The following is a 122,307-nucleotide window of genomic DNA, read 5'->3' as shown; positions in this document are numbered from 1 at the left end:
GCTGAACCCTTTCAAGCCCGATGGTTCTCATTAGGCTTTGACAGCCCCACGTTGTGCTTGTGGTGTCAAAAAACACTCAGTGTTCTCTCCATGGTCTCTAAATCACCACCAGCAGCTAAACCCACCCCAACCCAGTTCCAGTGTGAAAGGGGGCACTGAGAGGTGTTCTGAGGGGTGGGGGCACAGTAAGTTTTGCCCAGGAGCCAGGAAGAGAATCCAAGGCTGGGGAGCAGATGCAGTGCTGTGCCCTGGAGGAACATGCATGTTCCATGTGCTCACATCCCCTTCCCCCTGCAGCTGTGTCACTCTTGTGCCCGGGGATGCTGCAGTATGTAGGTCAGAGCTCTTCTGGAGACGATAAGCATTAAATCAAGCTTGCTCTGATCTCGGCTGCTCCAATCTTTCCAGGTATTTGCTTTAGTGTTAAGCTTCCCCCTTCCTCCTCTGGGTTTTTGGTGGCGAAAGGTCTTTAATTACAATTTATCAGTGGCTGATACATGGTGTGATTATGTTCATGGCTTGGGGTGGCAATACTTAGGATTATTTGGACTGCATCTAACAATGGAAATTGGGCCACCCATGTTTTGCAAAACCCTGTTCAGTGCCTTGCAGCTCTAGAGAAGGAGGGGTCTGTTGTGGTGCTAATACTCACAGGACCTTGGCTATCAGCGCTGCAGCAGCTGCTTTCCCCAGCAGATAACAGAGCATCTGGGCCAGCCGGGAGATTCACTGTACGATACGTAGGGCAGGGTGGGAGGAGGCTGTCCTGTGATTACAGCATATCTCTGACACCCGGCTGCCACGGGCTTGGGGTGTGGGCTGGTTTTGCTTTAACTTTTCCAGGCTTTTAATTCAACAGCTAAATTCAAAGTCCACTTTGTGGGCTGAGTTTTCTCCTTTAGAAAGCTGTTGAGAGCTGTACCAAGTATAAAACCCATCAGTGGTATTGCTTTGAATCCCACAATTAAGCCTGGAACTTAGATTTCTGCCTGCTCCTAGATTTTATGACATTTGTAGTCTAATAAAATCTGCCACCCCCTTTGCTGAGCCTGATCTGCAGACTGAGAGCCTGTGCTCACAGACCACGAGCCACATCAGAAACCACCGCCAAAGGGGATTTAGGATTTGCAGATGTTTTCCACAGACCACCTTCTCTCACTGTCTGATCCTCTAGGCCAAGGAGTTTTAACATAAATCATAATAAAAAAGAACATTTAAGGAAAATCAAGGCAGTGTCGTTTCTCTTTTTAGTGCAGTGAATGTGGTTGTCAGCACTGGAGTACGAGATGGAGTGACTGAGAAAGAAAGAGGTAAATGTGACGATGGTACAATCAAAGGGTCACACTGGGCCCAGTTTGGAGGCTTCACACCTCTATATATGTGATATAACTTAAAACCATGATAATCAAGCCCTAATAAAGGGTGAACAAGCAGCTTATCTGGTTACTGTATCAGGATCTTTGAGGAACCTCTGTTTGCATCAGTCTGCTGTATAAGCATCACCAGACATCTGCAGATGCTCACTGAAGTCGGTGACGCTTACTGAAGCACACACTAAATCAGGCTGGAAGGGACCACACTCTGAATTTCAGTCCACCTTCCAAGTCAGACCAGGTTGCTCAGAGTCACCCCCAAGCCTGTGGTACCTAATGAGCTGCTCAGCATCCTAAAGCCTGTCAAACAAGATTCCCAGGTCAGGCAGTCATTGGAATTTATCCAGAAAGCTGCTGAAGTGCTACGGCCTGACGTGGAAGAGCCTCACTGTCACCTGAGCTCTGAGAGGTTCTTCCTGGCTGACAATCTGTATTTGAGTCTTGCACCGCTCCAGAAAGTCACCCCTATTTAAGTGAAATACTTGGGATATTTGTGGTCTCACTGGTTATGTCACTCGGGTAGAAGACTAAGGAAAGAAGGAATCCTTCTGTGGCTGGGCTACTGTCCTGGGCTGTGGACTGAAATGAGCAGAACAAGCTTCTGAACTGAGACTTTCCACATTTCAGGAAAATTCTGGTGGTTAGTTTCTGGCGCGTATGATTGTTGAAGCAGGTGTGCGGTGCACTGCCTGGGAAGGGGAGGCAGTTGTGCTCTGCAGTGCAATGCTGGTGCAGGTACCAGTCTGCTTACAGGCAGCGTGGCTACATCTGCACTGAAGTGCGAAAACATGCTTCAGTGCTAAAAGCATTTTTAATTAAGATTTGATTGTCATAATCGTGAGCTGCCCCTGTGTAAACATCTTAACTGCTTATAAGCCACATTGCTATGGACAGCTGATGCAGAAGTGGGCTCAACAGTGTAGCCTGGAACAAGTGGGGTGTGCGACAGCGCAAGCAGCACCCCAAACACCTCATGGTCACTTTGGCGGCCTCACCCCCCAGTCTGCCTTCCTCACTGAGCAAACACCTTCACGTCATGGACTAACAGACTGGTTTGGGTTGGAAGGGACCTTAAAGCTCATCCAGTTCCAACCCCTGCCACGGGCAGGGACAGATTCCACTAGAGCAGGTTGCTCCAAGCCCCTGTGTCCAACCTGGCCTTGAACACTGCCAGGGATGGGGCAGCCACAGCTTCTCTGGGCACCCTGTGCCAGCGCCTCAGCACCCTCACAGGGAAGAGCTTCCTTATATCCAACCTACATATCTTATTTTCTGAAAACCCAGTGCCTGTCACTACCTATCACACGCTCTTGACCTTTCAGATGTTACCTGCGCTGGGGTTCACCGCTCGGCTGCGGTGGTTGTGCCGCCACAGCACTGCCTTGGCCGGTGTCTTCAGAGTCATCGCCGGGCTCCGGCCACCGCTGGAGCTGCCTAAACCTCCCGTTCAGTGCTTGTGCAGGTGCTCCTTACACCTAAATCCATCACTATCAACTGTCCTGAGCTGCGGCTGCTGACGGGATCAACCTGTTGTTGCTGCAGCCATTGGAGACGAGCCGCTGCTCCAGCGCAGCTCCTACTTCAGGGCCGGCTGTTTCCTGAGGGGGCTCGGGCGGGCGCTCGGACACCACAGCCCGCACCGGCCCCCGGCGCCATCACGGGTGGTTTCCAGGGGGACGCTGCGCTCCCCACCGCGGGCAGGGGCTCCGGGCCGCCCCCAGCTGCCATCCCTGGCGCCGGGCTCGGTTCCGGCCCCGGTTCCGTCCCTCCCGCCGCAGCGGGGCCGAGCCCGCGCCCTCCCTCAGGGGCCAGGGTGGGGGGGCGCAACCGTTGGCCCGCGCGAGGCTCCCCCGCCCATTGTTGTGTCTCCGGGGTCGACCTCAGAGCTGCCTGAAAGACCCCGCGGCGGCCTCCGCGTCCCCGCACCCCGTCCCGGCTCCTCCGCGCCGCTGCTCGCGGCGCAGCTCCGCTTCCTCACCGCCAGCCGCGCTCTGCGCTGCATTAGGAGCCAGGGGCTGGTGGGGTTCGCTCAGGCGTTCGCCACCGGCAGCCCGGCCGTTGCGAGGCAGCGAGAGGCGGGTCCTTCGCCCTCCCCCTCCGCTCCCCTCCCCCGCCCTATAAAGCCGCCGCCGCAGTTGGGCCCCGAGCGCCGCCGCCGCCGCCAGGTCCAGCCTGCGAGGAGCCGGACGCCGCCGCCTCACGGTGAGGCCTGTGGGCCGGGGCGGGGGGGGGGAGCGGTGGGTGCCTGAGGCGGCGGCAGGGGCCGGGCCGCGGGGCCCGCTCGGCGGGGAAGCAGGCCCGGGCCTGGCGCGGGCGGAGCTGCTGGTGGTGGTCGGGGGGGGCCGGGTTGAGGCCCGAGCCCTGCCCGGGCACGCGGGGCTGGTGCGGGTCCCGTGTGGGGGGCGGCTGTGGGGTGAGGTAAATAGCGCCGAGGCGCTGCCCCCGCGGGGCCGGGCCTGGCGCCGTGCTGCGCCCCGGGTCCCCGCTCGGAGCGCCTCAGGTGTTGGAGGCAGTGACACGGGGGGGAAGGGGAGGGTGTCCATGCGGAGGAGCTGCGGGAGGCGTGGGGTTGCCTGGTAGCGCTGTTCGAGATGGCTGAGCGCTGCGTTTCAGGCTTCTACATGCAAATGACCGTTGTAATTCAGGTTTTCGACTAGCTCCCAACCTGTTCTACTTTGTCGGATGGAGCTTTAGGGCTGCTGTGCTTAGTCACCCGGCTGCGGTGCTGTCCGAGGCCTGCCTGTTTCCACAGCGATAGTGCAGTTTGCTTAAAAATTACTTGTTTTATTTCTGTCTTCCAGGAGGCTGAGCTCTGGGGTATAAAACCAATGACATTCGGATGAAATCCTCATCTGTTACGTGATAAGGCATTAGGTTAACTTCATTCTACCTGATCCAGACCCTTAACCATAACCTAAAGGTCTGGATAGAAGTGGTTTGGGGTGATAGAAGGGTCTCGATGCAAATGTTCTTGCAGGGGTTGGACTCACTGAGGCAGCATCATCACTGTCGTGCTGGCTCCATTGTGCAGCATTATGTAACCCTAGACACGAGCACCCGAAAGCTGGCATATGAGGCTGGGCTCGTTCTTGAGTGCTCGCAGGCAATCACTGCAAGAGCAGATGCATTACGTCTGAAATGTGTGCCTGGATCACCATCAGCCCAACCACCAGCTCAGCGCTGTGTGTTTTAGTCCAAATCTTATGTTTGGGGCTATATATATATTTGTATCTTTGGAACATTCGTGAGTGTGTTCCTCCAGAACGCCCATCTCAATTAGAGGTAGTGCTATCATATAGGGTTACATTACTGTGTAAACATTAACTAGCTGCTCGCTCTGCCAAATGGAAATGAAAGCAGTGAGGACTTCAAGCTGGTGTGAGCTGCTTAATAACGCGCTTTGGCTGGGCTCCACGGCCTGGGTTTGTTGCAGTGCTGTTGGGCTCGGCTGTATGATGACCTGCAGGAGGCTTTCAAAAAAGGGATAATGTAGATTTGCTGAACGTGGTCCAGCTAATTCAATTTGGGTAGCTCAAGTGTTGCTGTGAGGAACTTGTGTGTGTAGCTGTTAGGTTTGAAATGAATTTGCGATTCTTTGTCCCTGAGGCCTTCCAGGCTGTGTTTACATGTACCTGCTTTAGAGATCTTCAAGCAGGTAACTCGAGGAAAAGGAATCTGTTGCAATGGTTTGCTGCTAACAGATACGTGCAGTGGTGAGGAACTTGCAACACATCCTACTCGTTTGTTTATAAGATGTTCCTGGCCAGGCAGTTTTGTTTATCATGTCCTTCAAGTTGGTTGGTTCAAGTGCAGTGATACACAAACAAACTTCATGCATAGTTTCAGGCAGAAGTTGTAGCCTACTACCTGCTGTATCAAGTGTGTTACTTCTGCATTGGAGCTGTTGAATATCTGGGAAGATGCGTTCTTGTAGAGTTTGCTTATTTTATTCTGTTAGTGACATCTGAAGCTGCTTCTATTTATTGTAGGTCTTAATACAATTTGCTTGAGAAACTTTAAAATGCATGGTCATCTTAGTTTTTCCTGCTCTAACTTCCTACTTTGTAAGAGTAGTACTGAGTGCTCAAAGCCTTCCTGGTGGTGATGTATTGCTTCTTAATCTCTTCAGAAGGCCACATGCTTTTCTGATGGGAAGGCTTTGATCCTGAGTAACCTGGTCTGTTTGTGTTCGGAGGAGGGAGGCTGGCCTGGGCTCTGGAGAGGCTCCTTCCAACCCTGGTTTTGTGGTCCTCTTCCAGAGGCTATTGTTTGGAACCTGCTTTTGAGGTCTGACTTGATTTGAGTAGTCAAAGTGAGGAGCAGTTGTTTGGGTTTGAAGACAGGTAGGGTTTTGGAAGTGGTGTTGAAAGTAAATTCAAGAGAAAGATTGCTCTAGTGTTGCACTGTAAAAATAAGCACTAATGACTTAAGGAATTTGTGTATTCTTCTCTTAAATTTGTTTTAAGCTTCCAACAGTCCTTGTTCCTTAAGCATGAGGATTAATGAATTTAGGCCTGTTGATTCAAGCAGTGAATAACTTGAGTGATTTAAGTTGCATTGGGCTATCTGCTGTTGGTAAGAAGCAGTGTAAATAGTAAAGGTAATGCCCCTCTTTGGGTTGGCTGAACTTGTAACATCTGCTGGATATAGTGTGGAAATAACTGTCCTTCTCTTGTAGATGCCTTCAATTAAACTGCAGAGTTCAGATGGAGAAATCTTTGAAGTTGATGTTGAAATTGCAAAGCAGTCTGTAACTATAAAGACTATGCTGGAAGGTAAGAGCATGCACCCTTGAGGATCACTGCCTCGTGTGGAGGTAGCAGTGTATGCCAGGAAGCCTCTTGGACAGGAGCTGTGACCAAAGGAGACAAACTTTGACCTGAAAAAGGATTCCCAGGCCTCTGAGGCCGTTCTGTCTTATGTCAGAAGAGCCCAAACAGTTGCTGTCACAGCTGAAACTGTGTTTTGGGTGGATGTGCTCTCACATAAAGTTTCAGTCCTCTTGTTAAGAGCACTTACAGGGAGGCTTGTAAAAGGTAAGCACCCCACTGCCTTGTCTGCAGCCTGCTTCACTATTGTAAGAGTTAAGCAAACAGAGCATCTAATAATATTAAACCCCAAGTTTATTTAATCACATAAAGCAGTCTTGCAATGTAAATCTCTCTTAAATGGGGTGGGAGATCATAAAGCAATGCACTGAAGGGCTAAAATGAAACCTATATTGTGGGCTTATGGCTGCAATTAAATTATTTGGGCTAAATGCTCAGTTCTGATCTCCTGCTGACATAAATTTGAAACAAAAGAGCTTGTGGGGGGAGGGGAAGTCTGCCAGATGGCTGGGATACAGAGCAAGCTGTGTCTAATCCCTCCCTGCAAATCCTCATTGTCTTCTGGTGGCTTTCCCAGTTTCTGGGTATATTCATGAATTAACTTGGGGGGGGAAAAAAACCCCTTTTTGTAGATGTAGTTAAAATTATGTTCTTGGGTATAAATATTTGGCTGGTTGTGACACTTAGACATAAGAACAATAAAAATGAGCTTGAATTGCTCCCAAGCATTGAACACTTTGATTCTGTTAATAAGATGCTGTAGAACATGACCAGCAACATGAGCAGGAAACGTTGCTCTCGGTGGAATACATTAGGGAGCACAATTCTTCTCAGCTTTCTCATGCAGAAGCTGTGTCACCGCTGGTGTTTAGTGACACTTGGTGCTGACTAAAAGCAGGTTACACATGGTAGGTGGTGGTAGGCACCATAAACTAGCTGCTTACTACCGTGGGTGAGAGCCAGGCTCCTTGCACAGATGAAGTGCATCTGCAGTACAGCTGGTTAAGTATCAGTTGATGAACAGTGTTTTGTGTTGCAGCTTGAAGGGGAAGAGCTAAAAGGTGGGGTTGTGTTGAGCATCCTGGGACCACCAGTCACGTATGAGCTTTTGGCTAGCAGATGAAACTGCTGGTTTGATGGGACAGGCTGAGTTGAGTTGACAAAGTCTGAGATACTGCTTGAATTATGTTCCCATCCCAGCAAGTTTGGGCTGGTCACTTCTTACACTAGTACCTGCCACCACATTCAAAGTATGCAGTTGAAGTCTGTGTTAACTGGTGACATATGCAGTGCCCTTTAATGGCAGTACTTTGGTTTCTGAATCTATGAAGTTATTGCAAACAAGAAGTAGGACTAACTAATCTCATTAATAACAGGAGTCGACTTGCCTGAATACAGAAGTACATGCTATTGGAACTGCACAAATTTGATCAGTGAGGGTGGTGTGACAGTCATGTTCTTAAAAATTAAGTTCCTTGGTGATGGAGAATAGTCTCCTCTGCATATAATGAGTGAAGATCTGCAGTTACTCAATTACATAAAGTAACACCAATTAATATCTCACTAATTGCAAGATGTTAATCTTTGACAGGGTGTCATCTGACTGTTAGCATCTGTGTAGTCAAAAAGGCATATTCTCTACTCAGAGCTGGTTAATGTGGTGGTTGTGCTGGGTATCAAGACCAAATTTTAATTATGTTTTAATCTCAATTTTTACTTTGATTCCTTAATTACATCAAGGGGACAAAGTGACAAACTTTATCCAGATGTGTCTTGAGCAGGCTGACAAGCTTTTAAACCAAGGAGTATCGGGAAGCATGCTTTGGAAATGCTTTTTTGGTTGAAGGGATTGTGTTGCTGCCTTATGTGAACTTCAGCTGGTAAGAAGCAGTGCAGGTGCCTTCTGAATAACTGCCCTCTCTATTTACTGCTCCAGTAGAGGACAAAACCCTGTCTCTTACCACAGTAGATCTGAATCCTTATTTAATAATATCTGGGAGATCTCAGCTGGAACACTCTGGTTTAACTTGTGGGTTGAGCTGTTGAAAGTGGTAAATACACACAAGTATTAGTCTGATTGTTCAACATATCCTGTTCCCACAGCACTGAACTAGCAAGTTGGGTTCTAACAAGTAACTGACTGTTGAACTGGTGGCTTGTTGTTGCTCTCATTTGATGGAGCAGCCTTGTTGGCTACTTAGCCTCAAGTAGGTGTAACCTAGTACATATAATGCAGCCATGGCTCCACAGAGCCTCATCGAAGCTTTCTAAATCCTTCTGAGCTCACCCGTTAGAGCTCCTTTGCTGCCAGTCCATTCAGCCTCAGTGGTGTTAAACCAGTGGAGAACTGGTGAACTGGCCCAGTTCAGAGAAGGGTAAATCAGAGAAGGGTTTTGTCTGCCAGTTGCTTAGTCACCTCTCTGTTTTCAGATTTGGGGATGGATGATGAAGGTGACGATGACCCAGTCCCTCTTCCAAATGTTAATGCAGCTATCTTAAAAAAGGTAAGATGCTGGAAGTGGTTGTGTTCATGGCAGTGATGAAATGTGAAATTCATGTTGGAGTTGGGTATTTTGAGCTATTGGAGTAAAACTACTTTCCATGTGCTAGCTGCAAGCTGAATTGGTTAGAGGTGCTTGAACAGAGGCATCTCGGGGAGCTGAGAACTGGGGTGAAGCTGGGAGGCAGGTGATGGTAGGAGACATGGGGTGACCACCTGGAAGGGCAGCCGGAGGCCAGACAGGCTTCCGGAGGTGTAGAAGTGGTGCTGGACCTCTGTGCACACCAGTATTGCATGGTGTTAAAGCACTGATTTTAATTGGATTCTGTGAAGTGAGGTGGCTCTTCAGGAGATCCAGATGTTAGGAGAGACTGTGGCAGTTACAGAGCTTGAGACACTGCACTTGATGGTATGAAATTCAGTACAGACCATGGTTGGTGTTGGGTCAAGAGAAAGGAAAGCAAAATACGTTGTTGTCTCCTAAGATGCTTTTTGCTCTAAAGTAGAAAGTGTTGTGTTAAAATAAGCACTGGACTGTGTGGGGGTCAGTGCAGGGTTAGGGATTATTTCCTAGAGAACATACACATAAATAACTTCACATGTGCCAAGTCTCTTGGGTTGGCAGAATGGAACAGGGTCTTACTTGCAGTAGATCCCTGCTCCTTTGAACTGTCTGCGTGATGAGATTGGGATTGCATGTTCCCAAGCTACTGAAAAAAAGGCAACCTTTTGCCATGTGAACCTGCCCTCCTGGTGGCTGCTACCAGCTACACTCTTCCCCTGTGTAATACTCTGCTTAAAAACCGTGTTTCTGCAAGCAGATTAAACCTGAGCTTTAGGTTTTCTTTGCACAGTCCTGTGTGTGTTAGCACAGGGTCAAATAGCTTTGTAACACCAGCAGCTGGCCTTCAGGATCATAAGTAATTTACTACTAGTGTTTCAGAAGGCTGTTGTACTCCAGGGCTGGGGATCAGTTGTTCTGAAATGAAAATACTGTGTATGAGAGCATGTTTATACAGGATTCTAATACTAATCTAGAGGAAAAGGTGTATCTCTTCTAAAACGAAGTTAAGTTCTAGTTGGGGCCTAATGGGAGAATGCTTTGGCTGAAACTTTACTCTCAAACCCATGATCAGGTGATTCAGTGGTGCACCCACCACAAGGATGATCCACCTCCTCCTGAGGATGATGAGAACAAAGAGAAGCGAACAGATGACATCCCTGTGTGGGATCAAGAGTTTCTGAAAGTAGACCAAGGAACACTGTTTGAACTTATCCTGGTAAGTGTGCTCAGGGTGTGAGAGGTTCTGGCTAAAGCTTCTCAAAGTGGAGATGATCTGTTTGCAGTTACAGTATTGCACAATTCCATGTCAGCATAACTTGGGGAGTACATCTGTGGAGGCAGGATATTGATATGGAGGCTTTAAATTTGGGAACTCTTCTACAGGCTGCAAATTACCTGGACATCAAAGGTTTGCTTGATGTCACGTGCAAGACAGTTGCAAACATGATCAAGGGGAAAACTCCAGAAGAAATTCGCAAGACATTCAACATCAAGAATGACTTCACTGAGGAGGAAGAAGCACAGGTACTTGGGTTGGGTTTAACTCTAATTTACCTGGTTTTCTGTTGAATTACTGCGTGGGGCTTCATAATCTAATGTGTGATGCAACCGACTTGGTAACAAGAAGTGTAAATGCATCAACCTCTCATAACTGGGCTGCTACTAGTGGGAGACCTTTTGGTGTCTACAGAGCTTGCAGCCCATTACCTAAGAAAGTCCAAACAAAGTGTATTGATGTCCTAGCTCAAATGTGTGTCTGGTGAGGAAGCGTGTAGGTTCTTTGTGGCAGCCTTAGTTTGCTGTTAGTAAGAATGTTGAAGCTGTATTGGTGCATGTGGCTAGAAAGGTAAGATGTTTGCATTCTTAAGTAATGAACTCATTGCTCTTAACTGGAAGACAAACTGTCTGCAGAATGGCAGAGCTGGGAGAGAGCAGAACAAGATGCTGCCTTTAAATACAAAGTCAGTGAATTCTAAGCTTAGGTTTGTTTTCAGTGCTATATCATGGAAAAAGCAGTTTAGTCTTAAGCCAGTCCATTTGCTTTGCTTGGTGGAAAAACCAATTCAGTTTAGATCGAATCTAGGCATGAGGAGTACATTTCTTGGCTTATATTGATAGAGAGGTCAGTTTGGAAGAATGAATCTCTAATTACAAACCTGCATGAAAAGTTTTAAGCTGCTTCCGAGTTTATGCCTTCCTGCAGTGAGTAACCCCGAGCCCATGCAGGGATTTACAGCTGACTTTAAGTTCACTGCAGCTCAATACTAACAGTTGAACTGCTCTTTCAGGTACGCAAAGAGAACCAGTGGTGTGAAGAGAAGTGAAGTATTGTGCCTGACACTCGAACACTGTAAGGATTGTTCCAAATACTAGTTGCACTGCTCTGTTCATAATTGTTAATATTAGACAAATGCAGCAGCAAATGAAGTTGTGTTAGCAGGATATTGTTCCCTCTGCATGTGTAGTGGTTTTTTTTTGAGTACAAATTTAAATCTTCTGAGTTTTTACTAGTGTAATTGGATGTCTTTTTACTTTACTCTGCAATGAATAAAACCGAACTAAGTGTGGATTCTGTATGGGAAGTAGCACTTCAGGTTATCATTTTCATTACACTTTGAAACTGTTCAAGTCCAGTTCCAATGCTAAGGATTGACTCCATTGTAAATAAAACCACCTGTGGCTTCTTCCTCAAGAACAAGACACTTGTATTTACAGGGTATTGGTAGCTTCAGCAAGAAAAGCTAACTAGCATGTGTCTTGGGGAAGTAGGTGAAGTAAAAGCTACTGGATTTCTTACAAAAACCATTGTGGGCAGAATTAGTGTTACTTAAAGTGATGGAACTTCTGAGATGGTTCTTGTCCTGCATACAAAAAAGAGAAGCTATTTGACCACTTTCTTGTCCTGTTAGTCTGGCCTTAGAGACTAGTGAAAGATGTGACCTAGAACTAAGCAAGCTCCTGACAGTGAAATTGGAATCCTTCGACCATGTCTTGAAGACCTGCCTCTAGCTGGTAGCAGATGAGAAGTGCGTTGCTTTATGCACAGGGTTGGTGTGTTTTTATATGTTCCTGTTAAAAGTGGAATCCTGATTTGACCAAAAATGACTGACATTACCAAAGTTACTATTATTGACCTGTGCATGTCAGTAGTGACGACTGGGTTTTAGGCAATTTTAAACAGCCCTTGTGATGTAGCTCTTTAAAACATGGTTTCATGTGTCCATATGAAATCTTATGCCTCTGATTGCGATACTTTGGCTTGTAGAGACTTTAATTATTGCATACAAAGCTAATGCAATATCAGCTTAACTTGGACAAAGCCACTTGCAACTAGTTAAACAGTAACTGGTTTTCTGATTTTTATTTCTTTTGTTTTTTTTACAGTTCCCTTATAGGGAGTAGGGATGGTTGTGTGGTAGATCTTTGAGGTGTGCTCCTAGCTTGTATTGCATTCCATTCTCTGTATAAACCTTAGAGTAGAATGAACCTTAATAAACATACTTATCTCACTTTAAATATCAGTGTTCCACTTCTGGATTAATAAAGGGCTTTTAAACTTTTGTTTGCAAATGGTTCTAGTTATTTGGAACTAGACAACCTGTCGCTTACTACTGCGTGTATGTACAAACAGGAGCACTGAGGCCGTGGTTAATGGGAGTAAAACAGATGTAAGGGTTTGGTTTAATGACTGGTGCAGGCCACCAGCCAGACACAGTGGGTGACTTGTCAGATTAAGCTGGAAATTAAACAGCAAGCAATGCAGATGGATGTATTGTGATGGGTTATCAGCTTTTAGGTGATCATCTTTGTAGCCGTTAATGAAAGGATTTGTAACTTGCTCCAAAGCGGCATTCAAATCTGTGCTGTGGGTGCATCTGCTGCTCACATCTGCTTATTCAGCCTTTGTCCTGCTGTGCTTATCACGGGCACATTAGATACTGTGTTGTCAGGGGGCATAAAATACTCCAGTGCTGGGCTTGGACATAGAGTCTTAGACTGGTTTGGGGTGGAAGCGACCTTAAACCTCCTCCAGCTCCAACCCCTGCCACGGGCAGGGACACCTTCCACTAGAGCAGGTTGCTCCAAGCCCCTGTGTCCAACCTGGCCTTGAACACTGCCAGGGATTTCTCCAGGTTTGGGAAATGCTTGGCTCTTCCCATCTAGAATTAACTGGAGAATGATCCTGACTTCACTGAGTATTTGATAGCAGTGAGAAGGGGAGATCAGACCATAGAGAGCAGGGACTGCTCAGGGAGCTCCATCCGTGACCCACGGTCCCATTACACCAACTATAAGCCCATATATTTCTTCTTAGTCTTGGTTTACTGCTTCAGTCCTACCCATTGAAGCCTGTTAGCAATTATCCTAAAAACTATTCATACAAATGGTGAAGGGGGGAAAAAAGCAGCAGGAATGCTCTTGACTTCCAAGAAATCATTATTTGAGAGGTTCAGATCAGAACTCCCGGTGGCCCATCTCAAAGAGCCACTCTGGCAGTTACTTTATTTATAAAGCTATAAACATATTTTGAACATAAAAGCCAAAAAAATACATACTCAATGAAGTAAAAAACAACAAGTGGTGGATCGTCACTGGACAAATGAAAGTACAGCTGCAAAACATTGATCCCTGCTACATACAGACAGTGGTTGTACTTGGCTTAATGAAGTGGTGCTTCCAGGACTCGTACATTCAAACTGATTTCAGGAAGTCAAATGATGGATTTAAGGAAGAGTTGAAATCGCTGTAAAAGAACTTAAAGGGCAAAGTTTTCCTTCTGTTAAAAAAGAGCGTTAACACAAACCAGTAGCACTTCATATGGTGTTTCTAAAGACACTTTTTGGTATCACTCAAGGTAACTTTGTTTTGGTGGTGGGTATCAGCCCTGGGCTGTGTGACAGCTCTTGGTCACTGTTTTGTCTTGGCAATGGGCAGCTTAATGGTCTCTTATCTTGTGTGCTTTGGAAGCTCTGAACTCTGTTCTCAGTTCCACCAGCCTAAACTGAACCTGCTGCACGCAGGGGCTGTCTGAGCTCAGCCTGCAGCAGAGGGCAGCTCTGGCTGCCACCCTGCCCGCGTGGCGCAGGCACAGGTCAGACCACCACTGGCTGGGAAAGCTGGTGTAGCTGCTCCAGGGTGTGTGTGGAGATGCTTCTGAGGGTGCAGGAATCAGATGGGATAAAGGGGATCAGAGGGGGCTGTTGTAGGGGTGGGCCCTGAGCCCCTGCAGGGATCGGCACCACCATGGAGGGACCAAAGCAGCCTTGGAATGAGCAGGTGAAAGCCCTGGTGAGCTTTGACAGGGGTGAGAGCTGCTCCTTGGCTGAGAGATGTAGGTTAATACGGCTGGGACTTGCTCCTTGATTCCCACTGGTGTTATTTATACCCATCTGCTTTTCTTCTAATACCTGCCTTCGCTTTGCTAACTTGGATGTTTTATAGAATCCCAGCCTGGTTTGGATTAGAACAGACCTTAAAGCTCCTCCAGTCCCAACCCCCTGCCACGGGCAGGGACACCTTCCACTAGAGCAGGTTGCTCCCAAGCCCCTGTGTCCAACCTGGCCTTGAACACTGCCAGGGATGGGGCAGCCACAGCTTCTCTGGGCAACCCCATCCATCCCCAAAATACCAACTGGGCAGTAGCTTACAACAGCTTTACAGCAGTGCTGGGGTGAGCTACGCTGCTGAGGCTGCTTTGTCCTCTGTGGTGGTTGCAGCGGCCGATGCTTTGACAGCACCGTGCAGCGAGGCTCTCGGTCACGCACACGGGCTGAGACATCGCTGCTGTTCCGTAAAGCAATTTTTTGGTGTGTTTTAAAAACAAGTGATAAAAAGAGACCGGGGGGGCTGGGAGGAGCCTGAGCAGCGGTTCCTTGGTCAGCACCAGCTCTTGTCTAAGCTGGCAAAGTAATGTAAAGCAGAGCAGAGTGCGGATAGAGCGAGTGCTCCACAACTTACCCCCCTCTGAGTGCATCAGTGCACGGCTCAGTGTATGGCTGGCGGTGGGGTCAGGTAATGCTGCTTCCATAAGGGTTCAAATGACTCTTTCAAGCTTTAAAAGGACCCTTTCAGCCTTTAAAACGACTTTTCATCTGTTCAGGTTTGTGCAGTAGCTTTCATTCAGTGCTTCTGAAGTTACATTTACACAGGAGAGGACTAAAGCGACAGGTTTAGATCTAAAGTAAAACTGGACTTAAACAACTCTATGCTACTCTAAGCCAAACTACCTAAATAAAGGGAATAAACCCAAAGCTGCTCTACAGACTAATCCTTTTCTTTTCCATTTTCAATCTTTGAGGCATAAACTTGTTGTTTAAAAAGTTCTGTTTAGTCCAATGTAAAAAAGTTGGGGTTTGTGGCTTTTTTTGCTTCAAGAAAAACAATATAAAAATATTTTGTACATTATAAATTTCTCGCAGTTCTACAATAATATTACTACATAATTTGTATTCTGTACTTTAAACCCCAGTAAGTAGAAAAAATAGACCCCCCTATCGCTCTGTGTGGTGTTATTTATCCCTTCTGTGGTCTGGAATCTGTTTCTTTCAAGGAGGGAATGATGGGGGCTGGACTGGCTGTGGGGAGCCTGTAAACCCAAAGGAAATCAAGAATTGATTGGATTCAATTGAGATGGTTCAGGTTGATCTCAGCCCGGCCACAGCGGGGTCGTGCTGGGCAAGCGCAAACATATAAATAGAACACCAGAAACTGGTGAAGGTTTTTAAGCTGGAGAGAACACATTGAACATCTGGCATGGTCCTGAGGGTGGAGGGAGGATCTTGGAGAGATCCCAAAGCAGAATAAAGGCTTTTTTAGGAAGTTATCCACCAAATCATCAACAGAAGGGCTCTGAGGGTGCCTGGAGCGAGGAGCTGCTGGACTCTGCTGGGGAGGGATCTCCAGGACTCTGCAAAGGCTGCAGAAGCAAAGTGGGTTTTAGGCTTCGCGCAGCCTGTCTGGGGAGCTGTGACCAGCGACATCTGCCACGGACAAGCCCTGTCAGCAGGGGAGCCCCTGCGGCGAGCGATGGGCCCCCAACCCTGCCAGGGGCCGGTCCAGCTGCCCCTGTGCTCGGTGCCCCCCTTCCCTCTGCCACGCTCGCGGGACACGTCTGCAGGAGGCCCGTTACCTGTAAACAGCACCTTGGAAACGTTCACCTCCTCGGCTGAAAACCTCCATTTCTCTATTATCCGGTCGGATCAAAGCCGGCATCACTACATTGAGTTTCAGCTTTTACAAATGCTCCTATTCCAGCTTTTCCAGCTCCGTAGTGGAACGGCTACAAGAGATCTGTGAGTGAGCGACTACACTTGGAAGCAGGTCAGAAGGCAGGGAGCAAAGCCAGTGTTAGGGTGACAGCACCTACCACCTACTGCAGCAAGCTGGGGAGCAGGGCTCTGCTTCCCACCATACCTGGAGATAATGCAATAAAACAACCAAAAACCCCCAAACAAACAAGAAAAGCAGCACAGGGCAGGGACAAAGGCTTGTTTACTCATCAGCACTTTAAATCTTGGCAAGTTCTCATTACCTTGTTTTTGGAGATCACTTTGCTATCTTTAACACCTCTCCCACCCCCCAAAGAAATAAAAACTAAAGGAGTTTTCCAGCACCCTCAAGTCATCCCGTGTCCTAACCCTGCACGTTCTACAGTGCGATGGGGAATGTGGCCTCTGGTCCTTGGCAACGGGCAGTGAAACGCGGTGGGTGAAAGGAGGTGCCCGGGGGGGGCACGGGACTATGTCCCCGTGGAGGCCACGCGGCGCGGAGGGGACTCTGAGGGCGTCCGTCTGGAGGAGCTGGTGAGGGGCTGGAGGTGAGCGGAGACGGGGAAGGGGTCGGGCTGTTCTCTGTGTGCGGAGTCAGCGGGGGCTGCGAGCTTGTCTGAAGGAAAAGCAGAGGAGATGCATTGGAGTGCGTCCAGAGGAGAGGGAGGGGAGTCTATAGCACTTCCATCGGAAGAAACTGGGCTGGCACAGCGTCCTTCTCCTTGTAGGTACCGAATGCACTTCTTTTTCCTCCTAGGGACAGTGGAGAGAGTTATCTGTGAATAAAGGCCGAGTTCAGGGTCACACACCAGGCACAGACCCAGGCGGGACCCACCGTCCAGCGCCCCCCCAACCCCGGGGATCGCCCCTCGCCGCGGCGCCGGTGGTTGTGCTGCGCTGCGGCCGCCAGGCGGCGCTACAATAGCGGCGCGGCTGCGCGGGGATGGGGGGAAACGGGAGTGAAAAGAACAGTAATGAAAGTCACGTCATAAATGGTAATAAATGAATAAATGAAAATAAATTAAGTAAAAGTTAAAATAATAAAAGTCAGAATAATAAAAATAATAAAAATTCGAAATAACAGAAGTCAAAATAATGAAAAGCAAATTAATAAACCCCCAAATAATAGAAATAAAAGCAATAATAACCCCCAAAACAATAATAATAATGAAAATCAAAATAAAGAGGATGCTGAGGCGCTGGCACAGGGTGCCCAGAGAAGCTGTGGCTGCCCCATCCCTGGCAGTGTTCAAGGCCAGGTTGGACACAGGGGCTTGGAGCAACCTGCTCTAGTGGAAGGTGTCCCTGCCCGTGGCAGGGGGTTGGAGCTGGATGAGCTTTAAGGTCCCCTCCAACACAAACCATTCCATTAAACCTTAACCCCTCCTGCCCATCCAGTCAGTCCCTTGCTCAGCCTCACTTTGCCTTTACGTACTCTGTGCTGAGCTGGTGTTTCCCTCTCGGTGTGACAGATCCCTCATGTCACCTGCTCCAGGTCCTCGAGCATCTCAGGAGAGTTTTAAACAAAAGAGCTCTCAAGATGTCACTGTAACAGTAGTGAGGGAACAATTCCTCTGCTGGGGATGGTATTAATGACTTTACAGCTAAAGCAGCTAAAGGAGCATCCTCCCCCTGCCCGGCTCCCTGCCTCCCTGCCTCATTTGAGGGAAACAGCTCAAGTTGAGAACTTGCTAATGTGGGCACATACCTTTCTTTGATCTTCCTAATGAAAAACCAGACTGTGTTAGAATAAGTATTAACTGGCCCAGTATTAAACATGACTTTGCACTGGCTGTGAACAAGGGCAGTGCTATTACTGCTGTCAGTGTCAGCGTTAGCTGTGGTGACCCAATTAATGTGATATGAAACACGACAGCGCTGCTGAACAGAGTATTGAACTCGGAGGTTACTTTGCATGGGCTGTAATTCCTGGAGCAGACAGGCCCGAGGAGAAGCTGTTTCCCACAGACATCCCAGGAGAAGCTGCAGGATGGAGAGTTTCAGTGACCTGGTTAAGATGATACCAATCGATTCACTGATGTGATTTAAAGTAATGGGGGGAAAAAGGCAGATCTGATACTATGGGTTGCTGGTAATGAACCGGTCAGTGGGCCAAGGCTGATGTGGCTGTTACACAGCTAAAGGGATTCAGCTTAGATTCTGCGAGGGCTGGAGCAGCTCTGCTCTGGAGCCAGGCTGAGAGAGCTGGGCTGGGGCAGCCTGGAGAAGAGAAGGCTCCTGAAGGGGAGACCTTAGAGCAGCTCCAGGGCCTAAAGGGGCTCCAGGAAACCTGGAGAGGGGCTTTGGACAAGGGCCTGGAGGGACAGGCCAAGGGGAATGGCTTTAACCTGCCAGAGGGGAGATTGAGATGAGCTCTGAGGCAGAAGCTCTTCCCTGTGAGGGTGCTGAGGCGCTGGCACAGGGTGCCCAGAGAAGCTGTGGCTGCCCCATCCCTGGCAGTGTTCAAGGCCAGGTTGGACACAGGGGCTTGGAGCAACCTGCTCTAGTGGAAGGTGTCCCTGCCCGTGGCAGGGGGTTGGGACTGGATGAACACCCAGTTTTAACCTCTCTGGTGGAGTGGAAACCTCCTCAGTAAATCCTGCACCTCCCTGCAGGCGACCAGAACACTCAGGACAGGAGCCCCTGAGCAGCACGTTAGTACGGGGAATTGCAGAACAGCCGTGACTGACCAGGGTTTGAGAGGCAAGGGTTAAAACACAAGAGCAAGCGAAGGTCCCCGAGCACTTCAGCAGCTGTGTTAATCGGGAAGCAGGGCAGAGGAGATGCTGAATTCAGAGCTGAAGGGAAGGCAGAGGCTGGAGAACTGCTGCAGAGCTGCAGCCCTGCTCTGCGCTGCGGGACGGGGCATCGCTGTGTGTGGTGGGGTCACAGAAACCCCGCTCTGACATCCATCTTCATGACACGTTAAAGGACCTCATTAGTTAAATAAATGGTGTTTGATGACATTATCCTGTGACTAAAGGGCAAGCAGGCAGGTTTGATGCTGCACAGGACATGGTGGCAGCTCAAACCTGAGCTTGCTGTGCCAGCAAGGCCAGTGGCCAAGCTCTGCTGGGACTCTGCAGATGTGCAAATTTGGATGGAGTAAATGACTTCAGTCACTTTAAGCTGCAGAAACACATGAAGCAATACTTTACTTCCAGCTTTTGCTACAGTTTTACTGTACTTTGGCCATGTCCATTCCCTACAAGCCAGAGGCACAGGGCGCTCGCAAACTGCCTTGCTTGAGGCTGTCCCATCCCACCCATGGTGGGTACTGCAAAATTCCAGTGCCAAGAGAGCTGGATCTTGAAATACATGGTTATCCCCAGTATAAATGGGAAAAAGAAACGCATTAGCTACTCACTGCTAGCCTTAGGATCCTATTTATGTGACAGGGCATCTCTAATGGGGAATAAAAAGCCCAGCATCAGAGGTCTCCACCCTGGAACTAAGCTTTTACGACCAGGGAAGTCCATCAGCCAAGGAGCACGTACAGCATCACACCAACACTGCCCTGGGGAGGGGGGATACAAAACCCAGGGTGCAGCCTCACCCTGGCCATTTGGACAACAACAACTCCTGATGGTGCCCAGAGCAAACCCCACCGTGCCTGGCCGGAGCAGCAGGAGCATGCGCGGAGCCGAACCCGCTCGCCCAGGAGCACCCCGGAGCACCCAGAAGCACCCCAGCAGGAGGAGATGCTGATACACACCTGCACGGGCCGCACCAGTCCGTTTGTTGGTTGAGGCCAAAGCGAGCTCTGCATTTCTTAGGAGAGGCAGGATCTGAACACAGAAGCATGCGTGGCGGAGAATGGGCAAGGCAGAGGCACAAAGAGGAGGAGGAGCAGGAGGAAGAAAAGAGGCAACATCATTTTAGCCACTTGAACACACGACTAACAGGCTACAATCCACGTTTCTGTAACAGAAGGGAGCCAGCACCACCTCTCCTGGAAAAAAGGGATTGTTAGGCAGTATCAGTGATCACTGCTGGCAGCTGGGGAAGGAGGGTTGGGAAATGGCCTCAGCTGTGGGGAATCTGGGCAATTGCAGGGAAATAGATGGCTCTTCACATTTCTTAAGTCTGGAAAAGCTGCCGGATCCCAGAGGTGCTGCCTGCCTCCTGTTCTGCATCCTTACCTGCTCCCTGCTTTTCCAGCAGCGACCAAACAGGGCTGCCAGCGAGCTCAGACTGTGCATGGAAAAGAAGAGGAGGAAACGTTGCAGAAGCAGGCTGAAAGCAGAGTTAGCGCCAAGGAGACCCAGACACGGGTTATTCTACTCTGCCCCCACCATTCCCCGTCCAGTTTTAATGGAAGAACTATTCTCCGTGGCCTTTCCTGAAGTGTTGCAGTTTTACTGTATAATTATGGGGCTCATCATGCTTTTCCCTAGTGCTGTAAATGGGATTTGAACAGCACATCTCAGTGCTGGACTCATGCTCCCTCCTTCAGCCGCCACCAGGGTCTCCTGTTGTGTACAACCAGCAGCTGGTTTTCAATCCACAACAGGTGAAATGATCATTTCACAGGCAAGACATACAGATGGATGCTACCCATGTTCTGATTCAAACCTGTCTATAAAGTCATAGAAATGTTAATTTACTGCATCTTAAAGGAATAAATACACGTGTATTTCTTTAGTTAAGCTTGGGAGAAAGAAAACACGGTAAAACATGACAACTGCTTTGGATTATCCCCTGTGAGGGGGCAATGAAGGGGCAGCCACTGAGCCACAGGAGTTTACCTGAGTTGGAATCCTGCTGCTTTTCCCGTGTTCGTCTCTTCTTTTTCCCCTAGGGAATCAAAGGGAAGGCTGTTAGCCCACGCTCCGAACCGAGGGTGCTGCACAGGGGTTTGGGGCTGGACTGGGTGGCTGGGGAAAGCTGCTGCTGCCTTTAATGTGGTGCTTTACACCCAAACAGAAGTTGCTCCATAACAAAACCAGGAGGAGCATTCCACGTTTCCAATGGGAAACAAAGCTTTGGGAAATCCCCAGAAATTAACATTTAAATACTACTTCTCTATTTCAGTCTTTTTGCAGCTCTGGACCCATCTCTCATTCTTCTTTCTCCCCTCACTAACAAGAAGCCCCAATTTTCTCCCCAAACTGCCTCTGATTCACAATACACAACAACTCCCCTCATCTCCTCCTGAGTGTACCATGAGGGCAGAGCAGCAGAGGAGCAAATCTGGCCTGTGTGGAGCAGGCAGCTCACAGGGCTGCCTTTGACCTCTGACTCTGTATATGACTTCTTGTGGTTTGAGTGAAGGTGGAAAGCTCTGAGCTGCGGTGAGCTTTTTCTTCAGTGTGGGAGCAACTGTATTTCCTGCCCGATATCCGCATCACGTGCTGCACAAGTGACCTACATTCCTCCTCCTCCTTCCTGCTCGAGCTCCAGAGACAAAAGCATCTCTTACAACAACCACAACATCCGAAGCAGCTTCTTGCCAGTGCTGGGAGAGCCACTGTGCACCTTTGGAGCCCACCATCCGCTCCATCTTCTGGAGCAAGGAACCAGCCCTTGCCAGGATGAAGGATGCTACGGGATGGAGATTTCTATGGAGGGAGTGCTTGATCTTGGAGGAAGATGGTGCCTTGCTCTCAGTGATGCTGCTGCCCTCCAGATGTGTCCCCACCGATGCTGCCACCTTTGGTGCTGCTCTGGTTTCTCTAAGAGCAGCGCTGGAGGGCAGCAGCATCCAGCACTGATCCTGCAAAGCTGCTTATGGATGCTGAGCTTCTGGTTTGTGCTTGTTAGGAGGCAGGGACATCTGTGGTGCTGCAGAGAACTGCAGGCTGGGGGCGTCCCACAACCTCTGCTTTTTCTGCATCATCTCTGCCCTCTATTTTGAGGGTGTTTCTGGTCTGTTTTGGCATTAGCAGGGACAGGCGGGTTGTTTGGCAAACACCAGTTGCCAGCCCCCCACCCTGGGGCACTGCAGCCCATGGCATGGGGAGGGGACCCGACCGCAGCGGCCACTCACATAGTTGTCCCTGGCAGACCAGCCGGGGTAGAGCTGCATGTGGAGCTGCCGTTCCTTGCGAGCCAGTTCGTAGTACTTGGCCTGCTCCTCCCGGGACAGCGCGTGCCACTGCGAGGACAAGTGACAGTGAGACATGGCCCCAGTGTCCCCTCCCAGCCCATCCCAGCGCGGCCGCCCTGCTCCGGAGCACATCCAGCTCCGTGTGTTTAAGGGATAAGAGCAGCCAGTTTTGAAAGCAAGATGATTGTTATGTGCTTCAGAGCAGCTGCACGGGACAGGGATGCTGCACTGGGACGGGGTGAGCCCCACGTGTCCTCACCCTCCGTCCCAGGATCTGGTTGATGGCGGCGCTCTCCTTCAGGGTGCACTCGGCAATGACTTTCGCCCGCATTTCTTTCATATACAACATGAAAGCATTCAGGGGCTTCTTGATAGTGGGCTTCTTGGCTTCCTTCTCTCTCTTTGGTTCTGGTTGAGGTTTCCTTGGTGGGACCAAAGGAAGAGCTGTCAGCATCAGAGCCACCCTCCAGCCTGGTGGCACCAAGCTCAACAGAAGACTCAACACCAAACCAACCCGATGGGGGGCCTGAGATCTGCACCCTGGACACGTGCTGCTGCCTGATGCAGGCAGTGCTCCGTGTTCATCCACCCTCCTCCCCATGCAAGCATTAACGGTGATAAATTAAATGGGTATTAAGGCATTAATGCTGTTGAGCCCTGCTGGCTCAACTTCCAGCTTCTCAGGGGAGAGCTTGTAACAGTCTTCCAATAACTAAAAGGAGCTGACAAGAAACCTGGAGAGGGGTTTTTTACAAGGGCAGGTAGTGACAGGCCAAGGGGGAATGGCTTTAACCTGCCAGAGGGGAGATTGAGATGAGCTCTGAGGCAGAAGCTCTTCCCTGTGAGGGTGCTGAGGCGCTGGCACAGGGTGCCCAGAGAAGCTGTGGCTGCCCCATCCCTGGCAGTGTTCAAGGCCAGGTTGGACACAGGGGCTTGGAGCAACCTGCTCTAGTGGAAGGTGTCCCTGCCCGTGGCAGGGGGTTGGAGCTGGATGAGCTTTAAGGTCCCTTCCAACCCAAACCAGGCTGGGATTCTATGCACTTACATGTTCCGGTCATAGTGCTCCATGTCTTGCTTGCCGGAGTGGGGCACGATGGCGGGGTGCGGGATGCCGGTGGTGTGCATGCCAGAGCCCAGCATCAGCGGGTGAGTGAACCTGCAACAGAGAGCGGATGAGCCGCGCCGGGCGGCTGTGCGGGGAGCCGGGGTGCCGGGGTGCTGGGTGCCGGGGTGCTGGGGTGCTGGGCGCTGGGCAGCGTCTCACGAGGTGGCACTCTGACGAGGCAGAAGCAGACGGGAAAGCAAAGGACATGGAAAGCAAACCCACGAGTGCTGCGATGCTGGTGCAGGGCAGGCAGCTGCCCACCAGCCCTGGGGTGCCCCCACTGTTGGAATGGGGCTGGAAAGGGTCCGGGTGCTGCCACAAGGAAACCAGCCTGAGCAGGAGCCAGCCCCACCGAGATCAAGGGTGCTTTCAATCAGTGGTTCCAGCTGCTCAGATCTCTGTTGTTGCAATATCTTATGAGCACCGCAGAAAGGAACAACAAACTGAACCCGGGTTTGGATGGGAGAGATTAGGACCACCCTGCACCTTTCTTTTAACAGAAGTAGCATAAGTCTGAACATGAACCAAACTGCAACTCTAGGAGGTGCCCCTTCCCTAAGCAATGCTCTCCACCAACACGGGACTGAGATCATGAGAGGTCTCGCTAGCTTTCAGGCTTCATTAGCTCTCTCTCGAGTTTCAGAGGGTAAAGCCAGCGCAGGCAGCCCTGCCAAGCTTGCCACGTTATGACTGCAGCTTGAGATGGCAGAATTGCCCATGGGAGATGAACTGTTCGTTAGATATGCTGGCACGAAAAGAAAAGCTGTTTAATTGAATCCACCAGCACAGTCTGATCCTTATCTGACCAGGTGTACTTTCAGGGCTGCAGCAGGGCTGCAAAACCCATCCCAAGATCCTGCAAGCTCCTGTGCTGTGGGCTCGGGGAAGCTGATGTCCTCCACAGGGAACCAACCATTAGCTCCTCTCTAGCTTCCATCTTCAAGGCTGGGCAAAGCGATGCCCCAGCGAGTGCGGAGGGCTGGCAGCGCTCCCCCAGCCTCTGCTGCAGGGCTAAGGGGTTGCCTGGATCCAGGGATGCATGGATGCGGGTTTTTGCCTGGCTAAGGGTTTGCATGGTTTTCCTGCAGGAAACCTCCACTAATGGCTCTTCAGGACAACACAAAGCAGAAGCAGAAGCTGTTGCGTGAGCACACAGGGTGCTGCTCACTGGGACATCACTGGGTGCTGGGTATATTTACAGGGGGCAAAATTTGGTCCTGGGTGACCATACACTTGCAGTATGGATGGGGCAGGGCTGTGCTACGTGGCTCAACCCACCACTGTTGAAGGCAGGTTGTGCTGCAGGGCCAGGTCCTTGCAGGGGGAAGCAGGGCAGTGACATGGCCAGCTCCTGCTGACCCCTTCCCATGTGCAGTGTCGAGCCCAAGGCCACATCAGCCCTTTGCATGCCCGATGATGGGATGGGGGAGGTAGAAGCTGCACTTCAGTCTCAGAGAACTGACTTGTGCTGATGGGAGGACAGCAGATCGCTGCCCACTGCCTGTCCTGCTTCTGGGACTGAGAGCAAGTAAAACAGATGGGTCCCTGCAGAGCAGAGCTCAGCAATGGTGGCAGCAGGATTAGGGTTAGTGACAAGGAGCAATGGATTTCCCCCTGTTTTCCCAGTGCTGAGCTGAACGCAGGGGTTTCTGCTTCGTTTTGACTTGTGCTGTTTAAAACCCAATCGTTGTGCATCCTCCTGGGATGCTCCGTGTTCCCCTGAGCACCCTCTGGACCAGACAGTGCCTGAAAGCTCCTTCTCTTCCCCCGGCTGCCGCGGGAAGTGCGTGGCCGTGGTCTGCTGCAAGCTCCTAGTGCACACGCTGCAAGCTGCGAGCCGGGCCGAGCTGCTGCCCTGTCTCACACAGCTCATACTCACCTGGAGAAAGAAGCCCCAGCAGAAAGCGCTGACGAATACGGCTGCCTAAATCCACATGACGGGAGCGGATAGACAGACTGGCTCTGCCTGGGATCGGGAAGAAAGAGTCTATAAAGTATCCACAGCTACGTGGGGTCTCCTAAAGATTCTCTTTGCTAAGGAGGCTCGCAGCACCGATGCCCCAGCTCTGTCTGGTGGGATGCTCCTGGTGTCCCCTGGGCTCAAAGGGCAGCACTTGGACTTCATTTAGGGAGAAGCTGGGCCTCCCTGCAAGGATCGGATCCAACTCTGACCCCCCTCCATCCCCGATGAGCACTGAGCTTACCCTGTTAAAATGCAAACTGCAGAGGTGTGCTGAAGGATTAGGAGACGTGGCTATCACACAGAAGTTGCTTAAAAGAACAGAGTTTGATCAAAAAACCCTAAAGCCTGGTCAGAGCCTCTCTTTCTGTGGTGCACAAGAGACTGCAGAGTCATGGGCTGCACCAGGAGGATGCCCAAGTACAGGAATGGAGAGTAAGCACCTTGCACGTGCTTTATAAATGCTCTGATTCCCCCAGCACATCGTTTTAAAGATGGCCATCATTTTCAAACATGCGAAAACCTCACTTCTCCCTCTCTTTTCAAAATCATTTCATACTGGGCACCAGGCTTCTACCAGACTGGAGCTGGAAATGATTCTTGAGATAGTAAAATAACTATGCAGGAAGTTCCTTGTTGTTCCCAGCAAGGGAACCCCCCTTGTTTTCATATGGAGATAGCTCAGAAATACCTGGGCTTGTTCTGCAAACCTGCCAGAAGATGCTCCCAGCCTAAAACTGTGCACAGAAACTGGGCTGCCCAAGGAGAGCATGACGGGGGTGCTTAAATCCATGCTGATGCTCACGCTCCTCCAGCCAGCCTGCACAGAGCTGTGCTTAACACCAGCATTAGCTATTTCCAGCTGTAATAAGCAAAAAACCCACCCCCATTATCATTAAGTGCAGTGCCCTGCAACGAGCTCCGGGATGCCAGGGATTTTTCAGGGCTAAAGATAGTTTCTGCCCTGAAGAGGAATAACGACAGGCCCTTGAGCTCTGCTGGGGAGGAGGGTTTCTGTTTGTGCTGCTCCGTGCCTTGGCTTGAGCGGATCGGTGTGCAGGAAAGGCGGCGGGGGGGTGTTTACACCCTGCCAGGCAGGAGCCCTCTCCCACCCCTTAGATGTCGGCGGGTATAAACACACCAACAAACAGCCAAGTGCTACCGTGCATCGGGAAACTCAAATACCCTTTGAAGTCAAAGGCGGCTGCCCCAGGGCTGAGAAAACACTCGGAGCTCATCCAGAAGCGACACACGTTACTGCGGAGCCGGGATGCGGGGATAGAAAAGGGCGCTCGCGGCTTCGTCCAGCACGAGTCTGACGTGCAAATGAAGGCGAGTGCAAAACCAGGCCCTAATGGTTGGGAATGCAGGATTACAGCCTGTGCCACCCGGTGATGGGAGGGGAAAAAGACGTGGCATGGCCATGGAACGGCCGCGGTGGCAGTGCCACCACTCGGAGCGGGTGAGCGACACGGTTCACAGGCTCCTGCGTGATGTTTGCTGCCAGGCTCCCGTGAGCAAAACTCACTCAACTGGACTCGGAGGCTTTTATCTGACTGTCATCCCAGCGAATTACAGAGACTGATTGCAGCTCCTCCTCCCCAGCACTCAGTGAGAACAAACCCCATTTCCGACCAGATCCTGGAGGAAAAGCTGCTTCCCGCGGGTGGCACCAGCACCAGCATCCCCAGCACAGCCCCTGCTGCCCGCTGCCTCCTGCACGGGAGCCGGCGCTGCCACAACCCTGCCACACTTTGGTGCTTCTGCACCCGACCACGCTGAGCCTCAGCTGAGGACTGGGCACCTCGGGAGTGGTTTTGGGGCTCTCTCCATAAACCTGGGCCAGGATAAGCAAAGGCTCTATTACAGACACACGTGCTGCTCTCCGCTCCGTCAGGCCACTGGCTGCTCTATGTATCTGCTCTATTAGTCACTCCTGAACGTATCTGACGAGGTTGCTTGAGGATGCCAAACCCCGGCGATGCTGGAGCATGAAAACTCCCTCTGCCACCAACCGACCAACAAAACCCCTGTGCAAACCCGGCTTCCTTCCCAGGGCTGCTCCCAACAGCATCCCACCCCAAGAGTGGACCTTGCATTTGGCAAACAGGCTCCTTTCTCACCCCCAACTATTGCTTTCATGTTACAGCACAGTCACCCCAGTACTTGTTTTTCCTGAGGATGAATCACATCATATGAGGAGTTAAATCATCGCCCAAGAGTAGCAGATTTAGCACAGAAGGCAAAATGTAATCTCTTTGAAGCCAAGCTCTGTATCAAAGGCCTCAGCCTCTGTTTCCTTGTGGTTAAATATCTGGAACACGAAATTCATAAACAAAACAAACCAAAAAGCTAACATTTTACTTTGTGTTTTAATACGCTTTGCCTCTCCCATTCTGCAACACCTTCTTGTACCTGGAGGTCTCTGCTGGGCTTTGCTGGGGATCTGCCTGCCTCACAATCACCTTCCACATACTCTTCCCCTGTCCTGGCCACCCCAAATCGCTGCCTGCAGCCACCAGCCTCCCCACGAGCCTCTGCAAGGTCCCTGTGTCACTGATGGGCACTCAAAATTCACCTGAAGAGTGACGATCCCGTTCCCTCCATGTCCTTTCCACCATGGGGCAAAACCCAGGGGCAATGACCACAGAGCAAAAGCTGATGTATTTTTAAGTCATGGCCCTGGGGCAGGTTTCCCAATGGGCTCTGCTTTGTGGGATGCTCCTCAGGGCTGGCCCATGCAGGGGGGATGTTTTGGGAGTGCTCCAGCTCATTGTCCCTCCTTCCCTGTCCCCCCCGGAGCAGCGGGTGCCACCGAGCTGGCTGTGCTGTGGGTACCAGGGTAGTTTGCCAGGGCAGGTCTCTGCTGCAGTGGTTTTTCCCCTGGGTGTCAGGCCCTGAGAAGCACTGTGGCTCAGCCGATGGAGCATCCCACTGGATTACACTGTGCCAGTGGCATGCTCAGGGAAAGCACTGTTTGTGCTGAAAACCCCAGTGAGGAGAAAATTACCTCCTACTCAAAAAGAGAGGCTTTTGTGTGATTAAGAGAGGTGGGTAGGAAGCTCTCCCAGGGTTTCCTAATCCACATAGGCAGCTAGATGTAAGGCAGGAGACAGTTTTGAATCAGGCAGGTTGTAATCCTGCTCCAAGCATTCCCCAGCTGGGACAACGCCTTCAGCCCCTCCACAGATCTGCTCCCCATCTCCAAAACAACCCTAATTCCTCCTCCCCACCATGCAGCACACAGGAGGGATGGAGCCGGGTGAAAGCACCGTGGAGGATACAGAGAACGGCTGCACACGTTTGTTCCCTGCACGGAGCAGCCAGAGGGGCTGGGGCTGGGTCCCCACACTCACCATCCCATCGACGGCGTGATCTGTCCGACTCCACCGGGAGGGAGGGGGTAGAATCCGGGGATGTCTGAGGTCTGGGAAGGACGGTGCACTCCTGGGAGAAGGGAGAAGGGAGAAGGAGGTGAGTTGGACCCAGCACCGCGTTCCCCGGCTGACCCGAATGGCTCCCGACCCCCCGGCTGCTCCGTCTATGGGCACTTGTGGGCAGCAGGGAATGTATGTGAAAGAGCTATCTGCAGGCAGCAGGATATTGTAATTGCCCTTTTTAGTGCTGTGGTTCTCCTGTGGGGATGTGGTGGGTCATCCATGTGCTGCAGAATCACAAACACTCATGGAACAGGATGGAGAAGGCAGCTTGCTCCTGCACAAGCATCATCTGTGCTCCGTGCCACCCTGAGGCCAAGCAGCAGCTTGCTTTGGTAAGGATGTGATGGACTCCAGACATCCCTCTGCCCTTCCAGAGGGCCTGTTCAGGGGCATAACTGATGGTCAAAGCCATTCCTACACTCAGTCCTCACCTTCCTTCCCATCTGCCATCCCCAGGAGCGGCCAGGGGGGATGCTCCAGCAGCATCACCGCTCTCTCGATCCTAAACCCTGAGTTTAGAATCGAGTCCTTGTACAAAGCAATCACCTCACGGGCTCTGTGGGTGCCAAGGAACAGTGGAGGTGGGTATGGTGCCAGCTGGGAATTCACCCTTCCCAAGGGGAATCCCTGGGTGATCTTCAAAGCTGCTGGCACGGGTGGCATGGCCAGAGGAGACAGCCACAGCTTCTATTTGGGCTCGAAAACAGCCTGGGGGCTGCGGGTGGGACTCAGACAACCAGCAAAAGCAGCCTCCAGCCAAGCCCCAGACTGGAAAACGAGCTGGAGCTGAGCTCTGCTGCAGCACCCGGTAATGCTGACAGCTACAGAGCCTCTGAGAAAGCATCATGTGCAGAGACTGTCCAGCAGCTCCTGAGCAGTAAATGCCCTGGATAAATGGGTGAGTAGCTGCAAGCACTTTAAGCCTGGATTATTCTCCTGGGTGTATTAATGATAAATTATGACTTAGGAATGACACCAGCAGATTCCAAGCATCTTATTAGGAGGTAACTACAATAAATATATCACCAAATTGAAAGGAATATGAATAGCACGAGATTTATGTCCAGCTGTGCTCAAGTGGGATGCAGCAGCCCACTGCAGGTCAGACAAAACCAGCCTCCACATTAGGCAGCTGCCAGCATTTCCTGGGATTTGCACCTCCAACAAGCTGTGTGAGCCACAGCACCAGTTCTTCTCGCTGGCCCAGTGGCTGGGCACCAGCCACTGACTCAGAAGATCCTGCTTCTATTTCCTTGTCTGCGTGTCCTTGGGCTACTGTGAAATACTTTAAAGAGATGCTGTGAGAATGAGTAGATGGTGACTCGCAAGTGCTTACACTGGGTGATAATGGGAGATATTTCAGGGATGTAAACAGGGATGGGACACATCCAGGATGAATGGGGAAGGAAACCCTCACCCCAGCAGTGCAGGGATGGGGCAGGCAAAGTTATCAAGCTTCACACAGAGGCAGGTCCCAGCTGAGGATGATGGTCTGAACCTCTTCACAAATAGGACGGGGGATGTCTCTGGGATGGACAGACTCCCCCTGCCTCTGTAAATGTACAGGATAAATGGGAAAGGGGAGACTGGAAAGAAAACCAGGATGTGCCTGGGTATCTCTTGCACTGGACCTAAATCCTCCCCATCAGCATCCCTGATGAGTCCAGGACATACCTCTGGGTTCAGACCAGGGACAATTCAGCACGTCCTCCAGCCAGGAGCATCCCAGTCCCCACTGGTTTATCAGTGACGTTAATTCATTGAAGCTGATGTCTCTGGGATAGTTTGGATCCAAACCTCTGCCTTTGCCTAAATCACAACTATTGGTTTTATGACTGTTTTCACACTGATTTCTGGGCTCTGATGGGCCCCGAATCCCTTCCTGAATGTAGTTTGACACAAACCCATGAATTCACTTGCTTCCACATGAAATCAAGAGCAGGTTTGTGCAGAAACCTGGGTAATCTGAACAGATGTTGAAAGATTCTGTCGCACTAACGCAAGCTTGAGCTAAGTTTGATTTCACACTCAGCTTGCCAGTAACCCATGAAGAACGATGGGCTGGGGTGAATTCCTGTGCACTTTCCTATAATTCACAGTTCAGGGTTTAAGCTCGACCTACTGTACTTTCCTCTGCAGCCTCACGAGCTCATTGACGTGTCCCGGACTCACACAGGAACCCAAAGAGCCAAGCTGTGTGACAACCACATAACGTGTGGCTCCGGACACACACACGTAGCGATCCAGTCAGCTATCAGACACCCATCCTATTTAGTCAAAATATTTCCTGTTTCAAGCATTTATTTTCTCAAAATGACAACCTGACAACAGTTTGGGTATGAGTCAAAGGAAAGATTACTTTCCATTTTCTGGTTGAGTCTTATGCATCATCTCGCAGGCTCTGGTCTGGTCCCAAGCTGCAGGACAGCTTGCACAGAGAACTGAGCACGCTGCATCAGCAGGGCTGGGGTTTTTATGCCAAACTCCTCATGACCAGGGCTACAAGGCATTGCCAATGAGCTAAATAAACTCTCACTGCTGAGCAATGCCCCAGCTGACCAAAGCTCCTGACGTTCCCCATTGATGTGGGAGCAGGAAGGTGGCAGCCTTGGTCTCAGTGGTCCCCAGCGCTGTCCCCCTGCCACCACGCAGGTCCCCAGTGGTGCCATTACCTTGCTTCTGGTTGATGTCAGCGGGCAAGTGGGGCGAGTGGGAGCCGTGGCTGAAATGGTCGTTGCTGTAAGGGATGAGCGGGGTGAGTGGGTGGACTCCGTGCGAGGGCTGCACGACGGGAACCTTGTTGGACTGCAAGACACAAGGAGGGAGAGGGCTCAGAAGCTGTCGGGCTCCGTGAGCAAGTCCTGCTGTTGCAGACGAGGCTGGGAATTGCAATAAGCCCCCAGTGACTCGCAAGGACAAGGCAGACAGTGGCCTTGCCCACTTAAATAAACACTACAGCACTCTGCAAGAAAACCCCATAAATGAAGCAATGACGGCAGCTGAAGATGATTGCATGGGTAGGGGGAAACCAGCTCCAATCATAGAATCATAGAATCCCAAACTGGTTTGGGTTGGAAGGGACCTTAAAGCTCATCCAGCTCCAACCCCCTGCCATGGGCAGGGACACCTTCCACTGGAGCAGGTTGCTCCAAGCCCCTGTGTCCAACCTGGCCTTGAACACTGCCAGGGATGGGGCAGCCACAGCTTCTCTGGGCACCCTGTGCCAGCGCCTCAGCACCCTCACAGGGAAGAGCTTCTGCCTAAGAGCTCATCTCAATCTCCCCTCTGGCAGGTTAAAGCCATTCCCCCTTTTCAAAACATTTCCAGAATCTTTTATTCCAGCAGGAATGCTACAAGCATGTCACCCAATGCATTGCTCTTGTTTTCTGCCTTGTGCTACCATAGGGTCTAAATCTAGACTTTCACATCCTGCACATTCACTCTGAAAGCCACGCTTGGGCTTTCCTAACCGGGACTGGGAGAGCCATGCTGAGGGCAACGCCTCTCAGAACGGGACATGGTCACCCTTGGGCTCAAATCCCCACGGATCCAAGCTCTGGGAGGAGGACTGGAGGGAGCTGAAGCAGCGCTGGGGATGCAACAAACCCTCTTGTAGCTACTCCCGGTTACGGCGAGGCCATTGGAACCCAACATTGTTGGAAAAGGCGCTTTTTGGGGGGCACAATGGGGAGTATTTCTGTGTGCTGGAGCAGAAAGAGGGGATCTGTTCAGAAGAGCTGCACAGCTGTAAGGAAAACACACACACTTACACGCTGCTCCCTCTGCCAGCCTCCTCGCCTCCAGCGTCTCAAGCTGCTCCCTACATGCCCGGTTTCGCCCATGGTTGCCTTTAAACCCAAACTGCCTTTGCCTTGGTGGTGGAATGTTAGGATTTGTCGCAGATAAATCCAGAAAGAGAAACAGGACTGAGAGCACCCCAAAATGGGGAGAAAATGAGAGCAGCCCAGGGAAATCAGCTCTGCAGGTATTGCTGGCCCAGATCTCTTGCGTCCCACCAGGACATCTACAGATGATTTGCTGAGTGAGTTTTGACATGTCGTTTCTGGTCTATAAAAGGAAGACTAGGAAATATGTGGGCCCTTTCTGGAAGGAAACGAGAGACCTGGTTACCCGTGAGAAGGCTGAGTTGTTCAATGATCTTTTGGCCTCAGTCTTCACCAGCAAGAGCTCCAGCCCCACTGCCCAAGCCACAGAAGGCAAAGGCAGGGACCGGGAGCGTGGAGAACAGCCCGTTGTAAGGGAAGATCAGGTTTGAGAACATCTAAGGAACCTGAGATGCACAAGTCCATAGGATGTGACAAGATGTATCCGCAGTTCCTGAGGTAATTGGTGGATGTATCTGTTAAGCCATTGTTCATCATATCTGAGAAGTCGTGGCACATGGAAACTAAGGAGGTGATTGGTGACAACCAACCCAAACCATTCTATGATTCTGTGATCTACCTGGACTTGTGCAAAGCATTTGACACTGTCCCACATGACATCCTTGTCTCTAAACTGGAGAGACATGGATTTGACGGATGGACCATTCAGTGGATAAGGAATTGGCTGGATGGTCGCCCTCAGAGACCTGCAGCCAGCAGCTCCATGTCCAAGTGGAGACCAGTGACAAGAGGTTCTATGATCTCTGGGCTTGATCCACTGGTGCCTGTCACTTTGGTAATGATTCCGCTCGGGCAGAGTGAGCACGAAAGGCCAGCTGGCTGTGGTGGAGGTGGAGCAGCCAGAGCTAATGGCTCTGGAGGACCTGTCCTGGACCTCTCCTTGCTGCTCTGAGTTGCTTGCACAGCAGCCCGAGAGCCCTGGGCAAGCCCCACGTTTTGCATCCCTGCTCCAAGGAGGAAACCCGTGAAGCGGAAAGGAAAACAGACCCGTGGAGACGCTGCTTTACATCTGTCTTTCCCACAAAGGCTGCTCATGCAAATAAAAACCAAGAGGCGTGAAGGTTTGCATTTAAGAATGAATGAAAACCTTAATCCCTGATGCTTACGAGGTGTAGATTTACTGTGTACAGCGGGACAGTGGGAATGTGACCCCCCTCCCCAGCACAAACTGGTGTGGTACAGGCGTTCCTGTCCTGCAGCAGGGCCATGGGCTACGTGGGCTTCCCATCAAGAGCGGCTCTGGGTTGGTTCCTGCTTTGTTAAATACATGTTTGGAGCTCTGAGCTTTTACTATTCTTGCCCATGAAATGAGATGAAGAATAGCTTTTCAGTGATATTCCTAAAATTAGCCATGGTTTAGCCTATTTAAGAGCCAGAAAACCTAAATTAGGGATATGCAGTTCTACGTGTACATTGTACCGTGCCACTGGAGCAGAACAAGCTCCGTGCTGAGCTGTTTTGAAAACCTTGGCTTAAGCATTTCGAAGTGAGGCAGATCCTTCCTCCCCATCTGCACTGTGCCTGATCCAGTGCACAGCACCAGCCACCAGCCTCGCTGCCTGATGGCTGGTAACGGCTTCTGGAGCAGTGACAGAAGATAGAGACCACTACAAAGGCAGCCGAACGCTCCTGATACTGATCCACAGGATACCTCAACAGTGACAAGCACAGAGCACGTGTGGTTACAGCAAAGGCACGGCCTGTCCTCCTTCTCCATCAAAGCAGAAGGTGGTAACCTGGCAGTGCAACAGATTGCAGCTCAGTTGCTCACATTTTCCATCAGTTCAGATGGGAAACAAGATGTTGCACCAGTAAGAGGAGATGCCCTTCCCCATGTCCCTTCTACATTTGCTCAAACCCTTCTCTCCTACTCTTCAGAGGCATAAAAAGCTGGTGGGGAAGGATGCTTAGGAAGGAGGAAAGACAAAAAGTTCTGCAAGAGGCTATTCATCCCCTCCCCACTTCCTCCCTTAGGGAATTCGTTACAGGAACTCACGTCCCATTCGAACCAACCAAGGGAAGAAGGAAACGTTGCACAAAGACCTGGAGAAACAGAGAAAACTTCAGGGTTGATCCCTGGTTTAAACACCACAACTTGCTAGTGGACACGGTCCATGGCCATGTCTGCAGCTCCTGGCTGGCACCAGACATGCTGTGGCACCAGATGTGCTGTGGCACCAGATGTGCTGTGGCACCAGATGTGCTGTGGCTGCCGCACGTGTCTTTGCTGTGAAATCCTACCACACTTACAGAGATCTGCACGCCAGGGAAATGGAATCAATTCCTCTCTTTTCACAAGGTCTGGATTCAATTCCTGCAGCACATGAACTTTGAAGAGGCTTCTCAAAGCCAGAACCTATCAGCTGACAATGTCTTATGCCATCGAATTAACCTGATGTAGGTGTTTTCTGCTGAGTGGACTGATATAACCTGAGGACATTTGGTTTGGTGTCCTCTCAGGAGCTCCCCTGGGAGGATGTGGGGTGGTGCTGGTCAGGACACCATGGGGATGTGCTGTGGTTTGGTGAAGCACCTTCTTGCATCTCTTCCCCAGAACCGTGTTTCAATACAGCTCAGAGCTGTGGTGATGGAGCTGCTCGCTACCCACACACCCAAAGAAACACAGTGCCCAGCACCACGGCCCCATCCCCAAGTCACCCCAAGTCACCTCCTGTCCGTGGAGGGACCTGAAAGGGCTCTGAGGACAGCTTCATGTCACCCCTCCCAGCACAGCCCTTTGAGGGCAGGTTGGGGAATGAGCTGTGCCGCCTCAGCCTTGCTACAGAAATGAAAAGGTGCATTTACAGCAACACCAGAATGGTATTTCCAGAGGGGCTGGAGCAGCAGAATGGGGTTTGAGAGCCTGGAGGGACTTCTCCTCCTCTCAGTTTGTTACCTGCAACTCCCCTGAGTGCCCACCTGCCTGGTGAGGGATGTGCGCCGGCGCTGGGGCAGGCACTGATGCTGCAGTGCATCACCTTCCACCCAGTGTCAGCAGCCCCCATCGGCCTCGCTGAGCAGAAGAATAGCAGGAGAGCTGGGAGGGATCCATCCCCCGTGGCACGGAGCGCCCTGGCACACGCGCTGTGGTTTGCAGCTCGCCGGGAGCCGCGGTGGGGTGACATGAGTTACGTCACTTTCAAATTGTCCCACAGTGCCAGCCCCAAACACAGAGACCTGAAATAGCCGCGGGGCAAGGGGCCTGCCCGGGGGACCGGAGCTGGGGCTGGCTCTTGTGCCACGCTGGGGCCTGTTACTGACAAGGCAGAGGGAGGGTTTAGCAGCCTGAGAGCCCGGTGACACCGGCTGTGCCCTGTGCCCGGCTGCTGGTGCAGCCCCTGGAGCTGGTCCCATCTCAGAGCAGGGAGATGGATGGGGTGAGCTCTGAGCACATAGAATCACAGCCTGGTTTGGGCTGAAGGGACCTTAAAGCTCATCCAGTTCCAAGCCCCTGCCACAGGCAGGGACACCTTCCACTAGAGCAGGTTGCTCCAAGCCCCTGTGTCCAACCTGGCCTTGAACACTGCCAGGGATGGGGCAGCCACAGCTTCTCTGGGCACCCTGTGCCAGCGCCTCAGCACCCTCACAGGGAAGAGCTTCTGCCTCAGAGCTCATCTCAATCTCCCCTCTGGCAGGTTAAAGCCATTCCCCTTGTCCTGTCCCTACAGGCCTTTGTCCAAAGCCCCTCTCCAGCTTTCTTCTCAGCCCCTTTTAGTTATTGGAAGACCATCAAAAGGTCTCCCCTTCTCCAGACACCTCCATGCTCCTCTGCCTCCCTTGGGTGCCTCAGGGGTGGAAGCCCAAGGTGCAGCACACGTGCTGCAGATCACATTCCAGCCCCAAGTTACCCCAAATGTGTTTGCTTTGACGTCACTTCTCAGACAAGGTGAGATGAGTCGACGTGCTGGCTATGAAAAACCAAACCTACGAAGTTTTGCTGCTGCTGATTCAATGAGGAATTCATTCCTTTTCACTGCAAAATTAGTCATTGTGCCACAGAAAGAATGGTGTGAGGTCAGGCTGCACCGAGCACGCACTGCTGCTGGGGAAGGTGCCTGTTACTGAGGGGACTGGGCTTTTTGCTCTGTATCCAACAATCAATCCAAATTAGCAATTAGGGATGTGTTATTAGGGACAGCATTAGGTACATCTCACAGCATCCATCTGCTCCTGGGCGGGCTCGCAGGGCAATGCCATGACCCAAACCCAGCTCTGCACAGTTTGAGGGTACCTCTGAGTTCTGACATCCCCCAGCTCAGGGCCCCAGCCTGTGTCAGCAACACCTTCACCCCGTGGTGTTGCACCAGGAGATGCTGTGGTGAAAGATCACCCCAAATACACCCTGCGGAGGGTTTGCAAGCGCCGGGGCCGGAGCGCGCGCTCAGCACCCGCCGGGCGCAGGCACCATCCACTCATTTCTCATCTCGGCAGGTTTCTTCTCTTTTCTCACTTTTGCTGCAGAACATCGCCCCGGCCCGCTGCCACGGCACAGAGGAAACAGGGAAAGTTAAAGCCACCCACACCCAGCCCCGCACCCCTCCAGCAAAGCCCAACTGCAGCAGCAGCACCTCCCCGGGTCACCCAGCGCGGCTGCAGCACGAGGGCTCGACCTGCCCCTGCCCTCAGCACCGCCAAAGTTCCTGCAGGGAGCAGAAGACCACGTCTGCCATGACCACACCACCTCCGCGGCCCCATTCGCTCCACTTCTGGCCAGCCCAGAGGTGCTTATGAGCAGCAGCCAAACAAAGGGGAAAGTAATAATTTGCAGCTATTAATTCTTGCATTAATTCTGCATACGAATTGCACTGAGGAGCCAATCGGGTTAAGATACACATTGCACACACGGGCAAATATTGGCCTTGCCCAGGTTTTTATCCCTGCACTCCTTATTTTGTAGTTGATGAAGTGTTTTATTCCCTCAATTCTTCCTTCTCCCTCTGATTTTTAACAAGGGCCTGTAGGGACAATACAAAGGGAATGGCTTTAAGCTGAAAGAGGGGAGATTTAGGTGAGATATAAGAAGCTCTTCCCTGTGAGGGTGCTGAGGCGCTGGCACAGGGTGCCCAGAGAAGCTGTGGCTGCCCCATCCCTGGCAGTGTTCAAGGCCAGCTTGGACACAGGGGCTTGGAGCAACCTGCTCTAGCGGAAGGTGTCCCTGCCCGTGGATGAGCTTTAAGGTCCCTTCAAGCCAAACCAGGCTGGGATTCTATTAGTCGACAATTTCTTTCAGCTTCTTTAAAACCCAGCTCTGCACCTGAGCAGCCCTGCTCTTTTTTGCACATTGAACTCAGCTCCCATGATGCTGACTCTCCCCTGGGGCTCGGATGTGCAGCACAACTGCCTTGGGAGACCTGCCCTGGGTATCAGGGCACACGTTCCCAGCACTGAACACCTTCCATGCCCTCAGAGAGGTGGCCAAGCTCCAGACACGATGGGGAAAAATACAGGGAAAGAACTTCAAAACCTTTTAAATGTTCTCAGTGACCTTCTGTGCTGCTGCTGGTTTCTGTTTTTAAGCAGTCATGGTGATTATTTTGAAGTTAAACTCTGCAGGGGAAATACTTGAGCTTTTCACCGTTTACGGGCACAGGAAGAGCCGTTTCACTTCTCAAGTATTTATGTTTGAAGAGAAAGATGTAGGTGGTTTTTCATGAAAGAAAAAAGGCATGGAACAATAAAGATCAAGTGTCCCTCCCAGAGGCTGCTCTCTTATGGTGACAGGGACAAGCGCAGAGGCAGGCACAGCCCATACCAGAGAGGAGAAACCCACTGAAAATGAACTTTGGGCATCACCCCTTGATGTTAATAGTCACATTCAGCAGAAGAGCCACCTCACTCCAGAAGCCTCCTCAACCATGCAGAAGTCCCCTTGTGCCACACTTGCTTTGCTTGGGAAACGCTGCTGCTGGGATGCTAAAAGCAGCCTCATGGTGCTGCATGTGCTCAGGAGGGGACAGGAACACCCCCAGTCCCAGTGTGCTGGATGCCACCAAGGGCAATGGTGACATTTGGCTTCATGGAAAGGAACTGCAGGGTGATAAAACCCAGGGGCTGCACCAAACCCCAAACCTCAGGGCAATGTAACAGCAGCTATTTCCCCTCTTCTGCAACATCCATCCCTGGTTATGCCCCTTTGTGTTCTGGGCTGTGGAGAAAGGAAATATCTCTGACCCCTTCGTGCGACGTGGTTCTGCGAACCTGAATGAACGCTGCAAGCCCTGGAGTTACTGGTAACACTTGAGGCTTTGAATGAGAAGGCGCTTACTTGACCCACGGAGGCTGATAGTATCTGACCTCCTTTATTCCGCTCCGCTTCTCAAAGGCGAGCGGCCGGTCTGATACCCGGAATTCGTCAGGAAAACATCCAAGAGGGCAAGGGAGGAGAGCAAAGCTAAAGCGTGACACAGAGCCAAGGCCTGCCCTTTAGTAAAGCACACGACACCGTATCCACACGGACCAGCAATGTCACCCTCTGTGTGCCCAGAGAGCAGCACCAGGACCGGCCAAACCTCAGGGTGTGCGGGCTCTGTCAGATCAGCCCAACAGGAGCCCTCCAGGTTTCTGGAGGCAAATGTCTGCTTGCACATCCCCTGGGCATCAGGAGAGCTCCTGGCTCCTCGGCTGGGGTTTTGGTTCCCGTTTAAAACAAAACCAAACCAGCAAAAAACCAAAAGCCAGTACTTGAAAGAGCGCAGGGGAGTTATCAAAACACAGAAGCAACAAAACCCACCTCTGATGTGATTTAAGATGTTTCGATTCACCAAACATCAGAGGGGTGAAACCTGCCCCTTCATGCTGCAGCGGTCCCAGGGCGCACGGCCTCCTGGGTTCATGCCATCCTGCTGGTGCCACCACTGTCACCCAGGACCTGGACGGGAAACCTATCCCAGGACTTTTGCTCCTGTCTCTAGGCTTGGGATGGGAAAGCTGCCGGCCTCCTATCAGGCACTACACTTGCTATTTCTATTCCATTCCATTCCATACCGTTCTATTCTGATAATATTCTTCCCTGTGAGGGTGCTGAGGCGCTGGCACAGGGTGCCCAGAGGAGCTGTGGCTGCCCCATCCCTGGCAGTGTTCAAGGCCAGGTTGGACACAGGGGCTTGGAGCAACCTGCTCTAGTGGAAGGTGTCTCTGCCCATGGCAGGGGGTTGGAGCTGGAGGAGCTTTAAGGTCCCTTCCAACCCAAACCATTCATTCCATTCCACTCCATTCCATTCCATTCCATTCCATTCCATTCCATTCCATTCCATTCCATTCCATTCCATTCCATTCCTTTTCCATCTGCTACTCCCAAAGCTCAGCTCAGGGGGGAGCATGTCACTGGTTGAAATAAAAAGACAACAAATGAAAAGCATCTCTCCCCATCTGAAGCAAGTCCCCAGGTGGGTGACTGCGCCGTGCAAAACCCTACCAGTACCAACCACCACGGTGACAGCGACAGCGAAATGCTGCTGACTCGATCAGAGCGAGCTCCCTCCTGCAGCACCGACCGCCGGGGCCATGTGCTCACACAGCATCAGATGGCACCAAGAGGAGATCTCTGCACGTGTCCGAGGCAGCCGTGCCCGAGCACATGCCACCCGCTAAACACCAGACCAGAGAAAGCAACCAGGGATGATAATCTGTCACAGTTATCATCCTTCCCGGGAATGCACTTCCTGCTATGGTGAAATCCTTTGGTATTTATATGGATGTCAAGCGTGTTTCCAACACGGATGGCCATGAATGAATGAACAGTGGCTCCGCCGAGCCTTTGCCAGGGTCTCTCCCAGCCTTTCCCACAGCATCGCTGCCGGGATGGCATGGGAATGGCTGGCTGCAGCCTGGGACATCATTCCCACCCTAGCATTCATTTTACCAACCAGCCATGAAGCCCAAGGGGTGAGGGCTGTGGCGAGGGGCATCCCTCTGCACAGGGAGCCCCCAAACCCACCGGGACCCCCCCAGTCAGGAGAGGGGAGAACTGCCCAGTGCCCAGCCTGGAGCTGCCCGCGCATTATCCTGATCTCCATTGACTTTTCTTTCCCAGTTTCCATGATAAACAGTTCTCTGGAGGATGCGGAGGGAAGCTAATCCCCTCTGGAGCCGAAGGGATGCTTTAGGGACACCCCGCAGCTGTAAGGCGATAGCGGCTTTCCTTGTTGCTCACTTTCAAGGGTGACATGTTTACAAAGAATGCTACAGCCGCTAATCCTGGATGATACCCTGTGTCTGCCTGGGAGAAATCCTCATTTCCTTGATAGGAGGAATTAGTTCCTTTAATGCTTAATACCCCTTTTTTCCTCCGAAAGCAAGCAAGTTATTGTGCACAGCGGAATAAACATTCGAATTCAAGTGTGGAATTCATCTGCCACTAGAATTCGTATGAACCATCAAACTCCGCTTCCCCAGTCTGAATCTGCCTCTGATCTCGTAATGCCAATGGCTGAATTAAAACCTGGGCTTGCTGGATTTGCATATAATTAGAGAGCAAGGGAAATTAACAGGGAATTGGATGGTTTTCTCCTCTGCCCAGCTGATGTTTTGACCAGATTAAAGAAGAGTTGATTTTTTTCTTAATGAATGTAAAAACGTATTAAATATTATTTAAGCTTTTTCTGTTGGGGGGAGGGAAGCAGACAGACACAAGAAACAAACTTATACATATGATAATGAGTGCCTCCTATCGTGGGAAGCAAATATCATTGTAATTAGGATTAGAAAGGAATCCTAATTAATCTTGTCCTGCCACTTGACTTCTAGAAGTTCCTTATGCGTTCCCTCCGATGAGATGGAAAACAAGGAGCAGTTTAAAGGCTCGCCAGCTAATCCCCACGGCCATGAGCGGATGGGGAGAGGGCTCCCTGAGCTTCCCAGCTGGGATTTAGGACAGAGTGGTCTGATCCCGGCACGTGAGCTGGATTCAGGCTCTGCTGCCTAAATTTCCCCATTCCCTGTGATGAACTAGGTGATGAGACAGCAAACCAAGAGCGATGGGATGCAGCAAGGACCGCAGCAACCCCTCTGGCTCCATAGAGGCTTCTTTTCACATCTTTTACCGTGGGTTTTCTTCAGTCAATATTCTATTTAGCAATACTTATTGGGCTCATTTTCAGCATGGGACTCGAGGTAAGGGATGGGAAGAAATGAGGTAACTCCAGCGCTGTGCCATCCCCACCCCATGCCTCGATCTCATCTGCTCTACACTCGTGATGATAAAGATTACCCACCGTGCTGGTATGAAGTCATACATATTTTAACTCGGCTCTTGTCATGTGTCATCAAATCCTGTTTTTCAGGTATTGAGATTCACAGATTTCATTGTGTAAGATTTTACTACGGGAGTGGATGGTCATGAGATTATTTTCATCTCTGGGTCTCAGTATGGGAAGCAGCTTTGAGGGAGCTGCTTTCCAAACTTCAGACCCTGGCTGAAAGTCTGGTTTTCTCTACACAGTTAACCCAGTGCAAGGAGGCGAGTAACGGGGGATTATAACTCGGACTGCTAATGAAATCGAGCAAACTTTATGCTTTTTGCTAAGTAATAAATAACAAATGACTCCTAAGACGGCCAGGTTGGCTTCTCAGCATATTTGGTCCAAGAGCTCCAGTAAGTTTTTGGCTGTGGCTTTATGAGAGTGACTGTGAATAACAGCCTGGGAATAACACGGTTAGCGCAGACATTGTCACTTCGAAACCAGAGAGCACACAAAATGTGCCCAGTTTTGGATTTCACTTTAACCCAGGCTATCAAGAGTTCACTGGGCTGGACTGATCAAAGGCTTCACGCTGAAAAAACGAGAAAGTCACTATTTCATATGGTTTTGATGAGAAAAGTAATTGACGAAACTTTGCTCTTTCAACCTGGTTTTGCTTTGAGTTTGGGCTTCATCTGAATACAAGCAGCAACGGGTGCAAACCTGCAAGGGCTGAAATCTTAGTGCAGTTTAAATGATCCAGCTCTCACTAAGGGAGCTCCCACCTGCTCCAGGACTGCACAGGGACAGGAATTTTAAGGAACGTCATTTGTTTTTGTCAGAAAAATCAAGTCATGGAAACCACAACTCTTCATAGGGTGCATCTTCACAAAGTTTTGTTGGGAGAAGTTTAGGTCCAGGACAGAGTTTAGAGCCACCTCCTGGTCAATGCACTCACCTTCCTGCGAGGCAGAAGACCCAGGTACGAGTGATGCTCATCCTGAACCTGTTTAATTTCCTGCTCTGATGAGATTGCAATAGCAATCCTCTGCTGGACTGTGCTGCTTTATGTGAACCACACTGGGTGACCATGAAGGGGGTCCTGGTAGCCCAACAGCAAGTGGGGAGAGCAGCGCAAGTGTGGTGGCTGGAGGTGTGTGTCCATTCCCATCACCACAAATGTCTATTCCCATCGCCACAAATTGGGGATATCACAGTTTCATGCAGGTGGTGAAGGGGATAAATGTCAAAGCACCAGCTCCTGTGGCTGAGGTCAGACTGTTTTGCCAAGCAGCCTGCCCTGGGAGCTCGCCCTGCCCCGCGGTCAGCCGCGACACGGGACTCCATGGAGAAGGTTTCCCAGCAATGCTCAACAAAGCAGGACTGAGCAAACAGAAGGTGTGTATCCAGCCAGCCCCACGCTGGGCAGGGACCAGGGCTGCTGGAGCGCGAGCAGGCAGCTGAGTCCAGCACATCCCGGGACACTGCTGCTGCACAGGCCCCTGCAGGATGCTGGTGCCACCAGAAGCGTCCCCAAGGCAGGAGGTGACTGTTTGCCTTTAGGCAGCTCAATTTGGGGGACTTGCTGGGAATTGGAGAGTGGTTCCTGGGGGTCACCTCAGGAGAGCCCGGAGGCTTCAGCCCTCTTTGACACAAGGAAAACCTCGGGGTGTCCATGGAGGTGTTTGCTGAACTCTCTGATTCTCCTGTTCTGTGCCAGTTGTGGCCATGAAATACAACCTGATTCACTACAGCTGGCCAGGAAATACAACCTGATTCACTACAGCTGCCCCAGCATTTACACCCATTTAGATGAGAATAAGAAAAGGCATTCAAGAAGGAAAAGCAGATGATAACCCAGGACACCATCAGTACATCAAGCTTCTGGCGTAGATTTGCTCCTAACCAGACAATGAATTTAACTCACTACCAGGCACCAGCTATTTAACTGTAGGTCATTTTGTAGCAGATTTCTTTTTTAAACTTATTTGCAATGCCTCTGACCTATTACACTGACTGACAGCCCTATTTGTGAACGAGAAACTGAAGTTGCACGGAGCATTAATTATACTAAATATATATATATATCTGCCTCACCAGTATGCACACAACCTCCACATGCCTACAGTGCAACCTTTTAGCTTAGGTGTTATTTAGAGCCTGAGCTGGAAGTCTGCGTGTCCCACATCTGCCCTCTGAAAATCTGGGAATGACAAACTTCTCTTGCTCTCAGGACAATGATCCCCAGGCAAACAAATCCTCACTTCAGGACACGGCTGCACGATCACATCCTCCACGAGTCCCTCACTTCATAAGAAGTGCTCTTCATAACCAATGGATTGTACATTTGCTGGAAAATCCAACTAAAACTCCCTTCCCATTGGGTCAGGATTTACCTTTTCCCCGGCAAAGTGTGCAATTAAAAACCAAACCCATCTATCTGGTGGCCATCATCTAAGCTCCTTAGAATGCAAAAGGTAAAAGGCATACAGATTATAAAGGATTATGGGTTTTTACACCTCTCTTGGTTTTAACTGAGGCACTACAAAGAGAAAGCAATTTCTTCTTAAAACACATGCTTAATATAGCATCTCCCCTTTAATTTTTTGGCTGGATTTCTCAACTATTTCAGGACATGAAGCAGCCTGGGACTTTGTGAAGAAATCAATCCCCAAATTCAGCAGGGAACACACTGCATCTCCCAACAGCTTTTAGCAGAAGTGTAATAACTTAGATATCAGACTTTCAGAGTAGAAATAAGATTCAATCCACGCCAAAGTCAATGAAATTTTCCCCACTGATTTCTCTCACCTAAGGCCAAAGACACACCATTATCCCCTGTGCTGCAGGCGTTCACTCGGGTTTTGAGACTGAAGCAGTGGGAAATGCTGTACCTCACCGGCCTGGGAGACTGCAGGTGGTTCATCCATTGCATTTTCTTTTTGTAAATCACCACAGAATCATAGAACCCCAGCCTGGTTTGGGTTGGAAGGGACCTTAAAGCCCATCCAGCTCCAACCCCCTGCCACGGGCAGGGACACCTTCCACTAGAGCAGGTTGCTCCAAGCCCCTGTGTCCAACCTGGCCTTGAACACTGCCAGGGATGGGGCAGCCACAGCTTCTCTGGGCACCCTGTGCCAGCGCCTCAGCACCCTCACAGGGAAGAGCTTCTTGTATCTCATCTAAATCTCCCCTCTTTCTCCCTAAATCCATTCCCTTTGCATTGTCCCTACAGGCCCTTGTTAAAAATCAGAGGGAGAAGGAAGAACTGAGGGAATAAACCAGTCCATCTGTTGTGTTGTCTAATCTAAATCTCCCCTCTGGCAGGTTAAAGCCATTCCCTTTGTATTGTCCCTACAGGCCCTTGTCCAAAGCCCCTCTCCAGCTTTCTTGTTGCCCCTTTAGGTGCTGGAAGGCAACACAAGGTGCTTTCAGCCTGTCAGGCACAACAACCCTGCAGCACCGTATGCAGTAGCACAGCACACAGAGAAGACAACCACTCTTACACTGTGAGTTTAACAACAGCAGGACGTTTTCTCCTGCTGAGCTCTGCAATGCTTCAGCACCTCAGCATCGACTCGGATTTACTCATCTCAGGAACCCGCTTCCCTTCCCGTCCGCGGCTCTGCCCACCCGGCTCTGCAGCTGCAGGCGCTCCTGCAACGTTCCCGATCCCGGCGCCCAGCCCCACCACATGAAAGGTGCTGGGCTTCGGAGGGGCTGTGTGCTGAGCAGAGGTACATCACCTCCGGTGCGAGAGCCGCACCGCTCACCTGCAGCTTCCCGCAAGACAAACCCTTGTTTGTTGTGTTGCGAGGGGTTTATGGTGACAGCCCATAAAACGTTGCCTTGAGTCGATCTCTCTTATCTCCACATCCATCTGCCCCAGCGGGGCTGCTCCGTGTTCATACGGGGCTATGTGCAGACCAAGAGTTTAGCAGCGACTGCATTTCTTAACTGTAAAGGGTTTTTTTTAGGGTGGAGACCTCTTATCTCCTGCATCTGACCAAGACCCAGCTCAGCAGAGACACTTCTGGTTGTGATCTTTGCCGTGCTAACAGTAAATATTGCTGTAACAGGAGATTCTATACAAATATTTCTATGCATTTTATACAATAGCATAATAACTACCAGTTACTGTCCAAGCTCTTACATTCAGCTTGGTGGTGTTTAAAAGGGGCTACAAGAAACCTGGAGAGGGACTTTGGACGAGGGCCTGTAGGGACAGGACAAGAGGAATGGCTTTAAGCTGAAAGAGCTGAGATTTAGATGAGATATAAGAAGCTCTTCCCTGTGAGGGTGCTGAGGCGCTGGCACAGGCTTTTCCCAGAGAAGCTGTGGCTGCCCCATCCCTGGCAGTGTTCAAGGCCAGGTTGGACACAGGGGCTTGGAGCAACCTGCTCTAGTGGAAGGTGTCCCTGCCCGTGGCAGGGGGGTGGAGCTGGATGAGCTTTAAGCTCCCTTCCACCCCAAACCAGGCTGGGATTCTATGATTCTCTGTCTGTTTGCTGAGCCCAGAGAGAGGAGTGGGAAAATTACCCAGGAACAGAAGCTAATGAGCATTTTTCCTTATTTTGTCTTTATGACAGCAAATTGTGCCACTAATTTGAACTGGATTTATCTGGCACTCTATAGCTATCAGCATAAACATTCATGAGGATTAGAAACTGGTTAGAAAGAGCATAAATATGTGCACATACACACACATCAAGGAGGGAGGCCAAGATCACTCCTCCAAGCATCACCACAGCCCCCAGCACAGCCCATGGCCCCATGTGCCACTGGCCCTGAGCCCCCCACTCTCCTTGGAGGCGCCAGTGTGGGAAGGAGCACTGGAGCATGAGGCCCAGAGCATGGCACAGGAACACAGAATCACATCCCATCACCTCCCAGCAGGGAGGGAGGAGAAGGGCCCTGCATCCCCGGACAGGACCAGCACGCTTATCCCATCCATCCCCCAGCACTACACCCAGTATCACTATGGGGTGGAGGGGGAGCCCCCCACCGGCCCCCCTCATTAATCCTCAGGCTCATTTATCAGGCCCCAACCACCCCCATTAGACACAATCCACTCAAGTGCTCCTTTTTTTTTTTTTTTTGAAAAGTATTATTTTAAATTACTATAATTTGTGCTTGGGACTAATAAATCATAATTATTCAGCAGAAAACAAATTGTAGCGTGGAATTTAATCCCTCATATCTACTCTATCTACTACAAACTAGTTCGCAGTGAGCTCAGAGTGAGCTACCTGGCAATCAGAGATGACATGATTTATTCTTTCATTCTCCTTTTCCATCGGGTGTTATCTGAACACCTGCAGTGCCTCTGCTCTCACCCGGCGTGTCCTGAGCTCTGCTGGCTGCAATGACATCTGCTGGTGGTTACAAACCTCCTCAGCTGGCCCAGGTACTTTTATCCACTATAGCAAAAGCAGCAGCTCTGTGCTCCTGCACTCTTGGGGTTTTATTTCCCTAGCTCGGTGCAGAGCTATGGAATGGTATTTCTGTGGAAAGGAAGGATTCTGCTCCACCTGAACAAGCTCAAGAGGTAAAACTCACTGACCCAGCACGGAGCACAAGGCTGCTCCGAAACTTCCCTGTGGTTCCTCACACAAGCCCCTGTGCCACAGTTAAAAAGGAAGGGATGGGTTTCACTGTAATGGAAGAGCCAGAGTAATTACAAGTTATGGGATCATGGCAAAATCCAGAGCAAGGAAAGGCATTTCCAGTGGCAGATCTCCAGCAGCTTCAGGGAAAGATAACCTCAGTTGTGTCTGTGTGGCAAAGACAGGTATTGGACACAACAGCAACGGACCAAAGGGACTTGAGTTTTTGAGGACTCCCGAGCCCACAGACTGGGAAACATTTTCCATTTCCTCACTCTGGGGGTCTGCCAACACACATCCCCTACTCCCCAGCGAGGCTGCAGCATCCCTTTTGCTGCTGTGCTGGGTATTGCTTGAGCTGACAAGAAACCTGGAGAGGGGCTTTGGACAAGGGCCTGTAGGGACAGGCCAAGGGGAATGGCTTTAACCTGCCAGAGGGGAGATTGAGATGAGCTCTGAGGCAGCTCTTCCCTGTGAGGGTGCTGAGGCGCTGGCACAGGGTGCCCAGAGAAGCTGTGGCTGCCCCATCCCTGGCAGTGTTCAAGGCCAGGTTGGACACAGGGGCTTGGAGCAACCTGCTCTAGTGGAAGGTGTCCCTGCCCGTGGCAGGGGGGTGGAGCTGGATGAGCTTTAAGCTCCCTTCCAACACAAACCATTCTATGATTCTTGCTACCAGACCCGAGGTGCACAGGGATCACAGAGAAGGAGACGCACCACCAAATCCAACGCATTTCCAAATGAAGAGGCGCTCTGCAGATGCCAATATGTAAAGGAATTTGTCACAAAGAACCCTTCAAGTAGGCCAGAACACCAAGGGTGTTCAAGGGTGTCTTTTTGCTGAGGCTGAATTCCTCCTGCTCTGCACCACAGACTTGAACGCTGATTGCAACAGCCCTGCCCCGACCAGGGTAAGAGAGCTGCCACCCAGGCAGGACACATAAGGAAGAGTTTCAATCACCCCTCTTGCTTGGGATTCTTTGCTTGAAGGTATATTACTAGAAGAAAAATGCTGTAATAGAAGTTTTAGTCCCCCGAATAGAATGAAGGGACCACAACTACGCTACATAAGGGAAACACTTCTCATCACCACTTCCTACACGTGATGGGAGCTCTCTCTTCCACGATATGCAATCAGTTAAGAGTAATCTGAATTTGGAGATAATCACTTCATGATTTTAACGGCATGGGGCTGCAGGAAGATTTCTTACAGGGAGAAGCTTCAAGCCCAGCATCCACCTCATAGCACAACGTGACCCAGGCACGGACTGTGGACTTGTAGATGACACGAGAAGCGAGACGATGAGTGAGCTGAGGGCAGGACGGAGACCGAGGGACACAAAAGGGTTGTCACATGCTGCATGGCACTGAAGACTCTCGCTCTATGAGCTGGGCAGCTTTGAAGAGCCCCATTTGTAAAATCGAAAGAAACGAAAAGAATTAAGCAAGTGAGATGGCAGCCAACAGAGTGCTCACCCAGCACTTTCCCACCTCGGGCAGGAGCTCTGATTAATGCTCATTAGCTTATCTCCACATTAGATCCTGATGATTCATCACTTACTACCCCAGGAATTATGACGCACTAGGGAGAGATATATTTGTAGATTCCATGGGTGTATGCCATGTCTGGAACACTTAAATGATTTTGGCATGAAAAGGGACCAACCACAAGCCCAGCTAATCAAACCAGCATTTCTCAACCTACACCTTCCAGTAGTTCTAAAGAAGATTCAGAGCAAAGACAAGACTATGGCACTGAAGACAAATTTATCTGCCTCATCAGTGGTGTAGGATCTGTGCAGAACAAAGGGCTGTGCAGGCAGCCTGCCAGGAGCCTGTGGCTGCTCCTCCTTTGCATATAAATTTAAAAAGAATTTTAATAAGTGTTAAATGCACATGATTATTTCTTATTTATAGCTGAAAGTAGGTGTATGCTTTAGAAAACACAGAGAAAAGAAGAAGTACCTTTGGAAGTCTGACTGGAAATCAATGGAAAAACCTGTGACTGCTGCTCTGAACTAACTTCTGGGTACGCGGCTTTATCCTCCCCACGGGCACAGTGGGGATGGGTTTGAATCCCAGCCTCCTCCTTTCATTTGTGATGCACCAAACGAGAAGGGATGTGCTCGCAGCTGTGTGCAGCTCCCAGAGAGCTGTGCGGATGGCCAATTCCCCCCTGCTCCCGGGGACACGTTTGGAAGCGCAGCAGCGCATCCTCACACAGCTTTGATGGGGTGGTCTGCAACACGGGGGCACCCAGCTTGGGGGGGACTTTGGCCTCAAGTTCCTTTGCATCCAGTTGCAATTGAGCCTGTAAACAACCTGGAGCTTCTCTTCTCATAGTTTCCGAACTGTTGATATGAATCCCAAACACTCTTTTTATGAACAGGAGTAGCTGTCGTATCCCTGTCAACTGAAATATCCTGTCTTATCCTATCTTATTCTATTCTATCTTATGCTTTCTTATCTTATTCTATTCCATTCCATTCTATATTCCATTCTATTCTACTCTCTTCCGACTGACCATTTGTCAGCAGGCTGCAGGGAAGGGCAGCTCATCCCTCGCACCGATGGTGCCACCAGGCCCTGCCTCCTGCCTGCGTTTGTTGTGAGCAGGAGAAGCAAAAAGAAAAGCTGATTTTCTCTGGGGGGGGTTGAAGATTCAGCTCTCTTTCAAAAGCGATGTGGAGTCATGAAACAGAGGAGATCAAAGACTTGCTTGTGAACTTTGGAGCTATTATTGGATATGGCACCTCCTCAGCCAAAGCATCTTCACCTCGTCTGGAATTGAGAAGTTTCCTCAGGAACAGATCGCTGCGCAGCGCAGAGCTGCAGGCCTCAGAGCACCTTACTGAAGGAGGTTAGTTAAGGAGACTGTTCCAGCCCAGTCACCTCACGGTGATGACACCAGATACTCTTCCTTGAAGCCCGTTTTTCCCAAGGAAGACTGTTGTCAGACCGTGACGGTGCCCATTTTTATTGGATCCATGTGACAGCAGGCAGGGAAATCTGGGACACGGCACTCCCAACCCGCTCGCTTGGGAAGGCAGCACCGGTGACTCGCAGCACCCTCCTGGTTTTTCCTAGCCCATGGCTCCTATGAACCACGAGCCTCAACTAAACCCTAAACTGAATGAGGAGAACAATATTAACCCCAGCTCATGGGACTCTTAGTGTAGTTTCTACCAAAGGAAGCATTCGAGCAGCTCCACCCCGATCCCGTTTTAAGGCAGGCTGAGTACAGCTTGTGCATTCATGGCTTGGATGAGAGCTCTGGTTGGGGTTAATACCTGACACGCGGAAAGTGATGGTGTTGAGGCTGGAGTAGGCGTTAGGATTACAATCCAGGCCAGCATGAACAGACGAAGTCAGGTCATGAGCAGGTTCAGTGGAGCTGGATGAGCAAAGCAGAGAGTACATGGAGCTCTTTGAGAGCTTCTCCTTCCGGGACTGATGGTGGCTGCATGAGTCTGGGAAGGTGCAGAACTACAGTTCTATCAGAAGAAGCTGATGGGCTCGGATAATAAAGGGATTTGGGGGAGACGGCACCAAAACTGAAAGCTCACGTTGAGTGAATCTGTGACTCCTTTGAAATCCGGGGTCACCAGGAGCCACTGGAGCAGTGAAAAGGCTGAGGCTGAGGTCAGGGTTAAAGTCCAGCAGATTATGCGGTGGACTCTGGATGTGCCACCACATCTAGAACTATTGTATTAGTTTGGGAACTGGGAGATGTTCCTTGGGCCGGGCTGACGTTGAGTGTAGCAGTAGGGCTTGAAGCAGGAGAAACCACTGAGATTGTACTACAGAGGAGGTCACTAAAGCAACCTGAGAACTGCTGAGTGCCCCCAGGCCACACTTAAAACCACGGCCAGCAAGGCACCGATGACCAAGGCTCAAGGTAGTCAGTAAAGGTCAGAGGGAAAGTACCAAGTAAATAGTGTATCATGGGAATTCAGAGGCAGCTACAATGCCTCATGGCTTTTCTCAGGCAAATCTTAAGCCTAAAATTATCCCCTACTACCCAGTGTCTCCTAGCAGCCCTAACCTCCACGCAGGTCCATGCTCTGTCCTGCTCACAAGCTGTAGCTTGTGCTTCTTGAGTTCATAGCCTCTACCCGTCCGAACATTCACCCTAACACTTACCCTAAGTCAAAACCAGATTTTGTTGTTTGCTAAATTGTGCATTCAAGCCAAATCCTCACAAAACTGTTGCCATGTGAAAAATAATCATGTCTTGGTCCTCCCAAGTGTGGCTGAGGTTCTGTATTCAGCTCACTCTGTGTCTCTGTGCCAAGGAAGAATACAAGCAGTCAGTGAGAATGAGAAAGTACCCATGGAATCACTTTCCTCCAGGGCAGGTTGACTGACCTGTGAAACCCACACATGTTGTGTTACAGACTGAGGACCTTCAGGAGGAATCAAAAGTAAAAGCAATTATGAATGTGGATGGCAATTCTCCCACCCACCCCATTAACACACAGTGATAAACGCATCCAAGCCTCTGCTGCATAGAGTGTATGCTGGGAGATGCCTTTTCTTCCCAGTCCCAAAGTGGAAACTTTCTATTTGAGACGATGCATTGTAGATGTGGTCAGCTATGCTGTTCCCCCTGACTTCTGGAGTAACAAACAAGTAATGCCACCACTGAGACTTGCCTCCTTCCTTTCGTGGCATAAGCCACCGGCACACAGGCAGCAGCTGTACCTGCGCTAAGGGGCAAGGCACAAAAGGACTCCCGATCTTCCTTGTATTTTTGGGCTTTACTCCCTGGATCTTGGCTCTCTGCATGTTTGGAAGCAGAGCAGAGGCAGCCTAGATGCGTCTAGGGCACAACTGACTATTCCCAGCTCTCTCAGCTCCCGCAGAAGGGCCATTCCCTGCCACCTCCAGGCTGGGAAGTAGTCATCCATGCGGGATGCTGAAGCGTGTAGGTCTCACATGAGCAAAGGCAAGGAAGATTTTTATGCCTTATTTCTGGGAAAGCACTTATAAATTAAAGCCTTACCAAGACTCGAACATGCCTACAAAGACTCACAGAGGCCCAGTGCCTGGCCAGGTTTGTACAGAACATGGCTAAGGACACAAGCCCATGAGCGCTGACTCGCTCTCACCGCTGCAGTGAGCTCCTGCCCTGCAAAACCTTCCCTCGATGGCTGGGGGGGGCCAGAGCTCTGCTCACCCACTGCTCCGAGTGGCCACAGGCTGCTGCTCACCACCAACCTCACCACTCTGCAACAGACATGGTAGGAGGAAATCACCCTCCAGCATCGTGTGTGTGTGTGTGTGTTCATCTGTATTTGTCTGTGCACACCCCAAGGAAGTTAATTTTAGTTTCATCTCTGAAAGTCTTCACTGCTCGAGCTACGGGGTCCCCTCCGCTGCAGTCTGTGTGCCGCGAAGTTCAGGTGAAACACACCAAGTCTCTATTTTCCATGGTAAACCACAAGGGGTTTAAATTCACACCACTCTATTTGCAAACAAGCAACTCCTGCATGCACAGAACCCTGCTTCATTTGAAACCCTCAGCCCCGATGGGTCTTACGTTCAGAAAAAGAAAGTTAAACTCTCGACCACAAGCAGCGAACCTCACGCTGGCCCCACCGTATCCTGTGCACCATTAGCCAAATAGGAGCCTGGGGTTTGATTTCCATGCCTTGTCGTCTTTCAGGTCTGGTTAGGCTTGGTCTAGACTGTATTCTGAACAGAAGGAGAAGCTATCCCTTCACCTCCCCCCCCCCCGCACATCCCTGTGCATCGGGATGAGCGCAGGAGCAGGAATATTCACCCTCCAGGACCACACGTTAATTTGTTCTGCTCTGTTCCTAAATTCCATCTCGCTGCTTCAATTATCGCTCTTGTTTTCCACCCAACCCACAGCATGAGATTTTGCAGGCTGGGTATTTCAGGCTCTAGGGCCCAGATCCTAATTCCCTATCCCTGCTCCTGCCTTCCCATGCTATGGGAACCTTTTCTTTGCTGAAGAATGGGAAGCAGAACCAGGGCTATAAAACCACTTTTTACCACCCAGACACTTCATTATATGGCTCCCTTTTTAGCAGGTGCTTTAAGCAGAAACGTTTGACGGAGGGATAAGAAGATGAATCCATGTGTGAATGAGCAGATACTCTCATTAGCACTAGGTTTTTCTTCAGAAAGTTGCACCACTGAGTCTGGCTTGCCTGCATTCTTTGGAGGTAATGTAAGCCTCATTTGGAAGGGAGTTTATGGCCATCCAACGTCACTTATTTCCTCCCTTCCACAGGTAGAAGTGGAAGGCAGGAGACGCACACATCAGGCTTTATCGCTGGCTTGCTCTATGACATGGCAGAGGCTTAGTTTACCTTGACAGAAGTGAACTTCAAAATGGGCTAAAAAAGAGCTGAATTCCTCCTCCCAGCTTCTGCAGCATCAGCAGCTCCAGGCAGTGATGCCCAGAGTTCAGGGACAGGATGAGTTTGGGATACACCCGGCCCTCGCCACGGCTCCCAGTTCCTCCCTGCGCGCTCCCTGTGAGTAATGAGCATTATCCCTGCCGACTCAGCCATTACTCACGAGTAAATCCATGCGTGCTGCCTTGGAAATGGAACATGAAATGAGATTTTTACACAAATATCTATCCAAATGTGTGGCTGAGGCTGTTAGACTGAAAAAGAAAGTCCTGTGCAAGGCCACATTTGCTGGGAGAGCACAGGAATTATACCCAGCTTTTCCAAGGAGCGGCCCACTGCTCGCTGATGGACCGTTTCCAGGCATTCCCGCTCCCACCTGCGATTACAGCAGCTCAAGCTTCTCCCTCCCTCTCTCCGGGCATGTTCTGGATCTCCATAGCTGGTGGTGGCCCCAGCACTTGAGGAGAACACCTCAGCCGTGCTCTCCATCAGCCGGCAGAGCTGACTCCCCCTCCCTTCCAGCTCATTTACCCACCCTCTTCGCAAGGGAAACCCCAAATCTCTGTGAACCTGTTGCTGAAGGGAGCAGGAGAGCAGAGGCCAAGATCCAGCAGCTCTCAGCATGCTCTGCTCATCATTTCAGAAGCAGTTTTAAGAAGATGCAGCAGACTGGCAACACTTTGCTCCTTTTCTGCTCTCTGCTGATCCAACGCTCACAGAACACGGGATGTCTTACCCAAAGGCACCACCAGGCAGAGCGATGCAGCCCTGTGAATCACCCGAAATAACACACTACGTCCTACAACCGAAGTGACGATCGCAGCAGCCATTTCTGCTGTGTATGGAAGCTGGGACATTCCACACACGGACCACAGAGACTGAAACTTGATCTAAAGCACTCCTGTCCATGAACTGATGAAGAATATGCTGTGCTACAACACAGGGGAACGGGTGGTGCTGAGGAAACAGCAGAACCCCAGTGTGGTACCCGAGGATGCTGCTGTCCCTGGGACCAACCTCATGTGCTCCCCTGGGAGTTTGGTACCCGGGACACATTGGTGTCACTGGATTAATTCCCTGTTTTGTAAGCAACACCGTGCTGCTGCACCTCTTCCCTTCATGTGTGATCACCACACCGGGAATGGGAAATGGAGAGGACGGAGTGGTCCAGGAATGCACCCTGGAAGCGAGGGCTCAGCATCAGGTAGCACAGGGATGCAGGAGAAGGATGTGCTGGAGACACAGTCCTCTGCCCCAGGAAGATGCAAATAAATAGCCCCACTGCCACCCTGACCTGTATCTTCCCCCAAGGTGGGAATTCCTCCAAGGACTGCGGAAATCCCACAGCATCACTAGATTTTCTGGGAAGGCTGGAGGACAAAAGAGGCACCTGCCTCCATCTGAGGCCTCTCTCTCTGCCAGCGGAACATCAATGAAATAATGCGGAGTGGTTTGTGGGATTGGGATAATTTCATGTAGAGGTATTTTGGAAAAGCAGGATCACCACCACCTGGCAAGAGTGTGAGCCAAAGGTGCATCTGAAATGCTCTTCAGCTGCAGAAGAGGTGCTCTTAACGAAGAGGTTAAAAGGAGATACATGATACATGTACGGTCTCTTTCCAAAAGAAATTAAACTCTTCTTTCTCAATTCAGGTGGATGAACATCAGCAAATGGCTCCAAAAAGTGCCCATCTTGGGCTCCATGGTTGTCAGCTTGTGATTTCATGATGCAATCCCAAGACTGAAATTAAATGGCTGGTTTTTGAACGTTAGTCATACAACCTTCCTCTGGGATCTGAATGTCAAGCCGGGTCAAGCTCTCTCCTTCCTCCACATGGTCACCAATTCCAAGGAATATATAGGTCAAATTCTACGCAGACACTCCTGTCAAGCCATTATTCCAAATTATATGTCAATTACGTATGTCGAATTTAGCAACTCTTCCTTTTAAATGCAACCTTGCTTGAGGACTTTAAAACTCTTGGTATCTGCAGTAGAATATTCTGCCTCGCAGTTGTCCTGCATCCAGACAGGGGCAGCAGTGAACGAAAGTTGTCTTCAAGGAGCTGTGTGGTGCCCTTTGAAATCTATTTCTGATCATCACAAGCACCCAGAAATCTCAGCACCACAGCGACTCCTAACACCAAGAGGGAGGCAGAGAACTCAATGGGCAGGAGAAGTAATGATGTTTGGAGCCTAAAAGAAGAGACGATGAGCTAGAGCTTTCTGCCTCTTTAGCGAGAGCCTTTACCTTCAACTGTAGAGAAACTGTACAGCAAATAAAGCCACGTTCACATGGAACTCAGGTGGAGCTGGAAGGCTGGATTAGAGTCAGGATCTAAAGAAAACATTAAAGAATCATCTGCCTTGTTTTGCATAAGGCAGCGCACATGAAAAACCACCCAAAGCACAGAAATAAGCATAATTCATTTTCTTACACCTAATCTGGTCATCTGCAAAGAGACCTGGAGAGCATTACACACACAGCAAACGAAAACTGTAAGAACCCAAGCGCAGCCAAGGATTTGAACAATTAAATGAAGAAATTCAAGCAGAAGGAGATGATGATTCTAAGATGAAAGAGGATTTCTGAATGACGCCGTTTGGAGGTGGCTGCAGGCCCTCCCAGCATCACGTCCTGGTTGGCTCCAACAGCACGACATGAGATTTTACCACTTCTGCATTTTTCCTTCATAAACTGGAGATTACAGGTTTGTGGGTTAATTCCCTGGAACTAATTCTCTCCTCTTGTTGAAGCAGAATACTGGCAAAATGACAGAAAGCTGTGATTGATCAAGAAAACACTCATTTGGATGGGGTTTGGAGCAACCTGCTCTGGTGGTAGGTGTCCCTGCCCGTGGCAGGGGTTGGAACTGGATGAACTTTAAGGTCCCTCCCAACCCAAACCAGGCTGGGATTCTACAATATGAACCACGCAGAGAGTCAAACGGGGGGCAAAGGCTCTCCTCACTTTGCAGCGCAGGAGTTCATTTAGTTCGATGATCCAAGTGCCTACACTTAGAGCACACAGGTTGCAGGCTCCTGGTGTATCTGGAGGATGCACCATCAGCCCTGGCAGCTCCCAGACACATGAATCCTGCCTTAGGATTTTCAAATTCAGAACATACGAGCAAAAAGATCCCTTTTGATAGCACAGAGGTCCTAAAATATCCTGATTGACTTTTGGGGCAGGTTCTTTCCACGCCTGTCAGAAGCGGAGGTGTTGGGCATGTGAGCAAGAGAATTCATGCGCTCATTTAGCAAAGAAAAGGAAGTTGGATGGGCTTTGAGGTAAAGTCAGTTAAAGTCATGGTACAGCACTGAGGTAAAATAACTGAAGATACAAACCCCACATCATCCTAATCTCTGTTTAATCGACTGCATTGAAAGAGGCTGAGGAAAAAGTGTACATTTGCTTCTGTCCAAAATAGAACTGTTGTGCTGCTTGAGCGTTGGTGGTCTCTCTGTGGGACCATTCCTCACTGATGGTGAAGCTGCCCCAGTTCAAACCTCTCCTGGAGACAGGTTGGGCAGCGTAAGCCAAAACTTGTATCCCAAGCTTATCCCAGAGAGCCCATATTCATTATTTAAGAGAATTAGAGAACTGAAGAGGGATTAAACCAATAAAATACACAGACATTAAACTGCCACCTTCAGAATTTTATCTAAAAACCTACCCTATTTTTAGAGAACAGACCCTTTGTGATGAGCTGCTTACCCTGGTAAGGAAAGGATTGAAGAATTCTATCTCTGAATCGTATTAGAGAATTACACTCCCTGCTACAGAAATCTGTAGCTAGAAAAAGAGACCCTAAAAAGACGATCTTAGACCCTCTGGGAGTTTTGCACATGGGCACATCCTCCGTGGAAGTAAGATTCTTAGGAACCTGAGGACATGGCTCTTTTTGGGAATAATTCATAAGCAACAAGAATAGCCAAGAAGTAGGAAGAGCTGCTGCTGGAGAGAAAGATCACACAAACCAAGGGAGAGCCCCCGGATAACAGAAGCTTTGGAGCTTTCCCAAGTGCTGACAGGATGCAGGCCATGCCCATACCCATTCACACCAGCACTAGCTACCAAGGTAGGCATCCAAGGATGTCACGTTCCACCTCTGAAGCTAAAGAAAACAGCTTACCCACCAGCAACAGATCATTTTTGCCACGAACATGTTTTACAAGTGTAGGATACAGCACTCCCAGCTTCTGCCTTTACTTGTCACTTTGTGTGCAGAGCAGCAGATCCAATTCTTTCCTGATGAGATAAAGCACTTCTGTGCAGCGCCCGTACTAAAGGCACATTGTAAATGCAGGGTTATAATTTATTTATGCACATTAGAAACTAGCTAATTTGCACTAGTGACTAGATACACTATTGGAGGTTTTCATATTTTATGAATCAGCAAGCAAGCTAATGAACAAACAATTACGGAGCGAACAAAGAAATGTACTTTGTTTGTTACTTTTAGTGAGCTCTAATAATATATTATATTAGTGAATGCATTTGGTTCAAGAGATGCAGTCTAGACAGTAACCCACACCATGCACTGAGGTATTACAGCAAAGAAGTGTGATGCTGAGAAGCGAGGCAGAGCCCTTGCGTGTGAACCAAACGCCGGTGGGTGGGAGCAGCAGGCAGGGAATGTCTGATGGGATGAGCAGACGGCTGAAGATGAACGCTGCCTTGAGAAGTCTGCGTTTCGATCCTTAAATACAGCTGTGGGTCAACAAACACGCAGCTGCTATTTGCATAGAGAAAATCAATATATTTAGAGGAGGCAGAAATTACAGCAATTTGGGCAGGGTGTTGTTGCGGATGCTGGTGCTGTGCAGGCGGCGGGAGGGCTGTGCTGCTCAGCTCCCAAAAGAGAGGTGAAGGGAGGTGCATGCCCCTGCTTTCAGAGCAGCCTGGTCCTCTCCACCCGCGGCAGGAAGCGTGGCACATCTGCACCCCACCGTGCAGTCCGTGCTGAAGGCACCTTGCCTTCCGGTACGTGCCACGGGCTGGCAGGCTTCACATGAGATGTGACCGGCAGCTCCGGGGATGGGGCACCCCAAACCTGCTGCCAAAAGTGGGGCCACGGCTCTGTGCTGGCTCCTGCACCCAGAATACCCTTGTGGTAAAGGAGCAGCTCCACTAGCTACCAGCAGCTCCAGCTCGCTGGCTCTTTTGAGGCCAGCTATAAAGCTGGTAAACACTTGGACTCGTCTGACAAAACATTCGAGCAGGAGGAAATGGGGTGTGTGCAGAAATACTCCATTACATATTGTAATGGCAGACATTAATTCAATGTTAATAACACTTTGCACTTTTCAATCACATATTCTAAAACCCTTTAGATAGGTGGGGAAGCATTTGGCTGATAATTACTGGGCAGAGCCCAAAGGTGTATTCTTCCCTTAGGCACGAGGAGATGAAGTGACTTGTCAGAGTGGCAGAGCTGGGAAGAGAATCCACATCTACCCATTTCCAGACCTACATTCCCATCTAGTTGCCAGAAAGAGGAGTTAATTTAAATATTACCGTTTGCTGACCTACTTACAACGCTACCATCAAAACTTGGAAGCTGTGATCAAGTATATTCCCCTCAATACTTGGGCTTTTTTAGGATAACGCTATCTTTGAAGTACGCCTTTCAGCTGCATTAAACAGATGGATCATTATTATTTGCTCCACTTTCTTAACAAGTCCCTGTTTGCTGCAGACTTTGGATAGACTCTAGCTCAGCCTCCCAACCCTGAAAAGCACCTTCCCAGTGCAGTGATTGCTCGCTGTGATTATCACCCCATGGCCATCGTCACACCTTGCCCCAGGAGCTGGCAGGACCTAGAGACACGGCGCCTGCGCAGGCAGAGCAAAAAGCTTGTGGCCGTGCCTGTACCTGCCCCTGCTGGTCCTCTTCCCCTCGGTTTTCTTCCTAAACAACCTCCTCCTTCCTCAGCCAGCCCATCTTCAGCACTTAGTGGGTCATTCTGTCACCTTTCATCAACAGCCTTCCTCCCCTTCACCAAAACCCCAAACCCTTTCCTGCTTGCAGACAGAACTACAGCACAATCAAGTATCGACAGCCACAGTATGCAACGTGAAAGACGAGTTCAAAACACACAGAGTCTCCATCCTGGCAGCCAGCATCACCCACCACCCATCCTCCTGTGGTTTCTCAGCTCCCGATGCCCTGCAGCCTGCTGAGCATCCCGGTGCTGGGCAGGGTAAAACCCCGCCGGAGGTTTAAGCTGCTGCGCTAGATTAAAAAGCCGATAGTGAAACCTTGAAGCGAGACAGAGGAAATGGTCAGCGCTGTGCCCAGTTTTGAGGGCTGACCAGTGCTTCCTAAGTAGGTCACATCATGCGGAGGGGAAATCACTGTTGTCTGACCCGCTATGGCTGAGCAGCCCGAAGTGCCTCCCCGGGTACCATCACCCCAACCACGCTCCGCTCGTCCCACACGCTGCCTGGAAAGCCACGGAGCCACCTACACCCATGGCAGGGTGAAATCCCAATTTTAATCCCCTGGGTGATTCCACCCTGACAGAAACTCCATCCCTTGAGCTCTGTGTTTCCCTCCCGGGTCACCAGGAGCCGTTAAGACATCCTCAGCCTCGCCGTAACCTCCCACCAGACAAACTGTTTAGAGGCATTTATGGAGGTGCACCAGGTGTGGATGCGGTTACCGGCTCTGAGACTGTTTACCTCATCCTCCTTTCGGCATCACACTGTCACAGACTGTATATGAAAATCAGATAACAATGGTACTCCAGACACAGCCAGCTCAGCTCTGCACACCCCACTCACACATGCAGCGGAGGACGCGGCGCATGTACAGTCCTCGCAGCAAACCACACACGAGCTGCTGCAATCAAGTCTCTGCCTTATCTTTGCTGAAGTAAATTACACTGAATTCTTTTTTTTTTTTTACCCTTTTTCAAAGCTAATACACAAATGACAGGATGTTGTTGAAGGAAAATATGAGCTTTCATAAGCTATTATTATTAGCACATGTGCACCTCTCTGCTGCTTTGATCTTACTGTAGGTTTGTGTTTATTCCTCCTGATTCTGGACTGGCTGAACTCAAACCCGATGTCTGCTCCGATAGAGATCCCCAACAATTAAAGCTGGATTTGTCAGCCACAACAGCGTGGAGCCAGGGCTACGGGATAATTGTAAGGGTGACACTGGGCTGAATACACTCTCTATGTGGAGTTTTCCCAAAGTCTCTGGGCCGTGACGAGGTGTTTGCTGTGAGCGGAAGGGTGGCAATGTGTGGACTGAACAGCGCCCTTTGATATTTCACATGTAAGTCAGAGCAGGTTCAGGTTTTGTTTGCAGCGGAACTGTGCTTCTTCCATTGTTTTCTGAGCTGAAACAAACACCACCAGCGTTCAAAAAGGCAGCCTTAAAAACGGCGTCAAGGATTCAGAGCCATCTCAGCTGCTTTGGTGACCAAAATACGTTTATATGTATTATTATATATGGGTTTATTAACACTTCTGCTGGCAGCGCAGAGTCAGTGCTGCTGCAGAACAGTAATTCCCAGGGTGTTTCTGCTTCGGTCATCAGGGGGATCATTTGCTGAGCTCCAATCAATTACAGCTCCACAACCTCACTGTAGGCAGGGCAGTTGTACAGACAATACTCAGGGCATGTTTTGGTGGTGATGCACAGGAAGAGAAACCTAACTTGGCACTGAGTGCCTGGGCTAAAGGTGCAAAGCCAGCAGTGAGAAACAAGCAAGCGGCTTTTCAGTGAGCAAATCTGACTCTTATAAATGAAGTCCTGCAGGCTCCAGTACTTGGCAAGGTTCATTCGTACTTGGTGCTATAGGACGAGAGCCCTTCAGCTGCAAAACTAGCTATAAACAGCCCCTTTTACCAAGGTAAATGGAGGGAATGAGTTAAAGAGAACAAAGTTAACAAGAATAGGTGATTCTATCAGCTGGCTTCATGCACATAAGAGAATAACTTCAGACAGCCTGTGTTCAGAGCTCAGCCACGCTCTGACACCTCAACAGGCCACAAAAGGCCGACCAAGGGATGAAATGCAACAGCAGGAGACTCACGTTTGGAGGGGGGAATCTGTCTGTCCATCCTTCCCTGCATGTGCTGCTGTTACAGCCCCTGTGCCCCAGCTCCCCTCCTTTGTCCCCATAGGGCAAATGGAAATGCATTAAAAATACCCCTGAAAAATGGGGGTGGGGGGTATTTTCAAACCCCTGCTCAGCTCATTGACCTGGGAATCACAGAATCAATCATAGAATGGTTTGTGTTGAAGGGACCTTAAAGCTCCTCCAGTTCCAACCCCCTGCCACAGGCAGGAACACCTTCCACTAGAGCAGGTTGCTCCAAGCCCCTGTGTCCAACCTGGCCTTGAACACTGCCAGGGATGGGGCAGCCACAGCTTCTCTGGGCACCCTGTGCCAGCGCCTCAGCACCCTCACAGGGAAGAGCTTCTGCCTCAGAGCTCATCTCAGTCTCGCCTCTGGCAGGTTAAAGCCATTCCCCTTGTCCTGCCCCTTGTCCAAAGCCCCTCTCCAGCTTTCTTGTAACCCCTTCAGGCACTGGAGCTGCTCTAAGGTCTCCCCTTAAGGAGCCTTCTCTTCTCCAGGCTGAACAAGAAGTGCCCCTTCAGCCATGCTGGTGGCACGTGAGGGCTCGTGCTCTTGCAGAGCATCAGTGGATGCCACCAGGTTTGGAGGTGACACACAAAGTGGCAGGTAGCTCAGGGCGCTGGCACAGGCCCACTGCAACCAGATGCTATTTGTGTTGAGGGGTGATGGAGGCTGTGTGACAGCAGCACCGGGAGGCCGGGAAGAGCCATGTGAAAAATACATCAGGTTAAAAAGGTACATTAGGAAGACAAAGGTATTCTTGATGAATGTTTAGTGAAAACTCTGACTTGGGGAAAAATGTTACAAACAGGGTGAAAAGCATCAAGTGAGCCCAGACAGGTTCTGAGAAACACCAAAGACAAGAATTTTGCAGAACTCTGACAATTCCTCATCAGCCCTAACGAGTGTGGAAAGGGAATTGGGAAGGGCAGCAATCCCAGGAGACAGCGGCTGCCAGTGCTGCTGAGTGATATTTACATCAGTGTCCTGCCAACAATACCATTACTGGATTATCAGGGTGGATTAAGCCTTTAGCCAATTACCCCGACTGGTAAATTGTAGATTGTCTAGACTCCTTCTTGTTCAACAACATGCATGAAGTTTCTCTTTATCGCTACAGCATCACACGATGCTGCTGTGGGATGTAATCCTGCGCTTCCCCGGGAGGTTCAGGTGAGCCCTGCCTGCAGCTCTGGGTTGACTTCGCGTGGCCCTGTGCACAGACAGATTTCTTGCAGACAGGATTCTCATAAATTCAGAACGACTTCCAAATTTCTTGACTAGGAGATCAAAGAGGCGAGCATTTGCTTCATGCCATCTGGGGAGCTGCTCGACAGGGCAACACAGTCTGGGGAAGGGGGAGGAGAAGGGAAAAAAGAAAGTCTTGGAGATTATGCCCTCAAAAACAAGCTCAAATGCCACCCTCACATTAAAAAGCACTGGTTGGCAGTAACAATTAATTTCTTAACTGAAACCCGCCCAACTGTGTCCAAGTGTTTTAATTTGCCTATTGCTACAATATGCAAGGGAGCTGGCAGTAATGGATTTGCAATTAAAACTAAAACTGGCAAAGAAATCGCAAAGCTGGCAAAAGAGCTAATCTGCAAGCCATGATCACAAGATTACACAGTGTTTATGCACATGCTAATTACCCGAGTGCATCGCTGAGAATCACTTGTAGCAGAGAACACTGGCTTTGCGTGATCTAAATCCCTGGATCAGCACCGCCAGCCCAGCCGGCATCCTACCTGCTTCCCACAGTAAGCCAGGAACACAGGGGGAATCGCTGTGGTCCCTATGTGGGAGCAGGGAGAGGGACGAGGGACAGGCAGGGTCCCCATGGTGCCATCGCGCACTGCAGCAGGGGAAGGACGGCAATCGCCTCCCAAGCAGGTAAATGCCAGTGGTCACCAAGAGCCATGTCCTCAACTGGAACACAGAGCCCATGAGGGTGTAATTAAAGCCACCCCGAAGAAACTAGCACCCAGTTATTCACCCTATTGACTTTCATCCTGCTGTCTCCTGCCTCTAAACATAGTTATTCCAGCAGGTCCCCGGAGATCGGCGGGTTGCAGAGCACATGCACATCACAGCACACCCTGTGCTGCTGTCACCGAGGGCACCCACTGCCACCAGCATGAAACCCTGACAAATTACCTGCAAAGGGCAGGATGGGAAGAGAAAACGACTTAAAAGTGATCAAACGTCCACGCAAATCATTCGTAACAGAAAGTGACAGTGGTCAGGGGCACCGTGAAGAGCAATTCTGGATCACAGGAGGGAATTTCAAGGAGAAAACAGAGTGGAAGAGTAGTCCCAGAATAAAGGGCTGCTGGGAAAACTGAGATTCTTTAATATATAGAATTAAGGATTGCCAGTATCCTCAGGGAGGAAATGCAAATGGGGTTCAGACCATTTTTTTTTTTCCATAAAAATTAGGAAGGAGAAAGAATAGACTTTGAAGTTCAACATGTTAGTAAATGAAAGCAACAGCAAAGGAGACACAAAGAGAAAGCAAGCCCTGGACGCCTAAAATTATGTCTTAAACACTTGGTACTGAAAGACAGAACCTGAGGTGATGAGACTTCCCTTCATGCCACGCACAGATCCCAGAAAATCTCTAGATTAGAAACTGCCTGAGAAAAAAGTATTGCACAACAAAGGTAGGATGGAGTACAGCATTCAAATGGGATTCTTCGGGCCTTATTCAGCCAGGCCGGGATGACGAGGCTCAAGGAGCACAGCAAGGAAGACCTGGAGCACATCCCAGCCTGCTCTCGGATGTGCAGGGCAGAGAAAGGATTTCGGGACTGCTCTTTGACTCTAGGGAATGGTGGCTGGAGTCAGTGTAGATGGAGGTGACAGCTCACAGATGTCTATGGAGATGTCACAAATCCAACAGGCAGCTCTACAGGCATCTGCAGGTTTGGCTGCACTGGCAGGGCTGAGCATTCCCAACACCCTCATGAAAGCTGGATGGTTAGTCCAAGCTGCACGGGGGTGGTGAAGGACCAGAAGGACACTGTAAGGATGCACAGCAATAGCCACTGCTGGGTCTGGCAGAGGGATGGATGGTCTGTGTGGTGACCTCTCAGAGGTATCCCAGCCTTGCTTGGTGCTGGTAGCTGGCTGATGGGCAATTTGTATTGGGGTGATGGTCATTCCAACCTGTGTACTTGGGTAAGGCAATTACAGAACAAGTTCAACCCATCATTACTGGTGGCCATGGAATGCCATGTGTCAGGAAATGGCATCTGACCATCACCGATGCAGATAAGTGCTATGGAGGTAATTAGTGCTACGGGAAGGGTGGTTCAAGGAAGAAGTGCTCCAAAACCTGCACTGGAGATTGATTTATCCATCCCACCTCTAATGCACTGCCAAGCAGTTAATGGTACATCCAGCTACTGGGGTAACTGAGTGAATTCGGGAGTCCATGGGATAGAGGAGATGAAACACCATGATAAAAAGGGGTTGGGTCCTTCAGACTATAAACTCTATGGCTCTGTAGCTGTTCCTTGCTCCAAGACAGATGTGTGGACTCTAAGAGTTTAAAGACTATAACACAACCCTGACATCTTTTGTTGTTGGGTATTTTTGGGCTATTTTTGTGTTTCTTTTTTTCTTAAATACATTTGGGAGAAATTTCTCCCTTCATCCAGAGGTTCATCTGACTTCCCTGTACTTAGGCAGCACCTAAGCCAGGCTCTGCTGGTGGGGTCTGCCCTTCTGCCTTGCACAAGGAAAGCCCCACATACAACTGTTGCCTATTTAAAGTCATCTACAAACCAGTTTAATAAAAGCTGACTGCATCTGCTTCCATGTTATTAGTTCTGCCCCAAAACTCTGTTCCTGGCAACACAATGTTCCACGCTAATGAGCCAAATCTTCCCCTCCCATGGCAGTACTCCTAAACCTCCACACCATTCAGTTCACAAAGTTACCACCCTGTTTTCCCCTCGGGGGAGGGAAGGATTGCAGCTGCAGAGGGGGTTCTTCAAATAATATGAAGGCCAAAGATCTGTGGGAAAATCTGCTCTCAGACAAATAGCACTTGGGGGCATCTGCAGAGAGAACCAGCCCCTCTTTACTTCTGTCTGGGTCCCACGTCCTTCTGGCAGCAGAGTTTTTTATGAACCAGGCTGCCATTAATCCCCTGCCAGTTCCTACACCCTACCATCCTCTGTGAGCAGACAGCACAGAGTGGGAGATAATGCTGCAGGGAAGTGGTATTTACTTCAGCTGGATTTTGTGGCTTCATGGGAGACTTTCTACTCGGGGCAGTTATTTCTCACCCGCTCCCACTGCAAGAAGGAGGGATTTGCTGCAGAACAGGACAACTTTTCTCAGCTCCTTTTCCAGCGTATTTTCACCCATTCTTGCCACTTCTCTGCCTGCAGCACCGAGCGCGAGATCAGCGGCAACGTGAGGTTATCGCACTGCAGCGATGCTGCTCAGATTAAAGAGACATCAGATAACTCTCATTACCTAACTGAAACTCCCTGCTAGACCTTTAAAGAGACACGATAATGCCCAAGAAGCTGGAGGATTGCTGCCCTGGCAGACACCCCAGGGCACCTCGGCTGAGCTGGGGGGCTGCACCCTGGCTCTCCCACCCCGCTGCTCCTCCACCTGGGATGCAGAAAGGGCTGGGATGCAGAAAGATATGCACAGGATGCCCGGGACGCAGAGATTCAGAGAGGGATGGGATGCAGAGAGAGATGCACGGGATGCCTGGGATGCAGAGCTGCACAGGGCACGAGGCAGAGCCCCAGCCACCATGAACACATGTGGTTTTGGCCTCCACACGCTCACACCTGGAGCCTCCAGTAAGGAAAACTTCAGGCTTAGAAGCTGACACAGGCACAATTGATGGCTTTAATATTTCACAAATGGATGCACTAGCAAAACAGCCTAACCTACCCCATTGTGCCGAGTTTCCTCATGCTTCTAAAAGTCGGACTGAACTCATCTGACCGCCTCCTCTAATGCTTTCTGGTATAAACCTTTCCGCACCACATGCGACAGCAGCATCTCCCTGGAAAAGATTTCGTTTGCTTCAGACTTTGCCTCAAGCCATTAACTGACAAACTGGCAGCTAACTACTGTTAACAAATGATTTCCTAGAGATTACTGTTTAAGTAAAAAAGGTTCCAAGATAAATAGACTCATTCTGCATGACAAGGAATTTGAATTATGCATCCAGGGGTTTGGTACATGTGTCCAAAAACGATGCCGTGCAATCCTGGAGGTTGTTCTCATCAGCATGTTACAAGTGGGGAAATAAGAAATGACATTTTGTCCTCGGTTTAATAGCACTGATTTGTGTGGCATGTGTATTTGAGACGTGTTGGACCATCCAGTGGTCTTTCCCACTAATGCCACTCCATGAAACTACCATTCAGGCTGAGAAGGCAATTTGCTTTTAAAGCGAGAAAAGATGCCAATTGCCTCGAAGGAGCTGTGGTCTTGGGACCACCTGCAACTTGCTAAGACATGATGAAACTGCAATTTGTTTAATATCTTGAAGTAAATAGTCCATAGGCAGCACAGCTTACTTTTTTTGGCTAGTCCTTCTCTGATCACTTCTGAAACACCCCCTCTCGCAGCAGCCCGGGTTGGATTTGATGGGGTTTTTTCCAGTATCAATGTGGCTTTCATAGAATCCCAGACGGGTTTGGGTTGAAGGGGACCTTAAAGCTCACCCAGTTCCAACCCCCTGCCAAGGGCAGGGGCACCTTCCACCAGGCCAGGTTTCCCTGCAGTGCTCTCCAAACAGCGCTTACACACAAAATGATAAAGCTCCAAAACGCTCCCGAGGGAAACTGAGTCACGGCAAAACAAGCTCCTGTGGGACTGGGAGCAGGAGCCGGGATAAAACCGCGCTTCCTCCGCCGCAGCCCTGCACGGCAGTTACAAGACTATCCGGTTCCTCTGCTATAAAACTTGGTACCATGCCTCGCTTCTTACCCGATTTTGAGAACATCCTGTGTTAACACATAAACAAGCGGTGCTGCTCGTGCCTGGGTATTTGGCTGTGGCCATGTGTCTGACACGGCACCTGGTGCTCTCCGGGAATCGCTCGGCTCCGCATCAACCCAACTCCCCGGGGAGCAGACAGCAGAGAGGCAGCTCCCACCCACAGCAAACACCAACGCTCCCGCCCGGAGCCAGGCATGGCACTGCTTTGAGAAGAGAATTTGGATGAAGAGAGATGCTTTGGGATACAGGAGCTGATCTTTCAGGCATTTATATGCAGATCCATGTACTAGATCAGTAGAAATATTATAATTTTAAAACATTATCTTTGGCCAAGTTTAAATCTACGCATGTAGTTATATGCTATTCCCAGTAAATGCCAATAACCAAGCAACTGGCACTGATAGATGAGGTAATTTTCTGTCCTCAAGTGTAGAAATGAGGGTTTTTCTACAACAACCCTTGTGTTCAAGTGCTGTCAGAAGCCCCAGTGAGCACACATTTGGTGTTTGTACCTGCTCCCAGCAGGAAAAGCAGAGTTCACCAGAACAGTAAAAACTCACATTGCCAGACATAACCCTGGTTTCAGCCCTCAAATTAATTATGGCAAACACAAAAGGGCTTAGGCATGACGGTAACTACAAGCCAGACACATTAAAAGCTTTTTAGCTGTTTCTAAAGACCAGTATCTGTTGCATTGTGCAGAGTATGGATGCCAACACAAGCCAAAATGACTTAGCACTTAGCTGGAAATCTGTCCTTACATCACTGCTGACTGCGTGTAGAAATGAAGGCACTTACTCTGTGAGGTTTAGATAAAATTACTGCCCTGTCAAGGTGTTCCCATGTCCCCTGGTCCAGCTGTTTTTAGGATGCTGTATTAACAACGACAAACACATTTCTGTCATGTCACTTTACAGTATTTGATCCTTCGAAGTCACTAACAGCCTGCAAGAACTCAAGTGATCCATCTGAAAACGTGAAGCCTGTTTCCATTGGAAAAGGAACAGACCTGGACGAGGGACAAGAGCTGCCCTTCAGTTAAAACAACGCAGAGAACAACTGTAAGTCTCACAGTAAATCACTCAGAGCTGCATTGCTTGAGGAGCTTGTGTCCTGCCCCAGCACAACCACAGCTCCATCTGATTTGAATGAAACTTCAGACTTCAGGATGTTCATGCCAGCTATTTAAGCAGCAATGTCATTTCTTCAGCACCCGATTACTGCATTCGCTACCGCCAAAGATTTTGCTCCAATTCCAAAAGCAAACTTATTTTGAGGAAATAGACTGTTTCCAATTGGCTTTTGAGGGACCACACACTTAAAACCCTGGCCAGGCTTAAACCTTCAGCCGTCCCTGTGTTTGAGGCTGTACAACGCCAGCACCCCCATCTGTACTTATGAAAGAAACACCCAAACTAGATCAGCATTGAAGATTCAAACATTCTTTACAGAAAACTATCCCTATAGTGATGATTTCAAACAAGTAACCAGCTAAACCCGAAACAACAGCAAGAAAATCAAACCTGATGAGCTCTTCAAAAAGATCTCGAGCGATATCAGTTGGCAGGACTCTGTTGTCTATCCCAGAGCTACGGCAGTTTATCCCAGCCAAAGCCCAAAGCCGGGAGGCTGCATCCTTTCATATTGCCAAACAAAAGCCAAGTTCTGATCGCTGGGATGAGGAAGAACTTCTTTTGTTGGGGATACATTGCTGCATAATTACTGCAGATTTCATTTACTTGCTTTTGAGTACTACAGCAGCTATAAAGGCCGAGTGGATGCGGCAGCTCCTCGTGCTACCTAAAGCTCTAGGTTTACATTTTGACAGTTATCCCTCCAAAATACCAGGGATGTGTGTGTCTATTGAAGGAAAAGAAAGTATTTCCATGGACAGGAGACAGGGCGATACAACTGATCCTGTCAAACTGATGGCAAGGAAAGAGTTTCATGTAAAATTAAACAAAATAAACACGATTTACCCATTTCCTCAATAAAATCCGAGTTAGAAACGTGGGGATAAGATCCAAAAGGAACACCCCTGAGTAAGGGACTATTCCTGGGAGCAGAACGTGGAAAATTCCATAAAGCACGAATGTTGCTAAGAATACTCGAAAGTCAAAGCGTTCTGTGGGTGTGCATGCACAGAGATGTCAACACAACTATTTCATGATCACCGAAATTGCTACTAGCCTGCATCCTCTCCGAGTGGCTATTTTTAGGACCCGGCCTTTCATGTGGTATAATGATGTGGATTTTACAAGAGCATTTATAATGTGTTTCATATGGTGCAGAGTCCTGGAGAAATCGCTTTCTATCAGGAAAAGTTAAACAAAAAGGTTTGGGTGGGTTTGTTCCTTTAGTATTTCTTTTCTATTATTGCTTTGGATTTGGGGTTCATGTGCAGATGTGAATTGTGACAGCACTCGGTATCCCAAAGGAACACTCAGCACAGAGACACGCGATCCCCCAAAACCTCACCTGGATTTCTGACTGCACACGTCCCTTTGGACAGTTGGATTTCAAAGCTGGCAATGCCCCACTCTAAGCTACAGCAGGAAGCCAAAGCTCAAAGGCCAAACCCCGACCTCGGCTATGCTGGAGTCAGGGCTTGTGCGCTGCCTCCCACATTAGTTGCCCTTTCTTCTTTCAGGGCAGAGTCACACAAAGCAGGGTCTGTGGGTGATGGTGACTCCTCCTCGCTATCTCTGCTTCCACACCAGTAACTCCAGGCAGCAGCATGTAACAAGACCCAACTCATCAGCCTCTCCACGCTAACAACAACAATTTTTCATGTGGTAGATCTTAGGATGGTTTATTTCCTAAACATGAAAGCAATCTCCGCAGTGCCATCTCCTCAGTGTTGGAATAAAAATTCCCCATTCCTGAGCCTTCCTCAGCATTTTGCTGGGAATAGCGTCTCCTCAGCCCTCCTTCCACAGCGTGTTTATCATTGCAATCCCCTCGTGCTGAGTCAAGCACACTTCTATGATCTTGGGCTTTCACATTTTACTTGTGTGTTAAGTCCCATCAGAGGAGAACCTCTGTTTACACTCTGCTGTGCTATTCCTCGGAGCAAACCGCAGCAGAAAACAAATTCAATATAGAGCAGACAAGTTGAATCACTTAAAAAAGGAGCTTTTTTTTTGGTCAGTCCATGATTACTGCATAGCTCTTCAAGGCAGACGTGTACTTTGTATATTATAGTCCCAGATTCTCAATGGAACAAAGGAGATATTGTTGAGACAGTTTTTTGCCTATCATTTAATCAAATGTAAAGTTGTTATAACCGGAGGGGAAAAGTGCTCCAGATTCTAGGATCCAGCTTTACTTCGGTTTCAAAAACTTACCACAGCATTGTTGAGTTTATTGTTTTCTTTAACAAAATACTAATTTTGGGACCCCATGAAACACAATGAACCAGATTCCTTTCCTTGCAGCTGAGCTCTCTTTAGCACAGAAACGGTGGCCGCGAGAGGAGCAGTGGTTTAAAGCCACTTTGGCGACCTCTTGCCCAGCACCTCCAGCCAGCAGGATGCTCTGGGTGGGTACCATTAACTCTGCCACGTTTTGCCAACCCTCCTCATCCTCAGTACTGACCAACTGTCTCACTTTCTCCGTGAAACCACTTCAGAGAGGCAGTGGTGGTGAAATAGTCCCTCCTGACTTTGGGAATGGTCATAAATTATAAAGACCTAAAGGAAAAAAATCAGAGAAAGCCCAGAGAAACCAGAGAAAGCCTGCACAGCACAGAGCAGGGATAAACTGCTCCATAAGGAGCTGAAGGCGAGAGCTCTATGTCCAAGATCACTGGGAGGTGGCCAAGAAAAGGATCCTGCTGTAACCAAGGCTCAGAAGCACATGATGTTGCAATCACTTCCTTTAAGACATGAAGTAGGTGGGTTTGTGAGCCAGCAGCATGTGCTGAATGGGCCATCCCGAGGCGAGAATGAAGACCTGATACTCACAGAGGGTTTGGCGCAGGCTTTGCAGATTCCCGGGACATCTCTGCATCCACACCATGAAACACTCACCCTGCCTGGGGCCTGGAGGGAGCTGTGCCCTCCCGGACAGACCGCTGGACAAGCCAGCAGACAGAACAGGCATTCGGGCTTTACTGATTCAGCTGGATTAAAACTGGAAACTCGGAAATGAACAGCTCTGTATCCTGTTACCAATCCTCTGAGTCACCCATCCTCCTACCAAACCTTTGTTTCATCCTCCAGACACACCGACTAACGAGCAAGTATCATGTTATAGAGAGATTTGGAAGAATAGCACAAGTGAACCTGTGGCGGGGGGGGAACTCTCAGGTTCCAGCTTGGCACGACCTGGGATTTGGTCAGGCTGAGTTTTCCCTGCTGCAGTGGCTCTGCAAAGAGCTCAGGAAGCAACTGGTATGTCCTCTCCTATTTCTGTGCCCTCCACCCACCACTGGTAAATGATGAGGTAAGAGCATATATACATCAGGCTGGGAGAGATGCTGATGTAAGCCATCTGCTGGCACCCAGCACAGCGAGCTGGAGCAGCAAAGGCATGGGGAACCAAGGAAGTGCACAGCAAAGGGCAGGAGAGGCGCTACGTGATGGCGTGGACAGCCCAAAGCCTCGGAGGGGTGGGATGGAGAGAAGCTCCCACGGCGGCAATAGCCTCTAGTCCCTCTTCAAATCAGTGCAACAGACAAGAGGAGACAATCCTTAAGGATTTCTTGAGGGATTTGTGACTCAAACATGGTGCAGGAGATTGTAGTAACTGAACGGCAGCACGTGCAAACCCACCCTGTCCAGCACAGCCTCCTGTGAGCACACACGAGGGCCTTCCTTCACCTTCCTTACAGTGAATTAGTGAGGGGCTCAAAGGCCAACATGTACGAAACAAGGACTAAATTCAGTCTTGCTGAATCACAACCCAGAGAAGCTGTGGCTGCCCCGTCCCTGGCAGTGTCCAAGGCCAGGTTGGACACAGGGGCTTGGAGCAACCTGCTCTAGTGGAAGGTGTCCCTGCCTGTGGCAGGGGATTGGGACTGGAGGAGCTTTAAGGTCCCTTCCAACACAAGCCAGGCTGTGATGTGAAATTAATGGCAAGCTGTGGATGTTTGCCCCTAACCGCTGAGTTTCTCAGCACTTGACTGTGCTCTACAAATAACCATCATGTCATGTACATGCAGACACACACAGTCTGGACCAGCCTGCAATCTGAGGCGTGCACTTCACACCACCCGTATCCTGAAAACCTGCTTCACTTGCAGATCACGCTACAGATAGAGAGGGATTCAGCCCGTGATTAGGATCTGGCCTTTCACAGATGATCTGTGAGAGGAGTCAAGAAAGCCATCTCCACAGAGCCTGCAATGCGTGTTTAGTCACAGGAACACGCGTGGTTACTTGAACGGGTACCTTGGAACAGCAAATGCCAGCACTCTCTTCTGGTTAAAGCACATGCCATGTGCTGCTCAGCCCCAAATCGCTTTGTACTTCCCAGTTACAATTTCAAACATATTAATGATTAACACGGAGGAGCTTTGGGAGCTTGGGTTGATGTGAGGGTTTAGCTTTTCCCTCCAAATTCTCAACTGGTTGAGCTAATAACGCTTCACAAACAGCAACAGTTGGAAGCTTGCAGGAACGGTGCCTTTACCATACACATCTCATAGCAACTCCCCACTGACAAAGCATCCCATGCCTGGGAAGCCAGTTCCAGGGTAGCCTGGGAGGGAATCCCAGTGGGAGAGCAGATATTGTTGAACTGCCTGGATCACATGCACGCTCATTCACATGCACGGATTTACATAAAACTTGCTTTTTGTTTCCCTGTGACATTTTTCTTTCTCTTTTTTGCCTTCCCAACCATTTTAAAAATAAGGTTATGTTAGACCACACACAGGCAGTGCTGTATCATGTCACTGCTTCTTAAGCAGAACTCTCTAATTTATTTCAAAGGGAAGTTCTGCTTCAAAATTGAGGGTGTGATATGAACTCAGAAATTAACACAAGAATTTTCCTTGGGGGGGAAGCAAGGCTGAATCAGACATGCAATAAATGACCTGGGAAGCCCTGTGCTGTGGTACATCCCCCTATCCAACATCATGCTTTAATAGAAAAAAGTTATTTTCACCATTACCCTATTTCAAGCTAGGTAGAAGAGCTGGAATTAGTGGATTCACTCTGGTCAGGAGGGAACAAGTTACTCAGCTGTGTGTCTCCAAGGACATCCATCAGCAGGCACCACGTTCCTAATGCTTTCTGCTGGGAATATAACAATCTGTGGGGCAGAGCACTGCCCCAGTGGGTCCCATAGCACAAGCCCTGTGCCAGCGAACCTGGCTGGGATGCTGCAGGCACTGCTGGGAATGTGCAGAGCTACCGTTTGCTTGCAGCTGCCCTCCCTCCATGCACCACATCTAGAGAGGGATGCAGCAGCCCTCTCACGCACAGCAGCAAATCCCCATCCCACGGCGGCTCTGAGGAGTTTTCCCACTGGTTTCAACAGCATCCGACCTCAACACAGGAAAAAGCACCACTAAACCATTGCCCTGACAGTGTAAGCCGGGACGGAGAGACAGAGCTCCGCACAGCAGCAGCTGAGCTGCAGATTTCCTTCCACCAACTGCTGAGGGGGCAACAGCCTCCTCCTGCAAAGGGATGGAGCAGCACAAGTCGCCACATCCCAGGGCTCAGCTGCTTCTGGCCAGGGAAGGGCAGCAGGAGCATTTCAGCTCCGTGCTTTTTGACCTCACGTTAGACATTTGGGACCTGTGGCCCCAGGCCAGCAGTAAGCGCACTTTCATCCTGCCCTGCCCAAGGGGACATTTCAAACCCTCTGAACAGGAACCAAGCTCAAGGAGCCCGCTGGACCACAGGGACGAGGCTCTGAACACTGGCACGATTTGCTAGGCCTGCAGTCTCATTCAGGGACTTGAGATGTGCAGAGCTTGGGAAGGTACCACCACCCTTCTGCTGCTGCACGAGCTCTGGTTAGACAACTTCATAATTAAGAAAATGAGGTAGTGTCTGTTTTCCAAAGAAACTGAGGCTCTTGGATCTCTGTTTCTCACAGAGACACGAAGTCCAGTGCCTCAGCTTTACATATAGAACCTCTGAATTCTGCCTGCACACACCTCACACAACAGAAGTGCACAGAAGGTGTGAAATGCTCTCCCGGGAGCTCTGGAGTGCGAGAGCTTGTGCCCTACATACAGGGCAGCATGGCTCATTCCCCTCTTTTATAAGCCTATTTACAAAAGGAACTTAAAGGAACTTATAAGTGCTCCTTCTACCATTTAACTACCACATGGTACAAGATATAACAATGTTCAGAAAACCCCCTCGGGTCTAAACTCAATTATATAACTGTAGCAAGAAAAATATTTTAATCTGATCAAAGTGTTAACATGTTTGACCATGTCTGACCTCTAATGTTTGTAACCACCTAAAAGGCTGATGTTCTTACTAAGGATGTACCTTAATTTGATTTAAAGTCATTTGTACTATTTAAAAAAGGATATAGTTTTATGATTTTTTATTTCAGTTAGAAAAACAGTTCCTCGGCTTGTCAGTATTCTTGGGAAGTTTCTTGCAGATTTTTAACTGGTAAATCCTATATATTTCACTTGAGGAAAAGCTGGGCTTTGCAAGGTAGGAGAGCCGAAGCAGAGCCACAAACCACCACACATGCGAGACCGGAGCGACGGGTGAGAAACGGTTCTCCCGGTGCCTTGCAAAAGTCTGAGGTTTCAGATGCATGCACAGGCTCCTTCTTCACCCCCAGCCCTCCCTTCTCCCTCTGACAGCTCCACTGCCAGGCCAGGCTACTTGTGCCTGCTCCAACAGCATCGCTCCAGCTGAATAACCCCAAACTCAGTGCAAAGGGAGCCACTGAGCCCAATGCCCAGGATCTGCCCGCTGCAGGGTGGCTCCTGCCACATCCTGCTGCTTGCTGGGGACATCGGCTGCGCTGGGCCTTGCTGCTGCTGTCAGGTACCCAGACATACCCAGTGCACCACTCCAGAGCGAGATCATACACTCACAGCCTGGTTTGGGTTGGAAGGGACCTTAAAGCTCATCCAGTTCCAACCCCCTGCCACGGGCAGGAACACCTTCCACTAGAGCAGGTTGCTCCAAGCCCCTGTGTCCAACCTGGCCTTGAACACTGCCAGGGATGGGGCAGCCACAGCTTCTCTGGGCACCCTGTGCCAGCGCCTCAGCACCCTCACAGGGAAGAGCTTCTGCCTCAGAGCTCATCTCAATCTCCCCTCTGGCAGGATAAAGCCATTCCCCCTTGTCCTGTCCCTGCATCCCTTGTCCAAAGCCCCTCTCCAGGTTTCCTGGAGCCCCTTTAGGCACTGGAGCTGCTCTAAGGTCTCCCCTTCAGGAGCCTCCTCTTCTCCAGGCTGCCCCAGCCCAGCTCTCTCAGCCTGGCTCCAGAGCAGAGCTGCTCCAGCCCTCGCAGCATCTCTGTGGCCTCCTCTGGACTCGCTCCAGCAGCTCCATGTCCCTCTTGTGCTGGGTGCCCCAGAGCTGGACACAGGACTACAGGGGGGGCGTCTCACAGCACATAAATAATACAAGGGAGCGTGTTTTGGTAAAAGAGACAATTTTGGCTGGGGCGATGTGAGGAGCCCAGCAGGATGCTGGGGTGAGCAGAGGAACACTTAGCGGGCTATAACCACCTCGAGGGAAGCAAAACAAAAGTGATGCTGCTGAGAAAATAAGAAAGAAAAAAAGAGGAAAGCAGCGTGCTGGTAACACTGGCAGCAACACACCCACCCAGGCTGGCTCCAGCACCACTCACAGCACCCGGCCAGGGTCTGGAGGGAGCCCACAGAGCAGCACTGTGGTTTTACAGTGAGTCGCAGAGCGGGGTCCAACCCGCAGCCTCGGCGCCGGCCGCCCTCCGTCTACAGTCGTGTATTCTGTTTTTCAATCAGGTAAATGTAAAGCCCTGACAGTTTGCCAAAGTACTCCTGGGTTAATTCATTTAATTTTTAGTTTTGGAAGGTTCTGAGATTAGTCCTGGCTGCAAACAGCCGTTTCCAGGAAGCATCATTAACCAAAATACAATCTCCACTATCAAGCGCACGCACGAGAATGGTAACGCCATTCACTCACACAACCCTCCTCTGCGACTCTGCTTGTGCTAAAGTGTTAATTAAACACACTTCTATGGATGGTGAAGTATCTGCAATCTTCGGTCACAAATCTGACCTCCTCAATTATCGGAAGCAGCCACCAGATTACAGCCCACACTTCATATAATATACTCAGTAGCAATAAATCTATATGAGAGCAATACACAATTTACTGTGATAACCTTTGCAGAGTCAATATAAATACAAGACAAAATTGCCCAGCTATTCCAATATTGGAATAGCTATTTTACCAAGTCAAAAACCACAAGACCAGCCTTTATCTGAGAAAGAATCTTCCCATGTCTGTTAGGTTGTGAGTTAAAAGTCTGTTAAATCAAATCAGTTTCTTAAGGCATGCAACAAACCACCGCAGGATCAGAACAGGCCTCAGTGAAGCTGGCTGGGGCAGGGGATGATTCCCGTGGCTCCCAAGAGGACAGGACCATTCCCTCTCTGCTACTTCATTTCCCCGCTTTGAGTTCTGCACAGTCTATTTATTCCTGTCTGTTGCTCCGACAGGAACCATTTGGGGTTTTACTACATTATCAAGGGGAAAAGCGATTCACAAACCACAATCTACTTTTCAGCCTAATTGCTAATAAATAGACTATTGCACTTCGTGGCCCATCTAGTAAGGGTTTAAGATTAAAAGAAATATTCCACTACAAGAGTTTCTGGGCTAATATAACTCTGAACTTACCCAGATTCTACACTAGGGAGCAAAATAAATACGTTTAAATAAGACAAATTTAATAGAATTAAAAATTTATCTGGAAGAGAGCAGCTTAATATTTTAGGAGGGTGAGGGGGATACCTGGTACCTGGATGAAGGGACACAAGGTGGGAAGCAACAGAAGAAATGCTTATTTGGATTACAACAACGTACACTGGCCCTGCCTTGCAAACACATCTTTTCTTGCTGCAAACTGAAGGAAGACTTCAAAATTTCGGGACAGAGCCTCAAAACCCACTTCAGCAAAGCTCCAACAGTCTCCAGGCAGGGAAATCGGTGCCCCCAAGAAGGGCTCTGCTGGGGTAGGGGCAGGCTCATGGAGGGACCCATCTCCTGCCACCCAGGCCAGCAGCATCGACCCGCAGGGCACAGCAGTGATTCCCACAAACAATATTTCACCTCGCTTTAACTTGAGTTCCATACGCCACAATCCAGCACTTTTTCATAGCGCCAGTTTGACATCCTACCCCTCTAGCCAACAAATGACTGAAGTTAAGCACAATATTAGACATTCTTTTAAAACTTATGCCTTTAAAGGTGAAAAACTAAACCCGAAATAAGCCAAACGATCTGTTTGATCGGGCTGTTCTCATTTACTGACTGCAAACAGAATAATGCCTGAAATGAATGCAGCAATGCCGGCTCCTCAGGAGCAACACGAGCACCAACTGACTGCTGCAATGTCGTGACATGATTTTCTGGAGTTCTGATAGAGATGGCGATGGGAAAAGACAGCTTTTGTAGAGAAGCCTTTAGTTCGATTATTCAGACAGCAAAACTTATAAACATGAGAATATACAGAGTTACTAAAGCTGATTTGACCCAAGAGGGAAAAAACTTTACAGGAGGAAGACGGGAATAGTCCTCCAGCAGCATGAAGCCTTTTCCTAAAAACCTCTATTGCCATTTTAGAAGCACAAGATCCACTCTCTGGAGCATCACCCACAACAGAGCCCTAACCAAAGGCAGGCCAAACCCTGGCCATTTTACAAGCAGACACGTCAAACTGAAGTTGAGCTGCGGGACACATCCCTGAACACAAACACCAGAAGCTGCTCGCCTCCAAAGCCAGTGACCCAGAAAAAGGAAGGGGCATTCTTACATCAGATATTAGGATTTGATTGCTGGAAGAGTAAAGGCGAACCTAGAGCATGGGGAGACTGGAAAAGAAGCTCCTCCAGCAAATTCGGAGCGAGGCAGGCGCTTGCTGCCGAGCATCTCTGCCCCTTCCCATTCCGCCTCCCATTTGGACAGAGCAGTGCCCAGGCGTTTTAGGAACCAGGCTGCAATTTGTCAGGAAAAAAGCACGTGTGGTTGCCTGCGCGATAACTGCAACACTTCAGCAGCGTGAGAGAGGCCGCAAAACTTCTCCATAAGGAGAGGACGAACTCACCAGAGGTGACATGGATCCATTTGGCAGATAAGGATCTGAGAGCATGAGGAAGGGGTAGCCAGAGTACGCGGATCCTTTATACATCCCTGGGTCCTGATGCTTCATACCTGTTAAAATCAAAGTTCCCCATCAAGATTCGCTTTACAACAGGTGATTCCTCTGCATGTCAGGGCCCACCACAGAGGTTACAGAGCATTTTGGGGCGTCTTTTTGCCCTGTATCCCTTGGAAAGGGTGTTTGTGGAGTGCCGAGGTCCCATGGGGGTGCATTGGGAAGCCTCGTTGCCACAGGAGCAGCATTCCCAGGAGGGCTGTGGTGGCCAGGCCGGCATGGTGGTGGTGAAGTTGGGGACCGGGTACGGGAATTCACCCACCCTGGGGATGGCGAGCGCTTGGCTGTGGGGGACACACACACACACACACAGAGGGAAGGGGGATCACTGCGACTAACCATCATCCATGTGGTCGGGCAGCTTCTCCTGGTAAACCCTCTGCGGATCCTGCACCCTCCTGACGGCCTGCACGGGGAGGAGAGACACAGACGGGCATTGCGGGGCGGCGGGCGGGCGGGGGGCGCGCAGGGCGGGAGCGCAAGGCGGAGCGGCGGGGTGTGTGTGTTGGGGGGGGGCCCGGTTTACCTCAGGGTCGGCGGCGGCGGCGGCCGGGCTGCCGGTTCCCTCCGACTCGTTCACCAGCGAGGACTTGAGGTCGGCCAAGTCGCGCTCCGTGAAGGCGTTCTCGGGGATCTTCTCCTCCTGCTCGCCCTCGTCCTTGAAGGCCAGCATCTCGTCCGTGGCCCCCAGGTCGTCCCCGCCGCCGCTGCCCAGCTGCGGCATTTTCCTCCCGCCGCTCCCTCACGGGCCGCGCAGCAACTTTCCCGGTAAGTATTGTTCTCCGCCGCCCGATCGAGCCCTTCGTAATTATGAGGTGTTTTTTTTTCCTGCTCCCTCACTCTCTTTTTTCCCTCCTCTTAAAAAAAAAAAAAAAAAAACCAAAAAAATCGCTCTCTTCAAATTTTTCTTTATAAAGTTTTTTTTTCCTCCTTTCCAACTTTTAAACTTTTTTCCCCCCCTTTAATTTCCCCCTTTCCAATTCTCTTCTAAAGCCTTTCTTTACAAAAATAACATAACACTATGGTTGTTTTTCCTTCTTAAAGCTTCCCCCCCCCTCTCCTTCCTTTCCCTCCCTCCCCGGCGGCCCGCGGGGGCTCGGCAGGCTGCGGGCGGGCGTCGCGGGATGCCGGGCTGGGCTGGACCGGACCGGCCCCCCCCCCTTTCTCCGTGCCGCCGCCACCGCCGCCGAACCCCCCCCCCCCGCCGCCGCCGCCGCCGCCGCCCCGGCCCCTCCGAGCCCCGGAAAGTTGCGCTGTGAGCAGCGGGCGCCGGCGGCACCGGAGGCGCGGAGCGGCCGGTGGCTGTGTGCGAGCGCGGCGGCGCGGCGGGCGAGGGCTGCCGGCATCAAAGCGGCCGCCGGGTGATTGGCAGCGGCGGGGAGGGGCCAGGGGCGGGCGCACACACACACACACACACACGCACACACACACATGAACACACACATGCACACACGGTCCTGGAGTGCTTGTCTTAAAGGGACCGGCAGCCCGCCCCAGCGCGGAGAGCCCCCTCTGGTGTGGATCCGCGGGTGGGGGGGTGATTGGGGGTGGCCCTGTGGTGGCCTGAAATGGGGGCTCTGTGCAGCCCCCAGCTACGGGCATACACCTGTATGCACACATCTGCACACGCACCTGTGGCCACACATGTACACACACATCTGTGCACACACACACATCTGTGTGGACACATCTGCACACACACCTGTGGCCACACGTGTACGCACACATCTGTGTGGACACACACATCTGTGTGGGCACATCTGCACACACACCTGTGGCCACATGTGTACACACACGTCTGCTTCCACATCTGTGCACACACTCATCTGAACGCACCCCATACACATCTGCACATGTGTATGTGTTTGCACACACACGGCTGCATGCGTGCATCTTCACGCGTGTCCGTGCATAGCTCTGAGTGCACATGGTCTGTACATGTGTATCAGCACACAACATCGGTGCAGCCCCACACATGTCTCTACAGGTGTCTGTGTGCCCATCTGCACACATATCTGTACACACAGATCAGTGCGCACAGCTACACATCTGGCACACGTGAGCACTTAGCTACACACAGCAGTGGGATCCACACATAGCCCAGAACTCATCAGCGTTCTGATGAGCACACACCTGCACACAGCAGCACACAGCAGCACATCTGCACACACAAACACATCTGCACACACAAACACATCTGGATGCTCACATTTGCCCACGAATCTACAAGCACAGATGGGCAGCACTAAAACAGCTAAACACAGAGGACAAGAAAACTGTACATGAAGCTGCAGATACACGTCAGCACGTATATGTGTGCACACACAGATACACATCAGCACACATATGTGTGCACACACTGAGACACATCAGGACATGTGCGTTTGTACAGAGATCACCACATACATGCATGCACATACAGACACACATCAACACATAATATGTGTGTGTACACAGACACATACAAACGTATATGCGTGCACACACTTAGACACATCAGGACATGTATGTGTGCAAAGACACACATCAACACACATGCTTGCACAAACAGACATGCATCAGGACATGTATGTGTGCACACAGACACACATCAACATGTATATGTGCACACACTGGAACACTTTGGGATATGTAAGAGTGCACACATGGACACACATCAGCACATATATGTGTGCACACATAGACACACATCAACACATACATGTGTGCACACACTGAGACACATCAGGTCATGTCAGTGTGCACGCAGACACAGATCAACACATGTGTGTGCACGGAGGCACACACCAGGACATGTATATGTGCGCAGACAGACACATCAGCACATACATGTGTACACACACACGTGTGCACGCAAGGATGGCGTCTTGGCGGTGGGTGCTCCCAGCACAAGTGGGTGCCCATGTCCGTGCGGCGTGGCCGCAGCACACACCAGGCCCAGGGCGATGCCACCATCCCTCATCCTGGCCCCTTCCCAGCAGCTGGACTGCCGAAAATGATGAGTTTTCCTGAGTGGCCCCGCGGGTCAGGAAACACAAATTACCCTCCTCGCAGCCCGCTCCGAGGACACGAGACACTTCTCTGTCGGCGTCGGAGGGATTTTTAAGCAGTTCCCATGGAAAAGGAAACTCCCCATCTCTTGTGATCACACACGACAGGTCCTGTGCATGTCTCCGGTAGCTTAAAACAACACCCTGATATTTATTTTCCTTAATTAAGATTGCATAAGATAGCCCTGGGTCCTGGAGACTGCTGCACAGACTGTAATGACGCCATGTAAATTGGGTTTTATGACCCAATATACTCCATATTGTCACATTCAGCCCTTGAATAGGAAGCTAAAAATCTCGGTCCCTATTTTTCTTGTTAATTAGGGTATTATTACTGGGGATATAATCTCATTACTTTTTGGGGAGGAGAAGAACGAGTTGGAGCCACTTTGAAAAGTCCTGAATGTATTTAAATGAAGCGAAATCCGTCTTTCTGCTAATTGCTGATTTTGCATGACACAGAATTCTTGGGCTGATTCGGGGGCCGGGTTTACGCTGGGCGAAGGGAGAGGGAAAAGATGCTCTTTGCTTTTTTCCTGCTCGGCTCTCCCATCCAGATGAGTGAGCGCTGCCCCATAGGAAACTCCGTCTGCAAATTTCCATTCTTTTAAACATCACAAAAATCAAATAAGCTGCAGCCACTTTGAGTAATAATCATTTGAATGAAATATTTGCTACTTTAAGATTTTTTTTTCCCCCTCTCTTCTTTCAGATGATCCTCTTGTTTTGCATGTGAAAAAAATCGTCTGAGATTTACAGCCCTCCCAAATGGAGATAAAGCCTTGGCAATGAGTTGGAAACCTGTTGTAATCTGTGATCCAGGAAACAAAGAGCCTCATTAATGCAGAGACTTTGGTGAGCCTTTGATGTTAGCTAGCATAGCATTCACTCTCAGTTCCATTTGCATTTAAACATTCATAAAAACATCATCTCTGCTTCCTTTGCCTTAAGCAATTTAAGAGTAAAGTATAGCTTCTATTTAAAGAAACCCACTGTGGTGAGGCTTAGAATACAAATATCACATAATCTTCCAGCAGAGCAAATATTTTATCCTACATTTCTGGTGGGCACATTTAATAATATTACATTTAAGACCCGAAATAAAAGATCCATCTTATTTTCATTAACCTAACACCACATATTCGAGTGAAAAGGGAAAAGGGGGCCCTGTTAATTCTAAATATACTGCATACCAATTTGTGGAAGTAAGAGAATCCAGAGGATTCTACATTATTCACAAGAGCTGAGTTCTGGCAATGTGGATGCCTACAGCAAGGTGCCTAAATCCATATTTAGGCACAAGACAGTGGGAATCTTGAACAAGGTTCAGGGTTTATATATACATACATATATGTATATATAGTTTTCTGAACTGCAGAATCTTCATCCTGGCTTTAGGATGGAGTAAAAACAGATTTTAAAATATTTTTAACAAACAAGTATAAAAGTAAAATACTAAAAAAATCAGAATAAGCCTAATGTGGAGGTTTTCTATCAAGAGACGACACTGTTGCTCTCAGACAGCATCCTGAGGGAATGGCAGCATGGAAGGAATTTGGGGCATCACTCACAAAACAAAGGCCTGTTTATCTTATTACATTCAAAAGCGTTATTCACCAACCCACCTAGGAGCAGCGGGACACTGCTGAAGATACTGGAGTCGGCTTGACTTGATGTGTGGAAATACTCCCCTCGTGTTGTCCACGTTCACTGTACCATTAAAACAAGAGAGGGGGCAGAAGCTGACCCCCTGTGGCATCGGGAGCTCGTTCTGTGTTCCCTCTTAGAGCAAATAGCAGGAGATGTTGCTGCGTGGCGCGGCGAGTCGGTGCAGCCAGGCTGATGTTTTAAGCATTATAAGCAAGTTTCCTATATGATGAATATCCAAAATTAAAAACTGAAATGGAAAACACTTAAAACCAACTTTACCTTGGATAAAATATTTCTGGAGCTGGATCAAAGTAAAAGCAAAAGCCTGGCTTACTTGTCAGATCATATCGGCACTGAACTTCAAGGTTTGATTTGTATTATTTACATGGAAAAGGTCCCAAGAAACCAATTTGGCACCGAGTATCTTCATTACGTTTTTTCGCTTGTATGGGTGATTAAATCAATCCCGGGTTCCTGGTTTAATTTTTTCGGAGAGGTGCAGCCATGTGTGAATTGAGGCACTTTTCTGATGTCATCTTTGTGCTTCACACATACTTTTTTCCCCTCCTTTTTTTGGGGGGAAGGAGGCTTTCAAAGCAGCGTGTTTGTTCCACTGTTAGAGTTTCTAACTGGCCTTCCAGTAACTGCTCAGAATTAAAGGTGTGCAATGACTTTTTAGAACATTTTAACCGTAGCAGCTGCAGATAACAGTAAACCAGATTAAATTATAACCAAGTCTGCCTGTCAATCCCTCTGTTCCTCATCCTGCAGTTATCAACCTGTTCTCTGAGGGCTGTGTGTGAAACTCAGCACATGCATTTCTGTAGCGCGCTACGCACAGCGGCATTATGTGGCTTCACCAAACATGTTCTATTAAGTGAAGCCTCTCCTTTAAAGTCAATGTGAACATTGCTGCTGACTTCTCCTGGGTTAAGGTTTCCCCTTCTCCTCTTTTAAAGGGACTTCAGACTGAAGCACTTGGATTTAGGGGGTTTTTTTCCTCATTTTTTTGTTCATTTAATAGAATCACTTTGGAGTAGCTCCCTCTTACTCTCTTTGGACACATTTTATCCTCTCATTTAATGTAGGTAAGGGACACAACTTCCCCTGGCAGGTTGAACATCCTGCATCTGCCTTCCTGTTTCACTGTATTGGCAGCAAATATGTTTCCCTGATACGCATACACAAACCAAAGTATGCTTTAGTTTAAAACCAGAGTTATTTTTGTAGCCAGTTAATCGATTCTCTACTAACAGAGGCACCTTCTAAATATTTACCCTTCTTTTGGAGAAGAACGTTTGCAGATCATCCCAGAAGGATGGTTTGATTGATAGATTGGCAGCGCAAATGTTTCAGATGAGATGGAAGAAAACCCCTGTGCGGGGTTCCAGCTGGGAGCAGGAGCTCCTGGAGGATAGGCTGGTACCAGCTGAACTAATCCTGGCAAGTGACCAGAGTAAATCAGGCCACTGAACGCTCTGTTTTGCCCAAAGGGGTTTACACTGGTGTAATTACCTCAGCATAGTCATAGCAGGAACATTTCCTTAGTCTAGACAAGCTCTAATAGGTAAAATAGATCTATCGTTTGCAACTGAAACATCTCGACCCAGCTAAGGCAAGGGCAAAGCCTCGCGTTGTTCTTCCCGCTCTGCCTTTCCTTCCCTCGCCTGGGCTGGGCACAGCAGGATTTTGTGTTGGTTTGGGGCATCCTCCAGGTTTGTTGGTCTGTGACAGCAAAAAGGCTCCAGCAGCTGCTCAGCCATTTCCCTACCTGATTCACTCTGCCCATCCTAATCTCACATGATTTTCAGTGTTTCTTTGACTCTGCGCACTGATCTAAATGTCCTTAAAGGATTCACTAGCAGCTGCCAAAAGATAGCTTTTAAAATACCAACAGAAAATTGCCTCCTTGTCATTGCAATATTTAGGTTGTTTTCAAATGCCTACATGCTTTTCTGGAAACGTTTCCAGCTGTTGGGACTTTCTTCCCCCTTGGGAGGCAAGTAGCGAAGGCACCGCAGCCTGCTGACAGGGGCCAGCATCCTGCTTTCTCCAGGAAAAGAGGATAATCTCTCTCCAAAGACTTCTTCAGATGTCAAAAGCCATAGTGTGAAATCCATTTTGGAGACTGTGATCTTTGGATAACTCCCTGCACGTACAGCCCAACATGGCACAAGCTGTTGTCAAATCCCCCAGTGCAGATTTTGGGTCTTGCTTTGTCTAGAAGATCCCCTCTGTTTCCATTTTGCCAGGCTGTAAGACTGTCTCTGCAGGCAATTTCCACTTAACAAGTCTTTTCTTTGTTCCTGATACAAACAACACTTCAGATTATTAAAGGACTTTAAAAGACTCATCTATTTTTCACTCGATGTGTTTCATTCACCTCTTGCCGTTGGACCTGGACCAAGCAACTGGCATCGTGTTTAATATTTCTTACTCCTTTCCCTGTCAGGTTCTCAGGCGCTCGCCTGATGCTGAAAGATCTGAGTTTCCAACAGGAAGGAGCATGTTTATTTGTTTACAAAAACACTTTTCCAGGGCTGCATCCTGTGGTCATACAACCATCCAAGTAGTCCCTGCTCCGATGAGTCATGCCTCTAAATTAAAAGGACCCATGAAAATGGATTTGCAGAATCACACTCATTGCTTCCACAACCGTTTTTCCATCAATCACAGGGAAAAGTATGTTGATTTTCATGTCCATAAAAGCTTATTTTTACCAAACCAAAGGACTGGGTTCCTTTTTTCTCTGGCAGTGTCCTCTGCATTTTAACCAAATTCTTACAAGCCAACAGAAGCAGCCCCTTGCTGTGCATTTGGTACAATTCACATGGAGTACACTTTGTCCTGGGATTCCTGTTTGTACATCGCATGGAACAAAGTACAGAAGAAATCCAAATATTGTTCTTTTAGCCCCGGCTCTGCTCAGACTTGTTATCCAGGCCACGCCGAGCCTGGTTAAGAGGTTATTATCCAGGCACAGCTTCCAACTGCTTCTTCCCTTCTTGTCCATCTCCCACCAAAGGTGACTGTGCTCCATCAGATGGGGCAGTGTAATTTCACACACAGGCACTCCCCAACCTGCTTCTGTCCAAACGAGCCCCTGCCTAAAAGACAGTTAAAAGGGCACTAAAAGAATAATTTCCAAAAACTTGGGTTAGACAGACCTGAATGAGGATCATTGCTGGAAATGGGGCTGGATGGCAGCAGTGAACTGCTGAACCGAGGGCAGACACTGAAACTGGTTTTAGTTGTGAGCGGGGACATCTGACTGGAGAACTGCTCTCTGGATGCTCAAGAGGGCAATGAAAGGAACAAGACCCAAACTAGAGGCTGCTTCACCGAGAGGTACCTGCGGGGACTGGTGCTGCTGGGGAAGAGTGAAAAGGGTTTGGGATTATTATGACAACCTTGGCTGCAGCTCTTGCTGTGATCCCCACATTAGCACATCAGATTTGTGCAGAACAGAGCTGGAGGCTTTGGCAGTCCCCCCTGCCTTACACGAACACACCTCTGAGTGCCATGGCAGGGAGCCCTCCCTGCATCTCTGCAGGCTGATCACCTCCTTCCTGGTGCTGGAGCTATGCAGAAAGAAAGGGGGAAAGAAGCGCAAACAGCTGGTAGGAAGTGAGCCTCAAAGGAAATTGTCAGGGTGATGGTGGTGGGATAAGGTGGCCAGATCAGAAGCCAAAAGAAAATGATTCCAATGTCTAAGCGCCATCCATATCATGTGGGGTGTATCGATCGCTTCTGATACACCCAGCACCACTCCAGACCCACAGCAAAATATGTCTTTCTCTGCATTTATTAGGGCTTTTTTTTAGTTTATGAGTGTTGTCTGCTGTGAGAAAGGAGAAAAATAATTGAAGAGATGAGGGGGGAAATGAAGCAGGGAAAAGAACATGGGACTGGAGGGGCCAGAACACTGAATTTATAAATGTTCACACCACAATTATTGACAGGAAAAGGAGGAAAGAACTGAACATATTTACAAATCTGAATTCAGCACAGCAGAGCTGCCTGCTAATGAATGCAGAACACTTCAGCTACCACTCATATACATTCTTATTTATTTTGCAGATGTTACTTCTTTCACATCTTTACTGATGACTTTCTGGAGACACACTGACAAGAAGCCAGGGTGAGCCTGTCAGCATCGTCCTTTTCTGTGCTTCAGGCTGGAAAATGAAAGGAAAGTGAGGAAAGGTAAAAGCGGAAGGGAGGCTTGTGTTCCTGCATTGGGTATGCCACCCCCTTTTCCTTGCCATTTCCCTCCTGTCAGCAGTTTCATCACCTCCCCTGGTTCACATGGATGTGGGGGACCTCGTGCAAAGTACAGCACGGTTGCTCCTTCCTACTTCTCTGCACTTCAGAAGTGGCTATAAAGAAACCAGATTAAAGCAGCGTTAAAAGCTGTGCTACAAATCCTACCATATTAAGCAAGACAATCCAGATAGTTGTTTTGGGCTAGCTGAACAGAAGGGGTGCCTTTGAGTTGAACTACATGTTTCAACAGTATGTTGTTCTGAAAAGTGTTGTATATGTGCCGACATCCGCTGTTGGCATGTGTACAGACTAAAGCTTGCCAGCTCCTCCTAATCTGGAAAGAGGAGACATGCAGTGTTAAATACATGTGTCATCACTAATCATTCCCCCCCCCCTTCCCAATTTTATCATTTGGTTGTGCAACGTATTTGAACCAAGTCAGCCATTTAGTTTAGATGAACTTAGGCCAAATAACTGTACTGGAGCTGACTTCAGAGGCTTGAGAGGAGTCGTTGGAGTAGCTCTTCCATAAGTAAATGTGAACACTCTGCTATGCTCCTTATTCTGCTCCCTACACAAAGGCCTTTTGGTAGGGTTGTAGTTGGAGGGAGGGAGGGAGAGCCCCTAAGAAAACAAACACACTCTGCAGCTCATTGCATCATATGACTTTTGACTTTCACCATGTTATATCGTATAGGCAAAACAGGGCCGGGCCAAAGCAGGGCTTACAAAGAGGACTCCAAGGAAACCCATGCTGCAAGGGATGATTTTGGTGACTCAGTAGGTGACATGGGTTCTTCTGAGTCAGGACTGAACCAGTGTTCTTGCATGACGTTAGCACATCCGAGCTTGGGATGGTTCTTGGGCTGACAGCCTGACTACTCATGCCAGTAAGAGTCCTGGGAGACTTTTGCACTTGTAGAGATGGTGATTCCAATCTCCTGGTCTAAGTTCAGCTGTATTAATTGTGTTTTCCCCCAGTAACTGCCTCGTATGGTGTCAATTATTGGGCCATTTAAGGCTCACATCCTTTAAGGCTGTGACCGTGGTCTGTAGCACAGCCCTGAAGCAGGACTGCAGATGAATGTGATGCACCTTTAACTGGTTAGTTGGAAGCTAACACCTGGGTTACTACAGCATCAGCTGCTCGGTATTTAAGCAGGGGGCTGAGGGCTCCTTCTTTCCTTCCTGGTGATGGCTACAGCACTAGTGATATGTGAGCTTGCTCATCTAAAACAAGCTTGTGGATGTCCATGGGGGCTGTAGGTACATCTCTGGGGTTCTGGGCTGACTTGTGTTGCTCTGCACTCTACCACCAGCACTTTGCTGACTATAAAGGTATACTCAGGGGTTACCCACAGCTTTTTTCTGTTTTTCTGAAGTGGCTTCAGTGTTTTTTATCCTGCCCAATAAGTGGACTGATAACAGAAGCCCTGAATACAATCTAGAGTTGGGGGATTCTGGTCCAGACTTCAGCTCTTGAGACCCTTAGTTTTGGACTGATGTGTATGGGAGTTTGTGTCCTTAATTCTGCAGCCATTCTGCTTGTGATGTGTATGGATCCAGGAATGATGCAGTAGTAGCAGATGAGGTGTTTCTGGAGGCTGTGGAGATGTGGAAGGTGTGTGGTTGCAAGAGGCAGCTTGGTAACAGACAGAAGTTGCTAAAAGTCTTGGTGACTGGAGAAGAAAGCACAGAAGCAGAGACTTGAGAAGGACAAGAAGAAAAAGTACATAAAAATATGATCACCCATTTTAATGGCTAAACATGAATTATGTTATGAGATGCTTTCATCTCAGTATAGGTTGGCATTCCCCAGCTTTTTATATTTGTATATAAATATTTTTCTTGAAGTAAAGTCAGCCTAATTGGAAGTAAGAGCTATTCTATGTCGTTTATTTTAATGCTCTAATATATTTCCCCTAGTTAATCATTGCTATTTCTAAATATAAATTTCCTTTCCTTTTCTTTCAAGTCACTTAAAATGAAAGGGCCTGCTTTACTCTTTGACCTTCTCTAACAAGCAGACCCTTGAAATGCAGCATTTCCAGAAAGCAGGCTGCAGGAACAACAGATGGATTTAGTAAATTACAGCCTGCAGATGAATTGTATGTGGAGTCAGTTTGGGATGGAGGCTTAAAATACACAGAAATTTTCTATGCTGTAGCTTGTTTCTTGCTGTCAAACAGTGCCTGGTAAATGCAGAGCTTGTGTGATGTTTGCTTTCTGTACTGATTGATTTGTAGAAGCCGTTCCATCCCAAATGACGGGCTCTTGGGTCCCCGCCTGCAATCCCGCTCAGCCAGGAGACTCTGTCCTCTAGGTATGTTTCAGTATTTTGCATTTCTCTTATTTGCTGAAGCTATTCTGACAGACTGCTTACACCGATCAGCAGATCCTGAAACCTGTTTGTGGCTTCCCGGGGGTTTCATAGACAAATCAGTGCATGTGTATTTGCAGGACAGGTGACTTGTAGATGATAAAAAAGTAGTTTATAATCAAAGTGCCTTTCTTGTAACAATAATCTTGAGCATTTGCTTACCTTCCAATGTGCTAATCCCTTCCAGGATTAACAGCTTGTTTTTCAACAGCATAGTCTTGGTTCCGCAGACCTTGCTGACATAACTGAATCTAACTGTGTTCATGAGGTGTAACTGTGTGCAGGGACTGCAGGAATGGACGTCCCCTCAATAGGTTTCCTCGACGTGATTTAGCTGTTGCTCTGAGGTTTGAAGCTCTGCAATGTATTTGATGCAGAGTAGCTGCAGTGAGCTGTCATTGTGATCAAACACAAAGTGTCTGTGGGGAAGAATAAATTATTTGCATGGGTGTGATGAATGCTTGAAGGGAATTTGATAAGTTGCATGTTGAGCACTGGGAAAATTTCTGCACATCATCCACGTTGTTCTTTGCGGTGTCAGAAACTCACCATTGAAAGGAGATCATCACTGCCTCTGGTTACTGCATACTGTTCTTAAAGGTCTTCTGAAATGCATCTAAGATAGCATGGTAATCAATACAAGATCAGGTAGGCTCAGGAGTTTTTTACATAAATAAGGATTTATTTCTACTCTTACAATCATACGATGGCCAACCCATTTTACAGCAATCTCCTGTGCTGTGTGTGAGTTCACACTCTTTGAAGTCACTTGCATTTAAACCAGTTGTGTGGCAGCCTCAGTGAATCTCTGCATTGGGGTTTTGTGTGGAGCCAGTGTTGTTCAGTATGGGACTCACAGGAATTGTCTGCTTCAGCTAAAGTAGGATTCCCTTTTGTAAGGAAAAGATGCATTTGGTACTAAGGAGGATGGTAATAACAATCTTGGGTAAAAACACTTGGGAAACTTGTGCAGATATTCTCAGGGCTGCTCTTTGCTTGCCCTCAGCACGCAGGCTGCAGCATCAGCAGCTGCAGTTTGTTACTGCCCACTGCTCTGGTCCCTGGACCAGCTATGGACCTCTTGGCATGCAGCTCTGCTCCCATCCCCAGGCATGCCCTGGCTTCCTCACAGAGGAAACTAGTGCATGTGGGGGATGGCTGTGCACCCTGGAACAGACTGTGGGGAGAGAGTGTGTGTACCAGGGACAAGGATTGCAGGGAGCATCTGCCCAGCAATGTAGATACTGCCTCTGGGGAACCTTCCTTGAGAAGAGTGTCTGGCATTGTAAATGCTCTGCTTGCAAAGCAGGTCTCAGTGCTGCAGTGCTCAGTGTGCTGGTAGCATCCAGTGGCCAGGCTATACATGCCATGTTTGCGCTTGATAATGGTGTTAAAAGACTGCAAAATTTCCCCTTAACTCGGATCCGAGCAGGACTGCTTCTATGAGAAACAGTGACACAATGCAAACTAACAGCTAATGCCAGTAAAACAGCACCCTAGCCTGTGAGGTTCTTCCAAAGCAGGCACTGTGAGTGAGAATACAATCTTTCCTTTCCAAAAGGTCCATCCCACAGCAGTTATCTGCACAGGGGGTTTCTCTGCATTCCTAGAGCTACTCACGTCTAAAAGGGCTGCAGCAATGCACAGTAACTGGAGTAGTTTCTCCATGGCATGATTTGTTACAGCTCTAAGGTTTGCAACTCCATAATATGAGCTGTTAATGCCCAGTATCACTGAGTTGTCACAGTGATCAAAAAGTCCTTTTCTTAAGCCACTCACAGCAGGGCTACGTAACGGTTTGAGGTCTGAAATGGCCAGCTGAAACTGTACAGAGAGCTGCTTGGGGAGGCAGAAGGCAATTACCCGTGTTGGAGTCTGGCCAGGTTTCCAAGGTTAACACCTTTCATCTTGACATCAAATCTTTAATGACCACATGTGGTAAAGACATTTGTTCAACACCTCGTATGGGAATATGGCATATCCAGGATTACTGTGCCTCTGTCGTGCTGGAGTATTGGTTCAATATTGGTCTAAAGGAGAACTGCTCTCAAGGATGGCAGCAATATTTCATGGACAACCACATATTCCCTTTGGAGACTTGTATTTGAGTATGAGCAGGACCTAATGGTCCGAGGTTTTTTTTTGTCCTCCAAATGATCTGGTTCTCTGTCCTTCTCACAGGATAATAGTGAGCACTGTAATTACACTTATTTTTGGGTTGCCAAATAAAATAATTAGAGAAGTAGCATTGTGATTTTGGAGCGATACATTGGAGAATGAAGGGGGGTGATGACAGCATGTTCTTGCAGTGCCAATTAAAACACTGCTGAGGAGATTCAACGCTACTTCCTGGAGATCCAAGCAGACAAGAGGTTCACGGGGACTCACTCAAGCAGCAGGACTGCAGAAAGGCTCCTTTCTGCCTCTGAGCATATGGCACATGGAAATTCAGCCAGGGGAATAAGCTGACTTCTTGAGCAGCACATACCATTTAGAAAGCGAATAGAACAACCTGAAGCATCTTTAAAGCAGGTATTTTTTGTGATGTCAAAGATAGGATAGCTGAAGCAAAGAATCATTAGTTGCCTTTACCTATTAGTCTTGTTCAGACTCTATCAAAGACTTGTATTTATGACCATTAATTTGTGTGGGTCTTGCTGGGGATGCCAGTAACTGTTCAGTCTTGATGGTGCGTTTTGTAGCAAGGTACCATATTCTTTAGGAAAATAGGAGCACAGTGACTCAAATACTAAATAAAAGTGAAAAGAATGGAGACTGGAGCATCCAGGGAAATAGAGCTGATAGGTCACATACAGAGTTGACCGTCTAGAGACTACATCAAGATCATCTTGCCTGATGGAAGTATCTGCTGCAAAAGAGTTTTCCTTCCTCATGATTAACCAAATGCGTGCCTGTATCCAGACATTTGGGAGATGGTCCCTTCCACAGAATCATTAATTAATACAATCATAGAACTCATTCTCCATTAGAATCTGGTCATGCACTTTGCTTCCCATCTTCCTGTCAGTGGCACTTCAGCATTTCACAATGTCTGGGTTGGTGCATTTATGGCTTCTTTTAGAAGTCACAATAAAAAGAAACACGTGCTCCTCTTCAGCTGTGTTGCTGTAGCTCGGTATGGTCTCAAGAGCATGCTTTTGATGCTGTGTATAGCTGCGAGGCAAAGCTGGAACCACTACTTCAAGTTCCCAGGAAAGGGGAAAAGTCTTATAAGCTGCCTTTTGTTTTAAGGTATTGGAAAGCACAAAGTTTCCACCTGATTCTCATTGCTGATGCTGAAAGCCTTGTGGCAATGGGGAGGCAGTGGCTATGCCAAGACCCATGCTGCCTCTGAGGCAGGGCACTGTTCCCGTGCACTCCTTCCCTGCTGACCCACTCTTGCCCATCTTCTCGTGCACTGATTGTTCAGTATTGATGGTGTATTTAATGTCTGTTTGTACTTTGCAGTCAGTGTTTGTGTCTTAATGGATTAGGAGACCCTTGACAGGGCTGGGGATGGCTGCGGTGGGAGGAAGACTGCCAATGTACAGTCTTCTGTGCTCGTGGTGGCCCTGTTTCTCCAAACCTTCAAACCTGAGAAGGTTAAATGCAGAGAAGCGAGGTGTCTCTTGCTGGGTTTGATGCTGTGGGGTTGGCTGACATGTGGGGCTGGCAGGACTGTGGTGGGACTTGCTGAGGAGCCACCTGTCCCTGCAGGGCAGGCAGAGGAGGAGGCTCAGGGGCAGCCGTGCCCCTCCATCCTGCCCCATGGTGCTTGTGTTGGCCTCCTTCCACATCCAACCTGCTGCTGAATTTCAGTGTGGCTCAGTGGAGGGAGGCCATGCCTCAGCAGGCACAGCGCCTTGCTCCTAGATGGCCTGTGCCCACTCCTGCACTGCTCCTATGCTCCTAATCTTATCCCAAGTCTTGTGACAACCTATAAATTCCTTGCTCCTGCAGTCCCAAGGCTTGGCTTGCTTGCTGTCTTGTTAAAAACCACCATACTAAACCCTCTGGTTTTTGTCACTCAAAAGCAAACCTCGGCAAAAAGGAGCCACCAGAAAGGAGGAGAAGTCCTGACCATCTTTATGAGTTGGGGGGCTGCTTTCAACCTAATGATGTTTTAAAACTGAAATCTCTTTTTCCTCCTTTCTGCGTGCAGTCTGACTAATGACTTTTGTAAACTTGTGTTGGCAGAACTAAGAGCAGCTTAAATAAAATGACTAATTGTTTTCATTCATCAGCTATTCATTGCAAGAGCAATTATAGTTTCAGCATTCTGCCCCCAAATGAGGGCTGGATCCTGCAGTCATGTGTTATTTATATTACCTGTCCCTATTTACATTCTCTAGCGCATAGACGGCTTTACTCAGTGTCCAGGCCCCTTCTTAGACAATATGGTTGCTTCAGATTCAGGTCAGAATTTGGGCAATCCAGCATACTTGATGCTCCTCTTGATTTCAAGCAAGAAATACATCATAATCTCTTCTTGTAGCTTGATTTGTTCATACAGTAGTAGGTGGCTACTAAGATGTTAAGATGCCCTCGCTTGTCTTTTTCTGTTAAACTGAAATTTAGCACCAAAGGCAAGTTGCCATGCTATCACCAAGACATCAGGTTCATTTTAGGAAGCACACTAAGCATTTCCAGCTTGATAATAACTTCTTTATTTTCTCATGTATAAGATTTAAGGAAGAAAATCCCCCCAGCAAACCTCAGGTTTCCCTGGTGAAGCACACCCGGCCTGAAAGAACCAGAGAGAATTCAATTTGAAATGGTTAAGTAAAAGGCTAATCTTTCACCTGCCTGTTTAACATGAGTTGTAGGAGAGACTGAGTAAGCTGCTCTGGGAGTGGAGCTTATGTTGGTGCCCTGGGTAGGGGTGAAGGATGAGTCTCTAAAGGTCTCATCGTCTGGGATTTTGTCGTAGTTGTGTGGTTGGAAATCATACTGGGATGGAACAGCTCAGCAGGGATTCACGTCCTCTCTCCTCCGAAGGTCCACTTGTGGTTGTGTACAGTGTCTGCCCGGAGCACAGGGAGTGTTCAACCCGCAGGAGCAGTGGGAGAAATGTGTAGGAACGGAGTCATCTTGCTATAGGCACCTCCATGAATCTTATTGCTTTTTGTGCCACTTCACTGCTGCGTGGAGGAGGCGCTGAAATTATCTAATTTGGCTCTTAGAGGGGAAATTAGGCCAAAAGCCCAAGAAAAGAGCCCAGCTCCACTGGGTTCTGTTGAGTTCTGGATTGAAAGCTTGTCATGTTCCCTTGTCCTCCTGGTGGGCAGAAGGAAAACTGAGGCTTTGAAAAATCATTAAAGTATAAATAGGGAATTTCTCATCTAACCCAAACTTCACAGCTTGATCCTATTTCTGCTACTGCAAACTGCATTCCTGTGTATAATACCTCGAAAGGTGCAGTATTCATTCCTAACCCCCTTATCTGCTGCTTGTCCAAAAAGCATCTGTAGTTGATAGCGAGTAATTCATGGGGGGGGAATCAAAGTGAAAATGGTGATCTTGACACTCTGCTTCGTGCTTGGTGGATCTCAGAACACTTCACAAAGTGAAGGTGCCTAATTTTAAATGCCTCAGCCACCCAGTGAGCTGGCTAAGAGGATGGAGGAGAAGCATTTGTTTGACTGAGCTACTAAATGTAGGATTTGTGTCTTATAAAGTGGCAGTGTTGCTTTGCAAGGCTGATTAGGACTGGTGAATAGATTTGGGCCCTACAGCCCTTGAAATGATTGCAAAACTTGCTCCTCTTCACTGGGAGATGAAGAGAGAGTTGTTCCTACGCCAGCATCTTCCCCTGCAAGTGCGATGAGTAGCGTTGCCTTTAATTGCACAAATATTGTACCTAGGTTTTGAATATTCGGGAAGTAATCCTTAATGCTAATGGGCAGCACAGTGATACAAGAAATACGAATCTCCTAAGAGTTTAATTTTGAACACTGCATCTGAAAGCAAGGCAACTCTATTACAACATCACAACTACTTTGCATACATATATATTTCTCTTTTTCAAGGCTCTCAATATGATTTATGAGCAGCAATTAACTCAACCTTTCAAGCCCATGTGACAGGTGTTGCTGGGCCCATTTACGAAGCAGGCAAGCTGAGGCACAGAGGTGTCAAAGGTAGCTTGGCAGTGATGGGATTGCAAAACGAAGACCAGAACCCAAGAATCCTGAATCATAGCCCCTATTCCAAGAGCTGGCCATTTGTTGCTGGAAGAGAAGATCATTAAAATCCGCTGGGTTTTGTCTGGCAGGCTTTAGAAACTCCTGCATGCTTTTAGATGCACAGGGGTTATCTTTGTTAAATGATGAATGTAGGAGGGTTTTACACTAATGCTGAAGAAGCACGTCTAAACCATGATGGAATAAGGATCAATAGATGTCATTAAAAGAAATAAGCCTGCTGAAACAGATTCTTTTCTGTCATTCTGCTCTACCTATGTAATGTAAAAGCCTTTTAAAAATGTAAATAGCAGATGGCTTGTAGAACACTTGTAGAAGTGATTGCAGACTATGGGCTTCCTTCTGCCTCTGCTCAGCAGGACTGAGACTGCATCAAAGCCTTCAGTGTAAGGGGTGGTGTGGGCTCTGCGTGTGTTTTGTGCTTACAAGTTAGTTTGCACCACTACTGATGCACCTGATGCTACTGAGGCTGAGCTGGAGTTAAATATGACTATCTGCTTGCAGTCATGGTCCCAAGAGGGTCTGCAAGGTGCTCTAGGTCAATGGGAGAGGTGAGCTAAGTATGAGCTAATGCTGAAGTCTGGATACAGCTGGGTGTTTTGGGGGAAAAAATGGGTGTCTGAACCTCTGTGTTACAGCACTATGTGCAAAAGAAGATGATATTTATAACATCTTGCAGTTTCTTACCTGCAAGTACATTCATATTAGTAATACAGGAAGAATTCCAGAAGATCTGCCTTGCTAATTGTGGAAGGATAGAAACATGTGAAAACTTGATAAATACAGCATGGGGACTTGCCATGTGTTTAAACCTTGGAAAGGGAAATGCTTTATTCACATCTGAAACCAGCAGCCATGTACTAGTGGAAATAGTACATTTTGCACAGAGATTTCTGCTGCATGGCAGATGATTTAATCAGGGGATTTTTCTTTTTAATACGAAAGGAAAAGTAGAACCCAGGTGTGGGTAATTAAATACAGGAGTTCCTATTTCTGCTTTTAGTGTAAATGCATTTGTTATTTGTAAACGTGACTCATCTGTAAAGACACACACAAAAATGGGCGCATATTCAGAGTTATCCAGGTCCTTGTATGAGTGCGAGCTGGTGTCAAAATGTTCCCAGTAATGGTCTGGGCTACCAGTACAGTTATTGCTGTCACTGATACACATCTGGATGCTTATTTTCACATGCAACTATATAAAGCTCTGGGCAGTATTTCACCCTTTGCAGATAAGCACTTAAAAGAGAATCAGGTGAGCAGATAATATTGCTGAAAATAACCCCCAAGACATAAAATCAATTCTCAAAATCAAAACCAAAGCCTTTTAGGACCCTGTAATCCATTGCAACCCATAAGACTGGATGGTTTGATGATGCTCGTGTTGCTCTGGGCACCTGATTCAGCCCAAAATCCTGCAGAGCTCCAAGGCAATCTCTGCCTATTGTTTGTTTGGTGTGGTGGTGCCTTTTTTTTTCCTCTGGCTGAAGGTGCAAAGCAAAATAGGTCTGTGGTCCTGCTCCCATTACAGCCTGTGAGAGTTTGCTTACACTGAAGTCACTGACAAAACCCTCAATAGCTTTAATGGGGGCAAGAACAGGCTCCCCGTGATTTAGTCTAAAGTGTTGAGCTCAAGGCAGAAAGACGGGGGCTCTTTGAAAATGACAACTTGTGGGTTTTGGAGAGGGCATTAACATATTTGTCATGGGGGAAAGAGGGTAAATAAGGAACTTGAAAAGAAAGACAGATATTAATTACGCTTCAGACAGCATTGCTGTGTGCTGATGACATACTGCAGCTTTCCAGACGACTATAATTTGCAAGTGAACCCAACGAGTATGAGACTTTACAACAAGCCGAGCAATTAGTTCTTCCTGAGTTGCAAGAGTGACATCATGTGTGCAAAACATGCCTTCGCCTTCAGCTAACAACACACACTCATTTATTCTTCCTGTAGGGTCACTGGTTGCTGTGAAGGCCATTAAATCATACCTCTGATGGGTGCACTTTCAGTGGCTATAGAATAAGGGTCCCTGAAGTGCAGATAAATGTGTCCAAAGCACCAACTATCAACAGAAGCAGCTCCAATATCTGATTTCGTGCCCTATAGCTGGCCTACAAAATTCTTCTATTCTAAATACCTGAGGTTATTTTCCAGGGTCTTGAACACTTGTCCCTGTTGAAGGGATCTGACCTGATAGATGTGTGTTTTTGTGGGTTTGGAGGGTTTTTTGCTCTGGAATTTGTCAAGACGTTGGAAAAAGGTGAGAGGTTGCTTTTATGAGCTCTTTATATAGAATTCTGGAAAACCCCTGTTTTAGTTAACTAGAAAATGTAATAGAAATGAAATACTTGGACAGCGATGTTAATACCTAGCTGGGTATAATTTCCAGCAGCGTGTGTGTGGTTTCACAGGCTGGATGACTTAGTGTTTTGCACTGCACGAGTTTATCAAAGAGGCTATAAGGATCCATCTGATACTCCAGGAGGAATAAATTATGGCATTGATCTATAGAGACAATTACATTTATTCTTTAATCAGCTCTGTAGTCCCACTGGAGCCACATCTACTTACCCCCCATAAATTAAGCTCCTGCTTAAGTGCTTTGGAGAATCAAGAGCCAAAAAACTCTCATGAAGATTTTTCAGCTCTTTTGGCTGTTACAAGTGTGGTGCTGCTTATCATGGAGGTTCTGATATTTTTGCTGGATTAATGAAAAAGGAAAAAGGGACGTGAGCAAGCTTGACTTTAGAGATGTATTTCAGTGTGTAAAAAAGCTGCTTTATCTTTTGAAGAAAACTGTTACTACAAACACAAAATGAGTAGTCAACCACTATGGTTTTTACTAAACATAGCAAAGGGCACGAAGATTTGGCAGAGCAGATGCAGAATGGGGCCACAAGGCACAGCACAGAGCTGAGGTGTCTTGCACTGAATGGAAGCAAGTTTCTCCTACTGCGGTGAGATGCCACGCTGTACACATCCTTTCCCCGCTCCCGATAGTGTTTGCTCAGTGTTGGTTGCTCTTGGTACATCTCTGTCTGTCCCAAGCTTGCTGTCTCGCAGTGAAGTTGATGGGAAAGCTCCTCTTTCTAGCAGCAGCCCACCCAGACCCGTGATATTCCCTGTTCTGCAGCTGTGTGGAAGTCCAGGGCAGTGACTTCAGTCTAGCAGGATATTTGGATCTGATCACCCACCCCAAGCTCCCAGCAAATGATCTGTATGGTTCTTTTGTTTCTAGCTCACATGTTTACGTAGTCCCGCGAAGCTGCTAAAATAAGAACCTGAGGAAAACAGGAACCTGTTCTCTGAAGCCAGCAGGATGTCTTAATAGGAGCTCTTATTGCTGTTATTAAGAATATTATGTTAACCAAAGGCAGGAATGAATCTCTTGCTGGACTGTACCTGGGATGTGTGACATGTCTTCATGTCTTTACAAAGCTGTGGCAAAAACCATCCAAGAACAATGGTAAAGCCTATAATGGCTGTTATGTAGAAAGCCATCCAACAGGAAGCTGGGCAGCCTTTTAGTCTCTGCTGACACTGAAGTTACTTGTTATTTCTTCTGTTTGGGACAGAAACTCATCCCAGCATAGAGACAGAACACGCAGAGCATCCAACTTAGTTTTCTGCAGCGAAGTTCCTGTTTTGCTCACAGCAGTGGAGGAAGGTAGACATCTGAAAGTGTGATGGTCAAAGTGCCAAGTGGAGACCAAAGGAAGGGAAAAAACTCTGAATTCTGTGAAAAAGTGAACCCTGTTGCTCGGTTTTAGCTACAGGGACTTTCCTCTTAACTGAATCCTTTCATAGGAGCCCATTCAGTTAACTTCTTTATCTGTAGCTGCCAGCATGGCCACAGATGTGATAGGGGAAGCCATTGGTTTTGGTGGTGTGGTCAAAAGAAGATTGAGGTGTGTTTGCAGGAGCTGTCTTTTTGGCTGTCAAGCTCTGCACAGCCTGGAGAGGTGAACCTCCCACAGAGCCAGGATCTGCTGGCTCCGGGGGCCACTCTGCTTGAATTACTCCCCTGGCAATGCACCCCCAGACTGACGTTTGGTGATGGGAAGCTGGTGACAGGCTGGTTTAGGTTTGAAGTGCATGGGTTTGATTAATTCACTACACTTCAAGGGCAAAAATATGTAAACTTGGTCTTTGCTGAATACTCCTCCACTTTCCACGCGGTGTTGACCTACCAAACTTGTGCACCTTTGCCTACCTGACGTGCTTCACATACTGTTGAATCAGAGCTGGACACTCCACACTTAAATCAATACTTGACAATCAACTTGAAGATGCACAAGAAAACTGAGGTTGTGCAAGAAGCCTTCAAACTCAAAAGTGTGCAAGCAGAAACTGCAAGTATTAAAACCATGTGTTCTTCTCTTCTGTTCACCTTCCCATATTGACATGCAGGATACAGGAGAGCTGAAAGTCCTCTCTGCTCTTCTATATAACACACATATGCCTGTGTGCCCGTGGCAGGGGGTTGGAACTGGATGAGCTTTAAGGTCCCTTCCACCCCAAACCAGCCTGGGATTCCAATACCCACTGACTCCCCACACAGCACGTAAGAGAGACTCTCCTTGGTGGTTTTGATGAAGATGCAGTTTCATGGCTGTAATGATGAACAGCTGGGAAAAGCAGGAATTTCCTCCTTCATCTCTAGGCTTATTTGAAAGATTTTTGGTTTGTGGCTTTACTGGGTGACTTTCCTGATGATCTGATTTAAAAAGATCATTGAATTTCTTCGAAGACCATAGTGGTTACCATAGAAATATGTTAGCTGCAAAACAAGGAATAATTAGTTTATGTTTGTTCCTTTGTGTCTCCTAATTTCTTCCATTCAGGATTTTTAAGCGTATAATTAAAGGGATTATTCAGCTTTGTGATTTTTTTTTTCCCCCCTCTATAAATTCATTTAAAGACAAAACTCTGATGTCTGTAGAGCATAAATAATAATGATTATATGTGTAATTAGTCCAACCTGTTTGTCCACATAGCAGAAAACAATGTGTTTTCTGTCGAAAGGCTGCAATGCTGACTAGTGGTCACTCGCAGCTCCGGCTGTGGCATTCCCACTTATCTCTCTCATCCCTCCTGGCTACTCAACTAATTACCCTTAACAAAACAGGGCTTGGAAGTGGGCCTCTCGAGAGCGCTGTGGGACACCTTCTCATGGCATTCAAGTGCTGGGGCAAGCTAAAGGTGACAAGAAAGGCATGAGCAGGCTCCAGGAGTCTCTAAGGTCGGGTGGTGATTGAGCAAGGACGGGGAGCATTGCGACACCGAGGTTTAAGGTACTTATTTAACACCTCTGCCCCGGCAGGATTTGCTGAGTAGGCAAAGTTCTGCCTCTCCATGTGGAAGGGCTGAAACTTGTAGTTCTCCAGCAATGCTTGTGATGGATTGGGATTTTGGCAAAATGGCAGTTTTCCCCCAGCAAAGAGGTGTTGGAGCCCTTCAGTTCAGAGGTTAAATCACTTTGCAGCTATTCTCCACTGGGAGAAAGGCTCTTTCTTTAAAGTTCCAAGAGGCATAAACGGGAATAAGAATCTTATCCCAGAGCTATACCATCCTGTTCCCTTTCTCCAGTCTGGAAATGTTCCACACTAAGGAAAACCATCAAGAGCAGGATTTATCAGAGCAGCCTGCAAGTTTGGTAGCTGGGATGGAGGAGAGAGTTATGGCCCTGTGCTCCCAGCATCCCAAACCGGTGTCTTAACTCCTGAACTAATCTATGGAAATGAGATGAATACTGCCAGTGCCTGATCTGGGATGGATATTCCAATGGCTCTCCGGGATCAAGTCTTTCAGGACAAATAGTAATGATCAGTGTCCTGTGCCTTTCAAGGGCTTGGGTCTGCGCTGGGTTCTGAGATGCTTTGGCCAAGAGCAGGGGGCTTTGGGGGTGTGTTAATGTCACCAGCAAATGGATGGGAATTTTGAGCATTATTGGTTGGGTTTTGGGCTTTAATCCCAAACTGCTTTGGGTTGGAAGGGACCTTAAAGCTCATCCAGCTCCAACCCCTGCCACGGACAGGGACACCTTCCACTAGAGCAGGTTGCTCCAAGCCCCTGTGTCCAACCTGGCCCTGAACACTGCCAGGGATGGGGCAGCCACAGCTTCTCTGGGCACCCTGTGCCAGCGCCTCAGCACCCTCACAGGGAAGAGCTTCTGCCTCAGAGCTCATCTCAAGCTCCCCTCTGGCAGCTTAAAGCCATTCCCCTTGTTAACATCTGTTAATCCCGCTTTATGCATCTTGTTCCTTATTTGACCCTATTTTTTCAAGCTTCTCTTTCTAGCAAGCATTTTAAGCCTCTGTAGCACCTGGGAACAAGAGCACTCGAGTTCATCTGAACATCCTGAAGCGCATTTTCCACTCTGCCCCCCTCGAACCACCCCCCCGCCCTCATCTCAAAATGCAGCTGTTGTGCTTAAGAGCATAAATACGGTTCCACCGAACTACAGGAACCGAAGTCAACGCTTTTAGCAGGCTCTAAAGAGCGAGCTGGGGCTGCGCCGCGGCCGGAGCGCGCTGTGCCGCGCCGGGGGCGCGCTGTGCCGCGGCGGGGGCGCGCAGGCTGCGGGACACTGCGGCGCCCTCTGGCGGCCACCGGCGGAGGCTGCTCTGCCGCGCCGCTGGGCTGCTGCCCACCCGAGAGCCTCGGGCGGGTTGCAAAGGGATATCGGCGATGTCGCTTCCCTTCGCGGCCTGTCACGACTTGCTGTCCACAGCTGGCGTTAGAGCCTGGGGGCTTGTCAGGGGCTCAGGCTTCAAACTGTGTCAGGGACAGCACTGGCAGCATAGAGCTCGGCTCCCCAGGTTGCAGGAGCTGTGAGTGCTTCCAGCTGTACGATCATAGAATTAACTGGGTTGGAAAAGACCTATAAGATCATCGAGTCCAACTGTTCCCTCGGGACTGCCAAGGCCACCACTAACCCATGGCACTGAGGGCCTCGTCTATGCGGCTTGTGGACACTTGCAGGGATGGTGACTCCAGCACTGCCCTGGGCAGCCTGTTCCAATGCCTGAGCACCCTCTGGGGAAGGAATTGTTCCTCATCTCCATCTAAACCTGCCCTGGTGCAGCTTGAGGCTGTTTCCTCTTGTCCCATCCCTTGTTCCTTGGGAGCAGAGACCAGCCCCCTCCTGGCTCCATCCTCCTGCCAGGCAGTTGTAGAGAGCGATAAGGTCCCCCCTGAGCCTTCTCTTCTCCAGACTAAACCCCCCCAGGTCCCTCAGCCGTTCCTCATCACACTTGTGCTCCAGGCCCTGCACCAGCTCCGGTGCCCTCCTCTGGACCCACTCCAGCACCTCAATGTCTCTCTTGTAATGAGGGGCTCAGAACTGAACATGGGGCAAAGCGCAAATCCCTGGCTCCGGTGATGCCTTCCCTGAGTTCTGACCTTGTGCAAACCTAATTCTCACTTTGACATTGCCTCTGGTATTCAGGGCTTAATTTCCTTTTTATTTTTAATCTTTTACATGCATGCACAGTCTGCTTTAGTTTCTAGAAACAGAAAATTAACTTCCTAAATGCAAGGCTGACTTTTGGTCATAGAACATAATATCCAGGAATGGGCACTCAGGATAGAGCATTCCACTTAGTGCAGTTCTTGCACAATTATGGGTTGTTTACCTTAAACATTATTCTGAGGAGTAATAATAATAAAGAAAAAGTAAAGAAAATTCTGGTTAATAACCTGGGCAAAACAATTATCCTGCTCGGGCTCTTTATTGAATCATGTATGCAAAACACTGAGGCTTTTCATAACACATGTATTTAATCTTGATGCAATGCTTGGGTTTAACCCCACGGTGTCTTGCAGTTCAGTCAGAGCTGAATTAGTTCTGCTGTGCTTGGACAGAAGAGGCTGAGCCAGAAGCCTCTGGGATCACACATGAGACTGTGCTATTGTGGAAGCCCCTTGAAGTCTTGTTATTGTCCCCAGAATAGGTCTAGAAGATCATTTATGTAGTAATTCAGTGGCTTGGTTTGTCTTCATGACTGTCTGCAACAGGCTCTTGGAAGCTCTCCTGATGTGTATTGAGATAAATGTCAGGGCAAGACTATTGTGTTTGTGTCATAGATGTGAACTCTGGCAAAAGCAGTGTGCATTGCTCCAGAGTTTCACCCTTGTAGGGACAGGGCAGCATCTGGCAGCTCTTTGGTTGCTATTCAGAGTAACACTGCTTACCACTAGTAGTAGTGGTCAAGTGTCCTGGGGCACAAGAGAAGCTCAAGTCTGTGGAGCTGCAGCAAAGACTGGCCCTGTGGAAGCAGAGCTGCCAAGGCTCCCCTAAACGCGAGGGTGTTAGGCTTTGCTGCATTGTATCCCATGGTGTGGTCAGGTATAAATGGAGCATTAATTCTCAGCGCTGGCAAAGCACTGGTGGGTCGCTCCGGCAATCTCCTGACTTCGCCAAGCACGATTCTCCTCGCTGTATGTTTTATATCATACATAGAAAACATACACATCTATCGAGCTTGCTTTTGAGTTCTTCCCTGAACGAGTTCCTACAAATGACCCTTTTGCCCCTGAACTATTTCATATTCTAATTTTCTTCTTTAATTTTCTTCCCTCATATTGAGCCTAAATTTCTTCTTATTCAGTTTCCTATAATTGCTCCCAGTTACCCATCCTATCCCACACCAAATGCTTCCCTCCCCTCTGCGGAGCGGATACCTGTCAGATATTCCCAGACTCTTTCCTTTGGTCAAAGATATACATATGCAATTCCTCTAATCTTCCCTCTGCCATCCGTTCCCTCAGGCTCTTCATTACTTTACTAGCCCTGCTCTGAACTGCTTCCCATCTATCAGTAGTATTTGGTAATGATTTCTGCCCTGCTCATGCCTTGCTGGCATTGTTCTCTCCCTGCCCACACACACGCAACCCACAGAGGTTGTGTTTTGTGTTCAGACCTGGCTGGTGCTGCTCTCTTGGCTAAGGAAGCTTTCACAACCAGACAATGCCCCGTCCCACCAGGTAACCATATACTCTGCAAACAGGAGTATGGCAAGTCAAATACTACTTGCGGTTAAACATCTACCCAGGGTAAAACACAAGTGGCAAGTGTGACTGATGAGGGAAGAGGTCAGTTCTTCCTGATCACTTAAAAATCCTCTTCTGAAGACTCCTGTAGTGTCTGAGCTCTTTGCTTGCCTGGCTCTTCTGCAGGCAGGAGCACTCACTGAGACACAGCTGTAAGTCATGTAACTTGCTCTTTAAATCACTATTTATTCCCCATCAATGTTGTCTGCTGAGCACAGAAGACCAGAGTTTTTGCTGTCACTGTGCCTCCTGTGTCCTGGGGTTCTTGCAGTCGTGGTATTTTGTATGACAACAACAGAATGTGATGCCTGTCTGGTGGGCTGTGGTGAACGTGCCTGTGGTGTTGTTTTAAGGGCTTTTAAGCTTATCTGGAAAATAAGCAGTTAGAGTCTGCAAGTGAAGCTGGTTTTGGGTAAGAGCATTTTGAGTCTTGACTTTGCCTCTTTGATATAACATTCAGGTTTCATTCTGTAATGGACAAGGAAGACGGGAGAAATATATGTTTAGGAGTCTTTTTATAGTAAACAAATTATGTTAATATGTAGAACAGAAAAGAACTTTTAAAACCACTAAGTGCTGGTAGTGAAATATGGTGACCACCAAGTATTTCATTTCCGAAAATAGACCACCAGAGAGTTCTATTTCCAGATGTTTTGCCAGCTGAACATCTTTCTGAAAAGTTAATCTTCACAAGAACAAAAGAAAAGGCTTGAACAAGAAGTCTACATGGAATAATTGTGTGAGTAAATATCAAGCTGGTTATAAGGGAGCAAAACGTGAGCGACCCTTGTGCACACAATGTGTGTGAGCAGTAAACCAGACTGGGATGGGTGGCCAGACCCTCCTGTGGGATGAATCACTGGCCTTGGGTTTATGATGCAGTGTCTTGGTGCTGGTTGAAGCGCAGGATGTTCTGTTGGTTGTGTACCTTTGCCTTGGCCAATGCTGAGATGAGTAAGGGAAGGAGATGGGTGGAAGGCAGGAGCTCCTGGGCAGCAGTCGCTGTGCACGAAGAATGTCCAACTCTGCCGCCTGTTTGGCAATTATTTATTCATCTTTTGCTACTTGATTTCCTTTTTTCTCTTAGTGCACGGAAAGGCTGATCTCAGAAATGCCCCATCCCTCGCAGTGTTCAAGGCCAGGTTGGACACAGGGGCTTGGAGCAACCTGCTCTAGTGGAAGGTGTCCCTGCCCGTGGCAGGGGGTTGGAACTGGATAAGCTTTAAGGTCCCTTCTAACCCAAACCAGTGTGTGATTCTGTGGAGAAGTGCTGGAGCTCCATCCTTCTCACCTAAGCCAAGCCAGTTCCTAGAGAACTCTGTGGGTCTGGAAGTGAGAAGCAATCAGTGCGGACTCTTCCCTGTTCCCACCATAGACCTCTGTCAGCAGAGTTGAATTGCATCATCTCTGTGGACCTTCTGGGCAAGGCTGGCCACTGACTGTTGTTGAGGGTTTAAAAATCCAGAAAATTGGATCATTACGACATCCATGAATCTGCAGTTGCATGGTGCTGGGTGAAGTGTTCACTTTGATCTTCCTGGAGAACCTAACCATAAGTAGCTGTTTAATAAGCAAAGAAAGGACTTCTCAGTCTTCTGACCCAGCCCCTGAACCGCTACAGGAAAAACCACCTTTGTCATTCTAGTGAAAAACATTTGAATCTGCTCTTAGAGGCTTCCCATGATGGGATCTCTGCAGCTTCTCCAACCAGCCTGTCCCAGTGCTTTCCTCTCGCTAGAGGGTTTCCTTGATGTCCAATCTGAATCCTTCTGGCCCAAGCTGAAGTCTCTGCTCCTCACTGTACCATCTGTACCATTGTCTTGTTTGGATGCCTTTTAGGGACTGTGATTATGTCGTTTCCTTGCTGATGGCCCATTCACTAGGCTCAGCAACCTCAACCATCTCAGTCCTCTCCTATGGGCTGTATTTTCAGGTAGTCTGCTCATTCTTCTCTTTGGCTTTTGCACTCTCTCCGGCTCCTCCATACCTCTCTTGAAGTTGAAGCCCCCAAAGGGCTTGGTGGTACAGCCTGCGACTGCACTGATCCTGAACACAGCCAATGCATTTTGTCATTTATCACAGAGGAAAGCTGCATATTCACTGTTTGGGAAGCCACCTGCAATTGTTGACTCCGCTATAACCCTTTTGCATCTGTATTACTGCTTACTCCTTTCATTTATAATACTTGTTCATATTGAACTTCATTATTATTTCTATTTTAAAGATTAACTTCAGTGTTGTTCTCCACTATGTTTGCAATGGTTCCCACATTCACATCCTCTGCCAATCTAAACATGCCCTTTCTGGTTGATCATCCCTGATTTTAGGGAAAACATTGAACAGAATTGGATCTGAAAGCTTCCTGCAGATCTCCAATGAATCAACTTCACAATGATCACCCTCTGGCTACAGCTGGATCCCCAGGAGCCACTTTGGCTGAAAAATCACTCCAACTTAGAGATCGACAAGGCTAAAAGTGGCCAAATACCCCCATCTGTTTTATCTAAATAGGACCAAATCTGAGGCTTTTTTATGCCTGGAAAACTATGTTTGTAAGCAGTTCAGAATGGGAGTTATTGAAACCCCTTGAGGGCAAAAACATTGCCTTCTTTGGGAACTGGAAAGAACCTGAGAGCCACAGGCTCATGAGATTTCCAGCTCATACAAACTAGCTCTGTGTGGGTAGGAACCATTGCGGTGAAGGGATCTGAAGATGAGAAGGGACAGAGAACTTTTGAACATAAAGCATGAACATAAAGCTCAGTGAAGTTAATGGAAACTCTCTAACTGGTAGCTATGGCCATGTGGAGGGAGGGGTGTTAAAAAAGAGAACAAACATACTATTGAAGCAAAAAAGATTGTTAAGATAGGAGAGAAAAAAACAGTTCTGTAGAAACTTCGAGGGCTGTGGGAAGATGTCCTTCCAAAGGCTACTTGGAAATGTTTAGAGAAAGCCCGTTCCAGTTAAGTGGTAATGATAACACAGGACTCGAGAGAGGGGGTGGAACAGAATAAAACCAAAACAGAAATACATCAGATTTAGAAAAATTAAACCAAACAAGCTGCGAGCTCTCCGAAAGCCCCGCTGGGGTGTGCCAGCCTGCTCGCACTGGTGGGTTTCTGTTTGCAAATCTATTTTCTTCTGTGTGGTGGTGAGCACACCATCAGTGCCACAGGAGCACTGCCCCGCTGTGTCAGTGCAGGAACAGCAGGGAGGATGGAGCTCTGGGCTCTGTGTGTCTTTGGGACTCAATGCCATGCAGCTTCTTTCCTAGACGTGGAGCTGTTGGAGCAGGTCCTGAGGAGGCCATGAAGATTCTGCGAGGGCTGGAGCAGCTCTGCTCTGGAGCCAGGCTGAGAGAGCTGGGCTGGGGCAGCCTGGGGAAAAGAAGGCTCCTGAAAGGGAGACTTTAGAGCAGCTCCAGTGCCTAAAGGGGCTCCAGGAAACCTGGAGAGGGGCTTTGGACAAGGGCCTGTAGGGACAGGCCAAGGGGAATGGCTTTAACCTGCCAGAGGGGAGATTGAGATGAGCTCTGAGGCAGAAGCTCTTCCCTGTGAGGGTGCTGAGGCGCTGGCACAGGGTGCCCAGAGAAGCTGTGGCTGCCCCATCCCTGGCAGTGTTTAAGGCCAGGCTGGATGGGGCTTGGAGCAACCTGCTCTAGTGGAAGGTGTCCCTGCCCGTGGCAGGGAGTTGGAACTGGATGAACTTTAAGGTCCCTTCCAACACAACGCAGGCTGATTCTTTCCTGTTCTCTTGTGCATTTTGCTTCAATTCACATTAAGGTGCTGTGGTTGCTGGTTTGCTACAGCATTTTCCTCGGATAAATACTCTGCCTCTTGTTTTGTCCTGCTAATTGCTATTAGAAGTGGTGCTCTCGGTGCTTTTGTGGGCCTGCATGTGCAAGCCTGTTTTATATAAAAGTCTGAGGGTGGAATTTGTCTCTGCTGTAACATTTTATCAGCGGCAGGGTAGCAATTGGAGGAGAATTAGTGCTTGGCTGCTGTTTGGTTTCTAGAGCCCGGAGACTGCCTGCTTGTTACAATAATGAGAAATGCGAGTAAGCAGCATCACATCAGCACTTCAGTCCCACTTTCTATTGCTGCCATCAAAGGGTTTAGGAAAGTCTGCATTCAGAGTAGTTATGTTGGTGTTTTACAGTGCCCATATGCATTTGCACAAGACTGTCTGGGAAATCCTGTACTGTAGATTGCACCTTATGGGTAAGGCATGATTTGGGTTTAGGCGCTTGGTTCAGTGGTAATAGCTAGGTGAGAATCAGGATGGGAAGTAGGAATTCAAGGTAAGTCCAGGTGACCTGAGGAAGAAGCATGGCTGGATCATTGCCTGAAAGCTGAAAATGAAGCTGTACCATGCTGGTATATGAGCTGATGTGGATTTTAACCAGAAAACTGGGAATATCCTGCCTCTCAGAAAGCACTTGGAGCAAATACACTTGGAGGGCTGTAGATGCCCACAATTTGCAGATGATTCTCATTCATTTCTGCCTTCTTTTGGTTTGGGGAAGCGGAAGCTTTTACTGTCTAAAAATAGCGATGCTTACAACCACTTACACACTTACATTGTGTTGCAGGAACAGAGTTAGTGCTCTTAGCCTGGATTTGCAGCTACTACAGAGTTAGTGTTGCAATCCTGAGGTAAAATTCCCTGGTGATTTCCTGGAGCTGGATTTCCTGCAATGCTTTCAAGTTCAGCAGCCGCACAATAGGCTGGATACAACTGATACGGGTAAAAATAGCAAGAATTGTGTTGCTGTAGAGAATCCTGAAATGGCATCAATGGGAGCCCCTGGAACATATCAAGGGCTTGTGAGCAGCCTCTGTTGTGTCCAAAAATGAAGTATTTACACAACACAGACCCTGAAAGTGGAAAGTCACAGAAACATTGAGTAGGAATGAGAAATGTATCAACTGAAAAGTGACATTTGCAACCTAAGAGTGACCTTTTGCTTTTAAGAGCAGGGATTTTTTTATCAATCCTTTTTGCTTTTTATTGTCCCTCCAGCCTGGAATAAAGTGAGGGATTGTCACAAGATCTGTGCAGCTTTTATAGCTCATGTGAGGTTTGAAGACAGACATAAATGGAGGTATGGAGCTGGCCCCATCCGAGTGCCAACATCCACTTCCAGTGAACACTCAACACTTGTATTTTGCGTAAGATGAAACACAACTATATGTTATATTAAAGGACCTGGCCTTGTTAGTTGTTACCTACCAGTATGTTAGATTTTGTCCTACACTCAGAGGCTATTGTAGATGTCCAAGAAGAACTGAGGTTTTGGAGTGCTCCTTCAGGAAGGCTTTGGTTAAACGGGTTACGAACTCTGGGTACCAAAGTAATCCCATTGTACTGGAGCACTGGATGGCGTTTTAGCATTGGACTTTGCTCATCACCAGAGTTTTACTGTATTTTTTTTACCCAACCGACAGGTTGCTGATTTTACAGTGCTTTAGATCATATGCCTTTCTTTTGGTATTCTTCAGGAATGTCCCTTTTTCCCCTCTTTTCTCAAACCCACTGCTGTACAGCCCTTCCTGTACCTGGGCGCTGGGGGAGGTTTACAGATAAAGAAACTGATAAATGTGGAAGAACCTTCAGCCTATTAACTGATGTCTGGTTCATGTTCTGCTTTTACGGACAAGTTTGATTATCAAAGTTGTTCTTTTTCATCCTTTGTTACAAAGACCAAGAACCCATCAGCTATAGTTAAAACTGAGCTCTATTGACCATGAGGGAAGGAGAAGGCTCTTGAATCCATCAGATTTCTTTAAGAAAGCAAAGTTAGTCAATCAGAAACTAGCTTTTATTGGATTTATTTATTTCACTTCATTAATTTTTAAAGTTTGGTTGCAAAGGAATATGTGTGTATATATATATACACACACTCTCTTTGGAACTGCACAGTATTGGGATGCATATTTAACACATGATTCCCAGAGAGATGGGATTTTGAAACAAAGTGTTGTAGCTATTACAAATTAATGAATGTTCTTCTAAATATTTCTGGTTTATTTCTTTGCTTCCTTAAAGCCTTGCCAGTGCAGGGGAAAAGAAAGCTTAACAAAAACTGCTTTTCAGTTTGAATGAATGTTTGAATGGCTCTTCCAGCAGCGCTGGGAAGCCAGTGTGTGGATCTCATGGGCTCCTGAATTGGGTGCTATGGTGTGTATTGAATCTTGTGTGGGTTGTCCTGGTCCTGCTGAACTCACCAGGGCTTTACTGATTCCCAAGAGTTGATCATAGAATTCCAGCCTGGTTTGGGTTGGAAGGGACCTTAAAGCTCATCCAGCTCCAAGCCCCTGCCACGGGCAGGGACACCTTCCACTAGAGCAGGTTGCTCCAAGCCCCTGTGTCCAACCTGGCCTTGAACACTGCCAGGGATTTTTCCAGGTTTGGGAAATGATTCACTCTTCCCATCTAGAATTAATTGGAGAATCATCCTGACTTCACTGGATATTTGATAGCAGTGAGAAGGGGAATGTGCTGCTTTAGTTCTGCTCAAAATCTTCCACGTCGTGATTGCCTCAGTAGTTCAGAAATTACTTTTCTGCTAAAAGCAAATGTGCCAAATACCAAAGAAATAGTTGAATCAAAGATAACTATTTCACTTTTATACGTTTGGTTGTGTTTTAGTGCAGCTCAAAGCTGACCCCAGAAGCTCACACTAACGTACCGCACACCAGCAGCGCTGGATGTGTTGTGCTCAGCTGTAACTCATGGAAACCTTATCAAAAATTATTACTAAATAAAAAAGCATAAAGAATTTATTACTAAAGATGTAAAAGAGAACTGCAGAGCTCAGTACACTCAAACTCTGAATGTGAAAGTTTCCATTGTTTCCTTATCTCATTAAGAATCTCTCTCCATGCAGGCACACGAGCGGCAGGTACAAATGTATCTAGATGTCTATCTTTGTTCCACTGTACGTTTGTCTGCAGGTCTCTATAGATAGCAACATAAACTGGCGTGTATATCCTGCTGCCTTCTGAAACCTACAGAGAATCACCAACAGTTTCTTTTCTCTAGTTTGCTCAAATGCTTGTGGTTAGATATTCTGAAAGTATAGAATTTAAAAAAGACAAAGACAAAAAGATTTAGACACTTTGAAAACCAGTTGCTTTGTTAAAAATGCTTTTTATTTAATAAGCCAACACTAGTTTGATTCTCAGCCTCTGTGTGTCCTGTTGGATCACATAAAATCAGGTAATACTGCTGATAAATATGAATTCAAAGCTGGAGTCGCAGTGTGTGGCACCTGATGTCTGGAATCTGTGTGATCTGGGAGGGTTCACAGAGCAGGGCTGGATCGCGTGTTTGCTACCAGGGAAGTCTGGATATAATAAATGAAGCCTTTGCTCAGAGCACACACACAGCCCCATTGCATCTTATTAACTCGCTCAAAATCCAAACTAAAAGGAGAAGTTGAAAAGGAATAATTTAAATAAGATTAAGGGGACTATTCCTTGTAATTACTTTATTTGGATAAGAGTCAAAACGTTTGGTAGTAGCACTTAAGCATGAAGAGTTAAATGAAAAGGGAAAATTCCTTAATGAAATTGTACAGAGTGAACATAAATCATATTTAATAATTGAATTAATCTGCCTGTCTTATCTCTTGGTTTAATTTGGTTCTCTTCCTGATTCTCCATTAACATTCAAAATCCACAAAGGGTATGAGCACACCTGGCCTTAGTATTTGTTAAACCAAGACAGAATCAATGGGGGCAGCACTTTGAACGTAATAATTCACACCAGTACTTGAAGACTCAAAGGAACAAAGGTTGGTAATGTCTTATTTTAAGCAGTTTCACTTTGAAAGCTGTTTGAAATTTGCCATGGATTAGTATTCAGTTAAACCAAATCCTTCACTCCTGTAAATTTATGATGCTGAAGAGCTGTATATAAACAACCCATGCTCCCATTTTCAATGTATTTACTGCTGTGTCGTGTAATACTGGATGAATTTGATATTATTTCTAGTTATGAATCCTCTGGGTTTTCTTATTCCTGATACTGTTGGGTTTTATCTTATGCACTTTGTAATTCTCTAAGTCCATTTCTAATGACACTGCTATGAATTACTACCAAAAAGTTAATGGCTTGATCTTGCTACCCTCAAATAAATACTGACTAGGCAATGACTTCAGTGACAGGAGCATCCCTCCAGCTTTCTCCTGTGATTTATAGCTCTGATTCAGCAAAGCTCTTGAGCACAGGTATTAAGTTAACCACTTACTTAGGTTCCAGTGATTCCAGGGGAAATTCATTGTCAGACCATTGGGAACATATTGCATTTGTCAGCTGCACCAGAACAACCAGACAAAATCCATCCAGTCTTGGGGGGAAAAAACACTTCATTAAGTTTACAAAAGTTAGTGTAGAAAATCATGAATCTAACTGAAAGGTTCTATCTCAGCAATGAACAAACACAATTCCCAGGATTTTAAGGGGATAATTATTTGCTGAGTTCATGTCCCTCCAGCCATGTGCTCTGAGGGATTGAGCTGTGCATCAGATGTCTGAGGAACTTGCAGCTTTTTATCTGCTTCAAACTTACTACACAAGCAGCTCAAGAAAGGCTCTTGCAAGATAAGTGAACTTATGACTGGCCCAGATCTGAAATCCCAACTTCCAGCTTCTCTGGGCAGCCTGTTCCAACATCTCACCAACCTTATAGTGAAGAATTTATTCCTAATGTCTAATCTAAATCTACCCTCAAGAAGTTCAGATAATGTCCTGGTAGTGTCTTGGCAGGGTGGTATCATGGTAATGGATCAAGAGAGACTGTTCCTCCTGAAGGGCAGTGTCCCCTTTATTCAGGTGTGCCTGCAGAACTGCCTCCAGTTTTGGTGGATGCTCCATGTGTGGACTCAGTTTGGGCTGTGAGAGAGCTGATGGCATGAATCTGGGATCCACAGATTTGAGGACAGTTTTGCCTCAATGAATAAGCTGAAGCAGCTCTAAGCTATTCACTGACTAAATTGTACCACGGAGCTGTGAACTAGCTGTATCCCCTGATACAACTTGGGCTTAGCAGAGCTCTGGGAGGCCTTTTAACAGAGTTTTTGAGCAAGATGTTTTGCATTAGAGCGTAAGGAAAATTGTGGCTTAGTTTTGTGTAAACAAAGGCACTGTAATGCGACATTAGGGGTGGTCGAGAGGAAAAGGCATCACAAGCGTGCGAGAGCAGATGTGGCTGTTGGAGTTGGAGGCTGGCTTGGCATGAAGAAGGGGCCAAGCAAGACCTTTGGAGCTCTTCACTGCACACCTGGAGACTTGGGCTTGAGAGTGACCACTGGTCCACAGATGGCTGAGCTCCTTGCATGGTGTTTGGTCGACTGGGTAGGCTTGTCTTGAAGGGATAAATGAAGAGGAGTTTGTAGGGGTTTATCTTTGAGATGGGAGGAAGCAGCGTGCCGTGGCTGGCAGGCTGTGTCGTGAGGGAGACAGGCTTTCAGCTGCAATTCTGGTTGAATACTTTGGAAGGCTCTTAGAAATAGTACAGTTCTCATCATCACCTCTCAGAGCTGGGCTGGGTGTCGTGGTCTTGTCCTGTCCTCTGCTCATCTGCAGCATTCACATCCATGTCTGTTCGCTTTCCTTTCTGCTGCAGAACAGCCCGTACTGCTGATGCAGAATCCCTCCTTCCTGCAGGTTTCCCCACTGGACTTTGCAGCCCAGAGGAGCTGGCAAGGAGTCACGCTGGTGGTGTCACCCATGGGGGAGAGCGTGGCACCCAACCAGGGCAAAACCAGGCTGTCTTAAGCCATTTTCTCCCAGCATCTACTTTCCTTTGCAATTGTTTGGGTAGTTCTGTTAGTGAAAATCATAACGAAGGAAAGTTTTAATTTGAGCAGTGAAACAGACACACACAAATAAAGAATAATCTGGAAAAACATCCCCCAAACCCCTTTCCCCTGCCACGCAGTGAGAAATGGAAATAAAGGTGGCCGCTGCCTGTACTCGACAATGCTGCCACGTGTGATATTTTCGGAGGTATCTCGGGAGCATCTACCACACTTTACAGCATGTGAGGCTTGTCATCTGGAGCGGTTTGATCTCCTGTAACCTGTTCACAAATGCATCTATTTCATAACAGGCCCTGCGCCCCCGATAAGGATCTCTGAGTTTCTTCTGCGCGGTATCTGCAAACAATTCAAAGCTGTTCCACACAAACAAATGTGAGAACCCCCTGACCACAGACTGCCTTTAGAGCAGACCAAGATTTGATGTTACTCATATCTTCCAGTACCTGTCAGAGTTCAAACAGGAAACCTGGTTTTTCCTCTCATGTCAACAACTTTTTTTCTCTCTTCATTTCTTTCTCTTCTGAGCAGGCGTTCGGCAGCCGCTCGCGCTCGGGCGGTGGAAGTCCTGCATTTCTTCAGGACAAACAAGTACTTGCTCTGGTACGTCATTGCTGACATTAACAAGAGCTGAATATGTGGTTTTTTTGGTGATCCTGTGGGTGCTTCTATAGAAACGGACCTATTGGCTTTGAACAATCACACAAAAAAGGGATTCATTCATACAGGATACAGGTAACGTGCAGCCGAGGGCTTGCCGCAGATGCTGCTTTGCTTGGGAAATGTCACAAAAAACCTGGGTGCTCTTTTCTCCTGGCACTGCTGCATTTTGTGCTTACACAGTAACACCTTGTACCGCTTCAGCCTGTTTGTCATTTCTGATATCCTGCTTGCCAGTGCCATGGCGATGCCACGTGGGAAGTGTAAACACACTAAATATTCATCTTTACTGATAAGGAAGGTTCATCTGAGCATCTCGGCTATTAGCTGATTGACACGTCCCCGAAAAGCATTTAAAGACCCTCATGCCCAGGTCTGGGACCTGGTTATAGCCACTCATGTATGTTTGGGCACTGCTGGGAATAGAAATTAGGAGTTTTAGCTGACATACACCCCCCTTAAGCGGTCTCCATTACTTACCTTTCACAATCCCATCAATAAATGAAGTCAAACCTGAAAGTCTCAGCACTTTCCAGTCCAGGATTGGAAATGCTTTAGAAATATTTTAACTTAACCTCCCCATGAATGTGGGAAGTGAAAGTTTATAACAGAGACTAATTCTTGACATGGATTAATGTTTGTGAGAGAAAACGCCGACTCTCTCAAGGACCGGGCTAGTTCTGAGGATCATTTTCTCCCGTTTGATTTATGGTTGACAGATGCAAAAACCAGCTCAAATACAGCTGTGTTAAGAAAAGAACACGCAGGCATTTCCATGACTTTCATCTTGCTTTGTATTTATGTCATTATAAAACATGCTTTTGTGGCATGCATAATCAAGGGACAGAACATCTGGTAAAGTCTTGTTGCAGCAAAATGTCTGTAAAGTTAAATATGATAGTTGTCTTTTCTGTCTCTAAAAAAAACCCAATCAACTAACAGCTGGATAATATTATGACTGGTAATAATACTGCGAGTGATACATGCCGAGATGATGGTTACAGGCTCACAAGATGGAGAGGCAGGGAGAGGTCACGGAAGTTCTTGTTTGTGAGCTGCAGCAGGCGAGCATGAAACGGTGGGTACCTCTGAGCTGCCCTGCAGAGCACCAGGTGAAACAGCCTTTGTGAACCACCAGCCACCCTTGAAGTCACACAGGCCAGGCCAGTAACATACTTTGCTCTTTATTTCCACATTTCCAGTAGGGTTTCTGCCCAAATGATGAAGTTATTTTGATTCCATTGCATTTTTTCAGTAGCCGTTTCAGGAGCCAAGCACTTTAGATAAAAGCTGACGTCTGAAGGGTCCTGGAAAATCATAGAATACCATAGAACACCAAAAGGGACCTCAAGGATCATCTGAGCCAATCTTAACGGCCCTGTTGTGCTGTTTGTGTACCTTGGTGCTGGTATTCAGCATGCTCCTGTTGAGAAAAGATCTTCAGCTCTTACTCCCTCAACCCATCTCTGCCTTAAATGCTTCTAGACCAGGGGCAAGAAGAAAGGAATTATTTGCTTTCACTAAAAGCAATCTTTCCTTTCTCATTTTCTAGCTCTTCATATTCCATGAAACTTCAGCAAATAAATTCCAGGCTTATAAGCCTGATTCAGAAAAGAACCATGTACGTAGCAGGGTACAAGCTAAAGTCAAGTACCAGCTGTAACATCCTGCTGAATAAATAAGTACCTGTATTTCAAACCAGCAGCTCATATCAGAAACGAGTATTAAAGCATTGACAAGCTCTTAAGTACTTGCCTTCTGCTTTACACAACATCTGTATGTGCCCACTCAGTTATCCATAGGATCTTTATCTACTGACCATGGTTCCTGGGGGTTGAGCCTGACTCTCAGGATGCTGGTGCATGGACATGGGTTCTGCAGATGTGCCTGGCTGGGCTTCCCTTCCTGGGGTGGCATTACACCGGGTGGTGAGTGACACCCTGGGAGCTGGGTGCTGATTAAACGGGGTTCGTTTTTGGTGCTGCCATTCCCCAAAGGCGACTAAATGCACCACCATGTTCAGAGGTAGCTCCATGGGAGCGCAGCTGGTCCCCACTTAGTCAGGGGCCTGATGAGCTGCAATTAGGTAAATTCAAGTAATTACAGTCAACTACTGTTTTAGGGCAAACTGGGCTTTACCCAGTAATTGCAGGCATTACTGTTAGCAGTATGCACACAGTGGTACGTGTTTTTATGGTTGTGAAGTCTTACTAGTAAGAGAACGATTATTGCTACTAGTCTGTATATCTGGGAGAAAACAGATAATTCTGTTGCTTTTCCAAGGGTTCTGTTACAAATAGGAGACCTGATCACTCCAGAAGATTTAGAAAACAAATGAGGAGATGAGCACATGCATTAGGAGCACATAGTCGTGTAACCCAGCATCTACAGCAGTTGTGATGAGCACATGCATTGGGATTTATGGGGGGTTTTAAACTGATTGAACAGGCCTATGGAGGATGTAACATCATGTCTAAGATGATGGTCCTGCCTTCCTCTTCAGCTCCAGCCATACCTGGACGGGCTGTCTGCGACGTGCAAGGATCTCACTGGGGAACACGAGCATCCCTGGCTGCTGTTGGAATCCTATTTCAGCTGATACCAAGCACAGCAGTCACACGCTGCAAGATCATCGCTCAGGCCAGTGGCAGTCTGCTGAAAAACAAAGGGTTCCTCAGGAATCAAGACGGGAAGATAAGGCCCTGCCGTGCTATTTAAAGCAAAGCATTTATGCCTGAATAAAGTTACTTCAATTTTGGAGCAGGGTGTTTGCCTGGAAAACTGGTATTTACATTCCACCCCAGGGACTGAAGCGCCCTTGCACACTTTCATGTGCCTCCTTTCTTCAAAGTCTCTGCCTTACCTACAGCTTCATTACTTCCACAATTACAACGTTCAGCTCCCATCAAGCAGTTTGTAGCTCTATTTTTGATAGCGCTGCACAGAGGCGCAGACAAGAGCAGTCTGTAGCTCATTTCCCCACTCAGATAAAATGCTGTGTGCTTTGGGGCAGCCCCGTGCCTTAGGAAAATGGTGTTTTACAGATGGGGAGTAGAGACAAAGAGCGGGTGAGTGCCTGGCCCGCGATCCCACGGGATGCTGGAGTGGTATTTCTGTCTGGTGCCCTAACCACCGAACCGTCCTGTCTCCTGCTTTCGGGCAAAAGAGTCTGAAAATGCCATTGATTAGAAAGTGCTGGTGACGAAAAGCTGGGACTGACTAGACTGCACCAGGAGACATGCAAAACCAACCAGAAGACACTACACAGCGTGATGGAAATTAGCTTCATAAAACTTCTTTCTGCTTTAATAATCTAAGATGCTCTTTAGAACACAGGGGCAAGGAGATGTCTGGGGTTTGAAAAAGCAAGATATTATTTGAAGCAGCTAGATTCCCTTTAATTAGTCTGAAATTTGGGCTTTATAACAATGTATTTCCATGTGCGTGCCAGAAAGTCAAGGGAAACATGGAAATCATCGGCAGTTCACCGCTGGGATACAGCAGATTATTTCAATGAGACCTAGAGACATTTTCTGCTTGTAGAAAACATTTATTTGGTGGTCCCTTTCGTTTGCTTTGTCATGTCCCACTGCACATCTGGTTTGGGATGGAATAAATGAGCCCATGCTTGAGAATCAGGTTGTTTATATGATGCAATATTTAAATGATTTTGGGGTTTTGTAAGTCTGGAAAAGTAATTGTCATCTTGGTGGCAGGGGTTACGATTTGAAGCCCTTTTGTTACCACGGGTGAGCTTGGGCCACTATGCAAAGCAGCTCTCTCCAAAATAGAGATGTGTTTGAACTGACGCAGGGACAAAGCTTCTCCTGTGGCTCAGCACCACAGTGGTCCTGAAGGGAATTTTGGAGCCTACCACGACGGAGTGTTATTAGTTGGAATAAAAGTTGTGAAACCTCTTTGTGCACAGCCCTGAGTGGGTGATGGAGGCGCTTGGTCCTCTCCTGCCCTGCTGAAGATACAGCGTATGGGAGCAGCTCGGGCCCTGCTGTGGAGCGGGGTTCAGGGTGAGTGTGTGCAGGGGAAGGGAACGACCTCACACATTTTCCATTTAACTAACCACAGGCAGTTTGTTTTCAAGCACTTCGGTTATTGCTGCGGTGGGAATGGGCCACATCGCGCGAACCTCCCATCGCCGCTTCCCCGACTGACACCCCAACACACTGCAGGGCTCTGGGGCTGGGAACCAGCCCGTGCCTGGCTCAGTGCGGGGCTGGGCTGAGGAGCTGCGGGTGCTGAGAGCGTCTGCTTGCTCTTACTGAAACCCTTGAAAGAATGAAGGTATTTTCCCCAGTCCTCTGGTTGGGGTGTCTGCTTGGCCCCAAGCTTGGCTGCTACCACCAGCTCCTCTAAGAAGGGCAGTGCAGCCTTGACACTGAGCATTGATCCATAGAATCATGGAATGATTTGTGTTGGAAGGGACCTTAAAGCTCATCCAGTTCCGCTGGCACCAAGCGGGGAGCATGAAAGAAATTTTATAGGAAAGAAGCCCCCATCTCCTCCTGCCAAGGCCCTGTGATGGGAACACAAAGCAATGTTCTTCTCTCTCTGAATTTCTTTGCTGCCCTTGTTTCCAAGGTGAGAGCGGGTGGTTGTGTTCACGAGTGGCCTTTTGGTCTCTGGTTGTCACAAACATGCCTGTGCAGCTGGGAAAAGCCAGAGCATCGCTTTGAAAAGGAGTATTTTTATTTGCACCTTCTAACATGGCAGTTTTCCACAGCTGTTGTCCATGGTTCCACCAGAGGAGATGGGGGCAGCTGAGGACACCCTTGTGGGCTCCCCCTTCATCCCTACCTGGGGATCCCACCTTGTCAGATGTCCCCTTGGTTGTTCCTCCCTCAGCAGAGCTCAGGGCTCCCCAGCTAACACCAGGGAACCCCAGTGCTCAAGGGGGGTGTTGGCAGCTTCTGCTCTTGGGGGTTCTATGGTCTTAGAGGAGGTGAAACCTTGACTTTCCCGAACTTACTGGCCTGGGAAAGAGAAGAGCTGTTGAAATAAATGCAGTGTAGAATAAAAGTGAAAACTGTCACAATCGGGTATTTCACACTCGCTGTAAAATCGAAACCTGATTTTTGTCTTTGTTACAAATTCACTGCCTTTTTTCCCTCCCATTGAGACATGAGTTATTTTCAAATAAAGAGATGAGACTTCGTTTAGAAATGAGTAAAATGTGTCCTATCTGTAAGCAAAGGGGATTTGCAATGGGAATACCTCGGTTCATGCAGTGACATGTGTGTGCATGTTCCTGGGGGAGAACTCTGCTTGGCAAAACCGAGGCTGGGCGATGGTGTCTGCAGCATCACCCAAAAAGGGATGGAGAACGTGCTCCACAGCCACACTTACAAGCTGTTTGCCAAGCCAGAGAAGATACCCTTTTCCTTGTATGTGTTTTATAATGTTTTTCCTTTGGACAATAGGGCAGCAGGAGCAATCCATCACTACAGGAACGCGAGCCACGCTTCCTTAGCATCCCATGGTGCTGTTAGTGGGTGAGTGTGGCTTAATGTTAGTGAGCTCAATGATCTGGTTTTCTCATGATTTGCACTGATCTCAGGCCTGACAACAGCTCACCTACATCTGCTCTTGTCTATGGGATTGCTGCACAGTCTGATCGATGGGGCTGAGATGTCTCTGGTGGCTTAAGGAGGAGCTAAAGAGAGCCCAAAGTCAGATACTAATTTCATGTTCATAGTCACCTTAGTTTTCAGAATTACCTACAGGGGTTTTCATCTTTCCATCTTTTAAATAATATTATTTTCTTGTACTTTTGCGAATCTCATCCCTGTTTCTGTGAGCTCTCCGTCCTTCCCAGCCATTCCCCTCTTCCCATCAGCTTTATTTAACAGAAGAAGTGGATTTGGTGTCTGCTCTGTGGTGATTCCAGTGATCACTTCAGCTCTGCTCAGGGCTGCAGTGCAGCGAGCTGAGAGCACGACTGTAGCAACCAGCAGGTCACAACATGCACGTGGAGTTTTTAAGGCCCTGGGTGTTGTAGAGTTGTCTCAGGTTGGGCTCCTCATGTTGTAGCTGGTGTTTTGGATGAGAGCCTCAGGAACGAGATAACCAGCCAAACGTAAAGGAGCCCTG

General features: G+C 48.5%; 2 protein-coding genes across 5 annotated transcripts; one reads left to right on the top strand and one right to left on the bottom strand.

Annotated features, from left to right (window-relative positions):
• The first annotated feature begins 2,174 nt into the window (after window positions 1-2,174).
• On the top strand, window positions 2,175-12,327 carry SKP1 (S-phase kinase associated protein 1). Of its 2 annotated transcripts, XM_030504629.1 has the most exons (7): window positions 3,449-3,575; window positions 6,052-6,148; window positions 8,633-8,706; window positions 9,839-9,982; window positions 10,150-10,290; window positions 11,055-11,116; window positions 11,482-12,327. In XM_030504629.1, the coding sequence occupies exons 2-6, from the start codon at window positions 6,052-6,054 to the stop codon at window positions 11,088-11,090; spliced, it is 492 nt and encodes a 163-aa protein (XP_030360489.1). In that variant the 5' UTR covers window positions 3,449-3,575; the 3' UTR covers window positions 11,091-11,116; window positions 11,482-12,327. The 2 variants fall into 2 exon arrangements, with proteins under 2 accessions (XP_030360488.1, XP_030360489.1); XM_030504628.1 differs by having other exon boundaries at window positions 2,175-3,575; window positions 11,055-12,326.
• Window positions 12,328-13,218: 891 nt separating this feature from the next.
• On the bottom strand, window positions 13,219-80,470 carry TCF7 (transcription factor 7). 3 transcript variants are annotated; one of them, XM_030504624.1, is made up of 12 exons: window positions 79,637-79,960; window positions 79,450-79,516; window positions 79,000-79,106; window positions 31,261-31,393; window positions 28,505-28,595; window positions 25,068-25,154; window positions 23,129-23,239; window positions 22,343-22,505; window positions 22,024-22,131; window positions 20,783-20,831; window positions 19,750-19,822; window positions 13,219-16,787 (listed from the first exon to the last, which is right to left on the bottom strand). In XM_030504624.1, exons 1-12 carry the CDS (start codon window positions 79,832-79,834, stop codon window positions 16,505-16,507), a joined length of 1,470 nt encoding a protein of 489 aa, XP_030360484.1. In that variant the 5' UTR covers window positions 79,835-79,960; the 3' UTR covers window positions 13,219-16,504. The 3 variants fall into 3 exon arrangements, with proteins under 3 accessions (XP_030360484.1, XP_030360486.1, XP_030360485.1); XM_030504626.1 differs by lacking the exon at window positions 19,750-19,822 and having other exon boundaries at window positions 79,637-79,834; XM_030504625.1 differs by lacking the exon at window positions 25,068-25,154 and having other exon boundaries at window positions 16,302-16,787; window positions 79,637-80,470.
• Window positions 80,471-122,307: the final 41,837 nt, after the last annotated feature.

The sequence above is a fragment of the Strigops habroptila genome, chromosome 12 (genome assembly GCF_004027225.2).
Source record: "Strigops habroptila isolate Jane chromosome 12, bStrHab1.2.pri, whole genome shotgun sequence".
Lineage (NCBI taxonomy): Eukaryota > Metazoa > Chordata > Aves > Psittaciformes > Psittacidae > Strigops > Strigops habroptila.
The sequence above is the reverse complement of the archived record's forward strand: the minus strand, read 5'-3'. Positions and strand labels throughout refer to the sequence as shown.

What these genes read in the sequence shown, in the direction of transcription:
- SKP1 (XM_030504629.1), top strand. Translation starts at nt 6,052, where the DNA reads ATGCCTTCAATTAAACTGCAGAGTTCAGATGGAGAAATCTTTGAAGTT. An exon ending in CACTGTTTGAACTTATCCTG is followed by an intron (nt 9,983 to 10,149) that starts GTAAGTGTGCTC and finishes ACTCTTCTACAG; the next exon opens with GCTGCAAATTACCTGGACAT. An exon ending in CTGAGGAGGAAGAAGCACAG is followed by an intron (nt 10,291 to 11,054) that starts GTACTTGGGTTG and finishes CTGCTCTTTCAG; the next exon opens with GTACGCAAAGAGAACCAGTG.
- TCF7 (XM_030504624.1), bottom strand. Translation starts at nt 79,834, where the DNA reads ATGCCGCAGCTGGGCAGCGGCGGCGGGGACGACCTGGGGGCCACGGAC. An exon ending in GCCCGACCACATGGATGATG is followed by an intron (nt 79,107 to 79,449) that starts GTTAGTCGCAGT and finishes TGATTTTAACAG; the next exon opens with GTATGAAGCATCAGGACCCA. An exon ending in GGTCTGCCAGGGACAACTAT is followed by an intron (nt 20,832 to 22,023) that starts GTGAGTGGCCGC and finishes TTGATTCCCTAG; the next exon opens with GGGAAAAAGAAGAGACGAAC.